The sequence below is a fragment of the Chlamydotis macqueenii genome, chromosome 7 (genome assembly GCF_036417535.1).
Source record: "Chlamydotis macqueenii isolate bChlMac1 chromosome 7, bChlMac1.mat, whole genome shotgun sequence".
In the NCBI taxonomy this organism is placed as follows: Eukaryota; Metazoa; Chordata; class Aves; order Otidiformes; family Otididae; genus Chlamydotis; species Chlamydotis macqueenii.
Genome location: NC_141562.1, coordinates 39,293,494 through 39,434,328, shown reverse-complemented (window position 1 = coordinate 39,434,328; position 140,835 = coordinate 39,293,494). Strand labels below are relative to the sequence as shown.

Below are 140,835 nucleotides of genomic sequence, written 5' to 3'. Positions count from 1 at the left end.
GAGGTAGCGGCGTTGGAAAACTTGGGTCGTCTCCTTTGCAGTTGTCGTTAAAGCTTTGCTCGCAGCCCGTGGGAATACCAGCCCTATTAATCTTGCTGCTGGGTGCGGTGTATGAAAAATGTAACGTCAGGGCACATTGTGCAGACTGTGGGTTTAGCGTGACGGAGCAGCATAAGAAATACAGACGGTTTAAATTTGGCCCATCCTCACGTGGAGCAGAGCTTAAAAATGGAAACTGCGGAGGGGGGCAGGTGCAGGGGGTGTGTGTTAATTCTGCTATGGGCTGAGGTGACCTATTTCTGCAAGTCTTTTTCAATTGCCAACTCCAGGCAATGAACATGTATTTTCTGAGCGGTGAATAATTTAGCAAGTTTTAAGTGATTAACATAGAGAAGAAGCTATGACATGAGAGGTAGCGCGCTTTCAGAGCACAATACGTTCCTGTGCAGGAGGGCAGCACAGATCCTGTGCATCCTTTAAATTCTGCAGATTCACTCCGAGAAGGTTCCTCCTGAAGGAAGATACGGGGTTTAGGCTTGTGCTCGTCCTCAGGACAAAGGTGAATTGAAGACCTGAGGACCTGAAGCAGTTTGGAGTGTCAGACCCTCCAGGGCGGCTTTGTCGCTCTTCAAGTTTTGTTTAAATTGGGAATTGAAATGATTTGAATAATTAACTTCTCATTTTGTGCTTTCCCGTGTACAATCAGAACCACAGGGTGAGGTAAGTCCATGAGAAGAAGCAGATTTTATTTCTGATGTAAAGCATTTGTTTATTATACTGCAAGTTGAAGACACTAAATGAAACTATTACTGTGGCGTAACTGTGAAAAAGTTATGTCCTTGTTGTGTCAGGCAGGGCTGGAAAATGGTTAATGCTTTAAAAGCTGGGCCAGAAAGCTACAGCTCATCCTGCTCTTTTCTTTTTAACGTACGTGAAATGGGGGTGGTGGAACCCTGGCCCAGGCTGCCCAGAGAGGCGGTGGATGCCCCATCCCTGGAAACGTTCCAGGCCAGGTTGGACGGGGCTCTGAGCAACCTGATCTGGTTGGAGATGTCCCTGCTCCTGGCAGGGGGGTTGGACTGGGTGGGCTTGAATGGTCCCTTCCCACCCGTTCCGTGATTCCATGTGTTATTGGTACTAGGTTTTATTCTATTTTATACAGAGCAAAGCTTTAACTGCACTCGTGTGGCGCTGGGCCTAACGGTTGAGTGCAGAGCGAGGGGCCTGCACCTGTCTCTTTGGTTGCCATGCTTTCTAGAAATTTCAAGTAAGGCAATTGAGTCTGGTTGACAGAATTGTTTCCCACAGAGCCGTAAAAACTGGCATTGATTATTTTCCTCATCATCTCTACTAGAGAAGCCCAGAGAAGCTTCCTGCTGTGTATACCCAGGAGTAGGGTAGGGCACACTGGCTTGCAGGTCCCTGTGGTAAGTTTTGCCCATGCACCATGAGCTGCGTGGTATTGGTCCTTCCCCATCTCTCTTGGAGCCTTATCCATCCCAGGTCCTGCTGGAGTGGCTGCCAAGAAAAAAAAAACAAGCCAGAAAATTGCTGTGGAAGAGGATGCCAGACGAAGAACTGGTTCTGGTCCTACTGGCTGGTGGGACGTCTCTTGTGGTGGGCCTCCGTGGGAAAGGGACGTTGGCGGTGTGCTCAGGGCAGAAGTCGCAGCAAACACAGCTCTCTGCAGGTCTTGAGACACATCCTCCTTCCACTCACATAGGGTTTTGCATAAGCTTAGCTGTAAACCCTGCCGGCATGCCGCTGTTTTCAGGATTCATCAAGCATCTCTGGATGGGCTTAAATATTTTACAGTTCAGATACAGCTCGAGGGTGCGGCGCAGGTTCTCTTCCCAAGCGTGGAGGCTGAGGAGTGCTGCAGGATCCATTTTTTATGAAGCGGCGGGTCTGGTGAGGAAGGCTGCAATGAAGTAGCAAGCCACCGTGCTGTTTCAACGTCTGCAGCAGCTGAAAGGCTCTGCGGAGTGTGGCCGGCCCCGCTGCGCCGCCGCTGCTTCTGCGGGGAGCCAACCCTTCTCTGCCCAGCTCAGCACCCTGTCCCTTTTGGGGAGGGACAGAGCCGGGGACTTGGGCATCCTCCATTCCCGCGTGTTACGTGTTCCTGGGGCTATGGCCAGTACTGAAATACAGAGATGCCCTTGCGTAACAGAGCTTGGGTTGGTGTTTTTTTAATTCTGTTTCCTTTCTCTCGTAGTCATAACGAGGACTCCGTACCGGAGAGGTACGTTCGGGTCAGCGGCTGCGCGTGCGATGCTTTGTGTGCAGCGCTGAGGGCAGGCTCCGGGGCTGCCCCCGCCCCGCCTGCGTGCCTGCCCCAGCCCCGCGGCTCTAACGTTCTGTTGGTGCGGCCAGTCTGCGAGCAGAGGGGTGCTGTCGCGGCAGCGGCATCCTGACACGCTGGCACAAAATTTAAGATGGGCGGCTGGTGTGGCTGCAGTATAAGGTGACGGTTAAGAGGATTTCTCCGAACAGACTGCGGTAACATAAGAGCTCCCTTGCTGGCTGCATAAAAAGCATTTCTCTGGAGTTCTGTTTAAGGACGTGAAATGGTGAAGTGGGGTCCCAGGAGGCTAGGCACACGACCCCATAGAGGGAAAAAATGTCCTGCATCAAAGGAATTCCTAATTAAGTTACTTTCTTAGGCTTTTAAAAGATCCATCTCTTTCATGTATCTTTAATTTTGGAGATGGTTCTTGAACTTCTACATCCTCAATTTTATTACAAACTCCCTAAACATTTCCTTCTTTTCTTCTTCCTCCTGCTTTCCGTATCATCACAGGAGTCTCTTACGGACTTACGGTTCCCTGAAGTTAGTCGTTACCTTCTCATAAAACTTGGAGGGTCGGAGCTGGCTTACTGTGGTAGTAATGAGTTTTGTCCTGGAAACAGTGTGTTCCTTCACGGGCTGGGTTTGATTTCTCATTACTGAAGGTTCCTGTGTCCTCCTATGAGAATTCCTTAATTGTGTTCAAACTGGCGTTGCTCAGCAAACCTTACCACTGCGGAGCCAAAGCATATGGCACGTACAGAAAACATCACCGTTTTCCCGTGGATGGGAGCGAGCTGAGGTTGACAAACCCAGACTTTTCTGTTGCGCTGAGCTTTCGGTCAGCTTTCAGTTTGAAATGGAAATGGCAGAGTTGCCCCAAACTTTGTTTTCAGCCTAGTTTTTTGATAAAACTTGAAACATTTTTTAAGATTTTTTTTTTTTTGTAATGAGTTTTGGCAGAGAGCTGTCGCTGAGCTGAAAAGCAGAGCGTTGCCCCTGCAGCACTGCGAGGGCTGTGGCACGCTCGCTGCTGGTAGGCCCAGGAACGCAGGCACCGAAGACCCTTCTGGTGGGCAGGGCTGGAGGAGCGCTGGGGAGCCGCCGTCCCGGCCGACGTACTGAGGGGAAGGTGGCCAGGCAGCGCTGACCCGGGCTGGGGGTTCTCCTCCTGTGCGGGTGGTGCGCGGAGCCGGGAGAACGGGCTGGAGCTTCAGCAGCGCTTCAGGGCAAAATGCCCATTTTGCCTATTTTACCTGAAATTCACAAATTTCAGAGGAGAGAGAAAAACTTCATTTTGGGTCAAACATGTCATTTTGTGTAATTATTTAGTCTTTTTACCTTTTAAAATTAAACTGCAAAGGAGATGTTACTGTACAGAAAAGTACTGTCAAGGTCAGTTTTGAAACCGTTCCAGAAGAAGGGAGACTTTCCCACCTCCCTGTGCATGGCAAAAAAATGAAATTAAGCGGAGGAGATGAATTCAGTGTTTCGGTACAGCCAGCTTTACAGTTGTTGGAATAGATTTGTCTGAAACTGTTCAGCTTTAGTAAGGTACCTTCTGTTCACTTTAGGGTTTTTAGCAGCCATAGCCTAGCCCTGCACACAACACAACCTAAATATTTTATAAGGCACCTGAAGTCATCCATTCATCATTTATAACATATGTCGCAAAAGCATTAAGTAACAGTTAGCAGATGTTTATCGCTAATGTTATGTTACTATAAACATGTGCTATACACTCTTTTTTATTTTTGGTAAATCAATTTTAGTTACTTGAAATTAAATTTTCTAAACTGTCGAGGTGGGGGAAAAAACCAACAAAAAACTGAAGGCTAGGGTACACGTCCAATCTGTCAGCCTGATAGAAGGTGGAAGCTGAAGTCGGTATGTAATTAGATTTATTTCCTAATACAAAATGCCATGCCTTCAAGGAAGGAGTGTGGTAGTACATTTTAATGGTAATTTCCACCATCTGGGTGAAAGGTTGGCCTGCTTGCCCCATTAGAAATGGGTGCCTGGTTTTGGATTCCTAGAGAAGAGGACGGGCACTGAAGAGCAGGACGCCTTGCCTGTTGACAATATAAAACCCATCGGTTGGTGTGAGCGAGCGCGGCGGTGGCCACACTGCTCCCAAGGCGTGGTCCTGCTCCGATGGGGACTGAACCAAGCAGCACTGTCCCCGTTCCTACCGGCTGTGGGTGTCCCCAACTCCGGCGTGTGAAAGCCCCGCGGGCAGGCCCAGCCTGCTGGCGAGCCTGGGCTGGGGAGGAGGGCCAGCCGTGCGGGGGGACCTGGCCTCGCGAAGCGAGGAGGTGACTGCGGGCAGGTTTGGTTCCCTCTTTTTTCCCTGTGCTGCTGGAAAAATCAAATTTTGTGATTGTGATGGAACTGTCCCAGAATGAAATGGCTCAAATGACCTTCCTGATCCTCTTGTTCTATTATGGGATAAAGAGCAGGGAGAGACGAAGAAAAATAATTACTAGTGCCGCGGTGCGAGAAGTGGTGATTATCTCACAAAGCCGGCCGGGCAGCTGCGCGCCGGAGCTGGCAGAGGCGGTGAAGGAAGAAGTGCTGCGGAGCCGTAGCTCGGCCGCGTTCGGTCCAGTCCTCCTCCCGCTTTCTGTCCTGCACCACCAGCGTGGCTTCCGTTATTTCCATGGGGTACGCGGCGATGGGGGCGGCCCCAGCGGGATGCCTCTGAGCGGGGCCCTGTCCCTGCAAGTCCCGCCTGGTCCATGCTGGGTGCCCCCAGAGACGGAGCGAGTCGGGGGGAATGTTGTGGGCGAGATTCCCTTTGTGCAGGGCTGACGTGTGTGATCGCAGGCACTTCAGGCTGAGCTTAAATTGGTCGCCATGGAAGATCAGTTCAGTGCCTTTTGCTGTGCCTGTGAAGCCACTCGGTTGGTTTATATGCCATTCCTGAAGAGTTTGTGTATCAGCTTTACTCTTCCTCCACCCAAGGTTACTTTTTTGCCCCACTTTTTCTTCCGTCCGTGGTCAAAAATACTAGCAGAAGGTACGAAAATTGGGAAAAATCTACCTTTCCTTTGCTATATAATCAGTAAAGCTCATGTAGACCATCAGTGGTGCTCAGACCCCTACCAGAGCTGCCAGCTCTCTGCCAGGGGCCAGGCCTGAGGCTGGGCAGCCAGGGCTCCCTCCCAGAGCACCGGCCCTTCCTCACTCTTCCCAGGAGGAATTTTTTGCCTGGCAGGCTGGAGAGGCACCGGGGTTGCTGCGGTGAGGGCAGTTGTTTTCTCTGCCACATCAGCCTTTCCTCGCAGGGTCCTCCTGCATCAAAGCCTGCACCTCAGCGTTGGCTTCCGAAACACGCGCCTGCCCCAGGAAATGGGTCCAGGTTTGTTACGATGACAGATCCAAGGAACTGGGATAAAAAGGGTGCGTGCCTGTTCTTGCTGGTAAGGCTCTAATTAGCAGCCCTTCCAGCCCAATGAGACAATACTGTGATCAAAGGCCTCGGCTCTGCTCTACTTGAGACTCAGTGCGCTGGAGGAGTTTGGTTGTTTGCCAGGGAGATTTTGTTCCAGCTGCATATAAAGTTTTCCCTTACAGGTTTAACGTGATGGTTCTGCCCTGGGAGAGCCTGTGGTCGCTGTTGATGGGAACAGACCAACTTGTGTCCATGGTGGAGCACGGCTGCCTGTGTTCCGGGCAGCGGCTCCCGAGCTTTTCTGCAGGCGGAGCCTCCTGGTGCAGGAGGGTTTGCTTTTGGTGGGTGCCTCTGCCGCCTGCCAGCACAGCACCCGGCTCCTCCCCTCGTCCAAGCGGCCGTGGTAGGCGCGGTAGGCGTTGGTGGAGCCGCGTGGCCGCAGAGACCCCGCAGTGGGCCATCGACACCCACCCCCAGCCTGGCTGGCGGGCGGTGGCCGAGGTCCCCAGGCCTGGAGCCATGAGGGTTCTGTCTGCCGTGGGCTGATGAATGGTTAGCATTGGCCTTGCTGCCAAGTAACGAGAACTTTACGGAGCGGGTGGCGTGGGAGCGCTGTGGGAAGGCTCAGGGGCTGGGGAGCAGTGACCTGGCCGGGGCCCAGCAAACCCCCAGGGCCGAGGGGGTGGGGTGCTGCCAGCCCGGAGCCCCCCACTCTGCACAGCCCGTGCAGGGACGGCCCTGAGGCCGGCCGAGCCCCGGCACTCTGCCTGCAGCGTGGATCCCTATTCGACTTCTGCCTTTTCCTCTGTCACTTCTGCTGCTCTGTAACTTGCTTGGAAGCTGTTTAACAAGCGGTGCCTGCGTGAAACGGGCCATTTACCAGCGAGCTTTGCCGAGAGGCACTGCCCTTCTGGAAATACCAGCTGGACGTGCGGGAGCACACAGGAACAAAACCTCTTCGGTGTTGGCCTCGGGGTGTTGGTTGCTGGTTTCATTTTGGGTGGTCCACAGGGCTCTGGCACGCGTTGCGCGCAGGCTGCCCTCCTGCAGCCAGCCCCGAAAACGTCTCACCCCGGAGCTGCGGCAGGCTAATCGCTGTGAAAGCTGCATGGCGTACGTGAACAGCCTACCGCACCCCTCAGCCTGCGATGCAAAGCACATGCTTGTCTCCTGTGCTTTTGGCCAAGACCACTGTGAACTCATTAGTGCTCGCTAATCGGGACGCACGGAGCGCTGGGCTGGGGGTTAATGAATAACCCCTCTGCCTCCCTGGGTTGTCATTACAAAGTTACGTAGGATTTCTAACAGGAACAGGGTTTGTGAAGCACGCAGAACACAAGGGACAAGGTGCTGTGTTTTTCTCCGCGATCCCTAGTGCCTCCTCAGCTCCTTGATGAAGCAGCAGATGCGTGTGATATGCCTGCACTCCTTTGGAAGGGTTCCTGGCCAACGCAAGCAGTATTTTTGCACTAATTAGGAATGGTTTCTGGCCAATGCAAACATTATTGTACTGAGTCTTCCTAAAATGACTTTGCAGTTGCTTTGCATGGTATATTTGATTCCTTACAGAGTCGCAGAGATTAATTTTTGTTCATACAATAACTCACTGTTCTTACATGACTTCAGTGTTGCTTCCTAATAGTATGTTTGAATCCTTCGTTTCTGAAGGGGTTCATTTGCAGCACTGGTCTTGTATTATACCTTTAATTTATTTCATTATCTGCCAGCATTCCCTGAATTCCCGGGTAGTTAATGCTCACTTGAGTTTCCTGTCAGTCTTATTAGACTGTATTTCCATTTTGCTCACCCTTGTAATCTTCTCTCTGGATACGAACAGGCAAAACAGATCAGCCCGAGATGCTGGAGGCCGAACATACTGCTTGTGCTTTTTCCAGTGATGTGAAGGAAAGCAGTGGTTTTTCGCGCCATATGGAGCCTTCCAGTCAGATAAAAATGGATGCCTCGCGTTCGAAGGGTTTCGCGCTTTGGGAGGCCTGCTGATAGCATTCCCCATTGCCTTTGCTCCCTCTCTCCGTCCAGTACTTCTGCCTTTCCCCCAAGCTGCTTTACCTCGTCTCTAACCACAGTCTCACTTTTGATCTCCCCAATCCTCCCGATCTTCCCAGCTCACTCAGGTTCACCCTCCAATTTGAAAGCTTTTCATACTGACTCCTCCCAGTCCCTGAGGTCGTCCTGCCTTTCTCTCCCGCTGTTTTTAGCAGGCTTGCCGCTCCTCTGGAAATTTGCTGGGGTTTCCGTTTGCAGAGGTGCCTATGCTTCCCTTACAGGCTCTCCGTTCTGCTCGATCCCCTTGCTCAGGCCCTCCCTGTTGCTCCAAAAGCTGCTCCTCGTCCTGTTAACCCTGCTGTGGGTCCTTTCCATCGGCCTCTGACTTTCGCGCCCATTCTCCTCCGTTGTGGTGGCCGTGTTCCCGGCACGGCCAGGCCGCTGCCCGCTCTGTCCGCCCCTGCCTCCTGGCTGGCAGAAGCGGCCTTTCCTTTCTGGCTGGAGTCGATGTGTGCGATGACTTTTCAGTCTACGCCGTAACTCTCTCTCCTGTCAGCTGAAACCCTCGGCGTTTTGTGGCAGCAAACTTGTGGTTACTGTGGCCACATTGAGGTTCCTACATCAGTTACCGTGGTGCTTTCTTCCGAAGCTCGATGGCAGTCACATTATGGGTAGACAAATGCTATTAATTATGCCAACCTACAGAATACATTGATAGAAAGAGAAAGTTGATCGAGCCATACTGGCCCTGCAAATTTGCTGCTACAGGACTCAACAAAGAGTTTCTTAGGTCTTTAGCGTTGTAGGGAGTCGTTCTTGGAGTTCAAACTGCCCTGTTTTTATTGATGAAGTTGGGAAACATGCAGATAAGCAGTGAAAGGTTGACTCGATCCTTAAAACGTGATTTTTAATTTTCTTTTTTCCCCAGATTTGAGAATTTTGGATACCGAGTTTACTAATGGCATCCATTGTTCACCTGCTGTTGGACATTGATACCAGGTCCTGATGCTGAACCCTCACTGGGTGTCTGCTGTGTACCTGAAGTTTTATGGTAGTTTTTTTATTGAGCCATACTTTTAGATACCTTGTAAATAAATGCAGAATAAACAGCAAAAATAACAAAAACATTCATATTTTTAAGATAGTAGAGACAAAAACCTAATTTTTTTGCATCTTACATTGAGGCACAGTTGTCTTTCTGTGTGAAGAATTTTTGCAGAGAAGCATGTTCTTCGTTCTCTTTATTTCATCAGAAAATAGAAGCTGCGCATCCAGGCTGCTTTATCACCCAGTACATTTTGTGACTACAATGAAATCTTAATTACAGAGATGTCAGCGCAGCACCTGGCGCTCTCTTGTGAAGTGGGCTGGACCGGGCTGCGTGAGGGTTGGTGAGGTCCAGCGCGCGCGTGAAACCCTGCCATCCTGCTTTTCATGCCTTACTGGGGACCGGGAACAAACCCACGGCAAACTAAGCGAGTCCCAGTCACAGTATTTATCTTTATTTGTGATTCACAGTTTGTCACTTGATGGCAGGGAGAGTCAGGGAGAGACACGTCTCTCTCGTGGCAAACACCAGCGTCTTATGTCCAGCAGTCCACGCACCTGTGGAGCTGCTGTATTGAGAAAAGAGCTGTTAGAGGAGTCAATAGGAATAATTAGCGAGGTTTTTTTCATGAGGAGCTAACAAAATACCCATTGGGGCACCTCAGCACAACAGATGGCATTGGGCTGCGGTGTGACTGACAAGTCGGCGTCCTTGTGCCGCAGTGCCACGCTCACTCACGTTCATACATCGCCGATGGTGTTCAGGTCCCTCTCCCTCTCTCCTGGGCTCCTCCGGTTCAACCTCAAGCCAAAACCATTTCTGTGCTTCCGGCTTGTGACTGTCAAAACTGTGCCACGCTGAAGTCACAGTGGTGGGTGGGTTCGGTCCTGGGAAGAGGCAACAGCTGTCATCTCGTGCTGGCTGGAGCGCGCGTCGTGAGATCCTCCGCTGGCGCCCGTGACTCAGGCTCGTACCCATCACCCCCAGATAATCAGCTCTTCTGGTTGCGGGTGAAAGACAGCTTTCTCTTGTCAGCTCGCAGAAAGTGGAGTCTCTGGAGCATACGTGATTGTTCAGGCAGGTTCAGGATGTCTATTTTAGGGACAATCACACATTCTGTAGTGATACGTTGTCATTTTTAGAAATCCAGTGTGTTGCGCACAAAAAGCAGCATGCTGCTACTATGACTTTCTTCCTCAAATGTTGAGATTTATGTTTTCTTTAATGAGATTGCTTACTAATTCATGAAGAAAATAATGGAACTGAAAAAAACAGTCGGTGCCTGTTCATCTAACGTCATCTGAACTTCAGATCAGCAGAACTGTATATTTAATTTATTAAAAGTGACATTTCTGCTGATAGGTTCAGGGGCCTGGTGAATATTCATATCTAGATTTGTGTCTTGGCTGCTGACTAGAACATGCTTTCTAGATCGCTTGTAGTCATGGATACAAGGAAATGACACTTTGGATTTTGTTTTCTCAGCGGCAATGCTTTTTTAAACAATATTCCAAACATTATAGTAAAGAATTGTCAAAAACTGTCCTCCTGGCGTGTGCCCGTGCACAGGGTTTAATTGCCAGGGAGGAGCTGTGCTTTAAAGATGCTCGCTGTAGCTGGATTTCCTCTTTAAGTATTTCTTAGTGACAGAACTACAATTAATGGATTTGCTTCCATGTGAAAAAAATTGAATCCGTTGCCCCAACTGCTTCAGCATTGCATCTGCTAACGGTCTGGATTTCAGGAGGAATATTTACGAACAAGATGTAGCTGCGGTTACACATTGCTCACTACGGTCTCTCTAATGGGAGCGGTAGGTCAAAACTCAATAAAATGCTGCCTGTGGCTGCAGAGTGCTCCTTCCAGGGCTGGGTTTTGTCAGACAGGAGGGAGCAGGCGACCAGTTTGCAGCTCCTGCAGCAGCTCGGACGAGCCAGCCACCAGCTCCATGCGTTACCCGCATCCTTGCCAATATCTCGTGGCTTCTCAGCCCAAGACCCGTCCAGTCCTGCTAAAGGAAGGAGGTTCGCCCACAGAGAAGGGGAGGGATAAGGAGATGACACACCACTCATGTAGCTGATGGGAGGCACTGGTTTCCCCACGTGGTCTTTCATGGAGTCTCCTGGAGCATCCCGGGGGAGGAGACGGTGCATGTGCCCTTCAGCGTCGCTTATGGAGTGGACTGGGAGTGCCAGGAGATACGTGGTAGGAGCTGGCCCAGACCCTGTTTTTTATTTCATTTGGCAAAGGTTTCCGAGTTCTCCTGCAGAAAATGTCCCGCAGAAGTGACAATAACAATATTTTGGAGATAAGCCTAGCACAAAAGGGTAATAGGAACTCCCCGGGCGTGCGTGGGCTTTTGATTCATCCTCAGAGATGACAGATGTGCATTAAGATCTGGGAGAGGGACTTGGAATATTTATAGTGAATTCCTTGCTCCCACTCTTCCTGTGTGAATTGATCTCCACTGCCTGTCAACCATGGGTTCAGTGCTCTCTGTGGACCATCTCGTGCATCCGTCACGCTGCAAATCCCTGAGCCTGTGCTGAGCATTTATCTTTGTCCTCTCGGGAGGAATTTCTGAGGGTCCCTTGCGTGGTCAGGGTCTCGTGGCAGAAGTGTTCAGGGCTGATGGGTGCAGCTGAGCAGGGTGCAGCTTGGTCCCCTGGCAAGCTCCTCCTAAACATGTCCAGCCACTTCGGGAGCACAATGGGTGTAGAACAGAACAGACTAGTTCATCGGGCGGGACCTACAACGAACATCTAGTCCAGCGCCTGACCGCTTTGGGGCTGACCAAACGCTGAAGCGTGTGCTCGTGCGGCAGCGGCACTGATGTGTGCGCACCGTGGGCTTCGTGTGCAGCCCTGCCGCTCGCTGAGCTGCGAGGACCGTGAGGAACTGAGGTATGAGGAGGCCATTTGTGACATGGGAGTACTGCTGTGTCCTTTACACCGGCTTTTGTGGTGGGATTTGTTTATTTGTTTGTCTGTGAGGCACTCCAGCTGTACGGCAATGGGGATTATCTCGTTATGGGTATAACTAGACCTGTCTTGTTTAGTTATTTAATACTGATATTAGATTAGATCACAGCAGTAGTTTAGTAGAGGTGATTTTGTTTACAGTGTTTGCCAATCAAGGCGATAGCTGAAGTGTTACAGCTGCACTGTCCTTTCTTGTCATTCCTCCTCACCGTGGCTCTGGAAAACACAACAGATGGGGTACCGATGGGTTTGCCCATGAAGTGAGTGGAGTCAGTCCCCATCCTCTAAACGCTGTCCTTCGGAAAGCGCAAAAACCAGACCAACCGGCTGTTGGATGTGCAGGAGCAGCACGGAGCCGGGCACGCGGAGAGTGGCAATCCGCGTGTTCTCCGCTCCACCGCGCTCTGAGTTTGCCCACACGCTTACGGCGTCTCTGTGAGACTCCTCCTGTGCTGACACAGGTCGAAGCTGTGCCAAACCCCTTGCTCAGCAGCCTACTTCAGCCTCTTTGCTGGCTACTTCAAGCAGGTGAAAAGACACTGTTGGAAGAAAAACAGCTCCTGTCCTGCATCGTCCCCGGGAGGCAGTGACTTTCAATAAAAGCTTGGCCAATGCTTTTTAGTTGTCTCCTTGTCTTCTTTTTAAATATAAGACCTTCGCAGTAAAGCATTTACAAATTTAAATTCTTTTTTCTTTACCTTGTAGTGAACTTTGACCACTTCCAGATTCTCCGGGCGATTGGGAAGGGCAGCTTTGGCAAGGTAGGCTCGAGCGCTTGCTCTTCAGTTTGCTCGTATGTTTTCTCAGGTGCCTGCTGTTACGTGCTTACAGTTTGCTGAAACGGTAACGGTGTTGGAATAGGCTGCTTTTGTTGTCAGATGATGGCTGCTAAATAAACACAGGAAAAAGGTGTTCAGCGAAATACCTTGTTGCCGTTTGGCATTGCTTTAATTCTTGGTACCTTGGTGAAACGGGTCTATTTTAAACTGCCAGCGCGATTGTGACTATTTCATGGCAACTGTTCCGTGTGTTTTCTGTTCCCTGAGGGGGTTTCTAAGTCGTGAGGGGGGACGGTAAGTCAGGGGGGTGTTGGAAGTTGTTCCCAGTGATTAACTGAGCTGGCATGATGTGGTCAAGAGGGTTCTCTGAAGCCCTGGGCTGTTTTTCCCACTCAGAAATGAGTTATGCTGAAGAGGTTTTGTTGTTTATTTTTAACAAGTTTTTTATGCCAAGCGTGTGGGAGAAGGTGGGAGGTGATGATCAAAAAGCTGGAGAGCTCTGGAAATCAGTTACTGGTTGATTTCCTGGTTTTATTCCTTTTTGTTCCTTTTTTTCACTGGCGCTCTGTCCCTGTGTAGGTAACTATTTGCCTACTTCTGTCACGGCGTTTTACACCAGTTTTTTGCACTGGAGGCACGAAGTTCAGTGTGCTTGTGCGCGTGTGTGTTTATATGTCCTTGCGCACGCACGAGCCTTCGTTGCCTTGGTGCTGTTCTGGAGGTATTTTGTCCCCTGCATTTTACTGTGCCCGGCAGCAGCTGTGCCCCTGTGCTTAGCCAGGACGTCTGCATCCCATGGACGGGAGCTGCAGGAGCGATCACCCGGCGATGACTCAGGAAAACTGTGGAATTTGGTTGTCATAATCTCCTCACGTGATGTGTCTGGTGTGGGGCTTTGTGCCAGGACTGGGTGTTAGCGTGGGGCAGGGAAACGGCCTTTGGAATAGTGCAAAATGTGCGCTGTTGGACTTGTGAAAGAGCACAGACCAGTGCAGAGGATGGTGCAAGCGTCTGTGTCTCCACACGCTGCCGAAATAAACTGAAGGCAACCTGAGCCATCAGAGGAAAGCTGTACCCTCGCTCGTTTCCTTCTGGGCTGGCCATCTTGGCCAGTTTCTGCCCACCTTGCTTTGCTCGGCAGCTCGTACCGTGAGGGTAAGAAAGTCTGAATTTGGTGCAGGAGATGAACTGACCCGTCCTTTGCTTTTTCGCTCCAGCCCTAACGAGGCAGCGTCACACCGGGCGGTGGCCGCGTGAGCAGCCTGACCTGCTGCATTTGCTGCTCGGAAACTTTGTTCAGAAGCTTGGAAACTTTGCAAAAGCAGAAATTTCTCATGAGATCTGAGACTGTTTGGCCAGAAGATCCCAAATTTTTACCGATTACTGAAAGTCTGTTTTCAGATACTTTAAATACATTAAGTGGCATCGGTCTTGAGAAACAGTAGCAGTGCAAAATCCAACTACAGGCTCCATCAGGTAGGGTCCAGCTCTTCTCAGAGTGAAGAGCATGGACGCTGTTAGTAATAGTGCTGTCATTAGCACTGCTTGCTAACGAAGATGTTCCATCGCAGCCTCAGTTGGCTGATGAAGGCTGAGATCTCTATTACACTGTTCTGGCGTGCTTGGGGCACAATCTACCCACGCAAATTCCTGCCTGGCTTCACTCTCAGTCCGCATGGGATCAGGGCTAATGCAGCTGTAATGCCGAGTAGTGTGCGAGTCGCGGGGAGGGTGGCTCTAACTAGTCACCCGTATTTGCAGCCATGTCTCTTGAGCCAGAGCTGAAAGCTGCCAGCAGAGCTGTGTCAGATGTCTGAGGTTACATTAGATGATGGAGGATGAATAAACCCAAGCTCAGGTCCTTTCTCAGGGTCTCACTGGGAAGGCAGAGCAAACAGCGCAGGAAGGTCTCCGCAGACGCTTGTGGTGAGAACGGGAACTCTTGGGTCTTGTGACCTCATCATCAAAGACCAAAACCTAACTCAGAGTCAGGGCTGAACTACGACAGAGTCCTACTAAAAACCAGCTCGTATGAGAAGGCTCATACTTCCAAGCGTAACCTTTCCAGAGAAAAGAGGTTTTGTTCTGTTGAGCGGCAGTACTTGGTGCTGGAAAATTAATTCTGCTCAGAAGATGAAAAGGAGAAAAAAATATTCTTGTCCCAGGGCAGGATCTTTCTGTCTTTGAAGAGAGCTGCTCCTCATGGCTGCTTCCTTTTCTGTTTATGTTAACAAAAGGTTAAGTCTAGCTCATAGCAGTCTATCAGGCATCAGAATTGTGTATACACTTTCAACGAAATGCCGAAATGATTCATCTGTCATCTTTCTGGATCATTATGTCAATATGCTAAATTTCCTTTGATACTGAGAAAAGCTTTTCGCATTTACAAAGTCATTTACAACTTGCATTTAATTACAGGAAATGCAGAACTACCTATCTGAGAACTCTTACCTGAAATTTATGAGGAATTCAGCGGCTTTGGTTGGTTTCAGCGCTGTCTGCCCAGGTTCAGGGAGGTATTTAGGAGCCAGTGTCCCATCCACCTCAGCACGAGGGTGTGGGCCCTCCGTGGGCGATGAGAGAGCTGTGAGGTCTGTGACGCCGTCTGATCTCGCAGTGAGGGGACGCGGGGGCAGCAACCCACCTGGGAGCTTTGGGCAAGGCATTGGCCTTCCACTCGCCGTTTGTCGTCTCTCAGACAGACTGCAGCCCCCGGGACAGGACCCGGACCAGCTGAAGGGAAAGGGCACTCGGAAATCGCTTTTGAAGAGACCGGAGAGCCCTGAGCTGGGGCTCTGGCAGATCTGCAAAACCAATTTCTGTTTGCTAGAGATGGGTTTAATCATCTTTAGCATACTATTAATCAAACTAAGGTCACGCTCAAGTCCGTGTTTACTCAAGTTAGCAAATGTGTAATATTTTCCGTACGTGTTAGAGGTAATAGGATTTGATTTTCAGTGTTTTCGTAGGAGCGCTGTGTTTCTCCTGTAGCACAACTCCTTTCTCAGGCAGCAGCAGTTGCTCGGGGGCTGGCCGCTCCGTTGCCGTTACCCAAGGAGCAGTAGCCAGGAAAGGACTTCCAGAACGTGAGGCAACTTGTGACCCCCTGTTTTAGTGGGAAATGCACCCTGAGTTTCATTGTGCTTCACAAGAGATGTGATGAGACCTGGAAATCGCAGAAGGCGTTGGTTGCATTGCAGATATCCCCATGTCTCCCTTCTTAAAAATTGACCTCTCCTGGCTTAACAGTCCTTGTCCGTTCGAACCGGGAGGCGGCCGAGAGAGTGTTCGCCCTCGTATTCCTCCTCCCACCTGGGCTTCCCTCTCCGTTCTCCCTCGAATCAGCCGCTGCCACCTTTTCCAAGGGATAAAGAACTGGATAGGGTTATGGAATTCATTATTTCCACTTTACCGCTGTGAAGAAACAAAAACATCTCTGAAGTTCTTCAGCAGGGATTTGTGTCTTTGCTGTTGGAAGCGGGGGATTAAGCCAGGGGATGAGGGCTGGAATGAGCAGCCACACGAAATGAGGTGTTCCAGAGACAACAAATACGTCTTGGCATGGGTGGGCCTGTGCAGGAGCCCACAGGAGCCTGGGTGGCCTTGCTGTCGTTGTTCTTCTTCTTTTTCTTTTTTTTTTCGTTGTTTTGAGTAATTTTTGAAGTTTTAATGGAACCTGTGAAGGTGCGCGTGGCACGGCGGCGGGAGGCAAGCGCGTCTGCGGGTGTGGATCGGGCAGGGCAGGGGCGAGAGGTGGCCAGGAGGGACGGCCGTCCTCAGCGCGGGGGGCAGGCGGAGGTGGCCGTGGGCAGCCCCCCCGGCTCAGGGGTGCTGGGGAGGCCCTGCTCGCGGAGGGTGGCTTCTCACTGACCCTCCCAGAGCCAGCTCGCTTGGAACGTGGCTCACTTTGTAAAAGTACCTGAACTTCATGATTCTGTTGTTTAATAATTCACACAGCCTGAAGCTGGGTATAGAAAAGCTTTAATCCATTTTCTAAAGGTCATAAATGCCCACCCAGTAGATACACGGTAAATAAAATTCCTGTAAAGTCTGTTCTCAACTGAATCCCTCTTTGATATCAGCACAAGCTTCATCCTTTTTCTTTTTTTCTAACTTTATAAATGTTGGATTTTTCCCCTCAAAGAAAGGCTAGAAACCTAATCCTTTGATATTAAAATGCCATCGATATTTTTTGCCCTTCTTTTTTCCTTTGCTGTACTGGAGCTCACGTGAAGCCGAGGGTTTGTCCTTGCTGCAGACCGGCTCTCAAGAGGTGTCCCTGCGGACACCGGCCCCGCCACTCGCACGCTGGTGTCGGAGGGTGGCGGGACCAGCTGTGTAGTCAGGAGGCTCCGGAGGTGAAAATGCGTTTGTTTTTTCAAAGGACGGTGTGGTTAGCTGAGGGGGCAGCCAGACGAGGGGTGTCTGTGGGTCCCGGGGCACTGAAGAGCCTCTGGTGTTTGACCACCCAGCCCTGCCCGGGTGAGGTTTCGCTGGGCGGCCGTGGCCCTGGAGAAGGGAAAGGCCTGGCTTGCTGTACCGTCGCCATCCAGGCACCGTCCTGCTTGGCCCCAGAGCTGCACAGGGTGATGTGCGGGACATGGCAGGTCCTCCAGGCAGGAGATACCCAACTGCAGGAGTAGCGCTGTGAAGGACGTGCTTCACCATCGTGTCCGGCGCGGGAGCAGCTCCCCTGGCTGGGGAGCACATCTGCCCCAATCCCTCGTCTGGCAGTGACCACGAGTGGGTGTGTGAGCAGGCACGGAGCACACGGAGCATGGTCTGCCCTCTGACACAGCCTCTAGGTAGTATTTACTGATTTTTTTTCTCTTGGATGTTGATAATCTGTAAGTGTGTCATCGGTAAAAGCCAGGGGAGATAAAATGGCAAAGAATGAGAGGCCGAAGCGATGACGTGCTCCAGCGCTACCTCGCTGCCCAGATCTCGGGTGGTGGGGCAGCAGCAGCACGATTCCAGAGCAGAAAATGCTGCTGAGTGGTCTCGAGTGACGGAGTGAGCGGTGACTTCAGCTGGAAGGAGGCCGAGGACGTGATACTGTGTACCCCTCCGGGGACCTGTTTGGGGTTTCTGAGGGATCAGGCTTCATAGACAGTGATTTATAGTAAAAGCTGCCCACGTTTGTTATTATTATATACGCAGTGCCTTGTTAACATTTGCATTAGAAACTGCCTGGGGTTTGTTTCAGCCTCCGTCGTTCCCGGTGGCTGAGTCACGCCGGCGTGGGACGGGAGGTGGGACCGATGCTTGCGCCAGCAGCCGGGTGGCTGCGGACAGGAAAGCGGTGTCAGAGAGCGGAGGGTGGAAGCGCTCTTCTCCACCCAAAACCCTACTGATGGTCCCTGGGCCGCCCCTGCAGGTCTCTGCACGCGGGTGGGGACTTGCCCCAGAGCAGAGCGCCGTGGTGGGGTGGCATCGCCATCCCTGGGGCTGCGCGGCTGCTGCGTCCCCCGTCTCGGCTGTCCCTTGGGATGAGCTTGTTGACCTCATACTTGCGGAGCCTCTTTGCTTCTCCCCTGAATTTTGGTCATTTTCTCTTGTCTAGTCCTCTTTTGCCATCACAGTGAACCAACACCGTGACGATCTAGTGCCCTGTTGCCAGAACAAAGCTTGTCTCCCCTAACTCCTGCGCAGCAGCGAAGCCTCATTTGGGGTGATGAATTCGTGAGGATTTCCTAGTGTCTAATAAGATGGTTTAATTAATGATGGAGCTTTTCCCTCCTCCTGGATCTCTTTTGTGTTGTCTAGTTGGTTTTCACAAAGCTGAGAGGAACGTTTACATCTTTGAGATGTCCATCACCTGTAAAATCTGACTGAAACTGGCCAACGTTCCTAAAAGTCAATAGGGCTGAGTATGAAAAAAGTAATCCCAGGACCTCATTTTCTTAGGAAAGCAGACGCAAATGTTCAGTTCCTGAAGCCGTCAGCAGTCCAGCAGGCTGGATCCCTCCTGGCGTGAGCCAGCATTATAATGCGCTGGTCCCCACCTCCCCGGGGGATGTGCTGCTTCAGAATGTCACAGCACTGGCGGTGACGCCTCGGGATGTGCCAGCACTGTTTACATGTCGTATCTTGGCGGCGTGATAAACTGTCACTAGCAATTGTAGTGGTGGGAAGTGATGGAAAAGGGTAGAAGAAGGATGTTGAATGGTCCTGCTCCCCATTTCCTCACTCTTGGCTCACTCTCATTCTTTAATGTTGTTGGCCCTGGGGATGTCACTGGTTCCTGCCTCTGATATCCGCTTCCAAGCTGGTTTTTTTGTTTTTTTCCCTGTTTTTTTTTCCTTCCCCTACTGCCTCTGAACTGCACAAATCGAAGAAAAGAGGAAACATGAAATATAGATGCTGCAGCTTCTAAGGCAGGCCAGCCTTCCTCAGACCCCGGACACTGTCTCAGGGCCTCCTCAGCCCTGAAGCCACCCAGTGATCAGCATGTACTGCTTCCCTACCGCAGTCTGCAAAAAGGTCGTCAGTGGGAGGAAGCCTAGACAGCAAATCCATAATACACCTTCCGCATGACATGTTTGTGTAAAGACTGTGAAGTTCTTGTTTGCTGTAAAGAGTGAAATGATGCAGTGCCGTTACAGCGTAGGCAAAGAAACAAACCCCAAGAGGCTACAGCTCAATCCTGTGAGCTGGAGGCACAAAGCCAGGCTTTCTTAGGGGCATTTTCTCTTTTCCCCCACCAAGTCCCCTCTCAGGGTCCCACGGTTGTCTCCAGCTGCCCAAAGTGAGAGCAGCAGTGAAGACCCTTTGGATGGGAATGTTCAGCGTGATTTTAAAAGGGCACAGGAGAACAAGGTGACTGTTGCAAATCTATGTTTCGTTACTAACCCAAGCCAGCTCTCTGGCAATTCCGGACCGCAGGCTGCACCCTCGGGACGTCTCTCTGCCGTGTTCCTTGCCTGGTTTCCTTTACCGCATTAGCTCTGCCTGGACTTGGTTGGACCTTTAGCTCTTGTTTGTCTCCTTCTGCCAGACAAAGCCCGCCCTGCGTGTCCCGGCTCTGCAGGCAGCACAGCTTTCGTTCGGCTTTCCCCGCTGTCACTGCTGTTTCACTGCAGTCTCATTTCTAGGCCTTTGATTAAGGAGACCATTTTGTGGATCAGCATATGCTGTCTGTTGAGTGGCAGATGTCTTTGAATCAAACACTGATGCTTGTGTTCAGGAGGGCCAATCTAATGATGAGGTAAGGAAAGGTAGAGCTAAAGGTCTTTGAGGGGAGGAGGAAATGTGGCAGCTTGGGAGATCTGCCGATTCTGCAGGAGCCCTGATCCGATCACCCGCGCTGCCCATCGTGTTGCTGGCAGCAGAGGTGGAGGAGTGAGAGCTCTGGAGGCCTTGTTCTCTAGTGTTACCCTTCAGAGAAGCCCCGTTCGGCTGTGCTCCGCTGTAAGCTACTGTTGTGGTTCACCCCGCTCGGGACCAAGCTACGCCGCCTCTCGCTCGCTCCCCCCACGCTCCAGGGAATGGGGAGATAACAGAACAGAAACGGAGGCGGGAACCCAGGAGGCTGTGCCTCGTCTGTGGCAGCAGCGATCTTTACCTGCCCTCTGCGCCAGCCGTGCGACAGCGCGCAGGCTGACGGTCACGTGGCTGACGCACAGAAGTCTTTGTGCTAAAGTAAAAAGATGCGCCCTGCTTTGCTGGTGTTAATTATAAATTTCTCAGTGCCTTAAATATGGCCAGCATTTGGATCATGTTTTTGTTCTGACAAGCCATCAGACAGCACGCCCCCACAAGCTCGTTAATTGAACCAAGAGCATGCAGTGTTTCAGCATCAGATGCAGGATTTGGCAACATTACAATGGAAGCCACATTGGACGTTAAAATCATCTGCAGGTCCTTAGGAGCTGCCGCGTGTGAGTTTGGGATGTTCTGTTACTGCTCGTGGTCAGACAATGCGATTGCCGACCACTTAGTGTCATAAATGCTAAGGAACAACGTCCTCCGTTCCTATGAAATGATGAATATATCAGCGTGATACAGCTGCTGTTCCCGAAGCACTTTTGTAAGAGCTTATTAAAGCCGGTATTGCCTGGGTTTCCCAGAGCGCTATGGGTGCACTGGCTCTGGCACCCCAGGCAGCACCACAGTTCGGTGATGTGTGCTGGAGGAGACTTTCTCCGTTTCTTCACGTGATGTGTTTCTTCTTCGGGGTTGGACCAGCATTCAGAGAAGTCTGAAGTTCGTGACTTCCTACCTAAGTGTCTGCGCACCGCTTTAATCTGTCCCTCACAGCAGCTGGACAGACAGATCCATAGCGCTGTGCCGGACACGGTTCTGCTCTGGTTTCTGTGGTGAGCACAGGAGCTGCCCACAAGCCGGTAACAGGCAGTCGAGATTCCGTGTTTCAGCAGGCAAGGAAGAGTGGCACATGAGAAATATGACCAGAAACTGGTACGGCTGGTAGAAGCTATTGTTGCAACGATAGGTTTGACACAGTCCTGCCTCAGCCAGAGTTCCCGCCTGCGCTGTGCACCCCAGGTCAGCTCCGGCACCTGGGCCAGGCAAGCACCGGGCAAACTCCTCCGGAGCCAGGCTTATGGGCACTGCCGTTCCCCTCGGCGCGCACACCGTGTGCTTTGGTCCTCCCAGTTCTCCTGCCTGCCTTTTTCTTTCAGAATTGCCCCTTCTGTGGTCTGTGGAGGAGGAGGCAGTGGTTTGCCTTGTTTCCCAGGTGGACCGTGTTGATGGATTCTGGAGACAGGCAGGAAGAGGATGTGGGAAAAGTTGTGGAAGAGACCTTTAGAGGTGGATCAGAAGGGGTGTGGAGGGCTGGGTATTTCCTGTGACAAGGAAGGGAGACCAGGAGAGTGCGTTTCTTGTCGCCTCTGCTTGGGATGGTTCTTCTCCCTCCTGCGGCTGCTGTGCTGCCCAGTGTCTGGCTGCCCCGAGCGGCACAGCAGCCAGCTGGCTCCGCAGAGACCTCTGTGTCGGCTTTAGGTACCATTTCTGTTTCATTCCTCTTCGCGTACCTTTTCTATTTTGTATGGCTTCAGAGTTTGATGACCCTCTGCGTCAGCCCCTGAGTGCCTTTTCCCGTGTTCCTGCGCACCTTGGCCTCTGGTCCCCGTCCCCACGCGTAGCTCCATAGGGATGTGGTTAAGAGATGCTGCTTTACTGCGGTGGAGCTGTATCTGAAAAGTGAAATGTGATGTTTGTTTGTGTCACCCTGACGCGTGCAGCTGGGTTCTGCTGGCAGAGCAGAGATGGGTAGATAGATACGTGCATGTGTAGATGTGTAGGTACACATACCACAAACACCCAGAGCTCATGGCCGTTACTGGGTGCTGCCTTCCTTCTGGGGGTCATTGGCCCCAGGGGGAGGAAGCACCAACATTTGGGATTTGAACTACTTACTGTTTCTTAACCTGTGTCACGAGCCAGGTCCCCCGCGTGGGTGTCTGCCCTCCCAAAGCGGCAGGACGTGTGGCTGACATAGGATGTCCTTTTGCAAAAGCGCTGTGGTTTTCCAGGCAGCCTTTATTTGTGCCTCCTGTTCCCCGGGAAGCAAATGAGCCTTACGGTCTCACTGCCCGATAGTGTTGTAAACGCTGCACAATTTGTGTGCCTCTAGTCGGGTTAGCTTCAGTCCTGCTTATTATGGTGGTGTTTAAAATCGTGATGTCTGACCGTGTTCCTTACAAAATCTGGGGCTCCTGGAGTCATTTACTGTAAATATGGGTAAGTGTTTCCAATATACCTTTCCTTTTAATGCACTTTTCAGCGTAAGTGAACCCCTCGTGTACGAGCGTGCTGCCGAGTCCTTTAGCCGGCATGGTGCCGCTGTTTGTTCAGCGGGACGGTGTGTGAGCACCGTGACATCCGAGCGCCACGTGCTGCGGTCAGAAAGTGGCTGGAATTGTCAAAGTGCAGCATATCGGATATTTTCATAGTATTTTCTTTCTCTGACTGGCTGGGAAGAGCTTCCTGAAAAACTGACCTGTGTTGTTTAGAGTACCTACTTGATTAGGAACCATTTGAGGAACCAGCAATGTGTATTTGTGGCACAGAGGGTGCCGTTTTGCCAACAAATTTTTGCTGCTGCTCTCCCCAGTTTCTCAGAAGCTTGACATTTGTCTGGCTGCTCTCTGACAATTAATTCAGCCAGGCGTGGTACAAATGTTTGTGCAGCCGCAGAAAACCCCGCTCCGTTGCGGCGGGTGAGCTGGCTGGGTCGCTGGCGCAGAGCACCCAGCGTGCAGGAGCGCGGGGCACGGCCACGCGTGTGAGCACGCCGCGGTTCGTGGCGGCGCGGGGCACGTGCTGCCCGGCGTCCGGAGACCCCGCTGCTCGTCGGGAGCAGAACTCCCTCCCGGGCTGTCCGAGCACGCCGACAGCAGCTGTGCGCTGGACTTCTCTGCCTCTCCTTTCATTCTCTGCCCAAGACTGATGGGTCTGGGGTGAGGAGACAGAAATGACCACTTCTCATCCCTCAGCTGTGTTCTGTTTTGTGGTTGGGGACCTGCTCTTTTTCAGCCTCTGTTGCTGTATCTTTCTGCTAAATCCTGCTTTCGGCACCGGGGAGACAGAGAGGCGAGGAAGGGGCAGAGGGAAAGGTGAAGCTGCTCAGCCTGTGACGAGCGAGGAGCTCCTGAGGAAACAGCCATGAAGTAAAGGACGGGTTTTGTGAGCAGCCTGAGGAAGAGGATGCGATGTTCGGTGGATGGAGTCCTGAGTGGTGCTCTCTGCGTCCGTCTGTCCGTTAACAACGCTGTCGGCCATCCCCACGGCACGACACGACTGCTCTGCAGCAGTGCCGGCGCTGTCGGGGCCGACAGAGACAACCTAGTGAGGGTCACCTGCAGAAAAGTTCTGGACGTAAAAATAGGTTATTTATATCATGTGGATAGCAAAAATAGTAGCCTCATGAAATTAAAAGATTAGGAATGACAAACTGGTGAATTCTAGATTTAGTGCTTTCCATTTGCATACAAACTGGAGATTTCTCTGAAGTAAAACCTTGACTATCGTATCGCTTCGACAACTGCAAACATGCTTTTGTAATGTTTTGTGCTTTTAAAATTCTTACTGACCAGTCACAGCTGGGATAAACTGTATTATTTCTGTATGGTCAGGAATTCTCCCTCCCTCAGGAAAACACTCCGGGCTGTTAAACCGTGAGATTTTTTAAAGAAGGCAAAGAAAGGAAAGTAACAGTGTTTATTAAACAGAAATCTTTTGTGTCTCTGCTTTTCACCCTCGCCTCCAGTTCAGTTACTATTTATGTACAAAACCCATCAAGAATCCTTCTGTTAGCGTTCCCTCCCAGAGCTGCAGTAAGATTGTTGTGCTACATTATTACTTTTGATCTAAAAATTCTTTTTTAAAGTAAGTGCTAAAAAAACCTCTAAATACCACTTGCATAGGATGGGAAAACCAGATGTTAGCCCCCTGCTGCTAACTTCTGGCTTATCAGAGAGGATGCGGGAGGCAGGGTTGTTCCTGGGCAGGGTACCCCAGCTGGAGACCCTTCTTGGCAGCAGCTCCTCTTCTGGGCGATGCCTCTGGGATCGAGGCAGAGTTTAAGCCGTGGTCAAGCTTGGTGGCAGCGATGAGCTCAGGGGTTGATCTGGCCCTTCCCGACGCCCCGAGCCGTTAATCCAGCCAGCGCGGTTTGCTGTGAAATCCGTCTGCTCGCCATTGGGCGCACAGGGCTGGACTGGGGAGCTGCTGGCTCCTCTGGGCGGCCGGGCTGAGGTCACAGCGCTGACTCAGCTCGGTAAGTGGTCTGATGGTGATGGAGTCGTGCGTGGTGATGGGCCGCTTGAAGTATGGCCGGTAACCCAGCAGCGTTAGCGAATGGAAGCGTAAGGGCTCTGTGGACACCTAATAGGAGAGCCGCAGTAGGAATGTCCGCTGCTCTCCTGTTGGGTGCTTGAAGCATATGTCTTCTTTTGGTAATACATTAAAATTCAGTGCTGTTTGTGGAGCAGTGTTGTGCCTCCTTGGGTGCTGTTGGTCACCCGTCTGCTGGGGCTCAGCCGGTGGGGTGGCCGCAGTGATGGAGGAAGGAGACCAGCCAGGAGGAGCGGGCAGGTTGTCTGTGTCCAGGCTCATGCACAGCCCCTCTGCGCCCTGTCTGGAGGGGACCTCCGTCTCCTCTGCCTCTGCAGCTGTGTCTTCCAGGAGACACGGCTCTCTCCAGCCAGCCGTGACAGAAATCAGTCTTTAGAAGAATTGCAAGAGATTCCTCGTGGAGAAGGGAATCGGTATATTTTGTATATGGAGTTCCTGCATGTGTGGAGGTCAATGCTGGAGTTGGAGGAGACATCTCCTTGAGGAGCTGCCGTGACATTCACTTTCTTGCTTTTTCTAAAGGAAGGGTCAACAATGGTCACCATGAAATGTGTCAGTGGTTAACAGACCTGTGCTAGGCATGCTAAGTTGGTCTTAACCACAAATTGTCATTAATCCTCTCTCTTCCAAGATGATATTTTCACACTGACACTTTCGCCATCGGTGTACTGTCATAGTTCCTTAGCATGGTCTGTTGGTGGCCCTCCACATGCTTTCTGTTGAGTGTTGGGTGTGTAGGACCAAGGGAATATAAAGCTATGTTTGCTCAGGTCCTACAAGGTCTGGGCTTGAACTGCCCTTTTTCCCAAGGGAAGGATACTAGGGATTTTATGGCAATATTGAAAAGCAAATATGAACAAATGGGACTTGAATTTGGCCAAACTTCCATCCAGCCAAGTTGCTGACTTAACCTGGAGAGCGGTGCTGTGGTTGATGGAGAGATTAATGCTGTGTGCAGCATGCACAGTATGTGCGCAGAGGTATCTGCTGGCAAATAACAGTTGTTTATCGTTATTCTGATTTCTGACTGCCAGCTGGCAGACCCAGCTGATGCTGAAGTCTGGGAGGCTGTCATAGCTCCGGCGTATTAGCTGGTTTGATGGCCTGAAGTGAGCTTTGCTCACCTTTGTGCTGGGAGTCCTTAGCGATTTGCTGGCGGTAGGCGCAGGTGTTTGCAGTGTGGTAGCTCCTGCGGTTTCTTTGCAATACCGTGGGCCTGGCGCTGAAGAACAAGGTCTTTCAGCACAGAGGACCTTCAGCACAATGAAGCAAGCTTCTGCCTGTGCAAAATGAAGCATTTGGCTGCAAGTTGCGTTCATGAAGGTTCTGCAGTGTGAAACATGAGTATCCTCCTCTTTCTTAGTTGAAAAGTTGTACCTATATTTATTTACTTCAGCGCGGAATGGAAGCTTTGGTGCCTGGGAGGCATGCTGCGGCGGCAGCAGCACGAACGACGACGTTGGACCACATCGCTCTCCATGCCATTGCCCGGCAGCGCCGTTTGAAGATGAGTGATGAGGTTTTTTTGAAATAGCACAGTGACTGTTCTTGCCTTGGGATCAGAAAAAGCTTCAACATTAATTTACGTTCAGAGATTAAATAAAGCCCTCCATTCTTCACTGGAAATAATTAGATTTCTCTCTGCTCCCAAGTTTTATCAAATATGTAACTAGAAAAAATAATTTTGTTTGTCTCTTTGGCCAGCATATAAAACATCACAGAATGTAATCATGGCTGTAATGAAACATGACTCTGAATACAAGACCTAACTCAAAATGTATGATGTCAACCATAGGAAGATGCACCTTCCACATCTTATTCAGAAAAGCCTTGTTAACCGTAGTTGTATACAGGGGTCCAGATGTTCGTGGAATCTGTGTGGAGTGCTGCTGAGCTGGGGTAAGTGGTGGATCCATCCAGAAGGCAGAAAGATCTGGAAGGTCATGGTGTCTTCAGGGATTTCTGCAGGTTGGTCTGATTTTTCGTCTTTCTTCTTTAAATACTACTAAAGCCAGAAAAGCCCCGCAGAGACAGGAGCATGTGATTAAAGCCGCACAAAAATTCAGCAGCCTAACAGCCTTTCTGTAGGAAGCGTGACAGCTCCAGAACTCATCTCCCTGATTGTCCCCCTCTCCGCTCTCGGCAGAGCCGGCGGAACAGTGGGAAACACGGTTCCCGTCCACCTTGAAACCTCCCAAGTGAGGGTCTGTAAGGTTAGCACATCTGCGCCGTGCCACATCGAAGACACCTGCTCAAGACTACGACCAGAGGATGATCCAAAAAGCCTACCTTTTTTGTTTTAAAATTTAGTAAAGACGTCGGATTCTGAGATGCCTGTCTATGATTTCTAACAAACGATGAAACTAGCCGGCGTGTAAGAGGGGAGAGCGTGGAGAACAAGGACAAATGGAAGTAAACAAAACTGTTCCTTTCTCTTTTTTATCTCTTCGGTTTATATGCTGTCACTTCTTTAGTTTTTCCCTGTTTATTTGGATTAATGTTTCTCATGAGGCAAAGAAGTCTACATGTTTTTTGGAGCTGCAAATCAAGTAATCACCCATATCCAAAACTCGATTATAGAAACATCTGCTTAATGTCTGACGAGTTGCTGTTTTCTCAGTGTGACATTACAAGGAAGTGCTTAATCCAAACCACCTAAAATTGCTTTAAATCCTAGGATTCAGAGCGCATAGATAACATTCTGCATCCCCCTTTCAGGAATTCTTGCAGAAAAATTGGAAAATAGTACATGGTAGGTGCCAGCCAGAAGAACTCGCCACTTGCTGGGTGCGGGTGCTGGTTCGGAGAGCTTTCCCTGACACAGTGTGGCTGTGCTGGTTGTGTGCCGTTCATGTCAACAGCGAGACAGAAATAAGGTTCATTCTGGAAAAAATAAATATGTGCAAGCCTAGTTCTGCATGTGTTTTGCGCAGGCACCCAGCTACGCATGTCTAGCCTGGGCAGCTGAGATGAGAACGGGATTTTTAATGGAAGTGTTGACACGGCCTGAAAACCCCAACAGCCTTGCTAGGAATAAAAGTTTTATCAGCTGCTGGTACAACGTGGCCGTAGCCAACAGCAGCGCTGCATTAAAGACATTTTAATGATTTATGGTGTTCTGACAAACCAGCCCGTCATCCATCTTGTGGTAAAGCGTAACTTTTCATCAGGGAAAAGGTAAAGTCATAAGACTCTGTGAAAAATATCTTAAGGAGCGAAACGTGGCGAGCTGTTTGGAATAGGAAACAAGATCAGCCCTTGGAGAGGTGAAGGCCCGTTTGTGGAGCTGGTAACCTCAGCGTGGCTCCTGAGGGCTGCAGCAATTTTCCATTCACTGCAACTTCATGACTTTTAATTTGCTTTATACCTGAGCAGATAGGTTCTGGTTTTGACCTTTGCGTCGGAGGGGGAGGCTGTGTTATTAAAGTGCTTGCTGTTATCCTTAGCGGTGGGGCGGTAAAGCGGTCCCAGCTGGCTGAGACCGTTCGTTGCAGAAAAGCTGCTGCAGCCCCAGGTGCCTGGGTGCAGCCCAGCAGACGTGCACAGCGGGACCCCTCCGTCAGGGCCGGAGACCGGCCATTCGGGGTTGGTGTTTTGAGGACCACGGCTGCACGGGTGAGCACCCAAACGCAGGGAGGCTCCACGTGCGGGCCTGGCCCCGAGCGGAGCCTTTGGCCCGACCCAGGCCAGCGGCACGGCCGAAAGCGGAGAGATGCGGGAAGGCGGAGGAGCGCTGTCGTCATGGCCGGCAGCCGCCTGCCTGCTCGTGTCACCGAGCCTGGTTCGTCAGCATGGCGTAACACGGAAGATTGCCGTGCAGATTGGCGCTGGGGCCAGCGCTGCAGATGTCCCATTCTTCTATGTGGGCCTTTGTGTGCTGGAGATAATGGTTGGGAAAGGCGCTGCCAGAGACGCTGCTGTCAAAACTGTTCCCAGAACAAAGTTCTGGTTAAATGAGCTGCATAATCAAGCAATGAGGGTTCCTGATTGTTTCAGAGTGTGTTTTTATTCAGGATCAGACAGTATTGTAGTGACGTGTCCCCGCTGAGCGTGGGGTAAGCGTCGTGGGTCAGTTGTGTGCAGCTGCTGTCCTGCTCCCAGCAGTTTGCCTCCAGCCGTGGTGGTGCGGCCTCCCCGGGGCGTTTCGGCTACTGGGGCTGCGGGGCTCCCGCCGCGGCTGCGGGCTCATGGCAGGCTGCCGCGAGGCCCCTCTGAACTGCGCCAGACCCATTGCCCACTGCACCGCCAACATCATCGGAGGAGGTCTTCTAGGGACAGGGCTGAATTTCTCCGCCTTGCCCAGAACACCCTCCAGCAGGACCAGCCCTGAGGGGACGGTGAGGGGCTGCACAGGCACCAGCTGCCTTTGGTGTTTCCAGCCTCTTGGGCTCATTGAGCCAGGCTCTGGGTCGGCAGCTGCGGAGGGGGAACACCTTTGAGGGACCAGCATCCTTGAGACGGTGGGTGCCCCCTCTGGGCCTGTTCTTGTAGGGGAGCTGCTCCTGGGGGGGTGCCTGTGGTCTTCAGCCCCAGCCCTCTCCCTTAGATGGGCTGATTTTACTGTCCTGTGTAATTATCAATTTACTTTTTGTTCATGATTCATCCTGTCCGAGGCAGGCAGCTTTGTGTTCCCCTAGCTGCACTTCCAGCTGTGCTGGAGAGAGCACATCTGTCTGTCCATCTGTCCTTCCTTGTTCACTCGTTCCTGGGTGCTGGAGAGAGCACATCTGTCTGTCCATCTGTCCTTCCTCGTTCGCTCGTTCCTGGGTGCTGGAGAGAGCACATCTGTCTGTCCATCTGTCCTTCCTTGTTCACTCGTTCCTGGGTGCTGGAGAGAGCACATCTGTCTGTCCGTCTGTCCTTCCTCGTTCACTCGTTCCTGGGTGCTGAGGAGGAGAGCACATCTGTCTGTCCATCTGTCCTTCCTTGTTCACTCGTTCCTGGGTGCTGGAGAGAGCACATCTGTCTGTCCATCTGTCCTTCCTTGTTCACTCGTTCCTGGGTGCTGGAGAGAGCACATCTGTCTGTCCATCTGTCCTTCCTTGTTCACTCGTTCCTGGGTGCTGGAGAGAGCACATCTGTCTGTCCGTCTGTCCTTCCTCGTTCACTCGTTCCTGGGTGCTGGAGAGAGCACATCTGTCTGTCCATCTGTCCTTCCTTGTTCACTCGTTCCTGGGTGCTGGAGAGAGCACCTGCGGAGCCAGGCAGTCTTGCCAGATGCCCAGGGCCCAGCTGCCCGGTCATTGCTTTTGTCGGTCAACGTGGCTGTTGGCTTTGTGAGAACGCTTCTGATTGATTAGATAAATCTGATGTGACAAATTTGAGGTGATTTTGGGGGAGGCTGTCAGCGTTTCACACCTGGTACCACCCGTAATCAGGTGCTTTAGGGCTTTGTGCTGTTTCCCGTGCGTGTCGCAAGGCAGTAGCTGGGCGGCCGTTACAGGGGCCAGAGGCGTTTTTGAGCAAGGCGGTGTCCCCAGGGGAAGGCAGGGGATAGTTTTGGCACAGGCCGTTTCCAGTGGCTGTGCGGGGTGAGCAGCCGGAGCAGCCCGAGCCAGGCAGCGCGGGGCCGTGCCGGTGGGCACAGTCACGCCCCCGCCGTGGTCACCAGCCCCTTACGCACCCACCCGTGCCTGGGCTTGTGCAGTGCCGCAGGGGATCGTCTCGGTCCTGGGGACTGGTCCATGGAAAGCAGGTAGGTGCTTCCAGCAGAGCTGCATCCAGCTGCTCGCCGTGGTTGGTGGGCTGAATGAGCCCCTGATGTTTTAATCGTATCACTGCAAATGCACCTGGGAGCTGGGAGCTTTGCTATCTTGGCTATGGCTGGGGAAAAAAAAAAGATTGGCTGGTTTTATCCTTGTTTATGAGAACGGTAGAACAAGTTAGTATTATCTTTTTAATTACCAGTGTTACAGAGATGTTAATTACCAGGCAAAGGCTGTATTTCAGTTACCATCAGTGCCATCATAACCCAAAATGGATACGAAGATTGCTTTTAAATGACAGGGTAGCCGATGCTGTCCTGTGCAACCGTGGCACCGTGGCCGTGTCAAATGCCTTCGGTTTCTCCTCAGAATAGCACGATTGCTGTTTGTTACTTTGCTGATAGCAGCTGAGAATTGATTTTTTTTTTAAATAAAATTGACAAGATTCTGTCTGCAGCTCTTGGTACTGAACCGCGCTCAGATGGCGAAGCGGGGGGTCCCGAAGGCAGCGCCGGGGGCTGGGGACGCAGCCTGTGGTACCCACCAGCCCATCCTGCCTGCGGTCGCCACTGCAGCGGTGCCCGCTCTCCCATTGCACTGTTAATTACCTGGTAAAGTCCTCTCCAGCTCTTCTTTAAAGGCCGTGCGGCAGTAATTTCCCTCCAGCTGATCAGACGTAGCCGCTTTCTGAAGAATGGAAGCTGTCACAGGAGTGAAGTTTGTTGTCTTGGTTTGGTAGGTGAGCTGTTAGGAAAGCTTGTCTAGGGGAGATGAACTTGTTAAAGTCAGTACTGGAGATTATTCCTTCAGCAACAGAGCAGCAATGCACAATTTCCAGTAAGCCCTTTCTGACCTGCTTCACCGTCTGTGTGCTCACCAAACTCACTCCAGTTTGCAGGAAGCCTGTGCTCGCAGCCTGCTTGCTGTTCTTTGCGAGGGAGAGCGGACTGTCCTGGTTCTGCAGCCTGTCTCGGGAGCCTCAGACCCTCAGTGAGCGCCCGCGGGTGGTTTCCAGCTGTACTGGAGTGACTGGTACTTGTCCCGGCCGTTCCCAGCGAGCCCAGCGGCCGGGGTGGTCTCGCAGAGGTGCAGTAGGCACGTGCTTATGCGGCTCTGTCACAAATTACCAGTTCTTTCTCTTCTCTCCCCATTTCTGCTGTAACATGTAGTGATCAAACTGAACTCGGTTCTCCAAAAAGCCTCAAGCTGTTCATACATCATGGTAAGTGCCTCCTTATTGCTGCTGCTCCTTCAGAACAAAGAATTTAGTTCTTCCTGCCGCAGAGCTGCAGATCTCCCATTTCCTCGGCAGTCTGCATCCTCCCCATCCCACGCTGTCCCCTGGAGCAGAGACTTTTCCCCAGGCGGTCCCAAAGGTGCTTTTGGGTGCCACCGGCAATTTTATGTTTGTGCTTCACATTTCAAGCTTCAACCTTGCATCTAAAATGCAGCTATGTAGGTATTGGGGAAGAGGGGAGGAATTTGGCCCCAGCAGCGTGAGAGGGGAGAACGAGCCCCGTGGGTGGTCCTGCCGGGGTCCTTCCCTGCGTCTCACTGGGACGCGGCACTGGGACGGCAGGCACGGTGACTGGTAGGTCTCGCTGAGCATGCACAGCATGAGTGCTGCGGGCTGGATTGCCCAACACTTTGTGTCTTCTGCGCTGCCATTCGCAGAGGGCGGCAGCGCCTGGACCAGGCCGGCAGCGCAGCGGGCGGTTGGTGTTGGAGGCGGCTGATATTTCCTTTGCGGGGTAAAGGCTTAGGGCCACGTTCTGATTGTGCTTTCGCTCATGATAATGCCTATGACTTCATAGGGGCTGACGTACTTTTGAGAACCGAAAACTGCTGCTGCAGGCTATTAATGGTTGGAGAGCGCTGCTGGGATCAAATAAGCTGTGCCGGAGGGACGGTGCATCGTCCCAGGGTCACAGCCGTTTCCAGAAAGACCACTTACAACTGCAGTGCTTTACATCCCTGGAGAAGGGAAATACAGCGACGTTTTTAACCATTTCGATGTCTAACTGGGGTTTTGTAGGTTTTCCTCCTTGGGAGTGCAGACGTAAATACCCAAGGGAAGCCAGCAGAAGCTGGAGAAGTCAATGTGTGCGAGCAAGGTGCAGCCACTCCAAGTAAGCATGTTTGTAAGCCAGACCAGTGTTTGGCGCTGGTTCACTGTCGTGTGGGATTGAGGGGTCTGATGTTGGTGCGTAGCGCTTGCTAATGCTAAGCCTTGACTCTGATCTAAAACCAAGTGAAATCCAGCTTCGTACGCGGAAACTTCCTGCTGGCTCTCGGCCGAAGTCGATAAAGTGCCTACGTATGTAAGGATGACAGCGCGTTTGTCTCGTCGTTCAAAGGCAGAAGCCACTGAGGGGTTCAAGGAGAAAGTCCACTGCTCCCAGTGCGGAGGCAAAGGGAAGCTCTCTGGAAGTGGTATCTGCACCCAGTGTGATGGGAAGGCCTGCAGCGGACAGGCCGCCTGTGCCTTGGTGTCAGATGGCATCTGCACTTGCAGAAGGGAAAAATAATCTTTGTGCCGCCGGGATCAAGCAATCTCAAGTGTTTATCAGCTCCGCAGATCCTGCCCGGAATGCAAACCACTTGCTTTTGTTTGAGCTCGGACAAATTGTGCTGCCCCTTTATAATTAGCTTGAGATAAGTCAGGACACGCTATTAAATGATTAGATGACCTTTCGTCTGGCTGGGGGTTTCAGCCCGTTGGTTCCTTCAGAATCAGCAGGAAAAAAGTTATTGGATTTCTAGAGGAGAAAAGGCAAAGCCTGCCTAAGAGAGAGCAAGTTGGACTGGAAAATGTACAGAGCAGCAAAAATGTCGGTGACTGGGGAAAGGATCCTGAATTAGCAAGAACAAAATAAACTTCCAAAAAGGATGTAGTGTCTGAGTCCCCTGGACACCAGAAAACGCCCAGATCCCAGCTCTCTGTTTCCATGCCAGCCTACACCACGGCTGGGTGGGAAACAAACAGCTCTTGTAAGGAGCAGCTCCATGAGTAGTGCAGGGGAACGAGAAGCCAAACAATTCCGGGCAGCTTAAGGACTTTGTTTCTGCTGGTGGTGCTGAGTCCGTGGTGTGAGGGGGAGTGCTTTGAACCTGCAGGGTAAGGTTTGTCCTGAGGCGTTATCCCGAAGTCGGGTTTGAGTGAGAGCGTAAATGCCACGTACGCTTCTACCGAAGAGCAAGGTCCCTGCAAATCACAGTCACGGTGTGGTTTCCACGCGATGTGCGTTTGGCCCGTAGGAGCATCGCTGGAGCTCAGCACGGCACGAAGGAGTCCTGCAGGCGCCCGGCGCTGCCGTGATGGAGGGATGCAGCCCTGCTGCCCCGCGCCCCACCGCGTGCCCCGCTCCTGCCGTGGGGTTTCCTGCTGGTTCCCATCTCTTGTCTTGTCGGTGGCTCTCGCGCCTCTCTCTGCCGTTGATTCCCGGGCCGTTTAGACAGACGGGTTTGCTGTCGGCGCAGCGGAGGGGGAGGTGTTTTGGCAGTGGGAAGCCGCAGGGATGGCTTTGCAGGGGGCGAGGCTGGGGACCACCTGCCTCTGCCCTCGGGAGATGCAGCTGAGCGTGCCGGGCGGCTGGGACTCTGTTAAATCTTTCATGTGCCACATCTTGAGCGATACGCTCCCAGCCGATGCCTGCCTTCTGCCTTCCAGGTCTGGCAGCGTTACACACAGGTTTTTCTGATGGCTGTATTTAACCGCTGAGAACGTCCCTGGTGCTGCGGGGGGCTGCGTTACGCGGTGAGGGCAGAGCAGTCTCTGCGTTCTTGCCTTGCTTCGCATTGCAGATCTGCATGGAAATGGACTGAGATGAATGTAAAGAACCACTCTGACCCGTTAGCGGGTAGATGTTTACTCCTTCCCCAGGAATGCATGCACTAGTGGAGAAGCACAACAAGGAGAAATACGTGATGGGGCCCTGACGTTTTGGGGCCGGGGGGTGTTTCTGTAACCAGGGCCGTTTTACGAGGGGTTCCTGCTGGTGGCAGAGGACCTAAGTGACCGAGCCTGGCTGGGCAGCACCAACAGCAGTCCTGAAGCTGGTTCAGCTTGCATTAGATCCCTGCCAGCAGCTGTATTAACATGATCGTTAGCTGTTAACGGCGCTGGTAATTATAGCGGTACCAAGGGAGCATGGCTGGGGCTCCCGAGGAGAAGTGCCCTCTCTCCCTGGCACTTGGGTTGCCGGCTGTGTCGCGACGGGAGCCATCCTATCGGCAGCACTGCGACCGGAGCCGCGCGCCACCCGGGCCACGCGCCCAGGCCGCCCCGCGCGCCCCGCCTGCCTGCCCCGGCCACCCCGCCTGGGGCGGCTCGCCTGGAAGGGGGATGTCTCCATCCACGCCCGCGTTGTGGGTTTTTTCCAGAAAGCAGAGAACAAAAACTTCCAGAGTGCCTGAAACTGGCGTTGCTTTGTACGTAGGTGATGCTGTTCCATTTCAGAAAACCATTTATTATGATTACAGAGTACAAGAGTTTTCATCATTTTCTTATTTCTTATACTAGGTTTCCATTTTCCCTGCAGAGAAACAAGAAGCAAATGACATAAATATAAAATGCAGTGCCTGTTAAGATATTGCAAGTCACAACCGAAAAAAAAAATAAATTAGAAATTAATGAGCTTCTAGCCATAATGTGAAATAAACCGAAATCAGGAAAGAACATTGTTCAGCGCCCGGCTGGCTGTTGTTCAAAGGTTTGTTTGCAGAGAAGTTACAGAGCCGTGACCATTTTGGGAGGTTTTAAAGGGCCATTGTTAGGTCTTTTCTGCTTGAAGAATTTATCAAACGTAAAGGGGTTTTTTTGCCGGGTTTGTTAAATGAACAAGCAGTTCAGTTTGCTGTGGGCAGGGGCTGGGTCCTGCTGGTGCTTTGGCTGCCCGGGGTGGTTCGTGGTTGTGAATTGGCAGGAAGCAGGGGTTTTACCGTACATTCTGCGTCCTGAGCCCCGGCAGCTGCAGTGATGGGCTCTCGCACGCCCACAGACGCCGGAGGGCTCGGGGTGCCAGCCGGGGACGGGGCTGGGGACCCCGTTCTCGCGCAGGAGTAAGGCCACGCTGCCTCGGCGTGGCTGCCAGCGTGGGACACGGCGCTCAGGGTGAGTGCGGGCATGGGGGAGTGGGCTGGGGTCCGGCGACCCAGCGGCCCGAGGTGTCCCCAGCTGTGGCCGAGCACACTCCCGCGCCAGCCGCGGTCTGGCTCTGCCGGCGGTGCCTGCCCCTGGGCAAAGCCTGAGTTTGACCCAGAGAAAATTGCTCCGTTAAGCCACCCAAGAAGTGAGTCTTTATCATGAGGTCTGAGCTGTGCCTGGAGTTATTACAATACAGCATTTTTCATTCTCACCGTGATTGTAATGACGACTGCAAAATAATCCCCGTAATTTCAGTGTGCGTCGCTAATTGGGATGTTTTTGTCGGGCTAATGATAACCACCTATTATTTTGTCACCTTCACGCTGCAGTTTGTCCCTGGTGATATTATCCTGTATGCCATTAGCGCTCGCAAATGGTTATTAACGGCAGCATTTTAGCAGTGCGAGGGGTGCGGGGGCTCCGTCTGTCGGCGCTGCTCTCTGCCGCCGCAGAAGCTCCCCGGGCTGGCTGCCGCGCGGTGTGAGTGTGACCCGCTCTCCCGCAGAGCCTGTGCCCACCCGGCCTCCCTGCGCTGCGCCGGGTGAGGGCTGCACGGCCAAAGCGCCAAATTGCTGCTTTTTCACAGAAAATGCATCCAGCGCTTTGTAATCGTGAGCATGTCTGATAATTAAGAGAGGAGAGATGTAATTATACCAGATGTAGAAATTTCATTAGTTCATTTAAAAATAGTTACCTTGATAACTAATTGGCTCTTTTAAAAATAGTTACCTTGATAATTAACATGTCGTTATTACTCAGAAGAACGAGGGAGGCTCACCAGGGAAGTACTGGCTGGAAAGCCGTGCCCGCGCGGCAGGCTTGTTGCCCGTGGGAAGAGCGGGTGGCGGGTTCTCCCGCCGGCGCCGCGGACCGACACGGCCTGGCTCTGCGTGCCGGGATGGGGACGGCTGCCGGTAGCTGGTGGGAAGCTGATGTTTCACGTGGGGGACCCGCCGTGGCCTCCTGCTTGCCCAGCCGCCGCGACTGGGTGCCCGTGTGGCGGGGAGCAGAGCGGGCAGGGGTGGGAGGCGGGAGGGACCCGGCCAGCAGCGGGGAGCGCGGCCCGCGCCCGCGGGAGGACACGTCCCGTCCACCACGGCTTGGGGCCGCGGGAGCTGGGAGCCGGGCTGGGTGCGCAGGAGGGGCTCCGGGGTGGCGAAAGCCTGGCAGGGAGGGTCTGTGTCTGGCAAGGACAGGGTACCGCTGCGTCTCTGGGGCACGGTGTTTGTTGTTGTTAACAAATTTACATTTTAATTGCTTTCTGCTAAAACAAATGGGTTTATTTTGACCTTTTGGAGCACTGCTCTATACGCAATAGATGAAAACCAATCTGCTGGAGGCTGGCAGCCAGCGGATGTGAGCCGAATGGAGTCAAGGCTGGGGGAGAAACCCCGCGGTGGCCCGAAGCCGGTCCCGTTGGGAGGCAGCCAGCACAAAGCTCTGTCCCTAGGCTCCCAGACGCCTCTCCCTGCTGGAAAGCTCTGCGGAGCTGGGCCTCATGTCCTAGAGGAAGCTTGGAGCAGGGATGCTTGTGGCTTACATCTTGTCCCATCTCTGGCAGTGGCCAAGGCCGGGCTGGCCGGGGCTATGAGCACCCTGGGCTGGTGGGAGGTGTCCCTGCCCAGGGCAGGGGGGGGAACTGGGTGGGCTTTAAGGTCCCTTCCAGCCCAAACCGTGCTGTGACTCTGCAGTCTGTAGATTCCAAGCCACAGCCCAGGGATCAGGAATATCCCATAGTGGGGTAGAAGTGCTGAACAGCGAGGGTCTCCACCAGGTAACGCAGCAAATGAGGCTGTGGGACGTTTTACCAAATCTCTTTTTTCCCCTCCCGTTCTGTGGTGCTTCAGGTGTGCATTGTGCAGAAGAGAGACACTGAGAAGATGTATGCCATGAAGTACATGAACAAACAGCAGTGCATTGAAAGAGATGAGGTGCGCAATGTGTTCAGAGAGCTGGAGATCCTGCAGGAGATCGAGCACGTGTTCCTGGTGAACCTCTGGTGAGCATCACCTCCCCTCCGCCTTCCGGGGCCGCCTGCCCTCGGGCGCTCGCAGAGCCATGTTCTCCCCGTCCTGGGGTCACAGACGTCTGTGGGAGCATCCCAGTGAGCTGCAGTGGCAGGCCATGGTAACGTGAAACGTGGTCAGGAAGCGCAGCACAGGAGATGTCCAAATGCTGCGGCATCAAATGTTTTAAAACAGCTTAGCTGCTTCTTTTCCATCAAAAGCCTTTGTGGGTTTGTTGGGTGTTGTTCACCAGCCTTCTTGCAAAAACCACTATCACATGCCCCCTAAGGAACCCCCCACCAATTTAACCGTAAATATTTTTGTACCAGGGTGTGCTGGTGTGCAGTTGGGCTCAGGGGTCTTGGGGCAGTGGGATGCTCCCGGTGATTGCTGTTAAAGAGAGTCCATCCCATGTGCGTGGAGATCCTGGGAGCTGGGACAGGCTGTGGTGAACTGGGTACTGTGCGGGGCCCATTTTTGTAGCACATAGCAGCTTGAAAATTCCCAGAAACTAGCATTTTTAGAGGTGGTAATTTGTAACTTTTATTCATACAGAAGTTACACAAAATGCATAGCGTTTCACACAGTATTTGGTCCCTCTGGAGGACGCGGTCTCGCAGAGGTTGGCTGGCAGGTTGGATAACCAGGCTGCTCTCAGCCGTAGCCAGCGTTTTTACTGTGACTGTCTGGGCAGGGTGCGTTTCAAAAGCATTACCAGCTAAAGCTATTTGTTAGATTTCAGCCTGATTTGAGCAGTTTTTCTAAAATCCGACCCTAAAACGTTACCCAGTAACGAGGATAGTTTTTGCCGGGGCACACACCATCAAGTTAGTATTGCGCGGTTTGAATTGTAACTATTTTCAGTGATCTGTTGCTGGAAAAAGTTAGATCTCTTCCAATTATCAGATGTGTGGCCTTTTACTGGAGAATGCCTAAGGGCAAAACGTACTTTGCAATAGATTCACTGGCCAAATAAAACATATTCCGTCAGAGTTCAGATGTATCGTTATCAAACTTTGCACGTTAGTCTACAAGTTTTAGAAAATAGGGCGTTGTGTCCTGAGCTGTCGGTTCCTTTGGGTGAGTCCCCGGCCGCCAGCCCCGTGGCCCTGTCCCGGAGCTGCTGCCGGGCGCTCGGGGTGGCCCGTCCTCTCCTGCCGTCCCTGCCCTGTGAGCAGCACACGGCTTTACCTTCTGCCCAGGACCTGTTCCCCGAGTGCTTTGCACGCCCTGGGCGTGGTTCGTAGTGCGTTCTTTCGAAGGACAGCGCGGCTCCTCGCGAAGGCAGGCTGCTGCAGCCCTGGCCTGGAGCGTCGTCACGGCAGGTAGGCGGCATTTCCATCCCAGCGCGCTTTGAGATTGCCTGAGAATCCCTGCAGTCGCAACTCCCTGCTGTGGAGAGGAGCAAACAGTAAATGTGAAATAAAGGCCGTGCACACTTGGTGAGTAATGGATAAGCAAAAATGAGATATTATGTAAAAATGCAGTGAAGCGCATCTGCGATGCACGGTGCCCGGGAATCTCCCTCGGAGATGGCAGGGCTCGTGTTAGTGCTGAGACGTGGGCCGAGGCTGGAAGCAGTGCCTGGTGAGCCACTCCCAAAAATATTTTTTTTCCAACAGGTAATGAAATTCTTGAGAAAACATGCTCTCTTAGCAAGTTTTTCCCTGTCAGCTCGTACTTTTAGAATAAGACTACGCTTAGGATGAGAGCAGAAGCGTGTGATTCATAAGTATTATACAATCCCACGTACTCCTTCCTCAGGAATAGTCACCAAATTTAACAATTGCACGTTGTTTTGTGGTGTCCTCACTGCTGTCAGTCTCCTGAGGGACCCGCTGCAGATTAGAGAGGCGTTTTACTCTACAGTAAATAGAAATCTCTTTTTCTGGTTTTTGTGGTTAAATTAGTGCTTGTGTTTTCCAGTTCCTTTTCAGGCTAGGCAAAGATATTTTCGGTGTAGGTTTATGTGGTGGTTCACAAGCGTGGACGCGAGGTTTCTGTGCCGTGGCTGGCTAGCGAAGCCCCAGCTCTGCCTGCGGCTGGGTGACACGGCACTGCTCGGGCGGTGACGGTGGCAGGGTGAGCAGGGGGTGATGACGACACCCCTCTTCTAAGGAGGCCTTGCTCAGGGCACCAATAGGTTAAAAAACAAGATAACGTCTTGAGTTGATCTTGCTTAATGAAAAAGGTGTAAACAGCGAAGCCGGCATGTGCTCGCAGTGGGGGTGTTTGCAGTTTGCACAGGAGCTGTGTAGTTCGGAGAGGGAAACCACCTGAGGTGGCTTTGGGAGTCCTGTGGCACCCAGCCTGCTCGCTTACGCGCCGCCGGTCCCGCAGGTACTCCTTCCAGGATGAGGAGGACATGTTCATGGTGGTGGACTTGCTTCTGGGCGGCGACCTGCGCTACCATCTGCAGCAAAATGTTCAGTTCACGGAAGAAACGGTCAAGCTGTACATCTGTGAGATGGCGCTGGCTCTCGACTACCTGCGAAGTCAGCATATCATCCACAGGTATAATGACAATCCGCGGTCTCTCACCCGCGGTCGTGGTTTGGGGTGGGGGGGCCCATCTCTGCTTAATGCCACCCGCGTCAGGGAGCTGCTGGCACTGAACCATGGCAGCGGTGCCGGTCCTGGGCAGCCTCCGGCCACTGCTCCTGCTCCCCCGGCCTTCAAAGGGAGCCAACACTGTGCTGGGGCCTGGAGGTACCTCCCAGGGTGGGTTTCAAAGCCATCAAGGCTATTCCACAGAAATAGCCCCAGTATTGTGTTATTAGTTTTCCTTACAAACGATGCCTGAACAAGTCAGATGCTCCCACTAGTTTGCCCAGTTGCCCAGGAAAAGCGTATTTCTAGTCCCTCATAAAGGGATTTGTCTCGTGTTACAGTATTTTTTGTTTATTTGCTCCTGATTTTTGACACATAAGGAGGTTTTTTGTTGTTGAGTTGCATCCTTGATCTGACTGAGATTTCATCTTGCTATAACCTTGCTTCTTTTCCCAGAGATGTAAAACCAGACAACATCCTTCTTGATGAGCAAGGTAGGACCTCTCTGCCTTGCTTTGTCTGCCTCCTTCATTCAAGGGACAGATTCTTTACAGTCTTGAACACTGCATGTCTTTTTTTTTGGAAAAAGTGTGGAAAAGACCCCACTCCTAGCTGATCAGTGCTTGGTCGAGGTACCTGTGCGAAGCGCAAGAGCTGGCTTTGCTGGAGTTTAGAGCGAGGGACCTGCACAGGCACTTTCAGGATAGTTTCCGTGTCTTCCTGGGGGGATGGATTGGGGCTGAGCCAGGTGGAGTGAGGTCAGGAACCTTTCTGAGAGTGTCTGTTGGTAGTACTGTCTCAGGGGCCTAGGAGGAGAAATGCCATAGGAGGTCCTGTCACGAGCTCTGGTCTGGTAGTAGATCTCTTAAAACGAAGACACCATCTCTCAGGCTCCAAATCATCTGAGTTTTATCACAAAGCTTGATCAAAACCAAAGCTTGCGCTTGCATCAAAGTTTGTTAGAAGGTAGCGCAGGGTGTAGAGCCCAAACAGAAATGGGAAGAAGGAGATGTAGGGGAAGACTGCGTAGGCCAGGGCAGTCTGTGGTTTACACACCACTTTCACAGCTGCCGTGTAGACAGAGAGCAGAGAGCGGCCTCCCAAGTGGGTGGGTTCGCTCTGCACCAGGCTGGCTTGGAAATCATGACCATTTCTGAATATTAACTTTCCGTCCTGATGCCAGAGAAAGTAGGAGCAGAGAGAAGGTGTTCCAGCACTTTCTGAAATACCTTCATGATTTCTTCGTGCAGGCTCAGGGTTTGGGCAGCGGTTGTGGTTCATTCAACCGACCCGTCCAGATTTGCTGTGGTCTGGCACGGTGGCAGCACTGCGTTAGCTCTGGGACCTCGGGGCAGCCGTGGTCCAATGGCTTTCGTCAAAAACAGTTCTGGGGTTTTACTCAATGTGACCAAGGCATTGTCTGTGTTATCACGTTTCCCTCCTGTCTTCTCCATGGCTGTAGGCTCTGGTAGAGCAATTTGACCAAGTGCTGGAGCTGGTGTAGGCGTGCTCCAGGTGTGATTTAAAATCAAGGCCAAAGCTAGCTGCCATTTAATCACCTGGCCAGACGAGATCCTGGGAACGCGTCAGGATCTGGGATCTGACCCTCACCTGCCCGCGCCCGTGCTACGCTGCCCGAGAGCAGAAGCTTATGGAACAAATGTATTCTGATGCGAGATTGCCACTGTTCTGCGCTGCCATTAATTCCTTCTTAAAATGTGTCTTTGTTTAAGGTCATGCACATTTAACAGATTTTAATATTGCGACGATAATTAGGGACGGTGAAAGAGCAACTGCATTAGCTGGAACCAAGCCATACATGGGTAAGGAATAGTAGCTGTTCCTCACGCCTGCATCTCACGTTTCAGTGCTCGCTGCATGCCGCCTGACAGCCCTGTCTGTGACACAGGCGCTGAATTCGTGTACCGCATTAGTGCCTGCGCCCACGTCACTCAACGGAGCCTGATCTTTGAGAGATGAAACTCCTGGAGTGAATGAATCGCTCTCAGCACACCCTCCCCATCCCATCCCACCCCATCCCACCCCATCCCATCCCATCCCGCCCTGCCCTGCCCTCCCCACTGGCGCCATGCGGGGCTGGTGTGTCCTGGTGGGCACTGGGTTTCTGCCCCTCGCTCGGCTGGGAGTAACCCAGCTGCAGTAGTGCATGAAAATAACCGTGCAGTTTACATACTGCCTGCCGTGAAATACTGAAATAGAAACAAACGGAAGTCAGTGAATAACCTGTTGCATTTCACCCTTCTCTGTTCAGCCCCGGAGATTTTCCATTCCTTCCTGAACGGTGGGACGGGCTACTCCTTCGAGGTTGACTGGTGGTCCTTGGGAATCATGGCTTACGAGCTGCTGCGGGGCTGGGTAAGGCTCCCGGACGGTCCCAGCTCTAAGAACCTGCTCTCTGAGTGACTGCAGAGAGGAAAGGGAATTTCTTCTCATCTTTCCATTTCTCCCCCCAGAGGCCATATGACATCCACTCCAACAACCCCGTGGAGTCCTTAGTTCAGCTCTTCAGTACCGTGAGCGTTCAGTACTCGTCTGCGTGGTCAAAAGAGGTGGTTGCTCTGTTAAGAAAGGTAAATGGTCCTGCTGGCGCGGTTCACATTGTACATCAGCTGCAGTGCCTGCAGGGCTAGCTGGAAAATTTTCGGAGTATTAATAAATAATGTAAAATTGAAATAGGACTGATTTTTATGACTTTGTTCAGGCTTAAGCACAGATTAATCTTGCATTTTGTTTGTTTATTACCCCAGTAATAAGATGCATTATGGCTCATAGCAAGGGAAGGGAAGAGGCTGGTTTTGGTGGGACACTCAGATTCCTGCCTGGGCTGGAACTGTGCCCTTCCACACCCCCTCTGTGATCCTCGTAACGTCCGAGGCAGCGGCCGTGGCTGGGACAGCCGGGTGGGCTGGAGGAGCGCGTGCTGCCCCAGCTGCCTTCGCTGCGCCCTCTCGCCCGTTCTGGCGGGCCACAGGGCCTGATGCGGTGTGCTGGTCGTGAGAGGGTCTGGGGAGTGTCCGTGTCTGTGGGACAGGCTGCTGCTCTCGTGCTGCACTGGAGAGGTGTTGGCTCGACGTGGAGGCTGGGTTTAGCCTCTGCTTGCTTGAGGACTCGGAAAAGTGGCTGATGAGAGTGCTATGAAGAAGACACAGCGGTGCTGACAGCACGACTGACTCGGTGGACAGTTGACAGGGTTACATTTCGGTCTGGGAGCAGCGGCGCTCTCAGCTGTGCGGCGGCTGGTTCACATTGCCATCTGCTGGGCTGCCCGTCGGGTGGGCATTGAGCCTCTCCCCAGGAGCGTGCCAGAGCCACCCAGCCCCGCAGGACCCCCGTGTCCCCAGAGCGCTGAGGTTTCGGCTGTCCCAGCCCTGCGCTCTGCTGGCACCCAGGGCCAATGCCGGGCAGGAGCTGCCCACCCCCTCACCAGGGCCAGCTCCCACTCCCGGCGTCTGTGCCCTGCATCTCCTGCCCGTTGGGCCAGTGCCATCGCGGCGCCTTCCTCTTCTGGAGCCCTGCCCAGATCCCGTGTTAGACGTACCTCCCCGTCAGACATATCTCCGTGTCGGACATATCTCCGCGTTAGGCAAACCTCCGGCAGTCCTGGAAGCTGGAACTCAAGTCAGCTGAGCGTCAGGCGTGGTACACATTGCTGAATTCTTCAAAACATCGGATCTGTCCTCAGACTGGTGTTCCAGTGGATCAAGCAATCACTCTTCTCTGTCTGTGCTCAGTGATCCGTGTGTGTGATAGACGCAGCAGTATCCCCTGGTGTCACAGACGTGGTGTGAAAGCAGAACATGTGGAGGTAGAAACCGAAACGATGAGCCTCTGGGGGATTCAATGTGTTCAGAGGGGAGCGAGGTCTGTCGCGGGCACGGGGTGGAGTGTGCCGGGGCGGCAGCGCCCGGGTGCTGCGCTGAGGGGTCCTGCATTGCAGGCAGGTGTGGGAGGAGCAAAGCCATGCTGGTCCGAGTGCTCACACTGCCAGATTTTTGGCTGCCTGGTTTCACAACCTCCAAAGCATTTTCCCAATGTGTTTTTTCTGTGGTGTGTTACCTATTTCCTGTGACAGAAGGTTGCTGTGTGGCTGGTCCATCTCAGGTGTCCTAAAGGCAGGGTGCTGCTGGGCAGCTTTCCCTTCTCCTCTGACGGGGATGCTCTTCTCTCCCCAGCTGCTGACGGTGAACCCCGAGCATCGCTTTTCCTGCCTGGCTGACGTTCAGGCCTCGGCGTACTTGTCCGGCGTGGCCTGGAGCGACGTCTGCGAGAAGCGAGTGGAGCCGGGCTTCGTCCCCAATGTGAGTAGGAGCGAGCTGTGTCCTGGCCCCAGGCAGGGTCGGTTCTCGTCGTTAGAGGAACCGCCACGTTCAGCTGCGGAGGGTCTCTGCTGTGCCTAACGTGCGGTGCTGTTGTGTGTCCTGGCAGAAGGGCCGCCTGCACTGCGACCCCACCTTCGAGCTGGAGGAGATGATTCTGGAGTCCAGGCCCTTGCACAAGAAGAAGAAGAGGCTTGCGAAGAACAAGTCGAGGGATAACAGCAAAGACAGCTCGCAGTCTGTAAGTGCTTTCTGGGGTAACGGCCAGCCAGGAAAAAAGGCTGAGCTGCTGAATTTTGGGATGTACTGAGACAATGCAGTCACTGCGGATTTATTTTGATAAAAGCGTTTGCCCAGTGGAGTCTTCCCGACAGCCAAATGTTCCTCTTGCCTAAGTTTGGTAGAACTCTGCCACAGTAATCTGTACTTTGGAAAAAGGAATGAGAAACAGAGGTCTGGGCAGGTCAAGAGGAAAACGAACAAACAAAGCCCATACAATCGTGTTCGTTGCGAGAGGCACTGCCCAGGGCCTGTGTCGCAGAGTTACATGGCAGTGGTTTATCCACGCGCTGCTGGTGGCCGTGCAGCCAGTCAGTCCCGGGTCTGCGCGACTGTCCCGTGTTTTCTCTCGCCACGTGAGCTGTGCGGCTGGGTAAGCCCCACGGCTCTGCCGGGCCCCCGCACCGGGGTGAGCTCTGGCTGCGCAGGCTGGCACACGTGCGTGGGAGAAGCGTGCCCGTGAGCGCTTTCTGCAGAGAGGGATCTGTTAGCTGGAGGTGAAGCTAGGGATGAGATGGATTTGTTTCTTCTTTTCACGGTGGGAGTCACGGTGCTTTTGTAGCACTGGGGTGACAAATACCAGAATCTCGGTTTTACAGAGCAGACATCCCAGGAGTAAAACCATCTGCTCACGCAGCGGAGCAGGTACTGGTCCTGCAGGCAGGGGGTTCTGGAAGGGGTGCTTGCGGGGAGGGTGGTGTGCTGGGGAGGTTGGTGGGAGCGATCACGCATCACCCACCGGCCCTGCCTCTGTGGCGCGGTGCCTCTGAACTGCACGCATCCCCGACCGAGGGAACAAACACTGCTCCCCGCAGCGAGGTCAGGACTGTCCCCTGCCTGAGAGCAGCGGGGAGTGCCGGGCAGGATTTTGCTGTCTCGTTATCTGTGCCAATTAACTGCAACAGATCCCGTCCCTCGTCAGCGGGAGCTAATGCTGCGATCAATGAGACTTACTGTAAAAGGAGGAAAAATAAGTCGGGAAGTGAGGGCGGAAAAAAAAAAAACAGGATAAGCAAACTTGCAGATACCTCTCCGAGGTTTTGCTGCCAGGAGAGTTAAGGGCCCTTTGCCTGCCAGGACGCGCGGCCCATTGCCAGCCGCCCGCTCTGCAGCTCCCTCGCCGTGGCCGTGGCCCGTGGCCGGGGTGCAGGGTGGGCGCACGAGGGCTGAGTGAGAGTGCCTGGGCGGGAGACGGGCGTCCCTGCTTCGGCCGGAGCTGGAGGAGGAGATCTCCGCGCCTAGGTGATGCGGGAGGTGAAGTAAAGGCAGAAATGGGGAAACATGGCACACGCCCGTGTTGTCCTCCTGCCCCGGCGTGCGTGCAGCCAGCGGACCTGCACCGCCCCGGGGGACCGCGCGCAGCCGGGCGGGCGGCCAGGCGGCAGCTCTGTGCGTGTCCTTGCGAGGACTCCAACACGCAGGCTTTGGGCTGCTCTCTCCCCCGCGCTGGCTCTCCTTCCTATGGGCAGATAGTGCTCCCAAAACCAGAATGGTGTTTATCTGGAAAACGGCGTGCTGGCTGTGTTGTATGGGAAACGGTGCAGGCCGCAGGTGAAGCAAGGCACCGGTGGAAGCCGTGAAGGCAGTCGGCTGGGTTGGTTCCGTCACTGGTTTCGGCTGAAGCTGCCGGTGGCTGGGAGGCTCCGTGCGTACAGCTGGAAGCGCGGCGGGGCTGGAGGCAGCCATGACATGCAGATGGGGCTGCTTACGCGTGTGTTGTTTGTCTTCAACAGGAGAACGACTATCTCCAAGAATGCCTTGAAGCTATCCAGCAAGACTTTGTCATCTTTAACAGAGAGAAGTGAGTATATGGGCTGGTTTTTGTTTGAAGGAAAAAATACTTCTTTTCCTGCCTTCCCGTAGGAATCAGAGGGCGAGGGTCTGATGGCCGGGAGCATCTCGCTGCCGCCGTAGCTCTGGGTGACGTCAGCCGCGGAGCTCAGGTGCTGCCTCTATGTGAAAAGCTGTTCTTACCGAGAAGGGAGACAAGATCAGGGATTATTAATCACTGTCATCAAATGAAATGTGCTGCAGGGAGACTTCTGGGATTAACATATGTTTGTGACACCATAGCATCTTCTCATCCATCCTGCTTTTAGAGGGTGGTGTTTTGGGAAACAAAGGCAAGGAACGTGCTGAAATCTCTGCAGGGCGTGAGCGGGCAGTGGGAGCACTGGGGCTCAAGCCGAGCAGGCTGGGGTGGCGACGTTTGGTTGGCAAGTGAGGCAGGAGACAGCCCACGGAGGAGGTGGAGCGCGGCAGGGAGCCCGCGGCCCCGGCTGTGGCACCGCGCGCCTGCGGCCGAGGGCTGGGTGGGCAGCGCTCCTGAAAGCTGAAGCCTTGCGGGTCACTGCGGAGAATTTCAGAGCGTTTCAGTGTGTTTTGCTGATAGTCAGTCCCTGTCCTGACCTTTTTATGTGCCGAGTGTGTGCTGTGGAAAGGGCCTGCTGCCGGCCCCTCTGGAGGAGCGGTGTGCGAGCAGCCCGGGGCACGCTTGCTGCTGCGGGCCGCCGTCCCACCGCTCCTCCTGCGGGCGTTTGGGCTGGGGTGGCTGTGTGACGCCCGCTTCCCCTGCTCCACACAGGCTAAAGAAGAGCCAAGAGCAGACCAGCGAGTCCGTGTTCCCCCCCGAGACCACTGACGAAGCCGAGACGGAGGCCGAGTCCGAGACCTCCAACTTGAACATGTGCAGCTCCGTCTGCTCCTCCGCAGGCAGCAGCTAGGCCGCGTTCGCCGGGCGAGGGTCGCCGGCCCGCGCCGCGCTGATAACCCGTTCTCAGGTCGCGCTGAGCACCGCAGGCTGTCCTCCGACGCCACCGGAGAGCACCGACGACTCGTCTTGCCACGCTGTAGCAAAAGAGATCGTTCTTACAGAACTGCGTTCTGGGTTCAGCGGAGCGCCGGTTCGGCACGCTGGTTGCCCGTCGTGCGTGAAGGTACTTGCTATGCAACTTGTCGGAGGAGGGAGATCAGCTTCTTTCCTTGTGCTTTTTTAGTGTCAGATCGCTGATCTGCACGTGTTTTTAATCCAGTAAGACGACAAGGTAAGAAGTTACGTCCCCGGGTACCAGAAGCGAAGACGCCGAGCAGGTGTGGCGAGGGAGGAAGGCCGAATAGGTGGTTTACATTTTACTTTGGCGTTCCGTGTTTGTGAAGGCTGCCGCAGGGACAAGCAGTCCCTGTGTGCCTCGGAGCAGCCCCGGGGCCTCACTGGGCCGTGGCGGGCGGCGCCAGCCTCCTGGGAGCCCCCAGTGTTTCGGTGCTGAGCCGGAAGGACGCCCCGGGCACGGCCGTGTCCTCGCGTCACCTGTCAGAGTTTCCTGACTCGGGGCAAATAAATGTTTTTTTTGGGCACTCCATGGATTCTTCTGGGGCTGGATGATGATTCAACATGTAACTGAGATGCAGAATGTATTTAAAATATTTGCTTTCTTCACATAGCTGCTGTGAGTGCAAGGAGCCGTGCGAACGGACCGGAGGTTGGGTTCTGTTTGTCCGGGTTCGGAGGACGCAGTTTGTCAGACTGACAATTTATTGAGGCAGAGTGGGTGGCCTGGCGATGCTGCCTGGCTGTCAGGGCAGGGGAATATCTTATTTCACCCTTTGGTTTACTTTGTTTTCAGTGTAAAGTAACAGTACTGTATATAATTTACCGATACCTGCTTTAACTTCCTAATCAGACGGGAGATGTCTGTCAGTGTTCCCAGCTGTGGATATTGCCTTTCTCGTTTCAGGAGCCGTCGCGGTATTAGTTGCTTAATCTGCTGTGGAGTGGCTTTTGGCTACTGCTGCTGGGGGCGCGCCGCGGGTTCTGCTGCGGCGTCCGGCGGTTGTGATACAGGGGGTCCGTTAGGCCCGCGCTCACTTCCAACTGTCAGCGTCTGTTTGCTGCCAGACACTGGGAGGCGGCAGGGTTTGCGTCCTTACTGCGTACTCCTACCGCAAAGATGGAGAGAAAATGTTTTTAACAATGCACACCCTTTCAGGACAAATTTTGCTACATTTTTGGATTCCACAAATAAAATAGAAAGGTGTAGCTGCTACGAAACAATTTTATACAGAAAATGACACAACACATTTATTTTCCACAGTTTTATGTGGAAATTAGTACGTGGCTAAAATTGCGCGGAACCAAATTTTCACGGAAGTCTTGAAAAATGTGTTCAGGTGCACAGACACAGCTTGTGTGGGGCGGGGGGAAGGCAGAGCTTCGGTGCCGGTTGCACAGTTACGGTCGGGTGGGAGCCAGGTGAGCGCGGTCGGGCACGGCAGCTCTCGGGACCTGTCCTGGCGCTGCGCGCTGCGCCTCGGCTGCCGGCTGCGTGCCTCGCCGGCCTCGGCTCCCACCGCACGGGGATGGTGCCTGTCGGCAGCGGCCGCTCGCCGTGGCCGGGATACTTTACAGCATAGTGGTAACACTTGAATTTTGAGTCACTAAGCCACATCAGGACCGGCTCTGATTTGCCTCTGCCCAGAGCAGTCTGGTAACCCTGGTGCTGCGAGGGGCCAGAAACCCGCCATGGGCCGGCCGGGGCTCGGGTGGGCAAGAGGAGCAGAGTGAGGGTCAGAAACACTTACTTATTCAGGAATTATAAACTACAGATGATTTACTCCACCAGTATGGATAGTTTTTTTCAGTAAACGCCATTGCACTGTTTATCATCTTTCTGTGAATAATGACAAGTTTGGACTGTCAGAACGACACAGAACATAACTTATTTTCTGACCAAACCATCCCGTATTTGAGAGAGGCAGATAGACATTCATCCAGAAGCTCTCGGGCCAGGGGAGATGCTGGCAGTTTGGTAGGTCGTCTAATCAGAGCTTTTCGTCGCCTGCTTCAGGACGAGGGACGACAGGCCCTCGAGGTCGAGGTTGGTGTGCGTGGGGAGGAGCTGGCTCGCTGTGAATGGATGGCTCTCGCCCCAGCCCTCTCTGTGCCGGTCATTTATCTTCCCTTTTCAGCACTGCTCTTCCTGGGGAAATTGTGCAAAATATTCTCAGCAGCAGTCAGCAGAAACCGGGAAGGGTTCTGGGGAGGCGGCAGGTAGTCGCTCCTTCCCGGGTGAAATAACCTGGGGCAGAGTCTGGCTGCCGGGGAGCACTGCGGAAATCCAGCAGCGCGTCTCCCAGGGACGCGCCGGGGGAAACTGTGCTGTCTGCCTCGAGCTGTTTCTAAACCTCGCTCACTGCGCACAGGGACAGGACACAGATCTCTAGGATCATTGCAGTGAGTAGTAGAGACACCGCAAGTGTGGTATGACTGAAATACTCGTTTTTCATCTTAAATAAGGCATGGGCCTCACTTCACTGGTGCCATCGGGGACCAGGGTTTAGTGATGCCTGTTTGTGCCTGGTCCCTGGAGAAGAAATGACAAGAGAAGAGTAGTTGGAGAGTGGAAAGATGACAGGAAACAGACACGTGTGTGCTTCATTGTCTTGGGTTTCAGTACTCCGGGCCGTTCCGTCCCCTCCGTGTGCTGCGCTCTGGGCCCCTTTTGTGTCGTGTCCCCATCGCTGTGTCCCGTGACAAGCCTGTGCTGATTGAGCCGGCCGAGCCCGGCCCCATTGGCACCGCAAGTTCTGCAGCTCTGTCCAGGGACATCCTGTGTAAAGCTAACCCCATCCGTCGGGGTGACGGGAGCCTCCTTCCTTCCCGCCGCTCCGTCGGCGATCTGCTGTCACCGGCTGGCTGGCGCAGAGCGGGCTGGGGACGGGGCGGTACCCCCAAAGCCCCGCTCCGGTGACAGTGTCACCTGTAGCCGTTGGTGTTGGACGTGCGCTGCTGCCATCCGTTTGACCATGTGCAGAGGCCATCGGCCCGCGTCCTCGGCGGGGCGGCCCACGCGGCGTTGGCACCTTGCCGGGGCCGGTGACGACCCTGCGGCTGCCAGCCCTGCCTCCCGCGGCGAGAGCTGAGCTGGCGGTGCTCGGCGTGCTGCCTGCGCCGAGGGCGCCGGGCTGGCGCAGGGTCATCCTCAGCCCAAGGGCTGGCTCTGTGAAGAACGCGTGGCTCTGACGTTCTCTGCGCCGCTCCTCTCCGCTGGTTCGCTCTGGAGCCTGGTGCAGCCCCAGGTGTGAGCAGAACTCGCAGTGAAGTCCTGAAATATTCCTGGTACCACACCCCGCGGTGCAGAGCTTGAGAAGTCAACAGCAGCGCTGGTTTGCGTCTCCACTACAACCAGAATACAATGATTTTCTGTACAGAGATATTTAAATACATGTATTTTTTTGTATGACAGATTTCTACAGTGTGCCATTATTGGCTGTGAAAAGTCTACACCGTCTATAAATTACTCTCCTTAAATTCCTTGCCATAGATTGGGTTCTTTTTTCCATTGTATTAGGAAGTTTTGCAAAGTTGCATATTTTTAACTGTTTCCATTGAATTCCACGGACTTCACTGGGAATTTTGCACAGGAAACAAAAGCCAGATCAGGTCCTCATGGTTATTCTGTTGCCAATTCTTTATTACTCTATACCTTGCCGACAAGAGAATGAGAGTAATTAAAAAAATCAATAACACGAACTTGACATTGGACTGTGCTGAAATCCTGATGCCTTGGTAGGGTATTTTTAAAAATTATTTCAGTGGAAATATCGGTAAAGTATATCTTTGTAATTTATGTTAATACATTTCTGTAATTGTACTGCATGGAAATCTTACCATGTCACACAATACTTAAGTTACGACACGGGTGTGTTTTTGCAGATGCTGCGAGAAGCCATTGCGTATGTGGAGTAATAAATGTGGATTTTTAACATTGCCAAGGACTTGTGGTGGTCTCTAGGTTACGGAGCGCCTGGCAGGGCCGGGTGGGTGCAGCTGCTGGCCGTGTGAAGGTGGAACCACGAGAGCAGCAGGATGCCGAGAGCGTTTGAAGCCCAGCCGGGCGCCCAGAGCCGGTGGGATGCTCCCTGCTAGCGTGGAGCCGGGGGTGGGAGGAGAGCTGCAGGAACGCAGCCGAGAGACGCCTTAAAACCAGCAAAACCAGCCTCAAAAGGGACACAGCCGAGTCCAGGCGTTTCACAGTGTCCCGCTCTGCAGTGTCAGCTGGGTATTTTCCGTTCCCTGGGGAGGGTTCGTCCTTAGCGGCAGGGCTGAGGGCCCCGTGGGCCGTGGGGGGGCTGGGGTCTCGGTGAGGAGGAGGAGCAGCGCCCTGGGCCCAGCGCCCGCCATTGAGGCACCACCGACCATGGCTCGCTGTGTTTTCGTATTTCACTGCACAGCTCTGGATTTTGTATCCTAAACTTAATAAAAACGGCCCCAGGGAACTTCAGGAGGGCTCTGGGTTTTCACTTTCATTCCTCATCAGTGCTGGGAATTATTTATTATGGCTGTCGGCGCAGCGTGCTGGCTCCCTCGAGCTCAGGGTAGGCAGCATCTACAGCGGCGCTTCCTCGCCTCAGGAGAAGTGGTAGAGGAAGGAGACAAATCAGTCCCCGTGCCTGAACGTGGCTCTCGGCAGAGCCTTGGCTGGCGGTTGGCAGCCCTGTGCTCTCGGCAGGGCCCTGCCTGGCCACCGATTTGGCGTGATTTGGCCAAGTGGCCTCAGGCGTGACCCCTCGCAGCTGCCCCAAAGTGCCAAGGGCACCTGAGGAGCTGGGACACTCGCCCCTTGTAGAGGGGACAAGTGCGAAGGCAGCAGGGTGAGGGCAGTTCCTCACCCACAGCCCCGAAATTACGGGGTGGGAAAGCTGAGAGTTAACCCACCGCTGTAGCTGCAAAAGGCCGCTCTGTGCCCTCATGGCGAGGGACTGCGGGGAGCGGCCCTCCCCGTGCTCACCACCTGATTTCGTCTTTCTGCCGGCTGAGCCCGAGCGGGCCGCTCTTCGGGGTGGGCGCACACACGGCAAAGAGCATGGAAACACGGTGCTAGTGCTGTGTCTGTCTGTCAAGCTGCGCATCTAGGGACGTGGCAGGAGTTTTTCACGCAGCGTGAGCCCTGCAGCATCCCTCTCCCTGCTTTCCTCCGCTGCGGCTGGTGCGCAGGCACCGGGGCGGCCGAGGCCCTGCCACTCCTTTGGCCGGACACCCCTTGGCCACGCTGCTTGGCTGCCCTCGCTTACGATTTTAGCACCGTGCAATGTTCTGCTGCCTGGACACGTGCATGCATTTGATATGCTGCGCTGCATGTTCTGTTTTGGTTTGGGCTGGGCAATTGTTGGCTTTGCATTTTTACTGTTTGGTTTGTTTTTTGGTTTGTGGGGGTTTTTTGTTTTTTTGTTTGTTTGTTTATTTTTAAATATGACTGCTGTCTGCTAGGAAGTGAGAGTTCATCCCCACGCCAGACGCGGGCTGTGGGCTCAGGGCAGAGCCAGCAGCCACCAGCTGGGCGCGGGCTCTCAGTCAAGGGCACGGAGCAGCTCCCTTTGCCCAGTGTGTGCCTGGCCCAAGCCTGCAGGAAAGCTGTCCAAAGAAATTAGGGGCGTCCAGAGGCCGTGTTTGTGCCCTGGGTGGTTTCATTTCCCAGCATTGGGAGGCAGCTGGCTCTGCTCAGCATCCCCGCACCCAGCACACTGCCCAGCCCCGTTCCGCGCCTGAGGCTGGGGTGACCATGGAGCAGTGCCAGCTCCGCACCTCCCGGGACCCCACCTTTGGGAATGGGCTCCCTGATAGAGGAGACAATTGTAAACCACGCCCTGAAGGGGAAGGGGCAGCCGGATTTCAGCCCTCAGCTGTGAGGTGAACAGCAGGACCAGCCCAAATCGCTTCTGCGGGGCGATGCTGGGAGAGGGGAGAGCGTGTCCAGCTCCTGCCGGGGTCCCCGCTGTCCCAAGGTGCCTGTCACTAAGGAGCCTGGTGCCGGAGACAGGGCTGTGTGCAGGGCAGAGATCACAGAACCGCCCTTGCTGCCGAGCTGGGGGTGTCCCTGTCACTCCAGCGACGTCTGGGCAGCGGGGAGAGGTCACTGCCGGCAGACCGGCACTTCGACCTTTCCCATTCCTTATGCAAGTTCCACTGCCATCATTTTAAACCTCTGTTTTGAAAGAAAAAAAAAAAATAGATATTCAATAGTCTTGGTGCAATTGCAGGGAAAAACAGTCAAGAAATGAAACAATTTGTTTAAAATTAAATACAAAAGAGACAAACAAATGCATTTCCATATATGTTCAAATCAGGAATGACTGCAGCTCATTGCATTAAGCTATGAGATGTAGGTCAGATCAGATAATTAAAAAAAAACACCAAAAAAATGGTTTAAATGCATGAATTCAGATAAAGCTGCATCCCTTCACATTTCACGCGTGGGTGCATACGAGCACCTGTAACGAGGTTTCACACGGATCGGGCTTCGTGCCACGGCTGGTTGGTCTCCCCAAGCCCCTGCTGTGGGACACGGCTCTGGGCGGGTGGTGGTCCCTCGCCCCTGAGCTCTGCGGGACAGCCCATCCCACCGCTGCTCAGCCTGCAAACAGCCCCGGCCCCGTCCCCGTCCCCGTGTTACCTGCCGCCCTCGTAGGCCTCAGCCCACCAGAGAGCAGGGCTGTGTATGTGTAACCCTCACAGACATTTACACCGGTACTGGACCTCTGTTTTCATCCAGGTTATGCATCCAGAGCTGCAGAACAGGGTGATTTCACCTACAGAGGTGCTTCCTCATGTTTCCACCACTCTGCTGTTCCCTTTCCTGCTCCCTGCCGTTCAACAGGGCTGGAAACCACGGCACGACGCTGCCCGAGGAGAATCTGCAGCTCTCAGCCCGGTTACAGCATCTCCTCCTGCATCGGCGTCTCCCGGGCAGGGGAAGGGGCGTTTGTCTGGCAGGGAGAACCAGAGCACGCGCCTGGTGCTTCGGCTTTACCTGCAAACCAAAGGCTTGCGGTGGGCAGGCCTGCGGCAGGCCACGGCTCAGAAGGGTGGGCTTCCTTCTCACAGGGCAGCACAGTAACCTGCAAGCCGTGAACTGATGCTACAGACGCCCAGAGGAAGAAAACAGAAAAATCAGCTAAGCCAGACAAACCACTCTATTGTCTTACGATTTCCAAACTTTATTCAGAGAAAGGAGCAGAGCACGAATGGCGAGCCACTCGGTCAGAGGGACATGCATAGCTTTGTGGCACAGAGGTTCACCTGCACCGTGCACACCTTTAAATATAATAAACGGGTTTAAATATAATAAAAGAGTTTGTCGTACACAACCGGCCTTCAAATGAGCCTTGCTAGTGGTTGTAAGACTTACACTTGGTTCTTGAAAAACTGTATAAATAATCTTTAAAAAACAAGCCTAAAAGAAAGACTACAGCCCACTGGCGTGCCCCGCTGCGGTGTCGGGTCCCCCTGTGCCCGCCCCGCCGACGCTGTGACCACGGCAGGGACGGAGGGACACGCTGCCATCCCACACGGCCATGCGGGCTCATGGGCGCAGCGACTGCAACTCCTGCAGCACGGCCAGGCCTGCGCCGCGATACGGGAGAGAGAGCGGGATCAGCTCGGGGTGCTGCAATCAGACCAGATGCAATTCACAGTATTAAAATCAGCTGGAAGTGCTCATCAGGTAGAAGTCCTTCGACTAGAAAAGGCAGCCATTGCTACTAGAAAGGAGCGTGTTCCAGCCAACGTGCACCTTCATTTTCGTCCTGGCCACGAGGCCGCCAGCAGCACGGCTGAGCGCGTTCCAAGCGCAGTCTGGGCGCCTGCATGCACAAGGTAGGGGCTTTCCGGGCAGCTAGAGAAGAAACACGGACTGGGAGAAATCGAGGGGGGAGCGCTACCTCTCGGGGGTTACTCTAGTTTCTACCTATGAGAAGAAGGGGCTGGGGTGGCTGAGGAATGCTCGATTTTCATCCTGAGCCTGAGGGCGACCCGCCGGCCCCTTGGCGGCTGGCCCCGAGCACGCCCCGGCAGCGGCTGCGGTGCGGGGGGGTCACGGCGGCGCGGGGCCGTCAGGAGAGCGAGGTGATGTTGGACCGTCCGCCCGGCGGGGCGATGATCTTCTGAGCCGTGCGCCTGGCAATGTGGTCGTCTGCCTGCGACCCTAGGGAAGAGGACAGGCATGGGCGTGCTGTCGGCATGGCTGCTTTAAATGCACAAATCCTAAAACACTAATATCTTCTTATATATCATTTTGGACACTGTATTATCACAGTACAACTTCAGCTGCCTGAACATCTTTATCTTTTTATTGCCTCTTTTTGGAAAACACTGTAAATGGCTTTCCTGTAAATAAACAGTTTCTAGGTAATAAGAAGTGGGACCTTGAACGTTCGTTAAGAATATATCACAGAATCCCAGGATGGTTTGGGTGGGAAGGGACCTTCAAAGCCCACCCAGCCCAACCCCCTGCCAGGAGCAGGGACATCTCCAACCAGATCAGGTTGCTCAGAGCCCCGGCCAACCTGGCCTGGAATGTTTCCAGGGATGGGGCATCCAGCACCTCTCTGGGCAACCTGAGCCAGTGCTTCATCACCCTCAGTGTAAAAAATATCATCCTGATGTCCAGTCTGAACCTCCTCCCTCTTTTATTTTAAAACCATCACCCCTTGTACTATCGCAACAGGCCAGACACAGAAAGAACAAAGGAATTTCCTTCCTGGTTCCTGAGGATGGAGTCACCTGGCTCATCTCTACAAACCCAACTGCTCCTGACCCCCAGCTCGCAGGGGACACTGCGGGGGCTGATGTCCCGACCCCTCAACAGCCAGAGCAGCATCCCCATTGACCTGGGCAGGTCAGCTCTGCCCTGCTGCTCGCACAAGCCCAGGACTTTGTGACATCCACACAAACCAGGCCCCCTCCCACCGCCTGCAGCCCCCCCGACTTTCGGGGACCCCCACCCTACCAGACAGGCTGAACCCCGACTGATGGAGGTTGCGCACGGGAGGAGCCTGGGCTTTGCCCGTGCCGGGCGCGATCCTGGATGCTGCAGCGGGGGCCACGGCTTTGGCGCTGGCGAGGACCTCGTGGACCGGCCCGTCGTACAGCCCCCTGGGCACGCCGTGGACTTCGGCCAGCTGCGAGGCAGGGAGCAAGCAGAGGGGTAAGGTCTGGATTTAGGCTGATGCCAACAAGAACCAGACCCAACATACGAGTAATGACTTAGAACCACAGCGTGGTTTGGGCTGGAAGGGACCTTAAAGCCCATCCCATTCCACCCCCCTGCCCATCGCGTCCTGCTCAGGGAGGACGAGCTCAGCCCTGGGCGCTGGCGGCTGCCAGGGGAGCCAAGGCCCTAACGACCTCGTTACCAGTGCTCCATCACAGATCTGCTGACGGCTGCTTCTCCTCCCGGCAAGGCAGTGACAGCCCTTGACAGGGTCGGAAGGGATTCGTTTTGAAGATGAAAAGTGCTGGGTTTCAAATTAAGAAGGCGCAGACAGATAGCTTATCAAGACGTCTACAGCATTTTCCGCAGAAATCTCTCTTACGTGCCCTTTGTCTGCACCATGCCGAACACCCCGTGACGAACACGCCCTGCTCAGCGTTTTCCAGCGCCCTTTCTGACCGCGGTTTTTGCCGTAACCCTGGTTAACCCAGGACGGAGAGCTGGCACGGGGAGCTGCGGGCCGTTTGCCAAGTGCCGAAGGCGCCCGCCTGCATTAACCAACACCGACCCCTCGCTGCCGGGGCTGGCACCCGGGTTCCGTCCCGCCAGAGCGGCACTGCGGCTCGCTGGGCACCGAGGTTGGTGTTTACCAAACTCCAGCCTTCAGGATAAAAAAAACCCGTGGCACAAAGTGTCTGCTTCCACGATGGACAGAGAAGCATCCGTGAACAAGGAGCCGAGGGACACTGCCCCAGACGACGGGGCCAGCCTGCCCGCCGCACGTCTCCATGTCTCCCAAAGAAGCTGTGCCAGCGCCTCGAAGGATTTTCTTGTGTTTCCAGTAACTGCTGAGCGCTACAGCTTCCACAGACGCACAGCAGACACCAGTAATACAACATCAACTTTCCTAACCCAGGTAGGACAGGAACTCCTCCCGGCCACTCAACACAAGCCAAACAAAACCAGCTTTGCTAGAAGTCATATTTTTGCTTTATAACAGGCAAATAATATAAATAATACCAGCATTATTAGCTATAATACTAAAATAGGCATCATGATTAACGCGCCAAGCTAACATTACAAATTTGCAAGGCCTAGAAAGAAACAACATTAATAATGTTATTGCAATGAAAATACGGGATTATGGCAAATAAAATTCTCCTTACCCTGTTTCTTGCCTTTATCCTTTTATAAACAAAATCGGGGAACGTCTTTCTAGGAATGAAGCGACCCGACCCCTGGGTGACACACAGGTTTCCGTCTTCAAGAACAACTTTTCCCTGACTTATGACGACGGTAGGGACCCCGTGGCACTCAGTGCCTTCAAATATGTTGTACTCCACGTTCTGGAACAAACAAACCAGGACACCAGTTCGGTTAAGAGCGAAGGAGGTGATGGTCTGGCCAACTGTGCGCACAAGGCCACTGCTGTGCGTCGCTCCTCGCGCACCATCAGCTGTACCTAGCCAGCCTCCACATTTCAGGTAACACGGTTCTTCTAATGGATGGACTACAGCAAACTGGGATGGGGAAACCACATCCTCAGAACGCTCAGCTCTTGCCCAAAGACACGCAGCACTGCTGGAGCAAGGCAACTTTTACTCTACGTGAAGAATGAGTTACCGGTAAGCCCTAGAAGAGCTCTGCTGGAGTTCTGCGTTTGGGGACAGAAGTCCCCGACATTTCTTCCAACTCGCTGCAAGTCTTCTACCAAAGTCAGCATGGAATGTCAGGTCTGTTTTGTGGGAAATGCAAAAATTGTGCCACTTTCTTCAAATGCTCCCATTGCTAACACTAAAACTATCTAAAACCCAAAGTTTACAGTGAAAAAATGTGGCATTACAAAAAAACAAAAGTGAATTTTCTGGACCAAAAGAAAACCCATTCCTATTTTTTAAAGGAAACACCTGAATTTTGCAGTCACAGTGATAATTTTCCTCAGGAAAAAATATTTTGGTGAAAAAACCACATGGGTCAAAATGTTTCTACGTTCACTTCACTTCAATCAGCTCTCCCACCAACATTCCTCACAACCCCTCCCTCTCAACGGCAGCTTTCTGTCCGAGGCTCACGTTGGAAGCTGATTTGGGGATGTCCACAGCCCGGAGAGCCACGGCCGAAACACCAGGAAGGTGCACCCGAGCCTCCCCGGCGTGACCCCACGGACCGGCAGCGCCCGCGGAGACGCGCAGGAACGCCTCCGGCTCTTTGGGAGGGATGCCGATAAATTAAACTGTATTAACAGTTTAATACTTAAAACAAGTCCAGCACTGACATTTTCTAGTCCACAGCAAAAACAATGATCTTAAACTTTCTGCACGGGATGCAGACTGCGTGGTCACTGCCAACCTGTCACAACCCTGCCCCTCCCAGCAGCCAAGGGACATTTTCATTTGCTCGTGTTTTCAAAAGCAAATGCAAGGTCCTTCACCACCTCATCCACAGAAACAGCTCCCCCCTTGGTGAACGATCTGATCTTTGTGATCCGAAGAAACGTATTGCTTTGCTGCTCCCTTCTGGCTCTAAAACCAGCTCCAGAACACGATTTTTAAAATGTTACCAAATGGTGGGATTTTGCCGAGATGATTTTAGTAGCCTTGGGGTTCCACAAAACCAAGTCTGCGTCAGCGCCCACCGCGACGCGCCCCTTCCTGGGGTAGCAGTTGAAGATCTTGGCAGCATTGGTACTGGTCACCGCTACAAAATCGTTCTCATCCATCTTCCCAGAGACCTGGGAAAGAGAAGGGAAGAAGGACCGTCACTGGAGACGCGCCCTGCTCCCAGCAGCGGGATTACACAGCAGAGGGTTTTGTTTTTCCTACACTCTGTGAAATGTAAGGTCTCTGAAAAACAAGACCTTCACAGATAGGCCCTAAATCCATGTACAGTCATCTCACATTCATCAAAGATGTTAAGAATATAGCGCTATTTATCATATTTATTTATTACCTTAATCCTATTTATCTTTGTTCCAAGCCTGCCCAAGACAGAGACTCCAGGGTGGCCGGTTCCCAGCTCCTGGAAGCCTGCCCAGGGATGCCCGCTCTGTGGGATGCGGGCAGAGCCTCCGGGGCTGCTCCGCGGGAGGGCAGGGCGCAGCGGCACGCGGGGACGCAGGACTCGGCCCTGCCGGCGCACGCTGGCGTGCCGCAGCTCTCCCTCGGCAGCGGAGCTCGGCAGCCTCGGAGGGGCTGCGGGAACCCGTCCCCACCGGCGGGGCCCGGGGCGAGCGGGCAGCTGGCAGGCATGGCCATGGCCACCGAGGGGGAGACGCCGTCCCCATCCGCCTCCCCAGGCTCCTGCCAGCTCCAGGGGAGGGGAGCGGCACATCCTACCCTTAGGAAAACGTGTCGGAGAGACTTCCTCGTGACTGGGAGCGGGAGCGGGGGGATGATCCTGTACCAAAGCCTTTGAAGACACTTTGAAGGCGTTCGACTGTCACAGTTTCTCTCATTAGCAAGCTGCTCTGAAGCAGCAGTCTAGACAGTGCCGCACCTCTGGGCTCGTTTGAATTAACGAGGACGCCGACAGCACCGAGCACAAGCACTGCTTACCCGCACCCGCGCCTTCCCGGGGAACCAGCGCTGGCTCAGTACCTACCACACACTTTTCCCAGATCACGGACATCCGCTCCTCCACGCCGTTGGTCCCCTCGGGGATGAGGGTGAAGTTGTCCTTCCCCACTGCCTTCTGCGCCGTGGTGAAGGTGCAGTGAGCGCTGCCGGACACCTGCAGGTCCCCGCTGGGCACAGCGTGGCAGAGGGGTCAGGGGGCGCCCCACGGCACAAACACCCCCCGCGGCGACGACTGCGGAACACCCCTGCCCTGCGACACCGCTCCTCCGGGCCAGCGAAAGCCCCCTCGCCTGGAAGGGTCCGCGCGGCACGAGCAGTTCGTGTAAACAGCAGCCCTCTATTCTATTTACAGAACATTTCCATTTCTATTATGTTCATATTCTCTCCTAAAATGACCATTACTTTTAGTATTTAAGCCAACACTTCAATCTTTGCACCTTCCTTTCGAACCTCGGGTTATTTTAGGAAGCGGGTCTCCAAGCAAGGTTGTTTGAACGCGAAGGCGCGGTTAAGTAAGACGAGCGCCTGGACGAGCCCAAGCACCGCGCGCCGCAGGAGGGACCGGCCCCAGGCGCGCAGGCAGGGCACGAAGGGAGCAGAGCCCGCCCAGCGTGACGGGGCGCACGCCCCAGACTCGGGTCAGAGCTGCGCTAGGCTGAGCTACGCTTGCATTCTACTGCCTCTTTTACGAAAAAATCACATTCATTGAGATATCTTTATATACTATGTAAGATATCGTTTATTATATAGTATATAAGAAGATGTTAAACACTTTGCTCTTGTTAACAGCTGGTTATCCTTCTAGGAAAAAAAAAAAAAAAATCACATTTCAGGGAATTCCAAGATGTTTGTTTCTTTTTTAAAATATATATATATGGAATGCAATTTTTTTCGCCATTGCGAAATGCTCGCTTGGTCCCTGCACGGCTCCAGGGATGCTCCTGCCGGCCCCCGGGGCTCTGCTGCGTAACTCTGAACATGGGAACAACCCCGCACGGTGACGCGCCCTAAAAGCTTCCGTTTCACACATTTTAAAGCTTCCACAAAATCCTTCCTTCTTGCTTTAGCGCTTTCCCCAGGACCCAGCGAGGGCAGCCGCGCCGCCACGGGACTCACCAGGACAAGAGGCAGGTGAGGTGATCCGGCGTGCTGGGGTCGGGGCTGATGGGGGGAGACGTGACGAAGGCGGCGGCCTTGGCCCAGTTTTTGCTCCAGTAGTGCGTCCCGTCGGCGCCCAGGCTGGCGGTGATGGGCTCGCCGTACACAACCGCGCCTGGGGAGCAAGCGGTTAACGAGGGCACGCGCGCGTCCTGCAGCCTCTTGTCACGAACACCGCCGTAAGGACAGGAGACGTTTCGCTTATCTGCGGTCTGCGCAGTACTTCGGCTCTGTAAACCCACCCTAATCCCGCAGATTCTCTCACACGACTGGAAAACGCTGTCAAAACAAGCTCTGCACCCATCTGTTTTCTCCTTAGGCCAAACGTGCGTCCGTGCCCACAAACCATCGCGCCCTCCAAACCAGAGCGGGGCCCCGCGCAGAGGCTCCTCCTTGGGCTGGGGCGGCTGCGGACCCCGCCGGCCCCTGCTGCCTCCCACCCTCCCCCAGTCTGAACCTGGACCTTGCTCCAGATCCACTTTTCATTTAGCTCATGACAAACGACTGCCAGTGAATTATTGCCTTTTTTTCAGCTGTGTCTACTGAGATCCAGGTGCCAAAGTCTCAAGCACATCTCAGATCTTCCCAGCTCAGAGCAATTAGCTCCGCGCACTCTGCGAAGAAACGCCAACACCACGTTTTGGCACCCTAAAATGTGAGAGAACTGGGGTGACGACGAGTTCTTAAACCTCGCAGCTAGAACGACATTCCTGGACACACGTAAACAGGCTCAGCTGCACGCCAGCACGACACACGGCCTTACCTTTTCTCTTTGCCCGGGCTAACACGTCTGCCGCCCCTCTGCTCATTATCTTGGTGACGTACAAGGGGCAGTTGGCTTGCTTCGCGATGGTAATGGCGCGGTACACCGCCTCCGCCTCCACCTGCGGGCACCACAGCACAGGCAGAAATCGTCTGGGGCACCGCGGCTACTGCCGCAGCGGCGGTTCCGCGCCCGGGCAGCTCTGCCGCAGGACTGGAGACCCTACCTCCTCGGGGCGGCTGAGGACGTGCCCTTCCGGCCCGGTAATCCCCAGCTCCAGCAGCCTCTTCTGCTCCTAGACGGACAAAGGTGAGCAGTCAGCGACACAAATGACCTGCTGGAAGCAGTGCGGGACACAACGCCTTTGCAGAAGGATGATGGAAGTTCATGGATACGACGAGGCGATGCCGTCCGTACCTGCGACACCCCATAAACTGCCGCGGCTGCTTCCCAGTAGACCCACCTCACGCTGGGGAATTGTTTCCGGACCGTGCACTGCTGTGTCCCAGCAGCACCTTTGGGCCCGCCCCGCACCGCTGGAGGATGCCAGACCCCTCAGCCCTCATGCCGAGGCGGTGCTAGATATGATTCATGGCTACGGGGCAGGCACAGACGGCTCCCCCACTGTCTCCGAAAGTGGATGCCCAGCACAGACCCCCGCCAGCCTCCGTTCTGTGATGTCCTGTATCGTGCGATGCTCCCACCGAGCCGGCGTTAGCTGCAAGGACATTACTCAACGCTACGGACCAGATCTCGCGGGCTTTAAGGATCCTGCTCGCAGAGGATGGTTATTTCTCCAGCCATAGCACTCCTACTGCAGACATCCCCCAGGTTCGTCCCCAGGCTTGAGATCATCACACTGGCAGCTTGAAGAAATACTTTGGAAAACACTGACCTGCTTGGGATGACATTCTGTTTCCCACCTGGCTGAAGAACAGGTTTCTCGGATAAAATCCCAGGGAGGTGGGAATTAGCCTCTATCCTGTTTGGCCAGATAAGCCCATTTGAAGGGCTGGGACCCTGCTGTCCTTCTAAACTCTCCTCCCACACCAGACCGAGCACTGGCGCGACCATAAGCTGAAAGGACCTGCAAGTCTACTTCTACCTTGGATCACCTCCCTGCAGCAGGTACCCAAGATTTTCTTTTCTAAAGGTAAAAAGGACAAACCATGAACGTGAGCCAAGTCTGCAATAGCAAGGACGTTCCAAGTACTGTTTCTGGAGATAAACATTGCCAAGCGTAACGTACGCTACTTCAAAAGATCCCGACCTCTTTATTTCCTCAGCCACTCAAGGCCTCTAAAGAAGACGGATATGTGATAAAGGGTCACCCAAGGCAGCCGGCCATCCTTCAGGGAGCCCCAGAGCGTACTGTTGGGAACCACCAAGCAGTCCCTGTAAACATTTCTGTGACGACTCCCAAGTGCGTCCACGGAACGGGGAGGATGCTGCTGATGCGAGCAGCTGCCCCCGATCCTCCCGCACACGCCGCGCCCCGGGGCTTGGGTAATCACCTTACACCGAGAGCAGATCCCCTCCGGAGCGTGGGCGGCGGCGCGGGGGCATCCCTTCCCCACCCCCCCGATGCTGCGAGGCTCGGTGCCCACGCACACACCGACCACGGCCGCTCCACCCTGCAAGGCCACGAGCTCGGCTTGGCTTTTGCCGGAGATCTCGGAGGCGGGCGACGGGGGTGATGCCCTGCCCTGAAAAGCAGTCGCTGGTCCCCTCCCCAAAGCAACCGCGTGTCACAGCAGGCTGCTGCTCCTCCTCCCCTCCAGATCGTTCCATCCCTACTGAACTTGCAGCCCCGGCTGAAAGCTAAAAGCCTGCTGGCACCGCTCCATCTTCCACCAGACACTGCGGCCCATCCGTTAACGTCGGCACGCTGCCGTAAATCAGAACGCCCTGGCCAACCCTCAGTTCAAACGGCTGACACCGTACCTCGTCGATGATGTCTCCGTTCTCAGCGTGCACTTGGGCAATGGCCCCCAGGTCGCGGATGATGCAGAATATTTCGTACATCTGCCGAGAGAGAGCGCGTTGCCCAGCGTCAGGCAAACGGCAGCTCACGCTCGGAGCGCGGGCGGCGACGTCGGCCGGAGGCTGGCTCTGATACCTGGGCATCGGTGCACTGCAGCTTGTCCTTGTAGGCCATGAAAACCAGGAAGGAGTTCACACCTTGAGAAAAGAAAACGAGGTGCGTTTAGCGTCACAGCCAAGAACTCAGGGATCTGGCACGGGCCAAGCAGGGGCCGTTCGGAGCGGGGGGGTGTGCCAGCTGGGGTTAGGCCGAAAGCAAAGCACAGCAAAGGGCTGAAACGGCGCCTGTCCCCAGAGGAATTGCACCCCAAAGCCGGGGAGCCATGAACGGTAACACACGTCTGCGTCGGGATGCGCCAGAACCGAGCAGGCCCAGCCCGTTTCTGATGTTAGGCTCTCTCTGTACCCCGCTCCCAACGCACAGGATCAAACGCATTGCCCCCGGCCGGAGTTTTCCCTCCAGTGCTGGTTTCCATTTATCATTTAACCTCAACTTCTTTACGATAATTGTCTTTGAATCGGTGTATTAGTGCTAAGACTAAATTACAGCCAGAGATGAGACTGTCTAACATTAGAGCACTTATTTACTGCGCTGCTGTTTCGCCGCAGAAATGGACGGGCGGTACTTCGCATACGGCAATCCTCATTTCTGTAATTGCTACCTGACACAAAGGATGGCTCGTGCAGCACTGAGCCAAAGCCGGAGAGCTGCCGCTGTGTTTTACAGGGGCAGAGGCAACAGCTAATCCCAGACTATGACCAAACTACAAATAAACTGTGTTTGATGTGAGCATACAGATGAAAAATACTGGATATAAGCTGGAATAGCTACATTACTGCAGCCGCTCCGCATTTTAATAGGAAATTCTCTGCAAATTTCTATGTTAATTGACCAATCAAGCCCTTGCTTGCGAGACTGCAAATTACACTGAAGTCATTTAGCTCTACATTAGCATATCTGAAAGCTCCAACCACGGAAATTCGCACTGCTGAAACGCGCGAATTCCTGCCGCATGACCTGCTTTCCAGTAAGCCACGTCCGCGGATGCTTCGGGACGCGCAGGAGTCACGGGCAGGAACAAAATGTCTATGGAAAGCCTAAAGCTTAGTTTTATTCTGTAAGCCGCATCTTGAACACTTTTATTTAAATAGTTTTCTGTACCTCAGCAGCCTGAATCAGGGTGCCCGCTACCACTCCCGTGGGTTCCACACCCATTTTCGTGGGGGGCGCGGGGGGTTGCGGGGCTATTGCCGGAACACGGCTCCTGTCCTCACCCTTGTCCTTCACCAGGGCTTCCAGTTCCTCCTTCAGGCTCTCGTGCCAGCGCGGGACGTCGACGTGCAGCGAGTAGTCGCAGCAGGCCTGGCCGTCGGCGGTCTCGCGCCACCGCTCGTAGGCGGCCAGCAGGCCGGTCCCCGCGTCCGGGCAGACGTGGTCAACTGGGGAGACAGGGCGCAGCGTCAGCGCGTCCGCCGGGGAGCGGGCAGAGGGATGCCCGAGAGCCGCCACAACCAATTTCCCAGATAACGCGAAACAAATGGAACAAACTAACTGCAGCTGACAGCTACTCTTATCCCTGTTTTTCACACAGCATCCGAGAGGGGCTGGGGACCAAAGCACGGCCTTGCGCGCTTTTGCGCGGCTCTCTCGGACATTTTCCGCAGGCCATCACCCACAGCCCATCAGTTGCTGCACCCCTTCTTTGTTCCTGTTCCCCGGGCACAGAGCGGCGCCAGGACCCGAGCCCGGTCCTTCACGCACAGGCTGCAGCGGCCCTGGGGCCAGGACAAGAACAAAACAGAAATCAAAATCATTTCATGTTAACACGACAGTGGAGCCCGTGCTCACAGAGCTGAAAAACTTATTAAAAAAAGTTACAAAGCTATTAAAAACATATTAAAAAGTGTTTATAAAGTTTTCTTCTACTTCCCTCTCTTAGGAGGGGAAGCAGGAGCAGCCACACATTTTTAATATATTTGTGCAGCAGCGGAGGGAGGCTCTGCAAGGCGCAGAATGCATTTTAATGAGTTTTGTCATGCTTTGATTTCTAGAGCAAAAATTAACATTTCTCTGCTGTGAGGGTAAATCATCTCTGCCACGATAAAAGGCCCCGCGTATTTTGCTAAACAACGTTCTACTTCGAAGCCTGTTGGGACGCCGCTCCATCTTACTGATCATCGTGGTTCCTCCTGCCAGCGCTGCTCTCGTGCCTTGGTAGAAGCCGTCAGCAGGGGCCATGCCCATGACGGGCGCCTGCAGCCTGGTATGGACGTCAATCCCCCCTGGCATCACCAGCTGCCCGTAGGCATCAATCGTCTTCGCACCGCCAGGAACAACCAGGTTCTCTCCGATTTGTCTGAAAACAATAGCATGAGCTGTTCATTGGCAACAACTTTTAAGTTGTCGGGGGTTAGCCCCACCCAGCAGCTAAAACACCACGCAGTCACTTGCTCACTCCCCGCCTCTGGGATGGGGAGTAGAACTGGGAAAAAAAAGAAGGCAAAACTTCTGGGTTAAGAAAAAAAAACAGTTTAAGAAAACAGCAGAGAAAGAGAAAACAGATGGAGAACAAAACAGAACATACCAAAGCCCGTAATTTCCAGTGCAATACTCACAGCGGATCCTGATGCCCAGCTCCCTCCCCAGCAGCCAAACTGACCCCCAGCCCCGTCCCCACTTTATCCCCTGAGCAGGAGTCCCATGGGGTGGACCAGCCCTGGGGCTCATTGGGGTAACCTGTCCCAGCTGTGGGGTAACTGGTAACCATCCCAGCTGTGTCCCCAGCCCCAGGGGCCACCGGCTCCAGCTCCTCTCCCAGCTCTGGTGAGGATTAACTCTGTCCTAGCCAGAACCAGGACACAGGTGAAGATGCAAAACCAACGCTGCTTGTAGCACACAGGCATGTGCTGCCCAGGGCTCCTTGCACCCAGGGCCGGGTTCTCCCCGGGAGAAGGAGCGGTGGGCAGGGAGCGCAGCCCAGCAGCACCCGTCCCACCCCTCCCAGCTCCGGCACTGGCTGGCACACATCAGGCCACCACCCGTGGGACCCCGCTCCGAGCGGAGGAGCTGCTGAGGTCTCAGCCGGACTCTGCACAGCACTACATCATGCTTGGAAATTACATTACCAAACACAAATGTTTAACTTACTTTATTAAACCGTCTTCCACATAAATGTCTGCATAAAATGACTGATCATCGTTGACAATTTTTCCTCCTTTGATTAGAAGCTGGTCACTCTAATGGAAAAAAAAAGATTTTTTTTCAGGACTACTTTATTTAGAGGCTGCTTTACTCATCCTGAGCTTTCACTAAGTCTAGCATTTAGCACTTTGCCCTTCTATCACACCGGTTTAGTGACCACACGCTGCTCTACACCAACTCCCAGCTGCGTTCTGCAAAGGCAACCATGCAAACCTGTCATCTGATCCCCGCGGAACCGGTGCAAGCGTGGGGCGTAGGGCCAGCGCAGCCGAGCCCCTCAGCGCCGGGCGCCAGCGCGTGTGGGGTCCCAGCCAGCCGAGGGGAGCGTGCTGCAGCCCCCGCTGCCTGACCTGCCTCGGAGGCACACGGCCCACCCGGGGCTCCGGAGCAGGTCCAGCGGCTGACCCAGGCCCTGAGCCATTCTGAAGGGTCTGCGAGACATCGTCCAGTAGCTCAGCCACGCACCTGCCCCTCTGTCAGCGCCGGCTATGGAGACTTTCACGTGCATCCTGTTAACCCAGTAATTTACCGACCGTGGTGACTGTTCACAGCCTCGTGAGGCAGATAACGCCTCCGGGACTTCCCTCACTTCAAAGCAAGAACCGGGACAGTTGTCGGATTTACAGCATCTTTAACCAGAGAAAGGAGAAAGCAGCGGTACTTCTGTAAATGTGGAACCGCGGCCTAATTGGAGAGGATTCCCTTCCTGCTCTCTGCTGTTGCTACAGAAAATATTACCAAGGCTAAAACGGGCGCCACAAAGAGCACCGGCACGGCTGAGGGGCGCGGGAGCACGTGGCGACAGCCCAGGCGATGACCCGCAGCGAGCTGGGGCACAACGGCCTGACTGCCTTCCGCGGTCCGGATTTAAGCGGCACCACGGGCACACAAACAGCTATTACAGGACTGCATCGTGGTTTTAAAAGTACCGAGGCTTTTACTGCATCTTTATTGTTTTCCCTTGTCCCAGAAAATCAATCAGGAGAAGCTTCTGTGCTGGCCGCCCCCCGGGAGCCCTACGGCCCCTCCCCTTGCGGGGCCCATCCCCATCCCACCTCCATCTCACCCTCACGCCCTATCCCCAAGCCATCCCATCGCATCCCATCCCGTCCTCATCCTCACCCCCACCCCACCCCTATCACCATCTCACCCCTATCCTCACCCCATCCCATGGTTTCATCCCCTATCCCCACCCCCCGCCGCATCCCCGCACGCCCCCGGCCCGCTCCCGCAGCCGGTAACGCAGCCCGTCACGCAGCGCCAGGCGCCGGGACGTTTTGAAAGGAGCTCAGCGAGCAAAACAAGGGGAAAAAAGAAAAACAGCATCGCTCCCGCCCGTTGCCGCGAGTCCCGCGGGGCACGGCGGTCCCCCCCGCTCCGCCGCACCGGGCCGGCGCCGGGCACGGCCCAGGGCCCGCAGATGCCCCCCGCACCCCCCCCCCCCAGCCCGTTCCGCGAAACAAAGCGCGTCCGAAACGCGCCCCGTCCCAGCGCCCCGCGGCTGGGGGGGCCCGGCCGAGGACAAAGCCGCGGGCTCGGCCCGGGCCAACAAAGGGAGCGGCGGGGGGGGGGGGTGTCCGGCCCCCAGCCCCCTCCCCGCGCGTCCGGACCCACGGGAGGGACCCGCGCGCCCCGGCGCCGCCGGAGCGGGCCCGCAGCCCCCGGGGGTCCCGCTCGCGCCGCCGAGCCCCTCACCGTGATGCGGGGGACGCTCTTCTTGCCCCCCTGCTGCGACATCTTTCCGCCTGCGCGGGGCCGTGTGCGTGTCTGTGCGTGTGTCTGTGTATCTGTGTCCGTGTCTCTCTGCCTGTGCACGTCCCCGCGTGCGTGCGCGCCCCCCGCCGCTGCCGCCCCCTCGCGCCCCCCTCTCGCCGCCGGCCCGGGGCCGCGCTCCCGGCGCCGCAGACAAAGCCGCCGCGGCCGGCAGCGGAGCGGAGTCCCCCGGGCCGGGTCCCGCAGCTCCACCCGCCCCGCCCGGCCCCGCAACCGGTCACAGCCGCGTCCCGCGGAGGGGAAGTGGCCGCCGGCCGCCCCCTCGGGCCGGCCCCTGCAGGCAGCCGGTCCGGCGGGGCTGGGGTGGGACGGGGCGGGGGGCGGGCCCCGGGCCCAGCCCCTTACCTGCGGGCAGCCGTCGGGCCGCTCTCCCGGGGCGGCGGGCGGTGCGGGTGGCGCCGGCGGTGCGGGGCCGGGGCCGGGGTCGGGGTCGCGGCGGGGCCCCGCGGAGGGGTTCCCGGGGCCGGTGCCGCCGAGCGAGGCGAAGTTCAGCGTCTTGTTGTCGAAGGCGTCCTCCACGCTGCAGAACATCCCGCCGCGCTTCTGCCGCGGCCGCGGGCTGCCCGCGCCCAGCCCCGCGAAGCAGGCGGGCAGCGGCTCCTCCCGCCGCCCCGACATGGCCCCCGGGGGGGCGGCCGCGCGCTGCCCCCGGCACCGGTACCGGTACCGGTACCGCTGCCGCTGCCGCTGCCCGTGCGCGGCCGCCGCGCTCCCGCGGCCGCCTGGGCCCTGTGCGGCGGAGCAAAGCGCGTTAAAAACCGCCCAGGGACCCCCCCCCCCCGGCCCCCCGCGCGCCCCGCCCGCGCGTGGCACGGCCCCGCTGCCGGGGGAGCCGCCCGCCGCGGGGAACCGGTCACGCGGCGCGGGGCTGGGGGCGGCCCCGGCCCGGGGACGGGGGGCTCTGGCCCGGGGCTGCCCCCCGACGCCGCCTGCCCCTGCGCCCCGGCGGGGGCCGGGTGGGCTCCGTGCCCCCGGGAAAAGTCCGGCTCGCTCAGCAGCAAGGCCGGCGCGTTGCTGTGGGTTCGCAGGAATATTTTTTACTCACGGTTCCATCAGGTTCTTTTTCCTCAGGTAGAATCAAGCAGTGGTTAAAAACTCACTGCGTTACAAAACGGGAATCGGCAAGTTTCTGCAGCTCGCCGGGGGCTGCGGCTGCGGGAAAGGAACCAAACCCGTTCACCTGAGCTGAGGGTTTAAAACATCTTTTTATTAAAAGCTTACAATAATTTATGTATTTTACAAATGAATAGAAAGTCTCTTGATATATATCATATGAATCACAATACAAAAATATGTGTAAAATTCTGTAGTTGATCGGTCCGGCCCCGTTTCAGGCCTGGCAATTCCTGTTTCAGCACGGCACCAGACAGCGCGCGGTTAGGACGCGGTCGTTAGGGTCACGTTAGGGAGCACAAGTCACAGCACACCCGCCATTGCAAACCCCATTTTCTCTGCTTTACATCTTGCATGTAGTTCCCGCTAGTTATAAAATGTACAGCGCGCACGGACAGGGCTTCGTGCAGATACTCGCAGCACGATTTCCTGAGTCTGAACTCAATCCGTTCCCGTGCTGACGCGCGCGGCCCGTCGCGCCGCGGCACCCGGGATGCGCGGGGAGCGGCGTCGCCGCCCCAGAGAGACTCTCGGGGACGTTTTCCCTTTGCAGTGGGGAGTTTTGTCACCAGCTGTGTAAGGCACTCAAGGATACACGGAAGGCTACAGACAGACCCGAGCGGAATGCTGTACGTACAGCCGGAGTCCTCCGACAGCTGGAACAGGCGGCACAGGCCAGCGTGGCACGCAGGGTGGGGGCAGAGCAGGCTGCGCGTCCCCTGCATCTCGGCTCAGATGCCTCGCTCGGCGGAGGTGGCAGCCGGCCCGTTCCACGCCTCGGCCTCCTTCAGCCTCTGCCCGGGGGAGTGAGCGCATCCCCGCGCCGCTCGAGTCCTCGTAGGCCACGCGTGGCTGTCGCGCTGCAGCAGGAAGGCGCCTGGTGCTACGCTTGCTTTACCTGCCCCGTCTTGTCGTTAATCAAAGGAAATCCGGGGGACGTGTAACAGATGGCCATTGGGTGAGAAGCTGGAGCGGTCGGCAGCCCCTGCTCAGGGCGGCTCGCCTGAGGAGCCGGCGCTCGCCAGCCGGAGAACAGCCAGGGTCCCTCCCCGGGCTGCAGCCCCCCGCCCCTGCGGCTCCACGCCTGCACCGAGGGACGGAGGGGCTGCTGGAAAAAGCCTCGTGAGAGACCCAGATTCGGGTAATGCCCCCCCCCGCTGCGGTCCCGTGGCTTTGAGACGCGCGAGACCCAGAGGTGAGAAGACAGCAAACGAGATCTGACACAGCTCATCTCAGGGATGAGGGGCGGCACTGTCTCCAGAATGGCTCCGTGCCACGGCCAAGGACTCACCGTACACACTCACCGTACAAAACCCCGGCGGGATCGAACGCAAAGTGACTGAAAACTGAGCGAAAACCCTTATGCTGAAATGAAGGAGCACGTTGACGTTCGTTCCTGTCTGCGCATTTATAAGAAGGAAACAGTTCTGAAAACATTCTTTGAGCCATTTTTTCTTTCCTATGTACATATCTTTTTACATATAAATATTAACATATACATAAGCGTAATCCCTTATTTACACGTGTACCTGCCCTGTACAGTTAGCTTTTTAATTAAAAAAACCCATGATTAAGAAAGTCTAGTTGACGGGAAAATGGAACTGCAAATCTAGACGCGTACAGACAAGGTGCAAAAGCATGGCCTGAGTAAAAGCGACAAAATGGATCCACGGCACTCCCAAAGGTGCTCCCCGTCAGCGATGCTCGGGGGGTCCCGCACACCCCCAGCCCAGCAGCCCCCGAAATCCTGAACTCCGGGGGCAGCCGGGCTGCGCCGCTGGCCCCGCCGCAAAGGCATTTCCAGCGAGGCCAGCGCAGCGCGTTCCCGCAGCCTCGCGGCCAGAGCTCAGCCGTGCCGCAGACGGCAGGTAGCGACCCCAACTACTGTTGGCGGTGCCGCCAAGTCAGTAACGTGTTTGAAGACATTAAGTATTTCAGCAGAACTCAGAATGGACACGAAGGATTTAGCAATGTTTTAAGCATGAAATGCAGCAGTAAAAACGTAGCTCGTCAGCGTGACCTCGACATCGGTATTTGTATCCGGTAGAACCGGAATTTGTTAAATCACCTCTATAATGTAATCGTATATGACATCAAAATCCAGAACCTCTGACCGAAAATGTCGAATGACTTTGGTACAAATATAACACTTTCAGAACAATTCATTTTCTTACATTTTTGTAGGTTAGCTCCCTTGCTGTTTACAGTGTCCGGTTGAAGGCAGGCCAGTGGCGTACGGGTGTCTGGAGAGGTTTTACCATTTCAGGGCCAAGGGATTTCCTCTGCGGCTTTATAAACTCAACCCAAGCTTTGGAAGGGCTGCAGGTACCTACAGAATAAAATAAATGTCAGCATTAACTACAGCTGGGATTCTCTCTCCGGTATGTGATTTTTATAATAATAAGAAACAAGGGTTTTAATGAGCGATTCCTGGAAAGACACGGAACTCAGAGAAACGAAGGGTAAGTAACCCCGAATTTTCCAGACGCCACTTTGCGTTAGCTGAGCCCGTCGCCCCGAGCAGCGGCCAGGTAGGCAGCGCCGGGGCAGGGCGAGGACGTCACAACGCGTTTACGTGAAGGCAAAGAGCGGTGCTGTGCGCCCGGGGCAGATCGCGGCCGCCGCCACCTCAAATGTCAGGGAGTGCTGGCTGGGGCGCGGGCTGCGGGGCTGACGGCTGCTTGCTGTAAAGGGAACACGGTTATCGTTCTCTCATCACGCGATCTTCCAACAAAGATATATTTTTTTTTTTTCAGAAAGCTGCAAAAATGGGACAGAAGGAGGATTTAAAAAATGGTAATGGTGCAGTATTTGTGCACCTGAGAACTCCCTGCTTGTGAGAAACTGCAGCTTCACTGGAACCCTGCAATCCTGGAATGCAATTCATCAAAGATCGTGGATAAAATTTCTTAAGGAAAATAAATTATTGCCTTTGTTAGCCTGTTATTACTATGCACAGCCTCTTACCAAGACGGCAGTGGAAGGAGAGAGAGAGACAGAGTGATATATTTCTCTATTTATACACGGCACCAAGGGGATTTGCTGGGATTTTGTTCAGACACACCACCCTGAGCCGTAAATCCCATTTCGCGTGCCGCTGGCGGGGGGCGAGGGGGCTGGCGGCGGCGGCCGAGGCCATGCCCTGCCAGGCTGAGCGGACCCAGCCAGCGCCGACCCGCGCGTTAGCAGCGCTCACAGTGAATTTGGGGACTCAAATCGTCATTTCTAGCCTGGAGGCGTCCCAGTCTCCCCATCCCTGGGACCCTTAGCGCACAGCTCTGCGGGCACGGGGCCGGACCCCACCCTCGCCCCGGAAACCACAAGCTTTGTCACTCCAAATTCTCTCCGCTCTTCCCGCTTTTCATCCACGCTGAGAATACAAAGGTGGAATTCCATTTTCGTGTTACGAAAAATGGGCTGGGCTTGGCTTCCTCTTTATTTGCCCCTTCCTCTCCCACCGGACCCACATGCACGAGTGGATTTGTGGCGTTTGATAAATGCAGACAGCCCACCGGTATCTGCTGTGCGGGAGCGAGGAGGCTGGAGAAAACAGGAAGATAAGAAATCACGAGCAGAATGAAACAGTGAGGGGGGTATTTAACCATTTCAAAGGGAAAAAAAAAAAAAAGGCCATTTACTTCAAATAAGTAACTCTGGATTTTTTCCCCCTTAAAATAGCCAAATACTTGGACTGAGGGAGCGTCACCTAACATTATCCATTATCTTGATGAATCTTGTGAGCGTGCGCTACGCCAAAGAACGATGCCTGAGCATAAAAGCATTTAACGCTATAAATATTTAAGGGACTGGAACCCAAACGCTGTTCCTGGGCCCCCAGAAGCTTTTCAGCATCTTTGTGGGATCGGGACGAGCCTGGGGCTGGCGCTGGGGGTTCGGGCATCGCGGCTGGAACGCTCGCTGCCCGCGCCAAGGCCTGACCTAGATCGGAGCAGAGCCTCCGCCCTTCACCTCCCATCACCGGCACGCGGCTGACATCCCGACTAACCAGGGTAACAACCAGCCTGTCTGAGTTTAACCACTTCTCTTCACCTTTCTCCACAATTTTACTCCACAAACGGACCCAAAGCTGGGTGTCTGGCATCAGCATCACCGTCACGCAGCACCGGCAGCCGCACCCGTCTTTCTTTAACGGAGACCGGAGAAAGGCGACACGGACACGCCATAAAGCGCTGCTGCCACAGCACAAAACAGCGTCGATCCCTTGATGCTTAATAGCAGGGTTTTTAAAAGCTGGTTCCTCCCATTACAGATTATTTATTTGTGGAAAAATCTCTTGGCAATAAACTGGATACTACCCAGCTGACACACACACATATAGATATATAAATATACACGTGCAGAGAAAAAGTCTACAGCATTTTCTTTGCATATTGGGTTTAGAAGCAGTGTGTAACAGCGAATGAGAAGATTTATAATTAAAACGATTTGATGACTCCTATGCCATCCAAAAAGCAGCACGTGACAGCTTGCCTTGGTTCCTGGACTCACACCAGAACGGGGTAAATTTACTGATTTTAACCTTGCATTGCTGTTAGAACACTGGCTACGTCTGCACGGAAAGGTATTTGTTTTGCTCTGTAGAAACCCGGTGTGTGTAATTGCTGGTATCACCCCCTCGTTACTGGGGCTGTTTCAGTTGGGTCAATGGTGCTTAGGAGTGCATTTGTAATACATTCACAGATTCTGTTCATGTAATTGGTAAATGATGGCAGAATGCTGTTTAAAAAGCCAAATCTATTAGAAGACAGTCACTACGGCATTGGAAAATATGATACGACAGCTATAAAATATATTTACATGTTGTGTTATGTATAAAATCTTAGATAGTACAACCATTTGTTACAACCAGACAACATAAATAGCACCGCTTTGTTTTCCAACTAACAATATTTGTCTTCTCTATTTGCAATAATGTGGATTTAAAAAAACTTTATTAGCACTTAACCCTTAGAGAAATCTCTATTTGTAACGTACAAGCCGTAAGTTTACGGCTGGAGTCCCTTACGCAGTACGTGCACCCGCAGCTAGAAGGGCTGACGAGGCCCAGGAGGAAATAAAGCCGTTAGCGGGGCAGTGGGGGATCGGGAATGTTGCATTTGGGGGACTCACCAAATTGTTAGGGTGCAAAGGGATCATAAAGCCCACCCAGTCCAACCCCCTGCCAGGAGCAGGGACATCTCCAACCAGATCAGGTTGCTCAGAGCCCCGGCCAACCTGGCCTGGAACGTTTCCAGGGATGGGGCATCCACCGCCTCTCTGGGCAGCCTGGGCCAGTGCTCCACCACTCTCAGTGAAAAAATATCTTCCTTCTGTCTAATCTGAATCTGCCTCCCTCTATTTTAAAAGCATCACCCCCCATCCTGTCACAACAGGCCCTTCCCCAAAGTACTGTAACGGTCCCTGCCACTGCGTTACCAGAACATCTGCTCCACTGCTAAATCCGCGGCCAAGTCTTCCGTACGGTTTGAAAATCACAATTAGACAGCACAGCAGGGAATCAAACCGTGCCCCCGGTTCACCTGCGCTGTACTACATCGGCTCTGAACAGCAACGGAAACAAACCACTGGAACAGCTCTGCGAGACCGAAAAATAACGACAGCACGACAATCTGTCGAGAAGCTGGTTGCTCACAAGCGTTATTTCTTGTTAGAGATCACCAGGCCACAGAGAGATCAGCTGCGGCACTAATGGATGGCATTTGAGAAGGAGGGGTTTCGGAGCGGTGGGGGACCCAGTCAAGCCATAAACGCAGAACTAATGCAGGAAATGCAGGCTGACACCCCGTCGCATCTCGGGCTGCTCTGGGGGAAAGGCGGCCCAAGGGCAGGACAGCCCCGGCTCAGCCCCGCGTCCTCCGGGCTGGAGGCAGCTGCTTCATCCACTGCTTCATCCTCCTCTTCCCCAGACCACCTTCTCACGGCGGTTTTCAGGGAACATAGCTACAATTAACACTCTCAGAACTCTGCTAAATTACACATCTGCAGCTTTTAGGATTCTACAGTCACAATTAGCAAAGGCTGAAGAGGTTGCTTTGATTTGACGATGTGTGAGTGTTTTTCAGTCCTCTTACCTTCAGGACCATCACAGCATTGCTAAGGCAGGCTGGTATCTCCTCGACAGCCCTTCTGACACTCGTGTCATCAATTTGTTGTATCCCTAGGGCGTGTTCTTGTTTATAACACGAAGGAGAGCGGCCGCTGGGGCGATCTGTCTTTAGAACAAGCCATTGACAGAACAAATTTCCTACATCTGCCTCTACAGATCTGCGTTAGTTACTTGGACGTGTTCTCCTTTCCTGGGGAGGTTCATCTGGGACTGCTGATGCCCTGTCCGTTACGCTTTTCCGTGTGTGCCCTCCCGTGTCTGCTGGCGTCGCTGATCATCTGTAGGAACTGTGTGACTCAATTAGTTGGTCTGGGGCTGGGCAGGCAGACACATGGCGTTTCTGCGTCTTTATGAAACCCGACTAAACCCCGGAAACTGGAAGCTTGAGACTTGATAACACAGCATCCTAGTAGCTAATAATGCTAAATAGTAAGTCAAATGTTCACTATTCTCACCGAATTACCTAACCAGAAATCTTCAGAATTGTGACTCTTCCTAATGCATCAAACCAATAAGTTTTTACGCTTACATATGCATATTATAATAGTATTGGAAAGGATATGCAATGCCCGTGACACCCAAGTTGGAAGGGACCCATAGGGATCACCGGGTCTATGATGGCACACATGACACTATCAGACCGTTGTTCGGCTTTTTGAGACCTATCACGCAAAGTCTTTATGAATAAACAGCACGAATTCACAAAAAGTCGTGCCTATCAGCACTGTGAACTAGTCATAAATAATTAAGCTCAATCTAGGTAATTTGCATTATTGCAGACTGCTGCAAGCCTTGCAAATTGACGCTATGCATATATAAATGTATTTGTATATATATGTAGGGGGTGTGCACACAAACATCTTCATTTACAAACATAAGGCATTTTTAAAAATAAGTTCACTTTATAATAGGTTTTCCAGCTAATTAATTCTTCAGGCTAATGCTGAGTTTGGTACATTATCAAAATCTGTGTCCTCGTTATTTACAAGAACTCAGCAGGAATAAAATGAAGGGGAAGAACACTTCAGTCTCAATGACAACTGAACCTGCTCTGCCCGGGAGTCGTTTGGAGCAGGAACGATTAAATAAATGATTATCTTTAACCACAGCTCCGTGGACCAGGCTTTTGCAATGCAAGTCTCAGTTCTGTACTGTTACGCTGAATGTGTATTTCGATCACAATTACTGATTTGTTGTTTCTACCTAAGAAAAACCCTACACCGTGGTAAGACACAGACATGGAACAGGTCATCACTGCGAAGCGCGTCTGGTCCGTGAGGCACGCCGGGAAACGCTGGGGTTCCGCAGAGATGCCCCGGCGGGGATCTGCTCCAAACTCTGCTCTGCTGGCAGCGCCTGCAGTTTTCTTTCTGCGAGAAAGACAGGGGAAGGAGGCGCCTGAGGGCTGGAGGGGGAGGCAGAGGCGACACAGAATTGCTGCTGCTGTGCACAAATTTACGGGAGGTTCACACTCCGAGACAGCTCCTGGCTGCGCTCACCGAGACGAGCACCCGCATGAATCGTGCTGTGCATTGGCCACCCCTGCAGCAAAACAGTGCGGGCTTCTTGATCCTGGAGAGGGGAAGGAATTGGGCCAGGTGCGGCCCTTTCTAAACCTGTCCGGGAAGCACAACGGAGAGTCGCTGCCGTGATAAACCAGCTGCTCTGCTTTGAAGGAAAATCTCAGCAGGTCTGGTTCAAATTGTTTTCCTGTCAGCAAAACAGTGAAAAGCAGCCTCTTCACAGAGACCTCTCCGTGAGGAAAGAGCCTTCCCAGGCGCGCCTCCACCCTGCGCTGCGCTGCAGCTCCCGTCCCTGAGCACTGGCGACGTCGCTGCTCCCGCCCGAGGACCTCCGTCTCATCTCATCGCACCTCATCTCTAAATTCAGACCGACATTGTCATTTCTGTGCACTCCAGTTCCTAACAACCCCTGAAATATTGAAGCTGAAATACTGTGCAACGAGACACTCTACGCTTTTACACAAATTGACAATTATTAATCTGCCGGAACTCGCCTTATTAACCGAGCCACATTCTGGTCTTTTCTGAGACCAAGACAATTACACAAGATTTACGTCGCAGTAAAAATGAGCAGCCTTTGAGAGATTTCCTCTGTATCTTCCCAGGAACGCCATTTGCTCAACTGGAGTCTTCTTGATGGCTTGAAATTCTCCTACACCGTTCACTTTAAACAGATACGCTTTGGGTCATCCTGCACAGCAAAGACTCACCAATTAGTATTCTAATAATGCAGCTCATTAGCCTTACCTCTGTGCCCCCCGTGAAGAAAGCCCTTTACAACCCCTTTCAACATGCAGGAATATATCCACACACAGAGGGCAGCTGATAGGACACTACCGGAAAATTCAAGCTCCAGTAGCTCGTCACCTCGCCTGTGCATCGTTTCTGGATGAATGTGCCGCTGACCTTCAAAGAACCCAACCTCTTCTGACAACTACAGCGCACCGATAAAAAGCAACTTGATTACGGGATCAAGGCATCAAGTCATTTAAAGAAAAGTCATTGTCTACGAACAAACGGGTTCACAGGGACAGGTCCGGCGCCGGTGCAGCGGAAGGTGACCCCGCGGGAGCTCTGCGGGCGCTGGCTGCGAGAGACGCCACCCGTATGGCAGCGCGCGCTGCGCATACTACCCACGGTCAAATATGGAGATCAGTTCTGGAGATTTGGAACTGCTATTTCCAATTGCTGCCTGCAGTAGGAAATACATTGTAGATTCTTTCCTAGAAACGGTAAGACCACTTGTAAAATAATTTATACTGAGGTAAGAAACACAAGGGCTAGAGGATCAGAAGAGACATGGGTTACTGTCGGAGCTCACGTCCACGAGGAGCCTAAAGCTGGTTTGCTGCTGGTCAGCATCACTGACAGTTCTGGGGGGAGAAGCCCCCCCCCCGCTCCCGAAACACGCGCTGCTCCACGGCGCCAATTCAGCATGGTACCCTCTGTTAGAGGGGGGCCTTCTCTGCATCCTTCTATCACTGAAAAAATGGTTTTAATATTAATATTTTCAATGTTTTAATTAAGATTAAAATAATTAAGATTGTAACTACAATACTATCTTCTACTACCAACAGGAAACCTCACAGTCATGAATCAAACTGGGTCGCCGCCCCGATGCGATCCTTGGCGGAGGGAATATCTCTCTGTGAGGGTGAGCACAGAACTGATTCCCGTCATTCCAGTTTATCTGTGTGGGTCTTCAGCCCCGGTTAACATGACGTAACACCTCGGAGGTATTTATCGGAAGGAATTTCTTTACAAAAGATATTGTGCGGTCACGATGGGCAACTACTTTTCCTCAAATGCGTGCGTGTACCAACTCCCTCAGGGACCAGTCTCACAGCTCCCCACTTCAACACGCAGGAGGGGCTCCAGCCAACGCCACCGCCCGCAGCCAGCCCTCCTGGGGATGGACGGGACCTTGGGGCTGTTTGTCTCTCCGTCCCCTGAAGCAAGGCAACGTGGGAGGGGTCAGGAAGGACCGAAACTCCCTCTTCCCGGGCACGGCTCCCTGCTGTGGTGGGGAAGTGGGACACGTGCCCACTGACCTCCCACGCTGTTCGGGTCCGATACAGCAGCAGTTTCTGACCCTACAGCACAAATTTTCCACTTTCCCTTTCCCCGCAGGCCCCTCCAGCGGCTGATCCCGCTGGGGGGTTTCTCCCCGATCCGGGACGCCCGGGCTGCCCCGCTGCCTGGCACGGGGCGTGCGCCGGCTGCCCTTCGCTCCCACCCAACGGGAGTGCCTTGCCTGGCAGTGACACTTACACTGGGTGCAGAACTAACACAGACATTCGGTGCGTAAATAACACTTCTATGAAACACTGGAAACTGCAACTGTCTCTGTGCCTGCACATATGTATTTATATACCCACACATATTTAATCAAAATGTTATGAACACGAGAAGTTATGAAGATGTTATGAATATGAGAAGTTAAGCAGTCATAAACGAAGAAAAGCCAGAAAAAGGCACTCGTTGGACCTCGACCAGCCTCCTGCAGCAGTGCCGTCTGACGCCGCTGCGCTCGCAGCCTGCGATCCCTGCTCGACACCTCTCCCTGCCTCGCCCCTCTCTCCAGAGCACCTTCCAGCACATTCCGGGCCGCAGTGAGCATCCCGCTGGGAAAGGCCGGGCGGGTTGGGTATTTTTTTGAGCTTTGAGTATTTTCCCTAACTCTGGGAGACTTAATGAACTCCAGCAAGCACTGGTCTTTCTGGACTCGACATACTCCCCCAGTAGTAGCGATTTCTTGCCAGCCATCTAGCTGGGTTCTGGTCCCCCGTCTAACATTCCTCTATTCTTCAATAGTCTTAAAAAAAAGCAGCTTCAGGCAGTGCTGGGGTGACTGCTGCTACCGTCCCCGTCATGTTTGCCAGCCAAGTAACTCATTGCCAGCATAAATTAGAAAAAAAGCAAGTGAAACTGTGAATTAAAATACTTTTCTGGATATTATTTGTCTTTTCAATCCAAAATGAAAAATATTTTCATCTATTGCATTTAAAATATGCACTTTTTACAGCAGCACTATTGCTTGCTGCTCATACAAATTTGCCAGTGTATTTCATTACCTACTGAGTAATTTCTTATTAAGAGTGACCACTGCTCTAAAAGCATAAAGTTACCGTTTGTGATTGTATCACACTGAAATCCAATGCCTAAATTACTAAAGTAAAAGACAGATAAATAAATAAAGTTTACACAAAGACTTTGGTAACTTCACATTTTCTCTGTGTTATCACCAGAAGCATTTTAACCTAAGCAAGAGGCGTGTGAAGGAAGTCGCCTAGCATACACCATCACATAACACGTGGGTTTCCCGTTGACCAGTCCTACCTGATAGGAGCTCTGGTTTCGCTTCCGGCCTCGTGCTTCCGAAGGATGGGAAGTTCCTCTGCTGCATCCTGCGCCTCAGGGACCTTCGTGGCACCGCGGCCATGGAAAGCCGGGACAAGAGCTTGCTCTCGCCCTTCCCTGACAGCCCCAGGTTTGTGCGCTCGGCTGCAGTTCATTTGGTGACTCACACCGGTGGGATTTCTTCCGGATTTTCCCTCCTTCACCTGCTTTTCTAGAAGATCCATTTTTCCTTCCTGGCTCCTGCACCAGCCTCCTGGGCTCGGGCTCCGCGGTGCTGGTGCTCCCTTGCCTCAAGGTGACAAAATCTTCCGTTCCCTCCTGCTGCTGCCCCAGCCCAGAGCGTGCAGATCAGGGATAGCGTGTTTTCCATTCACTCTTTTCCAGGTTGAACTTTTTGCTGGGACAATGTTAAGTCTTTTGTTGTCATCCAGGGACAGCCAATTATAAATTACTGTGCCATTTTTCTCACGGTGCTGTGGGCCATGGTCTACTGAAAACTCCCCCCAAAATTATGACTTGATTTCTCGAAGGGTTCAAACAGCTTCATGTTGCTCCCTAAAACTGGGCTTGCTTTTAATACTCTGTGTTATGACAAAATACCTTGGAACAAAACACTTCATTCTCATTCACACTTATCTTTTTGTGAGTTACTCCTCTGGAATCTTCTTTCAGGACAGATTTTTTAATAACTAAGAATAACAAATATAAATGTGTGACATATAAAACAGGACACGGTCACTTCTACAGAGAAGCAATTTACTGCCTGCTCAGCAGGGAACCAAAATATATTCAGTGTATCTGAATCAGGATACTGCTCCCTACGTAAAGCTGAGAGCTGTTCCAAGCAGCAGAGCCAGGACTTCCACGGAAAGTCAGTTCCAGCAGCAGAGCCAGGACTCCAGGAAGGAGCCAGTGGCTGTAGGAGAGGGAGGGGGTTTTTGGCTTTCTTTGTCGGCTTAGTTCTGGCTTCTCAAAATGCTCAGTCAGAGGTTTCAGTGGCGCAGATGCCGCCTGTGCAGAAATTTCCACATGTCCTAGTTCAGCGTCAGTCTAGCAGGGTCAGAAGGATTGCATCCTCCAGCTCCAGTGGCAAAATACGAGAGATATTTGGGGTTTTTGAAACGACAAGGTCTCTTTTTCTATCTTGGCAATCAGTGCTGCCTTCTTGTTGATAAGAGTAGAAGCAATTCCAGCTTCCTCGGTAGGCTGAAACAAGAAAAGATGTAAAAGCATGGATCAAAGAAAAGTGTATCTGGGCAAAAGTAACACGCATGAAATTTCTGTAAGGTTTATATTTATAGAAATCTGTTCAAATTGTACAGCTGATAAAAAAAGGACTTGTGCTGTATCCTATGGACTGATGACCGGTGGGGAACGTTCCCCTCAATGCCATCCCTGACGCGGCGATTTCTGCCGTCCCTGGAAGCACAAGCAGATTGGCATTTCATCTCCTGTTCACACGGGAGAAAAGGTGGGGGTGGGCCATGGCTGGGGCGCTGAGGCCTGGTGCTGGCAGACACAGGGAGTTATAAACGACACGTCCCTCCGCAGCCACTCCTGGTTCTTTAGCCTGAAGACAGGACAAGCGAACGCAAGCGGTTAAACCCAGCTGCCAGCCTGTCAGACCGCCCAGCTGTGCAGGGAGGAGCGGTGGCTTTTAGGGATTTCCATTTTGGGTTACCTGGGGCACCCAGGAGCCCTCCCCAGTACCGCTGAAGTCTGAGCAGCCAGGGCAAGGCTCTGATGCTCTACGAGATGAAAGGGCAGGCCAGAGGTGACCCAAGGGCTTACCTTCTGCGTGTGGCCTGAGGACTATGACCAAAGAATGAACGCTAAAGAGAAAAATAAAAACAAAAATAAAAACTGAAAAGGGGAGGGAGGAGAGGAAAAAATGGAAGAGAAGAAAGAGAATAAGAGTTTACAGTGTGTTTAGCTGAGAAATAAGCTGTGGTTACAGACAGAGTGCAACACAACTTTCTGTTGAGAAGAAACGTAAAGTGTGAAGTGAGCTGTGAGGGCTCGGGGCTCGGCTCAGCTCGGCCAGAGCTCAGCGTCCCTTGGACTGATGAGAGGCGTCTCCTGCCCCGGCGCAGCCCAGCCCAGCCACAGCCAAGGGCTCAGGAAAAACAGGGAGGATAAAAATCAGCTGAATTCTTCCATAACCTCAAAAAAACCCCAAATGCCTCGTTGCTAAGGTTAGGCCTTAGTCTCAGGTGAAAGTCCGGCTCAGCCCCTGTTGTACCTGAACAAGTTCTCCCATGGCAATCTCACTACAAACAGACGGTTTCACACGAGGTGAATTTTGGGGTAAAATTCAACAGTTACGGCTTGGCCAGAGCACAGCTCGCTGGCATGAACCCCCCGCTCTGCCCGGTGACCGTAGCTGCTGTGGCCGCAGGAGAGGAGAGGAGAGCAGAGCAGAGCAGAGGGAGCCCACTAATGCAAACGCTGGGGACGGGAGGGAGAAAAGGTTCCTGGCTCCTTCCCCGGAGCACGGGCCGACCTCCTCCCGCTGCTCTCTGGTGCCTCTCCATCTTCCCCTTCCCGGGGGGCAGGGGGACCCCCGCAGCCCTGCCACGTCCCGTACTTAGGGCTTTACTGAAGGGTAACAGGAGGAAAGGCTCAATTTAACCTGGCAACCTTTCCTTCTCAAAGGGACCAATGCAAATGCAAAACGCTTTCCTGGAGCACTCTTGCATTAGCTCGCTGCGCTAACAAACACAAACTTTTTATAAGATTGTTTTCTTAACCCAGGTGAAATGAATAATATATGGTCATGTGCACACACAATAACTGTTTCATCTGCTTTACCTTACCTTTTCCTCTAACTCTTTTATTTGTCTTTTTTGGCCTTCAATTCTTTCTTCTAGCTCTTTAATTCTCTGTCAGATTTCAAATAAAAAAATATTTATTAACCAATCAAATACAGATGTACCCAGAAGATGCAATATTTTTGGAGATATAAATTGTATGTGCTGTGCTTCTAAAAAAAATAAATTGGGTTTTAACCTGTAGATGAGTCCTCCATGAATGTCACTATGCGTGACAAATTCATGAAGACCAAAATGTCCTGTTTGCAGGGATTATCCAGGGTAAATAAAAACCTGGCCCCAGGACCAGCCATTTCCAGTACGTCTCTCTGAGGAGGGGCTGGTGCTCCCAAGTTCATTACGTTTCCATCTGAGGGATCGTCCCACCCCAAATCTTGCCATGCCCGTGCACCAGCGCCTACCTGCTGTGCGTGCTGAATGAGCTCCATTCTTTCCCGCAGGATTTGGGCATCCCTCTCCCGGAGCTCGCTCATCACCTGCCGCTTCCATTGCTCTACGGCGCTCTTCAGTTTCTCTTTCTCCTCTTCTGAAAGAAGTTCGGAAATTTTGGCTCCAGCTTCTTGCTGCAGGGCATCATAGAGCATGGCTTCTAATTCCAGAATTTGCTGATCAAAAACAATATAAGGCTGTCAGCTTGACCTTGTCTCTGGTCGGATGAGGATTTTGTGAGGAACTGAAAGTCCTACCCCGGTAAGGCGAGAGGAGTGGCAGGGGGGTTGTGTGCTGAGCCCCCCACACAGGACCGGGGCAAAACTCTTCAGGTGGCTTTTATACTGGGGGGCTCTGAGCAGGACTGGAACGGCGACGCCCCCCAGCCCCAGCCTAGTCTGCCTCTCAAAAAGTATATGGGTGCCAGCTTCTCCTTTCTGGAGATGGGGAGGTGGCCGTGGGGAGAAAAGGCAAAAAGAAAAAAAAAGAAAAGGCAAAAAAGGGAAAAGGGAAAAAAGGGGAAAAAAAAGGAAAAGGAAAAAAAGTGTAAAAAAGGGAAAAGGGAAAAAAAGGGAAAAGGGAAGGGAAAAGAGGTTCATAAAAGACTCCTTTTGTGAGTTACAGATATGTTTTAAATCCAGTGTTCAGCCTCTCAGTTCACCTTTTCCAGCTACTGGCAGCAGCAGCAGAGGATACGGCACCAGTTCCTCCTCCTGCCAGACAGGAGCGACTCCCTGCTGCACGCTTACCGCATTTTGTACCAACTACCCTAAAGCGCCTCGTGTGGAGGCACTTCCAGCACTTCCTCCGGCAGAGCTGCCAGCTCCCAGAGGCTCTATGCTCAGGAAAAATGTATCCGGTAGCTGGGCTCTGCTCCCGCCGGTCTCGGGCTGCGGAGTCTACACTTCACTGCGCCAGGAAACGCCTCTCGCACACAGACGAACGTGCCCTCCAGATTTATTGAGCTGCGTAAGTGCGTAGGAAATGGACTGGCCACGTTTCCCCAGGGTCACTGGGCCCAGCACCATCCTAGGGCAGGTGACCTGCCAGACAATGTTTTCTGCTTCAAAGTCCAAGACAAGTGCTATTCTTACACCCAAGCCAAAATCTTTTTCAGCAAGTTTGATCTAGAGCAAGAAAAAAAGCCACAATGGATGGCACCTTTGCACGCTCTCCCCAAAGCTGGTGGCATCTCCAGAGCTGCAGGAGAACACAACTGCAATAGCGTGGCTTCAACCCCTAGACGAGCTGGTTGAAAATGCCTGTCCTGGTTCTGGCTAGGATAGAGTTAATATTCACCTGAGCTGGGTGGAGAACTGAAGCTGGCAGCCCCTATGGCTGGGATAGTTAACTAATTAGCTAACAGCTGGGGTTAATTTACCCAAATTAGCCACAGGGCTGTTCCATCCCATCTGACATCATGCTCAGTGTATCAGTGAGGAGCGTGCTGAAGGGAGTCTCCTGCTACTTGGAAGAAACTGGGTGTGGAGATTTGTTGCAAGGCATTATACTGTATTTGTATTCCATCACAGTTTTATTTTCTTCTGTCACTACTGTTAAATTTACTTTTTGTTCAATCTCAACCCACGTGTGGTTTTTTTTTTTCTGGTTTTCTTTTGTTTTCCAATTCTCCCCCTGTTCTCTCGGAGGGTGGGGGGAGTGGGAGAGAGACGATGTAGGTGTTTGTCATGATCATTCAGCTCAATTCAACAAGTTTTTCCACCGGAGGTTGCCGGTGGTGTTTTCCTACTATGGTTTAGCAGAGTCAGGATGGAGGAACACAGGTATTTACAAGAATAGTAACATCATGGCTGGAGTTACGGACACTGATGAGAACTGAAAGACAGCAACCACGGTGTCTCTGTGGGGAAGATCAGGTCGGATCTCAGAAGAAGACTCTGCTTTCACTTTTCAAAATAACGCCGACACCCTTGCTAACCATAACTGTCTCAGCAAAACATTGCTATTTGAAACATGGATTTCTGGGGCCCAAACCTCAATTACACAATGGCTATCCCTCTCTGATGACACTGACTTGTGAAGAACGAAGAGCGTGGTGACATTCAGGGTCTCCAGGCAGCAGCAGTGGCAGGAATCTCTGTGTGAGCCGAGTGCTTCTCGGAGCAAAACTCCCCGCCAGCCACCAAAGGGAGTGAAAACCGTGCAAAAAGCTTAGCGGCTGCAGCTGATAATCTTGTTGGCTGCAGTTAGCGGGGGGAAGATTAGCAGCTGCTCAGCTCAGGGGGCACAAAGGAAACATGGAAGCGAAACTAATTCTACAATTCAAAAGAGCTTTTGCCACTTGAATTTTGGGGCAGAACAAAGCTTTCTGGCTGTTTTCAGGTTGCACTTGTGCTGGGGAGTAAAGCTCATTGCTTTGCCCGAGGACACGCACGTGATGCCGTTAAAGAGCAGAGGAAAATGCCAGTAGCCCTTGTGCACTTTCCAGGGCTTCCGCTGTGCAGAGACTTTGGTTCCAGATACAGCTCGGTATAAAAATCATGCTCACAGGACAGGACGTGTGCGGAGTAAAGGCTCCCCCAAATGGCTTGAGGTACAAATAGATAATAGGGAGCCAGAAAAAGAGGCAGAAATACTCATTGCTTCTCGGAAAGTGTAACTGTGCTCAAGATTGAAATGGGACTGAAAGAATGAGATAGATCGATACGAAAATGTACGCATTTATGTCTCCCATGAGTATAGACTGAACTTGTCTCTAACTGAAGGAAACAGGACAGCTGATGACTAAGAGATGGTTGAAATGGCTTAGGATCAGCTAATGATGACCCTGACCTAAAAGCAGCTTCATTTCAAATTTACAGAGTCACATAATACCTCCAGCTGTTTGGGTGACAGAGGCTGTAATCTAAGATCTAAGGAAATGTCTAGGCTAAAATCTCTATTTTGAAAGGAAAAGAGAAGTTACTGAAAACATCATTTTCTTACCGGTCATTTACTGAAAGCTCTGCTAAATTAAAACTTGTGCTTCAATTAAGGTTCAGGTCCTAATCCTGCAAGGACCACGCAAACACAAGGAGCTCAGTCCAGAAGGACCTCGTTGTTAGCGCAGGGTGCAGAGGATTTGTTTAACATTCAGCCTAGTTAGTCCTTGGGTCACCACACAAGCAGTTTTTCCATACAGAACAGCCTACACGCGTTACACAAGGTGAGTTAACCCAGATGCCGCGGTTCACGCCAGACTGATGGCCCTCACCTTGTGAGCTTGGTCCAAGGACTGCTTCCGGAAGTCGAGCTCCTCATCCAGGTAGCCCTTTTGCTTGCTGAACAGCTCCTGGGGACACAAGGAAAAGGCGCTCAGCGCAACGCCACAACTCTTCCCGCTGCCGCTCCCGCTGGTTCGGTCCCCTCGTCTCCCGGTACCTTTTCGTTCTCCAGGTCCAGCATCTTCTGCTGCAGCGCAGACTCCGTCACTTCTATCTGCTGTAGCCACTGGCACAAAACAGAGAGCGGGTGCTGAAGCCTAAGGAGCAGGTGCCACACGCCCGCGTGTTCAGCTTTCACTGTGACTTTAGGGTGTGTCAGCACACACCGCAAGGACTTACTTAAATTCACGACATTAAAAAGGAAAAGTTATCTATATTATAACATTTTTTCTCTTATATATAGTGGTGATGGAAAAAAGCATAATTTCAAAGCCTAGCCATACCTTCTAACATCACTTTGCTAATTAAGTAACATTTTAAAATAAGCAATGTCTGTCTGTGTTGACTGAATGCTACCTTTATCTTGATAAAAAATAGTGCAAGTGTAATTCCACATAAAGATCCATGGCATTTTGTGATGAAGCTAACATTTACATCACCAGAGTGCTCAAGTGAGCTATTCTGAGAGGCTGAGATGCTTTCATGACCTGTGTTTTCTGAGGAGTGATGCGGTTGTTATTACCTTTTCCGCCAACGTGAGAACCGTCCTTGCTTGTATGACAACTACTTGCTCTTCATTGGTCAGATTCTGCACCAAAAGCAGAATATAATTACAACAAGTCCCAGTGTCTCGTTATTAATCCACTACCTGGGCCAATGCTGTATTAAATAAATATGAAATTAAATATGTTCAAGGAACAGTAAACTAAGGCAAAGAAAACCAGTCTCGTAATGCAACATTGTTGTAAAAACAATTCTAACTATTCATCCTGAATTCTTATCATACATGTAGTTAATTCTTCTAAAAGTCTCACATTTACCAAAAGAAAAGGTGACACTGGATCTAATTTTACCCAAAAGGGAATAGACACACAGTCACACAGGACAAGACCAAGCTCAGCATGATGTGCCATTGAGAAAAGGGATGCAGCCCTAAGTGCTTACGGTCATTGCGTGCACAGCGGGTTAACACACCATCGTTAGTTTGTGCGGCCAAGTCATGATTTCAGAAAACATTTGTTGAGAGGCTGGCTATTCAATCCACGTTTTGTTGCTTTTTAAAAAAAATTCAAGTACTGAAACCATATTCTGCATTTCATCCCAAATTTTGGTCTTAGTCTGCCCACGTCTAGAGCAGGAGGAGGGAACTCTTCCAGCCTGGGACGCGCAGTCGCTCAGAGCCCGGGCGCCGTTAGCTGTCATTCCCCGGGGTTGTTAGGAAGTCGATACGGGTGACTGGGGTGAACGTCAATTTAATGCACAAGGCTGGGCACAGCCAAAGTGCCGTCTCACAGGGACAGGACAAGGCTTTTCCTGAGGACCCCTGAAAATTGCCTCTTCCATAAATATAAGTAATTTTTTTAAAAAAACAAGTTATGTTACTCTGAAAATGACATTATCCACACAGCATTGTAAGGGCACTCTTTCCTCTTCTGTGAGCTGTCCCTGACCCAGCTCCCTTGGCTGTGAGGAAGAGGAGGGCACCTGCGCTCCCCAGCCAGAAAAGGATGGAACCGCTGCGCAAAGGCAGGACCAGGTTTGCCTTCCCCTAACAGCCAGACACGACAACACGCACCCACAGGTAGAGGCTGTGGTGTTAAACACGTAGAAACAAGGAAAAACCAAGCGATAACAGTCTGCAGTTATCTTAAAGCTATCTGAGACGAGACCTGCCAACTCCCCCTTGTGTCGCATCTGGAAGTAACCTGTTTTATGTAACAGGAAAAAAAAAATCAGGAGGAAATAACATTATAGACTACAGATCATTCATATAAGTAAAGAAGCCAAGAGGAAGAGAAAAGGAATAGAACATGTGAGAGAAGCTATCGCTTCTGCTCCTGTTTGTCTCCAGGCTGTCCGTTCGGGACGCTGTCCCCAGCGCCCTGCAGGCCTAGCCTGACGTTAACAACGGCGTTGGAGACACCATCGCACAGGCACTGACACATCAACGGGTTTATCGTTCTGGTCAGTCTTGGCCCACTGGTGATTGAGCTTATATGCATCTTTTTTAATTCTTTGCACACTAACGATTTTAGGATGCTTCGTATTTCTGCCAGTGTGAACACCATTGACTGCAGCAGTGGCGAAGATTACCAATTGCTTCAGTGTGTTCCAGCTCCTGCCCTGATTTTGCGGGGCAGAGCGTGTAGCTATCGGAGACTGGGGACGGTGCGGATACGGCACAGGGCTCTGTGGGAGCCTGGGCTGGAGAAGGGCTCTGCTCTCCTCCGCCCCGCCGTGCTCTGTGCCGATAGACGAGAGCACGGGAAAAAATACACCAGGGCGTATCTGTCTTGTACACACGTAATACAGGTGTAATTAATCACTTCTGCTTGCTAAAGGAGAAACACCTTCAAATTTCTTATTATTTGTTTCTTCTTTTCATGCTGCTGTTGTAACCTTTTGTTTAATATCCCGGTTACTACTGAAGGTTTATGGGTTATTAGACAAAATTAAGGCACACAGCTGTTAAAATGCAAAAGCAAAGCAAATGCAGAGTGAGCAAACAAACAAACCATGTATGAGCAATGACCAGGGAAAAAAAAGCACTAAAGTTTCAAAGTATTTCCCAAATCAGTAAAAAGTTAAAAGCAACATTGTGACACCAAGAGCCCGTGTAGCACTGATCAGAAAGCTATTAACAAAACCTTAAAAAGCCGGAGAACACTTAGCTCTAGGCCAGTGCCCTGAGCACAGGGAGGGCAGGCTGTGCAGCAGCAAACCAAGGCTTTGCCAACTTAACACGAGGACAAATATCTACCAAAGCATGCACAATTTATTAAAGGAACATACACTTACGGCGTTATCCCCTAAAATGTCCAATTTTTTCATCAGCTCTGCTACTACTATGTCCTAATGAGAGAGAAACGGAAAAGCAGGAGTCAGAACAGAGCGTCTGATTTTAGTTAGAGCAAAGAAAATACGAAACGAGAATCCCTTACTGTTACACCTTCCGCCTCGCAGTAGACCTGGAGAGGGCTTTTCCCCTCCGTGAACGGACCGTGATGGAAGTTGATGGCCGGCGATCGTCTTTCTCTCTCCTGAAATGGCAATAATTGTGCAGTTACCCAGCACGGTATGTCACAAACTGGGTGACCACGGTTTGGAAAAGACCCCCTCTAACCGCACACAGTGCACAGTGGTGCTGTCGCTGAGCGGCTTTGTGTGGGGCGCAGAGCGCACAGAAACCCTTCCTCCCTGTCGACACCAACAGCCGGGAGCAGGAGCCATTCCTCCGGCCAGACCACGAGCTTTTGTGAGGGTACTCGAGGCAGACAGAGAAGACCCCCACCTCACTGCAAAGCAGGGCAGACGTACATATTAACTGCTAATATTTTCCTGCCATGCTCTTCACAACCACTTACTTATTGTTTTGACTACATGACATATTTGAACAAAACTATACATTTATGCCTAGTATCATATAGATAGCAACTGCATTTTTCTTGTAATTGGCTGCTTTTTCTCTTTTTGGAGAACGTGGAAAACAATTTCGAAGAGCTTACGGATTCTGTTTATACAGGTAATGATACAGAAACCAGGAGGCTCAGTGGAGGAAACAGAGCGGTCCAGGCCATGGGATTCCTTCTCTGCAGTTTCAGTTTGACACTGAAAAATAAGGCTCCTTTTTTATTTCCATGTATGATCTGTTCTAGTTTTATCTTTTTGCATTTTCAGAACAGATGGAGTATAGTAAACTGTGTATCTACATCCTGAGCCAATCTTCTGGATCTTAACATGACTCAGGTAGCAAGGCTGCCAGAACAGCCTACCAAGAATACCGGTACTGATCCCTGGGTGTTGGGATTTTTCTCTTTTATTAGCCCTTTGTACCAAACCCTTTGGTCTCATTTTGTGCCTCTTTGGAGCAAATGTGGGCGAGTTCCCAAGGCCGCGGTGCCCGGGCCGTGGCTGGCACAGCCCAGGGCAGGCGGCAGGACCACGGCTGCGACACACGCTCACTTCAAGCTCCAGGATCCGGAACTCCAGGAGCTCATTTTGATCCTTAACGTCCTGGACATCATGTTTTAAGCGAGCTTCCTCGGCTTCCATTTGTTTTATCTGCAAAATAAAGCGACACGTGTCAGCGCCATTTGCAGCGTCACTCGAGATCTGGCACACTTTGACCGCGCCGGGGCTGGTGCGAGCGCCAGGGGTCTGAGCCCACCCCCGGGGTCAGCACGAGCGGGGACCGCAGCCCCAGCGCTGGGGGAATGCAGGGCTTTTCCCACAGCCACATCCTCGCACGGTCTCACAGCGGGACACTTTATGGGGCAATGCGGAACGCCAGGAAGGTGTTCTGGCAGGTTTATAAGGATCTTCCTATAAATGAATTATTGCCAGTAGAGCTGTGCAATACAGATTAAAATAATGCACCTTCTGCGTTCCTTAAGCTACAAATATTATCTGAATAATACAAATAGAAACATTGAATACCTTTTCTACGAGTTCTTGATTTCTTCTGTACAACGCTTGCTTCTCCTCAATCCATTTCATGTCCTTGAAAGAGAAATGACCAACACTGTAGGTGAAGCTGGCAATGTTTAGCACAAACACAGTAGCAAGTATTTCAGGAAATCACACGTCTAGAGAGGAGGGACAGAATAATATGGCATATGAAATTGTAATTCCACTATTTCCTGTGATAGAAAAGCTCACCCTTTCCATCTTATTTTAACACTCTGTAGCATACAAATGGAATAGAAACACTCCAGTGATCACTAAACTGCTCTCAGCTAAAACACAGATTTGCATTAAGAGGGATCTTTCTAGCTATGCAGTTACTATTACATTTCAATTATACTGAATACAAATTACGTATTTCTGAACACTAGGCAAAATAAACCTCATTTTGAAACTGATTTCTTAGGTTGATGGATATATAAAAGCCACAAAAGCCAGAACATTATTGATCAGTAAGGTTACCAATAGGAGGCTAAGCTGGAAAGGTAATGATCAAAAGATTTTGTATTATTTTGAAGTTCTCTGAAAACATTTTATGATTCTGGGGTGGTTTGGGGGGTTTTTGTTTGTTTGTTTGTTTTTTGTTTTTGTTTGTTTTTTTTTTTTTTTCTGGAAAAGCAAAAGACAAGCTAGAAACAGCCTGGGAACCTTTCTTGCACTTCCAGCCGGGGCTGGCTATCTGCAGTCTGCAGTATTTCACTCTCAAGTCCATCCGAGAGCTGGAGGTGTGCCTGCTTCTTTATCACCTGTGAGTGCCAGCGTGCCAGGTGGTTTTAAACTGTAAGTGGTTTCTTTTCAATTAATTCACACGTTTATTGGAGTAGTACTCAACAGGTTACGTTAATGCCTCCTAAATCAGGGGCGCGGTGGTGACAGGGGCTGTGCAGGGCAGGTGACCGCAGCGCACATTGACAGGGACGGTAATCACGTCCCTGGTACGAAAAGGGACAGCTACAGAAAAGACACATCCGGACAATTCCGTACTCCCACAAGCCCTGACCAGCTCCTGCAGTACCGTACGGGAACACGAACAGGCTCGCTTCGAGAGCCCCCACCCGCCCCTGACACAGAGGCTGGAGAAAGGGCCGGTGCTCGGCCGCACGCATTACCTGGCCCTGCTCAGCAAGGGCCTTCTCCAGGTCTTCTATCTGCGCCTGCGATCGGTGTATTTCTGCTTCGAGCTGCTCACGCGTCTGTAGGATACGAGGGAAAAAGAGAAAAATAATAAATCAAACTTTCTCTAAAAGACAAAAAAGTTACACAGGTACAGAAAATACTTAAAACATCAAACACTTTTAACAAATAATTTTTAAAATTCTTTGGCAGAATAAATTTACAGCTACACACATAACATCAGTCATTAATCACAAAAAGAAGTCTGTAAGATAGGACAATAATTCTGAGACTTAATTAACGATTAGCACAAACAGCATCCCGTGAGGTAGACAGTAGGACAGCAAAACGCAAATGGCTTCTTGCAGCGGGTTATTTAAATACACATCATCTTCCTACACGTGTTTTGTGGACAATAAACATTATTATTATTAGCTGTTTAATTTGTCACATATTGTTTTATAGAACATTTTCGTTCGTCAAAACATTTATCTGCTATTTATCTCGTTGCTTACAATGAAAATAATATTCTTTGTTTGCATTACCTGCATTATTCTCTACAGAAAAAGTAAGACCAAGTCACTTTTCAAGCAAGGTATGTCTTTTTTCATTATGATTTTCTTTACCTGTGAAATCCCTGACACTTCAGAGCAGCGAGTATGCTTCTGGGAAGGTTAATTTTAGAGCAGTTTGGGCATTCAGAGAGTGCGATGATACACGATTGCCAAATATATATCCAGGTCACTGGGAGACCAGGGATGCTGCTGAGATACTCACCAGTGGAGACAGGGGTGAAATTAGTGGTGAAATTTTTTGAATTATTCAGTGGAAGAAAACCAGACTAGTTATACAGCTAGAAAAGCCAAAATATTGTTGTAAAGACGGAATTCAGGTGGAGGAATTTGGCTGTTTGGTTTATGTCTGACTGGAGCCAGGGAACGGCCCGTGGCCGGACGGTGCCAGCCCGGTGGGACGCGGTGCTGTGCCGTAGCCGGCGGAGGTGTCTGCACTGGAGGCACTGGGTGGGATGATATGGGTACTGCCCAGCACTGCCACCCTTACCTCGTACTCCGGCTGGTATTCCTGGATAACACGTTCACAGAACAAATTTAGAGCCAAACCTTGCGGTTATGTTTCTCCTGTTAGGCTTCAAACTGTTAGCTCAGAACAGAGTTTGTCCCTTTGTTCACTATGTTCACCCATGCATTCTGTGCATGACAAGTCCTGCCAGCTCCTTGTAATACACAATACACTCTTAATAAATAAAACCTTTTATGCCAAAGGTTTGAAGCTGCACGGGCTGTGTGAGGCAGATAGGCAGGCAGAACAGCATAGGACACTTTGTAATTTAATTAAGAAAAAGAATCTTTCTCAGCTATAAGCCTTCTAAACATTTTATGAGGAATCATGTAATCTCACAGAATCCAGAAGGAATTAAATACCAGGCATTACGTATTTAAGACTACCTGTCCTAGATTTCTATAGAAAAAGAGCTTAATTTTAAGGATTTCCCATAAAAATTTCTGTCCAAATTTCTTCTAAACTGATCAGAGGTGAAAAGACTAAAACATATTAAGGGTGGTTCCTCCAGTCAGCCAGAGCTTTGCGGAGGAGGCTGGACAGGGTGGTCGGTGTTCGAGACCCCGAGCCCACCTCAGCAGCCAGCCCAGCCCAGTCCCCCACCCCGCACTCCCAGCTGGCAGCGTGCTGGAGCGGCTGGCTGACCCCAGTTTAGCTTTAAAACAACCTGAGCAAGTACAACTGGAAACCCCCATACAGTTACAGTCCTTTATTTTCATGTAATATAAGCCATTTAGACCTTAACTTCTCGCTCTGCATCCAATGTTCCTCCGACCTGTTCTTGCAATAGGGCGTACGCTCGTTGCAGAGCCTGGTACTCCATCGTCAGCTGCCGAAACCGCAGTTCTGTCTCTTCCTTGGCCATGCCCTGGAATCAAACAAATATGCATTCTGCTAGTTGCTTTTTTTTTCTGCGATTAAAGTAAAAAAAAATATTATAAGAGTCGATTACATTTACTTTCTCTAAGAAGTGCCAAAATGATTATTTTCAAAATGCAGTTTGGGAAGCACAGCACTAAGGATCCTGTTCATGTGCAGTCAGACTACTTCTCTTTGGTCCATCAAACATCTCCTGCATACACTTACTTCAAGAAAATGCAATACAGAAAAAAAAATGATAATTCCCTCTGCCTTGGAAAGGTAAAAACTTGCCACCCATGTAACATACTAACGACTGACTCGCCCTTTATCACTGTAACAGGGAAAGTCATCACATTTTAAGGGGAAAATTCAACTTCCTCGAAAAAAACAAAAGGTTTCCAATCTGGAGAACAAGCCAAGCCTGACAGTCTCACCCAATTATTAAAACGCTGATCTAGAGTTAATACTTGTAGAAATGGTGACATCAACATGAAAAGAGCCCTTCATCTTCCTCACTCTCCTTACAATATCCAGCAGTGAATGCTGTCATGTCAGGCTGGCTGGAATATTTCATTCAACATGAAATGAAATGATACTGCTGGTTGCGTGCATCAATTTCATACTATCTGAACAGGGAAAAAAGTCAACACAAGAATGAAAAATAAATAGGCTCATACATATAAACCACATTCAGATTTCCGGCAGCGCCACACACACCCGGTAACCAGTCAGGTATCTTTTATGGTGGAGACAGGAATTCTTCAGTTCCCTTTTAACAGATCTCATTACAGCCCACAAAGCTGGTGAAACGGCAGGTGAAAAATTGCAGCCAGCATACCATGAAACGGCTGCAAGTTGTTATTAGCAATTTTTTGTGTGTTACGAGGTTCTTGTTAAACCCAGAAACACGTAACGGTACAGTGATCTGACACACACCTGAGAATGCATTTGTAGGGAAGCCCTGCAAAATCCCAGGAATAATCACTTCTGTTTGTACTACCAGCTACCCAGTGTGCGCCGTGCCCAGAGCCTCCAGAAAAGTCACCACCTCCCCACGCCGGCGAGGAGACAGCCCTTCCGCTGGTGCTTTGTGCGACTGCTTGCTTCTCCTGCCAGGAACACAAACCCTGTGCTCCGCGCCGAGGTCGAAATGACAAATAGGACCTGGACCAAACTACAGGTGCACAAGCCTGCAGTAAATCTCCGTGAGAACAGACCTTCCTAGGCTTGTCCAACTTCTCAGTCTTTTTAGACCTCTAATCTAGAAACCCGTTATAAATCTAATATTCTTAGGATATAATATTTCCAGCTTGGCTGAAGGTTGTGACATTACTGCAGACTCGACATCCAGAGGTATTAAACAACATGCACAGTATTACATTCAACATAAATTTTACATTTTCTGGTGAGAGGTGACAGATAAATGATAGAACAGCCCAGGAATTTCATTAAAAATTAGTAGTGAGGTTTCAAAACAAAATAACACATATTTTTGAAGAATACCTCTTCCAAGTCATCTTCTGGAGTGCAGGGGGTTTGATCTGTCCGGTCAGTTTGATACGAGATAGAGGAACCATCAGACTCCAAGGAAGCTTCTTCATCGTAGCCAAAAAATGTCTCCACAACCGGCTTCTGGCAGAGAGAAGGGTCAGCAAGCGCAGCCGTGCCGTGCGGCTGCACCCGTCCGACGGCATCGGGGGACACATGGCTAACTCTGCGCCCTCGTGGGATTTGAACACAGACGCCTTCGGAGGAACCCCAGCTCCAGACTACTGGTAATTCTCACTCCATTATGTTTTGAGAAACCGGTCCAGTTCTCTCCGTGTATATACATGGAAAGTTTTTTCACCCCATGATAGTGCTCTACCGATAGCTAAAACGACTCAAATTGCCTAACTGATGTATTTGTTAGGTATCACAGCGTGCAACCTCAAAGCCCCTGCCTTTTTTTGGATGTATTTTCCTCCCGATTTCTCTAGCTGGGGCAGAGCACCCTTTTACTTCTCTGTGTGTTTGTCTCAGCGTGAGGTGGGAGCTGGGCACTGAAATGTCTTTGTTAATCCATCGCCATCTCCACGATGTCCCTCCTCTCGTTACCACAACTCTCACATGGAAAGTTAGATTTTCAAGAAATATTCTACTTGAAAATTTGAAGTTAACAACCATAGCAGTGTTTTTACAGTTTGAAGAAAGCCAGGTTTCCACTCAAAGCTGCTTTCTGTTTAAAAGAATGAGGGTAGTGGTGGTAGAGAAAGATTTATTTTCAAATGCTTGAAAGCCCAAGACGACATTTCAAGCACAGTTCTAAAGATAATTTTAATTGTTGATTTACAAAAACATTTCTAGGTGTTGGCTTTTTGTTTCAATTTGCAGTGGATAACTTTCCAAGGAGACAACATGTAACTCTCTTTCCAAGGCCTGCTTCCATTCGCAGGACGACAGGAGCTAAGGAGTTATCTCGCATCGACCGCAATTCGTTATTTATAGAGTCATTAGCTCCAGCGCCACCTAAATGCTTCTTGTGTAGAACACAGCTTGCTCTCAGGTCGTTGCACCTTATGATGTCACTACAGTGTTAATATTTATATTGACACCTGTCAAGCATTCATACACAAACATTGTCTTTTCTCTGAGCAATAACTGTTGCTCCTTGCAACCAGCAATTTTTGCGTGTTTCTAAATTCCAAAATAAATTATTTACAACCTATGTATGTTTTCAGGCAGTGCCATTAAAAGATGATTTTAAGACGTGTTAATTCATAGAATCTGTCTCATCTGAAGACAATCACATACCACTAAGCCCCACAGGACTGCCTGGGGTAAAGGCAGAGCATGCAAATGCTCGTAACGCGCAACGCGAACGGTTCCCCTACCCCTGCCAGATCCTTTCAGAATACCCCAATACCCCCAATATGAATGCCCAAATTTAAGGTCAGGACCCATTTGCAGACCCTGGAGAAGAATGTTCCCCACGCACGGCTCCGAGGAGCTCAGAGCATCCCGGGGAAGCCAGAATGCCCATCAGCATGTCACCATACAAGCTTTTTTTTTTTACCTTAGGAATTCTTGTCATTTTTTTCCTTTGCTTCCTATACCTTAGCAGCTTATCACGTTCCTGAAAGAACCAGACACATACGTTAGCTGTTTTCAGAGAGCTGTTATTTAAATTAACTGTCAGTACTAGCAGTCACTGGGCAATCAAGAAACAGTAATGTCAATGTCAGTGCTGGCCACTGCCTCAAAATGAAATAACCAGGCTTTCATCGGTCAAATGTTAGTTTACCCCAGCATCTTCCACATTTGCCATGTACAAGCAGGAGTTACTCTTCAAGTTCATGAAAATCAAAATAGCAAAAGAAAGCTGATTGCAAATGAAGAACCAAACAGCACACATTTTGTCAATACATATTAGCGGCTTAACTTCACAAAATCCTCACCGATAACAGCAAAGGGGTGAGGCAGGCAAGGGCAGTGACTGAGAACACGCCAGTATGGGTGAGACAAAGCTAGTGGCAATCAAACTCTAAAACAAATGCAATTCCAACGTGGCAGAGCTGTCCCAGAGATGGGGAACACTCACTATCGGCCATCAGGACAGGGTGACCACGCTGACCCCTGCCTCTGAGGTCATCGTAGTGGTGAAAAGGGCTTTCCTCACTCACCAGAGCTTTCCTCTCCACTACCCCTACATTTTTCTCTAGAGAACAACTTCTGCCGCTACTGTCTTTGATAACATGCACACTGAGAAAAAACACTGAGGCACAGACGTAAGTGATGATAAATATTATTATACCCTGCCTGCTTTTTATGAACAGCAATTTAAAGCTTACAAAGATGGGGACGAATTTAACTTCATTCTTACCATGACACTCTTCACATAGCCAGCAGTTTCTAGGGTCTAATAAAAAAGAATGAAACAATGTCAATAAGTGTACAGACATTAAAAAAAAAATAGTTATGTTATTGAGGAGTATGATGATTTCAGTATTTGCTCTTTCCAAAGACTGAGAACACACCCTGCAGAACCGCCCCTGCACACAGCAATCCTTAGCCCCGATGCCGTCTCCAGCTGAAGGAGCTCTGACGTGTCCTCTCTCAGGCGCAGCAGCTGGCCATCAGCACATTGACTGGATGTGCTGCAATGGTTCTGTCACCCAAGTACTACGCAGATTGAAAGGATTTCTCCGAACACCACAGCACAGATAACTTCTACTCCATTCAATCACTACTAATCACAGAAATGCCTACCATGTTCCGCTGGTGCAAGCTACGCCCATTAGCTCACAGAAACCCAAGCACCCCTACTTAGGCTTCCTCCTCTTCCGCTGTGGCCTTGGCCCACCTCTCATGAGAAGCAGCACCATTTCATCTTACCTTGGAGAGTTCATCAATGATATTCTGCTGTTCAATGACTTGTAGTCTCAGGAAGTCAACTTCTCTTTCTTCCTGGCTGTGGTCAAGGTCATTTAAAGAGCTTGGTCTCCTTATTGTTCCAGCTCTTTGCCTCTGAAAGAAACCCACAGGGCAGAGGAGGAAATGGTCGTAAGGCTTTGCCAAAGGAGAGTGCGCAACCCTTCCCTTTACAGCTAGTAACACATCTAACCTAATGGCTGCTCTGGCAGCGATCCCGCTTTGCTTTTGCTGAGTGGTACATCTAGATTGCACGCACAGCAGGCGCTCCGGCTCCTCAGGCTGCTGCATGAAGCTCGCAGCCACTGGAGAGGGCAGCGGGCACGGGGGGCCATCGCATCAAAGACGGAGGCTGAGCTTCACCCGCTCTTCAGTTCTGCCAAGAGCTGTGTGGCTTGCTTTGGGTGGAGAAGGGACTCAGCAAGCTGTGACCAGTGTCGCTTCTCTCTGGGTTTCTCTGGTTCGTTTTGCTCTGCAGCACTCCTGGAGCTCAGCACTCATGGGGACAACCTCAGCCCTCCTCCATTCATGCAATGCCACAGGTACTGGCTACCAGCTATTGCCCACTAACAGTATTCAACTGACAAAAAAGGGAAGAGTCACACATGCTGATGTCCTGAGGATTACGAGGTGATTCTGGTACAAAAGGTGAAGCGGGGTGATGTGTGCTCACGTGGGAGCTGAGCAGGCAGCGACTGAGCAGTCGCCTGATCAAAATGTGCAAAGCTCATGCAAACTATTTATTTCAAAGCTAAAATAAAAGATTTTATGTAAAACAAAACATGCTCAAGCCACAAACCGCTCAGAAGTGCTCTGCAGAGCATCTCAGCAAGCACCAGAAAGGGGAAAGTTTCCTATTGAACTTGCAAGCTTGGGACGGTGCCTGACCTCATCACCCCTGCGAGCACTAAATTACATGTCCATCCTGAACTTACAGAGACTTACCATTGCTATATTTTCTTGAGTTACAAATTTTAATTTGTTTTCCATTCGACGTAAGGCATGTGACAATTCCTCATTCTTCCTACTAAGGCGTTTATTTTTGTCCAAAATGGGCTTATACTGACTTTCAGCTTCTCTAAGACGTTTTAACTGAAAGATAAAGAGAAAATTAACACCTTCAGACCTGTTTTTTTTTTCATCAAATACATTAATCATTTTCTTTAACTATCACACTAACAGTATTTTCTCCTAATGCAAAGCAGAACTGATAAAAGACTCTTGGTATTTTCCGCTGGGAAGCAGATCATTCCTCCTTCATGAGATATTCAATCTGTGCAACAAGTGTACCACGTGGGGAATGTATTTATTTTAAAAATAAATAAAAATAATTCCAGCTAATGCCATCTTAAAAATTCATTGTTTTACAAGCAAACACCAGCGTGATGTGGCATGCCACCAAATACAGAGCAAAGGGAGGGGCCAGCGAGTCCCGCAGCGATTTCCGAACAGCACAGGAGAAAATGTCTCAGCGTTCTGGGGGCGAGGCACGGCTGCATCAGCGCGCTCACAAGCAGCCATCACCTGGCTTTGCCGCTGCACTCACCAGCTCGTTCCTCTCCTCCGACAGCAGCGCGTTGCGGTCCTCCAGCTTCCTGATGATGGCACTCAGCTCAGCGATTTTCAGTTGGAAGCGCCGTGCATCCTTTTCATCCAACTGCTGTTCCTAAAACAAAGATCAACTGCAAATAACTGTTCGTAAGTCTACACGCAGTATCAATATTTTTCAAAGCTCAAACTTTCTTATCCCAAATCCAAACATTTCAAATCATTATATGGCAGAGTGCAATCTATGGAACCTGACTGGCCTCTGAAAGCTGCAGGATGAGACCAACAGAAAACGTAAAAAAGTATGCAAATGCAGAAGTATGTAGATGCAAATACAAATGGTAAACTTGGAAAGAGAAAAGAAAATACAAAAAATCAACGCAATGTTTCCAATGTTTGCCACTGTTGAACTGAGTGCTTCAGACACATCACCCACTCTGAGGACTTTAAGGAGGATATTAAAAAGACTAAAATACAGATGGGGAAAATCCATGCAATTATACCATTGCATAAGCTCTTCTTCCATAAAGCTGAGGCCCGTATTGGGTTCTAACGGGTCACTCGTAAAGCCCAAGGGGTAACACTTTATCCGAGTGAAAATGCTTAAATCAGACTATAAATGCATAGAAATATAGGGAGACGTTCTCGTTCAGAACCAGAGAGAGGTTACATCTATTTACAAATGCCACAGAGTTTTCCCCTTCTCTAGGACTTCTGAAGAAGTAAATTAGTGTCCGCAGTGCTGGTGGCACTTGGGAGGTCTAGGGTTCCTCATTCAACAGGTGCAGGAGAGGCTTGGGACAAAGAATGAAATAGATTGGTTTGCCCATGTCTAAGTATTTACACTTCTACTGGGAAAATTAAGGCTGTTGCAAAAGAAATCTTGATGAGAACCAGCAATAAAGAAAGTGTGCATAAGTCAGATATATCAGGTCAGTTAACGGAGGGGTTTCTAATATTAGCAAATCAAGGCAGAAGCTGAAAGGTGCCATAGTTGTATTTAAAAAGCCATTGTGAAAGGGCGACTAGAGTTTAATGTTCTGGATATTGCATTGCAGAAAAGAAATAGGAGAGAACAGGTTAGCAGGAACTTCATTCACTTTCTGGTCCACCGAGAGCAAGAGCACTCAGCAGCACGAAACCCGGGCCACCCGTGGGTCACCCCCGGAACACGGCGGGACGTCCTGTGCGTTTGTGCACCGACTGCCCTCCCCCGTTCCCTCTGTAGACTGGCCTGGTACATCTGCTCCGGCATGAGCAGTTCAGAAAGCTTGCACACATACATGACTCGGTGAGAAATGCATTTGCATCGTTTGTTGGCAAAAGTGTGTCGAACTGTCAAACTAAGGCAGGTGGCAGAAGTATGGTACAGTGAGGAAAAAGAAGAGAAAAAGAACAGAAAAGATCCACCCTCCTAACAAAACCAAACCAAACCATCTAGGAAACAAAACAACAAAAGGGCAAAAGCTCTCCCATAGCAAGGCTTGACTTTACACCTTACGGGGCTGGCCCAGGAACGGGAGCAGGGCACCGCGGCTGCGGGCTTCCCGCACCGCTACGGGCTATGGGAAAGCTCTCGCTCCAGGTGCGCTCATCAAGATTCTGTCACTTTGTGCCGTTTTGTCACTCTGGCTGCTCGCTCGTTTAGGTGAAACCACGTGAAAGTGCTTACGGGGCTTCCCGAATGATCTGAAGCGTCTCCTGCACCGGTTGCATAAGGGAGTTCGCGCTTGGGGCTGCTCAGGTGGCGGTCAGACTCTTTGAGCTGGGAGAGCTGTTCGTCTAACGCCTCCTTTTGCAGCTGCAGTCTCTGAGTGTGCCCGGCTTGCGCCCCTAACTCTCTCTCCAGCACGTAGACTGCTCTGTCCTTAAATTTAATCTCCTCCATCTACAAGGAGAACAGAACACAATCACACAGGCAGGCAGCGGCTGGACAACAACAGAGCATCTTACGACCCCGAACGCGGCCAGGGAGCGCTCGCCCGGTGCCGACAGCCCGCGGCACGGAAAAGACGCGACGCTCTCTTGGAAACAGAACAGCAATGAATATTTGACAGCGAACACATGAACCGGATCACTTAACTCAGGAGTGCTACTCTTCCTTTGGGGAACACCCAGAAGCAAATCTCTCTTTTCATCAGGAATTTTTTTCATTCAAATGATTGGGAAATAATCAATCCTCTTAGTGTCGTTTCAGAACATATTAAAAAAAAATAAAACCTAATATTCATAGCACAGTATGGATTAGTTCACTCAAATGTTTTAACAATTTTGCAGCATTTCGCTTGAGCATCACCTTTTGAAAATTAGGATTCATAATTTTAAAATAAAATATTAAAACCTGAATATCCTTTTAATTTTCAAAATATAGGAGGAACATGAATTTTTAAAATTATTTTTCCAAAAGAATTTTTCCAGGCCAGGCTGGACAGGGCTGTGAGCAACCTGATCTGGTTGGAGATGCCCCTGCTCCTGGCAGGGGGTTGGGCTGGGTGGCCTTTAACGGTCCTTTCCCACCCAAACCAGTCTGTGATTCTGTTCTATGAAAAATCTCCCGTGTGACCAATTTGTTTAATTATCCCCTTTCCGTGAAAGGTTTTGCTTATGCATGATAAATGTTATGCAAAATCATTAAGCACTGACATGACAAACGCCCAGCCCTCTCTAATTCTCTTCTTTCCTGTTTGCCTGCACGGTTCCCGCTGCGTTCCGAGAGCCGAGCTCATTGCCGTTGGGTTGGGCACGTTGAATTTGCGGGTGCTCCAGGAATATTTTCTGAGGGACAGCATACTCGGATGTTTCCGAACGCTACGTGGAACCCCAGCCTCCCTCTCCGGGGAGCTGAGCCGAGCGGAGCGCCGGGGCCGGAGGGGCAGCCGGCACTGCTGGGCGCGCGGCCCACGGCCCACGCCAGGCCCAGGCCCCGGGGCCCGTTCAGAGAGCTCAGGCGAGGAGGGCCTGTGCCCTGCCGAGGAACGAGAAATCCCTGAGCACAGCCCCGGATCGGCCTCTGCGCTGCGATAACGCACGGCGCTGCGGGACGGCAGGCCCTTCGCAGCCGGGCTGCACACACATCCATTATACATGAATACAGAGCGTTAATTACCCTGACACGCCCCAGGGCTGCCAAATGTGCCCACAGATCATGATCTGGGGAGCGAAAGACATCCTGTACATCCCCTAAAACGTCCGTCCATCTGGTTTCAGACACCATACACATGTAAGATTTTTGGCACAAGTTTTTGAGACTTTACACATTTAATTTAAACGACCAGTTTTTAAAATGTTGCCTGCTTGAAACAAGAACATTTTGCCTTGTGAGAACTGCATTTGATACTTTTATCTTTGGCAGCTTTGTCTGTAAACCTGGAAAAAAACGACATTGTGAATTAACAGACCACTCAAAGCACTTTGTCTCCAATAACTGCGAAAATGGCCCACCCACAGGAGAAAGCAAGTGATAGCAGTTTACACACACCCAGCGATGGTATTGGGAAATTACTGCCGTCATGAGTGGAAGTGGAGGGGTCGACTACAGCTTCCAGCTGTGAAAGAAACTCCATGGGAGAGGACACAGTGGGTTGGGGCATGGTGTTGCGCCGTTGCATGGCATGGAGGCGGCGTCCAGACCCAGGTCAGGCGACATGCACCACTGCCCCATCACCCCATCACCCTGTCGCCCCATCGCCCCCACGCCCGGGGAACTCCGCGGTGCCAGCTCCAGCTGACGGCGCGAGCCAAGGTGCCCCCCGAGGGGCTGCACCGCCCGGGGCAGAAGGAAGGCAGAGGTGAGCTACAGACCCAGCCAAATCCCGCCCCGTCCCCGGAGGAAGAGCCCGCCTTTGCCAAAAGACAACATAGGACAACTCATAAATACCTGCGTGGAATCTGTGCTTCAAGGCTATGCAAAATTTATACTCTTGTAGTAAAATGGAGCAAATCCAGTGTACTTTGGGTGCCATTCTGTTAAAGGTGCTTTCAAAAATTTTTCAAAAATTTCCATTAAGGTGATGGTCTACTAACTTTGAGTGAAACAAAGAGATGCCTCCTGAGGTCTTTCTGCTAAATACCCAATCAGGGAGAAATCTAAATGGATGTGTAGATGACAAGGTAACACATCATCAAATGATTATTTGTTTAAAATCAGCAGAATGTTGGTAGCTGGTCCCAAATATATGAAAACAAAGACATGTTACAACAGAGGCAACACTTTAAATTAGGAGGAACAAAGAAACTGGAGAAAACACAAACAATTTCACAGAATTTCACTAATGGTTTGTTTTCCTGTAAAACCCTAAACACAATCTTCCTAAACAACTGAGGAAACATCCGTATTCACATTTCCCTTTGTATGATTAAATTCACACTCATGAAATATGCATAAGTTTGGTGTTGGCAGCTCATTGTTAAACAGCAATGTTGTACAAACAGTTAAATTGAAGGAAGCATTTCACTGAGAAATATTATTTAGCACATTTATTCCTACATTAATGACGTTAAGAAAACACAAAGACAAGAAACAACTTGCAACTCACTGGAAGGGGCGCCGGTCGCGAGGCGCGCACCCCGGCAGGCTGTCGCGCACACCGGCCTCATGCCGCGATGGTGCGGGACCGGCGGGATCCTCTCCCCGCCCGTGTCTGATGGCTTCTGACACCAGCAGCGCTTGGGAACGGGCGGCAGCGTGCGTCGGAGCGCAGCATCCAACCACCCGGGAGGGTGCCCCGCGCCGTGCGCATCCCCGCGTTAGCTCTAGCAGACCGCCTCCGCTTGGGAGAATATTTATGTGGGAGCGCTAATTAATAACCAGCCCGTGGGTGCAGCCGATGCCAATTATGCAAACATAATCCCAGGCAAAGTTCAATGTGTCATTCCCGCCTTGCGCTGCGCAGTGCAATGCCTAGCACCATCTGACACACAGCTGGTTTTAAGCCATGTGATTCTTTTTAAATGCATTATTGCCACCATGACTGTAAAACCAATACCTAGGTTCCTGGCTGGGAAATTTCTCCTTGCGACGTTCCCAGGGCCTTTGCAGCACTGCAAATTCCCAGTCGCCATCAGGAGCATGGCCGCACGCCCCAGAAATCTGCCTCTGAAGGTACCGGTGCGCAGCGGATAAAAGCCTGGCATCGGCGGGCCGTGGTGGTACATGCAGAGGAGAAGACCCTCCAGCTGGAGCTGTTACAGGATGCGCAGCTCCCCACGGGCGTTTAAACTCCGGTAACGTGCTCCACGTGGAAGTCGGGCTGTGGTACAATGCTGCAGCTCCACATCGGCACTGATTCCCGCCACCGTGAACGATGGGAACACAGCCAGTATGACATAGGACAGTGGTGCCTCCCAGAAACCTCTCCTCACACGTCCCCTTCCAGAATGGATCCCCACCAAAGGGGCTCGCTGTCAGCAGGGCGTGACCATGCTTCCAGCCCTTGCCAAATCGTCAGACATGGGAGGAGAGGACACGCCAGCTGCTTTCAGTTAAACAAGGACACGTGCGATACGTATTGCCAAAAACTTCATTCTGCAATGCCATTCTGCTACGGCTTTGGCCAAAGAACGATGCTCTCCCAGCCTGAGTTACACTCAACCAAACAGAAAACATTTCTATCACGCCCAGTAAATGTAATACGCCCGTTTCCAGACAGTTAACGTGCTACAGCAAGGGTCGCACGCAGCCACGTGCTACTGGGGACCTGGTGACACAGCAAACCGTCGGCAGCGTCACGGCTGAAACGACTGCTGCTGAGGGGCAGGGCTTGGCCCCTTCGTACCATCCTGCAAACCACCACAGTCCCTCTGAAGTCACTGGGACGATGTTGAGAGAGATCCGTGTCAGGCTGTTCAGTACAGAAAGGTTAAGTGGTGCAGGTGAAATCGTGATTTGCTGTCCCACTCAGGCTACAGAGAACCAAAACATTTCCTTTGCCAGGTGACTACGGGCGTTTGTTTCTGAAAACCGGTTCCATTGGAGGGGGAGGTGTGCATTGCAGTACCCAGAACTGGCTGTGTTATAAATAAAGCTAAGCATATCAAATTGCTAGATACTGCTGGATTTATATTAAGATTAAAATTAATAATTATTAATTAATTTAGGACTAATTTAAATTACTAATTTAGTAATTACTAAAATTACTAATCAGACTAGAATCATAGAATCACAGACTGGTTTGGGTGGGAAGGGACCTTCAAAGCCCACCCAGTCCAACCTCCCTGCCAGGAGCAGGGACATCCCTGACTAGATCAGGTTGCTCAGAGCCTCATCCAGCCTGGCCTTGAGTAGTATTCATTTTTCAATGAATAGTTTGTAAAAAAAATCCTAACAGAATTAAATATAATACTATATTTGAAGACATTGATGGGAGAAATAATTGTGCATAAAGAAAGACTCAAAGATTTTTCCCACACGTGTCCTACTTTGCATTCCCCTCTTTTGCTCTACCCTCAAACATACACCATCCTTCCCGCAGGCTCAGGACGTGCTCAGGACAGTGTCATGCTGGCCCAGGCTGCCCAGAGAGGCGGTGGATGCCCCATCCCTGGGAACATCCAAGCCCAGGTTGGCCGGGGCTCTGAGCAACCTGATCTGGTTGGAGATGTCCCTGCTCCTGGCAGGGGGGTTGGGCTAGGTGGGCTTGAATGGTCCCTTCCCACCCAAACCATCCTGGGATTCTGTGATTCTATGACTATTCGGTGCCGCTGGCAAACGCCACCAAACGAAGTGTGTGGTGCCGAAAGCAGGAACCTCACATCCCCACCAACAGCTTCACAGCGCTCCCGCCATACAGGAGCCCCAGGCCCCGCGATCGGCGTGGGTGCAGCACGGAAGGGAGCAGAGTCCTTGTTTAGGACCATAGAGAAAAATGTTTTTAAAACTGGATTGTAAGACACAAAAGGAGTGCCTCAGAACTAGGAGGCTTACTGACCCTCCAAAATGTAGAGTAATGTTGTATGGTTTGTAATACACAACAAAACCCTTCAGGAGTCCCGGTTCCGTTGGAATAAATACTGTTGTAAATGAGGCTCGAACCACAAATGGTGAAAAAAATCCACATTTGCAAGAAGGAATTGTTCTCCTTGAATAAAGTGTCTGCCTTTCAGTACAGAATGACTGCTGAGATACCTTTGTAACACCACAGACGGTAATTTTTCACCATATAAGGCAATAAAGAGAAAAAGACTAAATCAATCACCAAGGAAATTAATATTTAAAAAGTCAGCTTCCTACACTTTTCATCCGATATTGTGCTTTACATCAGACACCCTCACTAATTTACCACTGCCTAGCAGACAGCTCGGGGAAGTGCCCGTGAACGGAGGTTCAGAGCGGTGCCGAAAGCGCTGCCCTCCTCTGTGGCGGCCGTGGTGCATCGCCGCAGGGAGCCCCAAGGGTCTGCACGCACAACGCTCCTACGTGAGCTATCAGAGCAGGTATTACACCTTTGGTACTCATCATCAACTAACGTTTCTTAAGTGGAAAACAAACACTTTCCAGTCTGTGCAGTTCCTTTCGCATAACGCCGCATCATCCTGCCACAGCTGTTACTTTAAAGGCCAGCTAGCATTTTTCCAAAAGTCTAAAGTGAGACATCAACAAATGCATTCCCTTCTGTCTAATAAATAACCCCCCCCTAGTTTTAATTTGAAAGGGGAATAATGGATTAGCGCTAACTCACCTTTGTAAAACAATCTTTGTCTGACCATGTACAGAAGTATTTTCCATGAGCTAAACCTGTAGAGATGTACTTGACTTGGAAATGACAAACTGTACCTATCAGAGATAAATAACTTCAAAAAATCACTTTATGTTAAAGGACTTCACATCAGTACAAAGTGAAGCAGGAGTGAGTACAACTTGTCTGTCTCTATTCTGACTAAACAAAAAAGCAGTATTTTTCTAGGTGTGAAATAAGAATGAGGTTACTTCCCCCCTTGGTTCCAATGGTTAAATAATGGACTGCGCACAAATCACGGGCTGTTAGAATGCTGATGTGAATCCATTAACACTCTGGGGCTGGATGCCTGCCGCAGCCGTCACACGAAGGTGCAGTCCCATGACTCGGTGGGACAGCCGGACCCGCTCGCGTCGGGCCATTCTGTGTTTCGCTCTAGCTCCTTGCACCCCCAGGGAGGCTCAATGATGGCACCTTACTGGTGGTCCCTACCTTAAAAACGCAAAAAAAAGCACTGGTTTTCAGAAACAGCTTAAGCATTTTGAGAACTGCCTCAGTTTCATGGAGAGGAGAGCTTTTATCAGATGACGTGGCACCAGCCTTTCCTCCTCCCTGCAAGGAGCCGGGAGCCAGCAGCTCCCGCTGAGACCAGTCGCAGGCAGTGGCGCTGAGAGTACTTACAGTCACTCAGGAAGCACTCGGGGACTGGTAAAATGATGCCGCCATCTAATTTAATTAGTACAGTTAGATAATCTTGTTCTTTCAAGCAGGAATAAAAAAAAAAAGTTTGATTTTCAAAGGCAATTTAGAAAAGATAACCTCAAACCACTCTATTCCTTATAACTAAGAACACATTTATTTTACAGCATCTACATTAAGGCCATTAGCGTGGGCGCTGCGTGTAGCGCAGCAGGTTTATTTAGGATGTACATTAGCCATCCCTTCATCCTATGTATTAAATCAATGCACCCAGTCCTCTGTCTGCAGAGAAGAAAGTACTTACACTGCAGGATATTTGAACAGTATCAATAGATCAGTTGGTTATAAATTATTTTAATATCCTCTTCATAAAAATAAAACAATCTATAAAGGGAAAAAAACCCTTAATAGCCTAAAGCCTGAGAGAACGGCTAAATAAAGGGTCCGTAACGCTGCAGTGACTGAAGGAGCGGTGTGCCCCTCAGTGCCAGTCACTCCGGTTCGTTAGGACACAGACGATGCTGTGCCAGCTCGGGTGGGCAGGCTCTGCAGGGCGGTCAGCGAAGCATCGCTGCGCTGCCACGCGTGGACCTGGGGCCAGTCTACAAGCTGGCTCGGCATTTTAAATTTTTTTTTAGGATTTGGATAATAGTCAAGGGATAATGACTTAGAAGAGACATGGATGAGTTTATACTGAGACACCAAACGCTATAAATAAGCATGGCAACACAAAAATACGGTAACTTGAAATAAATACTGAGATAAGACCCAAAATACGCACCACGAAAGTATGGGTGTTACATTTGTTCCCCTGTCCTTGGAAATGGCAGCAACAGGTAAGGGATACAGTCCTGCAAGTCAGCTGTGTGCTCACAGGACAGCGTGAATCGTAAGGCAAGTGTCTGAGATGGCAGTGGAGAAGAAATCTTCCCAAAACTCAGAACGTGTTGGTGGCCTGCCCGGCTCTCACGTGAAGACTTCACTCTCTGAGGGAGCCCCCTCTCTCAAGCACTATGATCCAATTTAACCTCTCCAACAAGTTTCCAAACACATGGGAGGAACACTCCAAAGCCATGAGCATGTCTATTGCCTTTGAGAGTCACGCTGTGCACCCGAGAGCCAAAGGGTTGGGTCAGAGGCATTGGCCAAGGAAAGTAACTGTTTTGTAGAGTCCCCCTAACCAGTCAGTAACACAAGGCAAAATGTGAGCAATATTAATAGGCACTGACGTGAATAAAAACGTTCCTTACAAAACATCCTAATTGTTTTTAAAAACCATTTTGACATCTCTACCAGTAAACGTAAAAGATTTGAAGCAAGCTCCAGAAGTGCGAATGCCCACCCTTATCCATTCATCTGAGCCGAGCACTGAGCTTCATTTACTCGCTATGAATAACACAAGTTTTAGTAAAAACATAGATGCAGAGAGCAACACGTACCAGTCTACGAATTTCCCTCTCACACTCCCTCTTAATTCTGCTGATTTCCTCTTGATGCAGGTGGTACACACTCCTTATCTCCGCGGCTTTAATTTTGTCAGCTTGGATGACCATAGTTAGAGCCTCCTCCACTTGTTTCTTAGCTCCCTTCAGCTCTGAAATTTCTTGCTGCATTTTTATTTTCTCAACTTCAAACCCCTTCTTGGCCTCCTCCTTCGCCTCTGTGAGCAGCACTGTTTTCACCTTGTCTGGAGCCCCATCGCGTACAGCATTGAGAAGGGTCTGTAGTCTCTGGATTTCATTATCTTTAATTTTTATTACTCTAAGCAGTTCAGCCTCATGCTGCCTCAGAAGTGCTTCTCGAACAGCTTGGAGCTCCTTCATTTTCTCTTCATGAAGTTTGACTTTGAGCTCTGTTACCACCACTGTACTTTTATGCTGTTCGTGCTCTTTGATCTGCTTAACTTCCTGATTTTTCTCTCTTTCCAACTTGCTGACCTACAAGGAAAATCAAACAAGTATTTTTAATCAACAGAATGATTAATACGAATTACAACATTACCTACAAACGGTACGGATCACTTTACAGCATTAGAGCTTAACGTTGCATGTCTGTGCCCCAGACGAAAGCCAGTCAATCAGTAGTACCTCACGCAGAACTGCGTATCCGGCATTTTGTTCACTCTTTATGATCAAATACTTTATTACATATTAAACATCACTTTTTAAAGGAGGCTCCAGGTAAAACGTGGGTGACCGAGCTCTGCTGCACAGCCTTCATACCGTAGACTTAGAAAAGAGCATTTCCGCTCTTGAAGCATTCCGTGTGAAGAAAATACACATTAGAAAAGGTTTTTTACAATTTACGGCAAATACTTTCAACGCACTGCCACGGCTGTCGTTGGACTTGAGTTCTGGCAGGTACCTGTGGGGATCTTTAGTGACACAGTCAGGATATTTGGGGTTGCAGAAGACTCTACATCTGCCACAAATACTGCGGGCACGACTCTGCCTTAGCCCCGACAGATCCATGCTCTCTCCAGAAGCACCAGCGAGCGTTCCCCTTGTCATTGATACAATGAAAACCGCCGGTGGCAATGGCTCGGGTCCCTAGGATACAGCCCGTCTCTGGGCGGCCGTGGCTGTGAACCACCGCGCTCCGTTAGGCACCCGCGCACAGCCCACTGTCCGCGATCCTGGCCGTGGCCCCGGTGAACGTCCAGCCCTGCCCGGGAGGTTTGCGCACACACCAGAAGAGCTGGCAGAGTTGGCAGGCGGTCGTCAGCGATTTTCTGGGCTCCAAATGAGAACCAGGGGTCTTGGGGGAAAACGCGACCCCCTCAGCGTTTCACTGACGCGGTTGCTGCGTAACGGCAGGTATTGCACCAGAAGATACTCCCAGTGTGCGTCTGCAGCGGCACTTGCAGCATTTGCACAGGGCAGGAAAGGCAGAGCAAACAGCCTGTGCACATACTTAACTGCAAAAATTGAGCGTGTCTTCACTACATTGTATTTAATTACGGAAGTGCTTATTGGGAAAAATGTTCTGGTCAATTCCGTGCAGTAAAGATGCATTTTTCTTCCGCAGCTGACACAATAAGGTTTCCTTGCTAAGAATACGCCTGAGCCTGCCTCACAGATGAGAGCGCTGCAGAACCAACCATGCAGGTATAAAGAAAAAACTGTGACATCACAGAGAATTCTTTTAAAGAAAAAGTAACTTGTGAAAATAAGAAAAAGCACGCTAACACATTTGTAGAAAAGACCTTTCTTTCCCTGGAAACAAGCAGACATATTTGCATATTTAGAAAAAAGCTAAATAAAAGTGCATCATTGTAATTTTGCAAATTATTGATATTGAGGATGAAAGCCTAGACACCACTGCTGATTTTAGCACCGTACCCTATTATTAGAATTAAATAATAATGCCTTGCAATCTTACGGACTCTTTAATTTGCCCAGTTCAGTGCCCTAAAAGCATGAGTTAACACAATACAAACAAGTATCATAAATTTATGCCAGAAGCACAAAGCCCAGGTGAATTAACCATCCGTATCCAAACCCTACAGGAAGCGGATGCTCGGAAACCAGGCTAACGTGTGTGTCACTGCTGCTCGAAACAGCCCAGTGTTTACGGTAATGCACGTTCCGCAACTAGCCAGTATCTTCTGGAGTAAGTCTGGGTGCTTACTTTATTTTTCAGCTGGGTATCTGCAGAAGCTCTCACACCACATCCCCAAAAGAACACATGGATTCAGAGGCCAAGCCATTCCCTTGGCACGCGCAGGCATGCAGACCCAAGCTGCACTGTGCGCACCTGCGTATGTAGGACATGAACAGCTCTGCACAAGCTACGGTGAAGCCCCAAACAATTGCACTTTATCAGATGTTTTTTAAGCAATGAATTATTCAGTACAAATAACTAGCTGTATCTGACCGCAGAGGGTCAAATGACTTTTCAGTTTAAAACCATACCGTAAACTCAAAAGAAGCCGTGATGAGAAGTAGCTGGGGAGGGCAGGGAGAAGGCAAACAGGATCCTCAGTCTTAAAACCACAAATGCTGCTCCACAACAAAAGGATTAATAGATGTTCTATTTATATATATATATATATATACATACACACACTCTCCCTTAGAAGCTTCCTTAAAAATCAAATTCATAATCGACAATGCCTAACAATGATGCAAATTAGTGGGAAAATGCAGAATATCATTCTGTCCCTGCATGGTAATGCATGTCTCTATTAACATTCTGGAATTAAAAAAAACCCCAAAGTTTATCAGTAGAAACTAATTTGGGGGATTAGGGAAAAGGAAATCAATTTTTCATGCCCTCCCTGAGAAGTGGTCTGAAGCTCTTAAAGGTGAGGCTCAAGCTGCACGAGCCGCTGCTCTCAGGGTGAAACTGTGGCTCCGTAAACTCTGGCAGTCAGAGCAGGAGGCAGAGCTGAGGCTTATTACCGCACATCTGGAAATTGTAAGCAGCCAGTCAAAGCATAAAATCCAAATGAAATTAGTGTAAACGTGAAAGAGAAGAGTCAGCAAAGACAATTTCTGAATAACACAGAATTTCATTCAAAACCCGCAACGTAGCCATCCTCACAAACAGGTAAATATTTACTAGAAAAATTTGTAGCAAGAGAAACAAAGGACGTGGACAGCTTTCAGCCCACTGCCACGATTACGCCATCTGCTTTGAGCAGATGTTTGATTTTCCAGATCTGTTGCTGGCATTTAGCGACATGATTTTTCAACTTCGTTTCTCCCTGGATGGCGGGAGCAAGCGCGCTGCCCGGTCGCAAGCCCTGCCCGCCCGGGGCCTGGCCGTCCTCCCCGCTCGACGTTCCCACCAAGAGCTCTGTTGCCGAGGCACCCGTGCTTCCTGAGACCTTTTGTTCCATGTGCTCGTTATAAATACAAGGGAACAATTTAAAAACCTGCAATGAAGGGGTCACCTCTCGTTTCCCGCAGAAGGCTAGCTCCAGGTGCACGCACGCTGATTTACTGCCAGAGCTGTGTACCGGTCAGCCACGAGCGGGGCAAACAGTGGTCAGCCGTCACAAACAGCAGACTGGCTTTAACAACTGGGGAAGGAAAGGAAAAGATGCTCACCTTGCTCTTCTCTTGCTGCAGCTCTATCTGGATGTCGGTGAGCTTGGCCCTGAGCTCTTCGTTGGCGGCCTGCAAGGCGGCCAAGGCGTCCGGCTTCTCCCCCCTCGCTCGGCTGCTGGCGCCCTTCTTGGACATGGTGAGGCCGCGCGGCAGGGAGGGCAGTCCCGCCCGGAGGCCCTCGTCCCAGCGCTCACGCGGGGCTTCTCGTCCGTGCCTCCGGCCCGCTACATTTTCTTCCTTGCCTGGAAGGAGGGAAATCACACACGCAGTGTCAGAGCGCCGAAGGCGGGCAGGCAACGCAACACCCAAACGCAGGGCGAGACACAAGACATTGCTAGGAAGCACGAGGTACAGGGGCTCTTCCCTGGACAAAGAGCTAGACACATTGTCAGGTGTAATAATATTTTGTATTACACCTTGATAGAACAAAACATTTAAATCACAAACTATAAACGCTTTCTGTCACGCCATTTGCGCTGGAATTCACGCAGTGCAGAGGACGTGGATGTTTGGGAGGGACGACCAAGCACCCTCCTCTGGCGCCGTCACGGCCTGGAGACAGCAGCGGCTGGGAAAACTATCTTCGGTACACGCAGAATACTTGTATGTTCTTTTAAAAAAAGTCTTAAGAGAAACAATGTTTGGTTTCCTAGAAATACTTTTCAGATATTCGTGATGAAAACAATGAAAGTTAAAAAAAAAAAAGGAACTAGCTCCAGAAGCAAGTGGAGATTACCCAAAGGCAGCAGCAGCTTTCCACACAGGAGTGTGCGGTGCATCACCAAACCGGCAATTAAGATCTATACAGGCTTGTCTAAGTCTGGCAACAACGTAGGAGTTTTATTCCCACTAAGAGGTTTTGAGTCAAATCCAAGCAAACGAGACTGAGACAAACAAATTCATCCTATTGAATGGTGGAGAACTGGGCAAAAGTGGACCCAGCTTCACAGAATTCGTCAATGTAGTTGGTGCTCCACGCCCCCATCGATCCCAACACATTCCTAAACCAGACAACATACACTATTTGTGAGCAAAGCATACAATATTAAGTGCAGTGCCAAAAGCTACATGCACTTGGTGATTTTAATTTCAAAATTCTCCAACAGAGACCTTGCCCAAGAATAAACAGCAGCGTCATGGAAGCCTTTAGAGACCGTGCCCAATTTGGAAGATCACATTGTCAGTGAGACGCAAAGGTGCGTCACAATCAATACTATTAAGGAAAGGGTATAAGAGCTATTGAAAACTCATACCCTGCAAAACCCATATTCTACCTTAGTGTAGCTGTCAGGCATGGGGAGCCTAAGAGCAGGACACAAACTCACTCCAAAGGATTTGCAATCTGAGACAAAGACAGATAAAGGTAGGGACAAAGATGGCATTTTTTATCTGTTAATGCCATTTTTATGCTGCATCCATCTCATGGTTCAGATAACTCTACTGGAGTTCTCTGTAAAAATAAATAATTAACCTATTCATCAAATCAAATGAAATCCCTGTGGTCTGTGAGTTGTCTGCACAGAGGTGAACTTGACGGACCGCATCGCAGTGTCTCCTAGCAGCTGCTTAGACCAGCTGACAAGCTCACACAAAAGATACGTGTCCACGGTAATGCCAAATGGGGAAACACCATCAGCAAAGAGAAGGGTCAAAACAATATTCATAGGATTGGATGATCCTTAAAACTGCACGGGGTTTAAAGTTCACACACAGAGGAGGTAGGAAATCCAGTGGTGTAAAGGCTCTGTTTTCAAGAAAGTTCTCAGACAAGATTTGGCCCAATTTCTGACCCAAGGACGAGGATAACATGGTTTTGTTGTTTCAGAGCAAATAGCAGAACCGATTGGGAATTTTACAAAAACATATACATTTACAGAAGAATGAAGAATGTAAAATCTAATGAAAAAATGTGTCACTGGAAAACTTCGACTTACTTAGATAAAATCACATCCCAAACAGATTATGTGTATTTCTCAGTACTGGGGTTCACTTTTAACTGCCACTACATTTCTAGTTTGAAGTAAATCCTTGTTCTAAAGATACAAAAAAAATACACAAAAAAGCTCAAATTTGGGAAAATACTTCCAACCTTGTTAATACTAAGCTTATTAATGCGGATAACAATGTTTTTGTGTGATGCATTGGTTTGCTCATCATGACTCAGTCAAAACCAGAACAGAGCAGCACTGTCCCCTGTCCAAGCACGGGCAAAGAGGCTTAGCAGGTCAGGGCAGCTGCAATAACAGCGTAACATTAAATAACAGTAGAATAACAATATAATCATAATAGTAAAATAAAAGTGTTATGATAACGATAATAATAAAAAAACAGGCAGAGAAAAAAACGGGGAAAAGAAATAACATTCCTGGTATTAGCTGAGCAAAGCAAGGCAGTCCAAACATCTGAACTCTCCTGTTTCTCAGTCTGATACGTGACTTTGTAGCCCGGAAGTTTCTATAAAAAGAAATGTGTTTGGCTGGTCAAAGAAATAGAAATAAATACAAATTTACAGACACTGCCTGAAAAACCTATAAACAGGAGCAGACGTTCTTCGCATTTAAGATTCTTGCTTTGTGTGAGAAGATGCAATACAGCAGCGATCTACAACGGAGGGCTTAAAAACCCTCTTTATGGATAAAAAACGGGGCAGGCTGCAGCCACGGGCACTGAACTCTGCCCGCTGCAGTGCGTGAAGCGCTTGTGCACATTGCAGTCATTTTATTAAACAGTATGTTAGCATGACAGATGCCGTAGGTGCAGCCAGGTTATTTCACAACCTGAAGAACGGAGAAGCAGTACAACACAAGCCTCAGCAAGCGGAACGCCTGCCAGAGCCCGCAGTCGCCCACCCTCAGCCAAGCTGTGCCAAGGCTTCGCTGGCCACGGCCACCGCCCGTATCTGCCATCCGTCCCCAGACACCAGTGCCTCCGCAGGCCCAGCCGCGGCTCATCTCGACGTGTCCCATGGGAAGTCGGAGGTGACACAGGAAAGGGGACAGCACCGATGCTACAGGCTCGCACCGGCGCAGTGCGGGTGAAGGGGCTGACACTGGAAATGTCTTCCAGACTGGAATGCCAAAGCCTTAATGAGATTTTCCCAGAGAAAAATCAGCTCCGTGGCCAGTACTTAAAGCCTGCTGCAAAAACGACTTCATAGAAATTAGCTGAGGGCTCTTCCAGTTAAATCTTTAGGGATGAAAAGGGACATAATGATAAAACCTGAATGTAGCCAGGAATAACATCCAAGGATTAAGAGATCCAGATGACAGGAATTTGATCAGCCTTGGTAACGGTCTGTCTGCACAAATGAACTAATAGCAACAAGACCTGCAGAACGATGGAAAACGGTTCTGCACGCTGCGCTTCCCAGCACAAAGACCGTGGGGTAGGCAGGGAGGGGTTCTCAGAGTAAGACCTGCAAGAAAGGAGTGCACGTCCCCGCTCTCATGGTAAAAAAAGGCTGTTTTCCTTGTGGATTTGCTCACACGGAACGGGAAGGAGCCTGTGGGGGCAGTGGCTGCGGCAGCCTTTCCACAGACACTTAGAAACCGGCGGGGATGGAAGCGCTGGTCGCAAAGTGGCAGTGCCCACCAGTGACGCTGGGCTTGTCCCTGGCTACGGCAGAGCCCTGGCCGGCAGCAGCCGCCCCGGCTAGCAGGGACCCCCTGCTCGCCCCTCCCCAGCTGCGCGAGGCACAGGCTGGAGAGTGACAGACCAGAGGTGACCCGTCCTCGCGGGCTCCTGGCTGAGGCCCAGGGGGCTCCCGCTTCCCCTCCCCACCACCAGCAAGGCAGGGCCCAGAGCTCTCTGTGCCTACTGACCTGATCCTGTGCTTCCCGGGGGATGAGGGGAAGGAAAATCAGCCTGGGACAGAGGAGCCTCAGCGTTACCAAATGCTCACTTCAGGAGTTTAACTGTAATTTCACTTTATTCTTATGAATGATTTCTAACATTCACGAAACTTCATTGATTTCAAGTTTCACCACCAGTTTGCGGTGTGGGGTCAGACCCCGGCGCAGGAGGCAGGGGGATGGGTGCAAGGGACACGGGGGAGCAGGAGCCCGTTCTCTCCTGGCGTTCCTGCATGGCCCAGAGGGATGTGGCTTCCTCACCCTTAAACGGCACCTCTCTCTTGGAGCTGGGCATCACAGAGGATAAAAATACTGCTGAGAACGGGAACAAACCAGGGGGAAGGGCATCCCAGCTCCCTTCTCCCAGCCTCTGGCTGCAGGCAGGGATCATGCCGCATCCTTTGGGAGCAGGGCTTCCTGTCAAAAGCTCTCAAATGGCCGGGTCACTGTACTAATTGAAGGGGGAAACCCAAAAGCAATGGTTTTATTTCAAGAACTGGTGATCAACACAGAGGCCCTCTCCCGTATCCATTGTCCTGCAGGCCATAACGGGATTTGCAGTCTGGAGCCATCGGTCCATTTGGCATATGCTGGGTTGTCATTCCCAGGGATAACAATGGGAAATCAGGCTGGACAGAGTAAGGCAGCTTTCCAGGGATAACCATGAGCTTCTGTGTATGCAATGGGACAAGAATCATTGCTGGGAACCGCAAAATTAGTTATTTGTATTAATAAAAGTGCCGGTTTTGTAACACAGAGACAGCAGCGGCTGCTGCGGCACGCCTGTGCACAGAAAAGCCATCTGGGGACCTGTGGACAAACGTGAGTCTTACAAGAATATTTCTCCCAAATACTGGGAGAAAAGTCTTTCCACAGAAAATGTTTCCCAGCCAACACCATTGTGCTGCTACAGAGCGCAGCAGAGACGGTCTGTCGTGCTGGCGAGGGAACGTGAGCCTGCCGCTGCCAGGCGCTCGGTGCCCTGCTCCACAGCGAGCTCACGCGCGGTGAGCCCAGCCGGCCGATGCTGAGCTGCCAAAACTGACCACAGACCCTGAAAAAGTCCCGTCCCCGCAGCTAACAGACTGTGGGGACATTGGAGTGCTGGGAAGTGCTGGGCAGGGAAGCCATTTCCTATAAAACCAGTTACGTTGCCTTTGCATTTTTTTTTTTGCACGCGCAATGAGTTATGGAGAGGGGGACATGTATAAGACACATCATCTTAATAGAACAGAAAGGTCTTCATATTCGTGATTCTGGGAGGATGTATTATGCATATGATTCCTGGCACGTTTGATATTGAAAATAGCATTAATAATGCATCATACGCTGCCTTCAGCACGGCTCTTCATTCTTTTTGCCTCCTGACTTGCAATTCAGACATCAAGGCTAATTGGAAAATGTGTTTTCTAGATAGTAGTTTCTGAAATCAATGTTTCACTGCACTTAAAGATAAATTCCTACCCAGACTACCAATATTTTAAGCCAAACATAGCTTAAGCAAAACACAATTCTTACAAATCCTGAAAATTTCAAGTGTATGATACAGCCCTATGAACACTGTTCTTTTCTACTTTTGACAAATCGTTATAATTAATTAGTTTAGACAAACCTTTTTGAGTCTCTGGTGCATCTCAAAATATTATAATAGAAAGAAAATGTAATATTGCCTATGGCTGAGTTCCCACTTCCTCATCTGAGGAAGCTCTTCTTGAGTAATCTCAATTTTTCATTTAGATTTCAGCAGTCTGTAGGTCTGAATGCAAGAAAATGGGTTTTCCTCTGAAAAGGTATTTCATGGTAAGCCAAAGTGCTCTGCCAATGCTATCACATCATGTGCTGGGTTTGTGGCTTGGATTTTTTTTTTCCTGTACAAACAATTGTCACATACAGTACATTATTCACGCAGCTGCAATGTGAGGAGAAGAAAATCTGTTGGAAATCACACAGAAAGATACAGTAAGCAGGTAGCATGTCTTGCAAGCGCTGAGATCAAGAAATAACTGCCAAGCCCCGTATTGTCACGTACGTATGGTTATGTGCCGTATTTCCTCTATGCATCCCACGAGGAATTTTTTGTCTGTGCTGTTTAGATAATGATAAAATTGAGACTAAATTTTTTTCTAAAATACAACCAAATGTGGGTAACTCAACCCAAACTTCCCAAGCAGCATACCTGTCTTAACCACACTTTTGCTGAGAAAGTTCCAGGTTCGGAACAAAACGTCCCACCAAAACTGGCAGCAGACAGCAGCACAAGCAAAGCCTGAGTGCACAGAAGACTCATTCAGATGCCGAGAGACTTGCGTTCGGGGCCCTGCTATGGATCAAGTGCTCACTGCGAAATACTGTCTTGTCTTGAAGAAGAACCACCACGCACTCCCACACGCTGGCGAATCCCTCGGGGGCCGCCCGCACGGCAAAGGTAACGCACTCCTCTACCAGCGGCCGGCTGGGTCCGAGCAAACCTCAGCTTCCACAAGGGAAAAACAGAACCAACCAACCAACACTTCCCAGTGTGAAATAGGTTCTGAAACCGATCTTTGATGAAATAATATCTTATTTAAATTCACAACACCAAACACCGCCTCCCCCAAGCCCCACCACGCAGTCATGGCTCTCTGCAGATGGAAGTCCAGCCAAAGTTTTGTTGGGATTAGATCCATTCCAGCAACAGCTTTAACAGACCCATGTCAAATCCTGACTGACCTGAATATTTAGCCAAAGATTAATCCTTCAACCACAGTCAGCTTTAACTCGTTGATGGGCGGACCATGTTTACAAAACCCAAGCAAAATCCTGCACCTCGGAAGCGATGCATCCGTTGCGTACGCAGATTCCTACATGCAGGCTGACCGTGTGCGTGTACGTTACCTGTCTGCATCACACACATGCGTGTCTAAATCACATCCACTGATTTTCCACCGTAAGTTTTACAGTTTGTTGGCTTTTTTTAAAATGTAAAACATAGCTGGGTGTCTATTATGTTAATAGTTTATAATAGAACAGAAGAGTTTAATAGAATTTCCGTACCAGAAGACGTAATTGCTACTACATCTCAACATGCTATGTTAACCCCACAAGTTTAAAGTCACCTAAGCACGTCACCTGTTTAACTTTTACATCTCCTACGGCTAAATTGCAGAAAGTGAAATAATTAATTAGAAACAGTGGCTATTATGTAGGAAGCTAATTTTCTTTTTTTCTCAGATACTCCAGAACACTTAAGGTACAAAAATACATCGGAGTCATTGCAATGATATTCCAACAGTACACCTAGCCAAACTCTCAGTTAAACTGGAGCAACTCCGAATAACTCCACTGCTTTGTGGAGGATTGTTAGCAAGGAATGCATTTCAGACTTAATTCTGTCAGCTTAATATTGTGTCATGCCATTATCCGGATCACAAACAAACCGTCTGAGTAATGCCATCCATTTTTCCAAGGAATTCATGCCTGTATAATTAACTACAATCACTGTAACACAGATGGCATCGTATGATCCAAAAGCACTTTATGGCAGCATTTAAAACATGTTATTAACATCCCTAAATCACTATTTAACGCTACCTCTCCAACCCTCTTCCGCATGAACACACAACACAGCTGGATTGGAGAGTGGAAAAGGCAGTATTTAATTGCAGCACTGTTATCAAAGATTGTCAGTTCTTGGATTTATTCAATTTATAAATGAGCTTGAAAATAACAGACTCTACTGTGACAACAAAAACACTGCCTTTAGATTTCAGAATTAAGACTAATTTCCAGAATGAGTCATCCTCATCAAGCTCAGCTTTGAGGAACCGGGCAACGTGGAAGGACACTGATGGGGAGGAACCTTTCTGGAGGCTGACCATGGTTACAGAAAAAAGACATTTCTATTTGACAGCTTTTTTTATTTCTCAGTAGATGTGTCCCCACTTCTAATCTAAGATAAAAAATTACACTTAACAGCAACAGACAAAAATTTGAATGGAAGGTTGATTAGTCTCCCAAAGGAAAACATTTACACGTTGTTAGATGCCCATCAAGCTCTAAGGAAACGCTGCTCCTTCAACCTGAAAAAACTGAGCATCAGATTATTTCTAATCTGATTTTTCATTATTAAACACCCTAGTTTAAATAACCTTTTCTTGCCAGTTGCTGGGACTCCCCTCCCTAACTTCAGCCCATCTCTGCCCATTTATTTAATAGTGAGCCCATAAACTGATTTAGAAAGAAGGCAAAGCCATGATCAAAGTACCAGACTTGTTGGAGATTTACTGCGAGGATGCTTTAGGGTTACAGGCTGCGGTACCCACCGAAGTGACAGCGCAGAGGACTAACACCATTCCACTCCCACAAACATCTGCGTGACGAGGGCGGTCCTGGCGGGGGCGGGAGGTCCAGAATCTCATGGAATCAAGCGTGAGCCCTCCAGCATGATCTCAGATGGGAAAATGGTCCCTGGGAAAGAGCACGAGAGCTTTGGGTGAAAGGGAGATCTTCTGCACCACAGCAACCGAAGGGACAACGTGCTGCTCTTCACACGGGGCAAGCTTCTGGCACGCACACTGCTATGGAAGAGAAAGCTGAGAGAGATAACCAGTTCAGAGATGAGAAACGAGTTCAGAAGAGAGGTGTTCAAACATCGCTTTACCATTCTTTAAGATTCAGCACTCAGTATCACACAACGGGCCTTCTTAAGGTTTGGAGTGGGCAGCACTGAACGAATACTCACGGTGAGAACAGGAACTGGCACGGGAAAACCGTAATGAACACAAGTCACTTACAGGTATTGTCACAGAATTAGCTGGAATTACTTTGGGTGTATGGATTCCTACCACATGATAACATCATAGCATGTGGAAGGGAAATAAAAAACAGTTCTGGAAATTATTATGTGCTCTGGGGGTTATTAACTCAGCCTTATACTCCTTCCTGAAGGAAGCCGGCAATTCACTACGTTGGAGCTCTGCAGGATTCGGCAAGAGCAGTGCTTTTTAATTATTGCTGTTCATCCGTGAACCTTCAATCTCTCCTAATGAACTGAGAGACAAGACAGCAGCGTAAGATTTTGTCTTTTTAAAGGAAAGCGCTGCAGAGAGACACACGTAAGAGGCTGGAGTTACACACAGATATGAAAGACAAAACAAGAGCATTACTGCTGTCAGTTTTAGTTAAAAATCCGAGGCTTTCACAAGTCAGAACAGCAGTTCTAAGCTGGAGTAGCACCAACTTCAGCAACACCAAGTCACCACTGCTCTCCTGCAGAACCGCGGCTTCCCACTGCCCAGCGGCAGCCACAGCGGGCGAACCTCCTGAGTGTGAAGTTATACAGCCAGCTTGGCCCCCCCAATACAATTTTAGGCCTGGGCCGGGCCAGGTGTCGCCCCTGAAGTCTGCAGAGGTTTGATGACAGCCGGAGACACCCCCCGAGCGTCCCAGCTACGGGCCAGAGCCCGCCCAGCGCTTCCCTCCACAGCACCCCTGTGTGTCACCCCGGTGCTCTGGGCAAACTCTCTCTGTAAATTCCCAACAGAGACACCAAGGAAGGACACAAGGCAAACCTTCGCTGATTTGTAAATCTGGTGAGGAGATCAGAACTGCTGTATTTCCCTTATACACTTGGATATGAAATAATGGAAATATATATTTTTTTTAAACACCAGAAAAGCTCTTGAATTTACCACTAGTACCCTCAGGGCCACCAGATCACTGTTCAATATGAACTGCTGCATATCTAATTATTTCCTAAGTTTTCACAGATTTCACAATTCACCCAGTAAGCAGCACAAGAGCAATGCCTTCTCACAGCTAATAAACACGATGAAGAAACAAGAAGCCAAAATACCCAGTTCACTGATACCGCACATTTTAAGTTATGCACTGAACAAAATACAGGTTAAGAGAAAATACAAAAAATACTTAGCAAGCAGAAAGGGATTTGAAAAAAAGGAAAATATATTGTTAGTCAACTTCAAACAGGAGCTCCCATAGATCTTTAGATAGACTGCATCTCTGCAAGGAGTAAGGATGCTAGAGAAGGAGGATGCAGCTGGGAACAGCCGTACACCTCGCAGCCTCACGCATGGCTCGGTGAAACCAGGCACTCTCCATCTGTCCCACTGGGTTACGGAAGAGGCACTTGAGCCACGTTCCACTTAAGTCAGCAGGTAACCTTCCATCCACTGCAACGACCCAATCATTAATACACTCGGAAGTCAAAAACAAGTGCCTAAAAGCCGCTTCTCCAGAGCTTCCATTTAACAGGGAAAGATCGTCTCTTCAGAGATGGACCAAACCCTGGATGGTGTAAAACATCAGAGAGGAGCAGAGTGCCAGCGAGGCGCGGGAGTGGGGGAGGCGATGCGTCGCCACGCTGACCCCGGCGCAGGAATGGGACTGTCCCCCAGCAGCTCTGCTCCGGGCAGTGAAGGGTGGCTGCAGGGCTTCGGCCAGGCAAGGCGAGAAGTGTTCTCGCCTGGGCACGCGGCTGGCTCCTGGGAACACTTGCTGGTCCCTCTGCCCTCCTTGGGCCACCAAGAGGGAGAGGAACGAGGCAGCTGTGTCAGGATAAACACTAGAGAATAAACAAGTTGTTATTTATCCTCAGAGCTGGAAACAGGATGATTCACCGGAGCCAGCCGTCCCAGGGTCGCTGCTCTTTTCCTAGGTATCTGCCAGTCTCTGCGGGCAGAGGGACGACACCCCTGAGCCGCACACGGACACAAGCCAGAGGGGCCTCCCCTTGCCCGCTCACCTCCAGGGCAAGGGCAGCTGGGATGTCAGGAAAAACCAGAAACGTAGTCAAAGAGAACCAGGACAGCAGCGTGAGCTGAGTGCATTGAAGAAAAGCAGTATATAAACTTTTAAATATAATATTTAGTCCATGTAATACCAAAATTAGTCTATTTCCAGATGACTGTGGAAAACATTGCCACCTTGAAAGAACTTCACGTGTGAAAGCAAACGTATATTTAGCCACGGCAGTACCAAACACAAGTAAATTAACCTCCTTTTCATAGGTTTTGGGTTTTTTTTTTTGTATTTGCTTCTGGTACATAGAGGGCCGATCCTGATTTACCCCTTTTGAGGAAATAAGCTGTCAGCTTGGAGAGCAGAACGTGCTCCTGTAAACCAGAGCCTGGCCCGGGCACTGAGGTCCGCAGACAGGACCCCGCTGGCACTTGTGCTACGGAGCGAAGTCACGAACCAGCACATCCTACAGCCCACAGCGAGCACCGGAGTACGCAGCACTTACACAGAAAGGGAGAAACACTCCAGTTTTAGCTGGTTAAATACATACTTCCAACTACAAACAAAAGATCAGTTTTTAAAAAGATTTGAAAACGAAACCAGCCCAGCCCCTGGAAGACGACTGAATAAAATCCTAAAAGCAAAATGCTCTCCCAATGAAACCAAAATCCTAACGAACCTCGAGTAACAAAGCTCACGGTCTGAAAGGAGAGGCAGAACGGGTGGGAAGGGAAACGCTGCAGGCATGGAGGAAAACCTGCGCTGAGGAGCGAGAACTGCCGGGCTGACGTGGAGCAAACCTCAGTCCGTGAGGCTGCGCGGAGTCACCGCCACGCTGAGGGCAGGCAGGGGCGGCGATGCTTCACTGCTGCTGACCTTGTCAAGGTAATTTCTGTTAGTAGGTGGCTCTGCATTAACCAGATGTACACGGCTGAGAATTTTAAGCTATAATCTGATTTTTTAAAGCTGATTTGAGATGCTGCACCAACCTTTCTAGTCAATTTGCCTGGCATGCAGATACCCATTTCTCTGCAGTTTTGCAGGACAGAGCAGTAAGGGGGTTTAAGACTTCCTTGCACCACGGCCAAACCAGACCTGTCCTGAAATACTTCAGGCTTTTAAGGGGAAAAAGGGTAAGGGCTGTTTCAACCTAACTCTAACATTTGAAGTCAAATGATCCATTCCTCTGGGAAAATGTTATTTTCAAACAGGAGCTCTATAACTCTCTTTTAACCAAGACTAACAACCAGAAGACAGGCTGACTTTCATGGAAACCACATTCAGTGTGTGTACATTGTCATATCCAAGAGACAATTCCAGTTTCTAAAAAGCGTAACATAAACTGACCCTCCTAATGCTACACTAAATGTAACAGGCATTACATTGAACAGCAACACAATTGGACTAATTGTTTTAACTACAAAAACAACTGGAATGAGCGCGGTGACCACCCAGACCATGCGTGTGCACGTGATGGAGCGTTAGCAGAAGTTACACCGTGCTACAGAGCCTCCTGACACCAGGAGCGAGAGTGACAAACGCACACAGCAATAGCACCACACGGCTCCTGGGGCTCTGCACGCCTACAGAAGGCATCCAGGGACCAATACACAAATCATTTAAACCCCACAAACCCCTACCACAACAGTAACTGCGTAACCGTTGTCACGAGTTTCCTGGGACTGACTAAAACCCAAGGGCAGCTCCGCGAGCTCTCCTGACCTTCACAGCTCACCAGCACACAGGAGGGAGAAGGCACCCCTGGGTGCGCGCTGGCACGAGTACCGGCGGGCGCTGCAGAGCTGGAGTTTGGGTCGATTTGCTGGTTCTGCTGAGGGACAAAACTGGGGCAATCTCAGGATACCTAAGTGTATGGAAGGGTCTCTCATTTCTCTATTGCGTGGGGGGAAAAAGGAAAAAGAAAAAAAAGAAAGAAGAAAAACAGAAAAAGGGGAACCTCAGCGGCTGCTTCTGCTCGTGCTCTCTATTGGGTCACTAAAATTCACTTGCTGGAGTTCACTTCGGTGCCTAAGTCACCCACGCTGTATGAAAGACCTGGGGAAGCATTCTCACAACCACCTGTGTTACAGAGAGGGAAAAGCTGCAGAGGAGCTCTTTCCTAGCTATATGTTTACTGTGGCATCTGGGTAATCCAGGATTTGAATTCAGGATTTTCCAATCTTTTAGCCTTCTGCACTCACGCCTTCAGAGAAAGATGCTTCTCGCATGGGCTGCACGACACTGATCTTCAGCTAAGAGGATGCGTCCATCTGGCTTCTGACTTTGGAGCTGACTACTGCTCTTAAGAGCAGGGAGGAGCGCACTGCGAGCGGAGGCACTGGATTCTGCCTGCAAGAAGCCGGCCGGATGCCCAAGACACAAGAAATGGTGGGGCCTGTATCCCTACCAGCTGCTGCCACCACAGCCAGGCAAGTTTTCCAGGGGCGGCGGAGGGTGGAACTGCGCGTCTGCAAAGCTGCGACAGACTGGCGATGTGCAACAGCACCTACAGCAATAGCTGTGGCTGCACTGCTCCAGGGAAGGCAGAGTTTGTTAAAGTTTTAATGAAAAATATGTAAGAACTGTGCAAACACACACAGATCATGAAAGCCATGAGAAGTCCGTGCAGATGTGCTGACATTCCTGTGACGACCGGTACAGACAGGTACTCACCAGCAGCCAGAAGGGTTTCCCAGCCTGAAGTGTGAGCTGCGTCTGGGCTAGCAGACATGACCTCGGTGAAACTTTGTACGCAAGTGGGTAAAAGATGTGAGAGTGCAAATCTGGAATCTCAAGGTCATAGCACATACGTAAGGGTTGGGCACTTATGTAATTAGCTGCTTTAAGCAGATTGATGTCCACGACAATTTAGTACCGCGGTGTGTAAGAAACAGCAGTCACGGATGGGGGACAGAAGCAAAGGAGGAGTCACTACTAAACTGGGGAGTTCACAGCTGCGCGCTCCACGGACCAGCGCTAGGGCTGGCAGTGTTTGGTATTCTGCTGGCAACCTGTAAAAAAAGAGTAAAGGGCAGGACATCAAAATCCGCTGATAATAGAGGACTATTTAGGTCAAGCAAGATAAGAGAGGAATATAAAGCAAGAAAAGGAAGGAAAAAATCCCTAATAATCTCACATTAGAAAATTAGGTAACTAGGCAACATGAAACTCAATATGGGAAAGTAGAAGATAATCTATATTTAAAAATACCATTTGACATCTCCTGCACAGAGATTTAGAAGGAAAGATCAAGTTATCACTGAGGACATCTGTTGTGTACACAGCTAGGTAAATAAGATATCAGACTGTAATAGCAGGAGATGGGTCGTAAGATGAAAAGCATTATAATGTTGCAGAAAGAGAAGTTGTAGGTACTCATCATTACACTCATATTCATCTAAAAGAAACCAGGTAATAAAGGAATCGGGATCTGTGAATTTTTTGACGAGAAATTAAACAGGCAGTTATCAAATGACTGATATTACATAGGCGAAAAGGACCTTTCATTTACTTTTTCACACTAATGCAAGAACGGGGCACTGGCAGGAGGTAGTTACACGATTTTCCCCCTGGAAAGATGAATCTTCCATTTTGCATCACACACCACCACCCCTGGGAGCGGCCCTACGTCATTCTGCAGCTCTGGGGTCAAACCGCCACCAGCCAAAGTCAATGGGGGAGAAAAACGCTGCCGCCCCGAGTCACAGCGTGCGGGGCGACAGGGCAGAACCGGCAGCATCCAGCCCCAACACAACCCGTTACAGTGTTTATAAAAGGTGCAACCGCAACTCTACTGGTCGTCTCCTTGGGTTTAGTTTCAGTTAAGAAAGCTGCAGCCCAACAGGTTTTGCTGCAAATGCCTCCCAAGTGTTGCCAAGAGCAGAACCACATTGCTCTGAAACCCCTGCTTTGAGCAGACGTGGCACAAACCCTTCACAAACGAGGAGCCAGAGCATCCCCTGGGTGTCATGCCGGTACCAATGGAGCCTCTGCCGCAGCCATCAGAAAACATCCTGCAACACAAGCCCCCCGAGGTGGCCTGCTGCAAACGGTGAAGCAGAACGCGGAGAGACAACTGTTCCCCTGTGCTGGTGTACCTCCTACACCAGCCCTCCAAGGTACAGCCTTAGCAGATCCTACCTGCCCCAGTCTGTTCCGGCTTTTACGCACGCTGACCGTGGAAGAATGCTAAAAGAAATATCATTAAAATTATACAGCCTGTTCTTTGGAGCGCACAGGCCTTGTTGGTGCTGGTTTTTTTTAAATGCCCCTAGTAAAAATGACTGCAGTTTCACTTTATTTTCAGCCACATATAATTAGTAATATCCAACTTAATTTCTCATGGTTAGCTATCATTTCTGTACAGTTCTGGACATATAATTAAACTTCCACATTGCTTCACTTCTTTGGAGCATTCTCCCTACATAATCAAGAGCTCTCCAGAAAATAACTCTGGATGCAAAGCCATCACGGGGCGCCATCCGCAGCCTCTCGCATTGTTTCAATCAGGATTCTCATTTCACTCTTAATTCTACTTCTCACCCACCACGACGAAGCCCAACCACCCCCGTTCAGCTCCGATGTGCGTGGATGAACCCACGCTGACCGTCCGTGGAGCCTGTGCAGGGTAATATTCTGCTCTAGTGCCGCCTATAAATAGGGCCGCGGAGCGTCGCCGTCTCACCATGGCGCGATAAGGAGTACAGGGAGATCGTCCTCATTTCTCCTAACGTCTCACCTCAATCCCAGCTCACATCATGTGTGCGTTACAGAGCTAATGTGTCTCTACTTCTGTTTTTAAACCTGTATCCCATTAAATCACCCAATAGAAAAAACACGACGCTACATCCTCTTTGTAGCAGCAGCACAGGAGCATCCCAGGTGCACTCAGGCTGGATCCGCTGCTTTTGCGGTCTCCTGCGAGCACCGGCATCACCTCAGGGCTGCCCGTCCAGGTTCAAACAAGTGTCAACACCCAGCACAGCAGCTACAAATGATTGTACTAAAATCTCAGACGCTGGACCCAAGGGTAGGCTGGATGCATGTCTCCCTTTAGCTGTGGAGCTCCACGACAGAGGGCAGATGTGAACAGGAACACAGTTCACAGGTGTTTTAAGGCCGTTTTGTTTTGACAGGCTGAGAGGAGCAAGCACCACATGCACAGAATCAGGCTCAGAAGTTTACCTCAACATTGCCCTGAATCAGGCTATAATTAGGAAAGAATTAAAATATTTACATGGCCATAAAAAATACGTACACTACGTGCAAGACAATATTTTTTCCTTGACAACAGTTTGCTGCTGCAGTATAATTCAAATTATGATCCTGTTCCTGCTGAAGCCAGTGACAAAATCCCCCTCGTCAGAAGGCACAGTTACATAAATGATGTCGTGTTATGAACGCAGCACCACAGAACGGGAAGGAGAGCGCAGGCCCGTGCCACGGACACCGCCGGGCCGTGCAGGGCCCTTCACCCCAGCTCCACGCCCTTCCCACAAGAACATTCCCAGCTGCTCCGGCGGCGGGCAGCTGCAGGACAGGCCCTACACTCCGCTCTGCCTTTGCTTTGCTAAAATTCATCAGCTGCTTAAAAAAAAAAAAAAAGGTCAGGAAATTAATTTTGGAAAAAAAAAAAAATCTGTCTTCAATGAACTTTCAGAGCAAGTCGTGGCTCCCAGTCCAAAGTGCTGTGCCACCTCCATCCCACGCAGCAGCACCGTATTCCCGTGGGACTCATACTTCCCTCGCCCAAACTGCCCCAGGCAGGGCAAGGCCAGGAGCCCGGACTGAAACGAGAAGGTGCCTTGGTCCTTCCATTTAATGAGAATATTTGCCCTCTGGTTTATATTTTTTTAATTTCTGTATTGAAATCCTATCGGTTCTTCTCTCATCTTGCTTTGCGGAAAGGCCAGCGGACAGGAGAGATGTCCTGGTGAGACAGCCTGGGTGTGGGCCCGCCCGGGCGAGGCCGAGAGGAAAGGGAGCCCAGGGGCTCGGGGATGCGGGAAGGGGGGCCGGGAGGAGAGGGGCCGGCAGCGGGGCCGCGCCAGCTGGGCAGAGGGGAGCAGGCCCAGGCCAAGTGGCGGAGCTAGGCGACGCTGATGTGCAGGCACAGGAGATGCTCTGCATCCCACTGAGACCGATTTCGGAGGTCAGGCGGAGATCCGGCTGTGGAATGCAAGTGGAGCTGGTGGGACAAAACTGCAGATGATGTGGGAGAAAGAGCAGGGGTGCAGGTTTCCAGGGTGCAGCAGCCCCGGTTTGTTTGCTTTGCCAGACGCTCACTCTGGGCCCGCACAGGTTACGGCCCCGCTGCCTCCCGCTCTCCTGCCTGCAAAATCCCAGGGCCCAGTGCATCCCCGCTGCCTCCCGTGCTGATGCACACACGGGATGGCAACTTCTGCTCCTGCCCGCGGGAAACGACAGCTCATGCTGCAGCGTCCTGCGAGTTTGAGCTGGGCTGATTACCCGTGCAGCAGCAGAATCACAGCCCCTAAAGATATCGCTGAGATTTTAATTTGCTTTTCAAAAACCTATTAAAAAGTGCTTGGAAAACATATATTCAGACCTAGCATCTTAAGTTTAATATTTGCTTTTGAAATGTTCTTATTCTTAAAATACAAACCTGCATTTTACAAGTAAAGTGACCACAAATCACACGTCCATGTCTGTATTTGAAATCATAGCCGAAGAGTATTTTGCTGCCTAGATAATGAGTATCTTAGCAGCGTTTCAGCTAAACCAGAACTACTTTCAAATGTCAAATGCCACGTTTTAATGGTGACCGGTGAATGCTCCTGAGTCCCAGTACTAGCTGCAACTTCTCTGTTTTAAGGAAACCTAGCTGCCGTTCCTCCAACAACCGTAGCTGATCCAAATGTGTTCTCTGGATTTGACACCCAGTTCTGTAGGCTTAAGAAGATGAAAAAGCTTCAGAAAGCAAACAATCTTTGATTGTGCATCTGAACCACTGAAACACAGCATAGAAGCAAGTATAAATAAAGCTGTTACAACTCCCGCGAATAGACAAGAGTGCAAAGCCTGGAGAAGCACCAGGCCTTGGCAACGGGGAGGTTTATAAACGCGAGGAGAGCGGAATCGACTCGGGATGCTAAGGCTGCTCAAACAGAACATCGTTGGCTGCCTCACTGCAAGGCAGGTAGCAGCAGCGGAGGAAGCAATGCGCCTGGCTACCCCACCGTTCAGCCTGTGAGAGGAAAACCACCAGCCTTTCCCTCTCCAGCAAGAAGAAAGCTTTCCAGCCACGCTGGCCACCTCCTTCCCCACACAGCCGCTCCTGTTCCCCGCCCGGCAGGTACGGGCTTCCCCGAGCCGCGGTGCTAAGGCCTGTGCAGGGGTATGGGGACATGCACCCAGAAGGAGTCCTGCAAGAGCAGCGACGGCCACGGCCCGTTTCCCACGCAGGACTGCGCGCTGCCTTCAGGGAGGGAAGGGGCTACCGCCGTGATCTGCCCGGCGCGTGCCTCAGAAGAGCCACGCGCCCCCAGCCCTGCAAGACAGGACTGTAACTGTACGCTTCTACAGACAGAATTAAACTTACAATGTACTTCAGTGAGATTTTAAAATCATTTCAGGCAAGAAAGGCACTCGAGAAGGATGCTGGACAGCCTCTCCTCACCTCTGCTCCGACTCCAGCAGCGCGGCGTCTCCCGGCTTGTCACAGCTCCAGCTCCGAGGGGGCTGTGACTCAGCAAAGGGAGCAGCTTTTTATTTTTCAGATGGAACTTACCAACCCGTGCCAATATTACGGGGAGGATCTGCTTCCTGGGTCCGCTTCTCTGCCAGTCTCTCCCGAGATATTTCCACCGAACCCTCCCCGTCTGGTTACGTTATCACAACAGGAAACAGTTTCTTTGGGGAAACATCAAACGCAAGCCTGCACGGGAATCCGGCTGCGTGAGAAAGAAAAAAATCCCAACCTCTCTCTGCAGCGTATTTAAAAGAAAAGGTGGCGTCTGACAAGCCTAGGAGTTCTGCTGCTCCTAGTCAGACGCCCTGCGATGTGCGAGCGTCAGCGGCGCAGCAGATCGGCGGCAGAACAGCCCCCTGCCTGCGAAGCCCCTGGCCGGCTGGCCGGGGAAACCGCCCTGGGAGCGAGCCAGCCACCACCCACCGTTCCTGCCCTGGCGTCTCTGCCCGCTGAAAGCATCCCCCGGCCCTTCCGCAGGCACAGGGCAGCTGGAGGGCGGCGGGTCCATCAGGTCTGGGCCGTACACCCGAGAAGCACCCATCCCACGCGTGCTTTCCTCTCCCTCTGGTGTCCCTGCCCAGAGGATGCTGCTGTATGAGACGCACAGGGCTCCCCCGAGCCGCAGGAGCCCACAGCAGCTCCCGGCAGGATCCGGGGTGCTCCCAGCCCCACGGCATCAATCCTGCAAGATTATTTTCCTTATCGAAGATGTCCTAGTTCCCCAGTACACCAGATGATACAGAACTGACTGCAGGCTGGGGGGCTGGCAGAGGATGCTCAGCACAGGGAGGCTGGGAAGCGCCCGTGGGGCCGGGGGTGCCCGCAGCCCGAGCCCCGCCTCACCGCTACCAGGGGAGCCCTGTCCCTGCCCGCTCCCCGGATCTGGCCCTTGCAACTTAAACCCAGGCGTAAACGCAGCTGTTCAGATGAATGATCAGCCTGTTACCATGGAGAATGAAAGCTGGAAGTTTACTTCCAGAAGCATCTAAGCAAGAATTGCTTGAGAGTTCAGCCTGTGACAAATTAGCAAACACGTACTTTAATTACATAAAGCCTTTCGCTTCGATTTTTTAATTAGAAGCAAGAATGCAGATGTCCTTTATATACAAGGACTTTCTTGTTTTTATTCCATTGCTAGTACAACTGAATCCCATCATACCCTGCAAAACTTCATGGACTTATGAAGTCCTCAGGGTGACAAAACTTCCGACCATCAGGATTTTGAGATACAGGGTACGCCAGCAGCAGCCAAAAATTGGTGCAGAAAAGATAAGTATACAATTTGTACGTCTCTCTGCAGCCAGAAATCTGTTTAAATCATTAAAATATTAAAGATAATCAGTTATAGTTTGGCAGTTGTTTACCAGGGAAAGCTTAAAGTATTTCTTCTGATGAAGGGCCTTGACTCCACGTGTACCATGGGACAGCTGCTGGCTGAGGGATGTGGGGTAACAAGCAGCAACAAGGAAAACTTCCCAGCCCTTCCAAGACTTGAGCATTTGCAAAAGCCTGCTGCTGCTGCCCTGGGGCCGGGCGCTGCCTGCCGCTGGGAGCGAGCATTTCTGAGGCCGGCACTTTCTCCCTGGGACCCACATCCAGCATGGGCAGAGAGGACACACCAGTGCCACGGGGCACGGAGGCGGGCGAGGCGGGTAGCAGGGAGCCTTTGAGGAGCATCCACCCACGCCAGCACGCTGCCATGGAGAACACCCAAAGCCGCCTACAGCTGCACCGCCACCGGTCTCGTACTTACGAGAGTCATTTTGCAACGAGAGAAACCAGAGGTGCCTGCCGGCGATGACAGGACCTTACTGGGAGGGGAAGTAAGACTGCACGGGGCAGCCTCACCCGCCGTCAGCAGTGAATGTGTAACGTCTGCCCACAGCCACAGTAAATCTTCTACTGGTTCTGTCACCAACATCTACAGCCCTAAACAACCGTGCAGACAGAAACACTGGCCCAGAGCTGATACAGCAGAGTCACTGGTGTAAAATGAGAAATAACAGGTCTAGTTGAGAGTTTTAGAATGGATTAAATGGGTGAATGAGTAAGAAAACGGAAGGATAAAATTTTCATGGCATGCAGTGAATGCTTGAATAAAAATAAACCAATAAAACCAAAAATCAATATTAGCCTGAAGTGCTACAGAATCAGAATTTAAAATAGCAAGACTCAGAACCAAGGAGACCACTCGGGCATCTGGGCAGCCTGCTCTCCCCAGCTTGGCTGTCCTCCCGCTGGAAAAGTCTCTGCTCCCAGCCGGTCAGCACACCAGCCTTCCTTCAGAGGGGTGCGAGGCACCAGCCTGAGCCCTCCACAGGGAGGGGAGCCCACCAGATTCCCCCTAATTACGTACAGGCTATGGTGACGTCTCTGAAAGCGGGGGAGAAAGATGGGAGGAGAGGTTGTAACATCTCTGTTTCTTCCTCACAGATTTTGTACGCAGTCTGGCTCCTGATTTCCACTGCTTTGTTTTTGTTATAATACCCTTAAAATGGAAATATAATATCCTGGTTTGAAGTAAATAGACATTTTCTGTGATTGAAGTTTGGCTTGTCTCACCCTTCTGCCCTTCCTGCTTTTCCTTACAGTACGGGTTAAGGAGAAAAAACCATATTTTGGTTTGACCCACACTTGGATAATTCTTTAGCATACAGCCTTACCAAAGGAAAAGAAACCAAGTTTTCTCCTGGGCCTCTGAAAGCACCAGTATTTTTGCTTACTGCCAGCTGGGAATTTCTGTTCCCTCCCCACCTCATATTTCAGTCCCTAAGATGCAGATAGACCCTGTCCTTCTCTGCCGGAGGAGAAGCTGCCGTGCGCCGTGTTTCTGCCCAGCAGGACGATTCGGAAGACGCAGCCCAGCCGACACGATCCGAGAGGGCTGAGCAAGACTGGCTCAACCCATCTGCAGGGACACCGGCACGCTTGCTAACGGGATTTAAAGAAAAGACAGCTTGCTTTGCTGGCAAACGGGCTTGTAGCCAACAAGATTTTGAAAACAAAGATACACTCAGGAACAACTTACCCAGGCAGCAGCTTTGAGATCCCCGAACCCGGCAGAACACTCGCATCCCTCCTGACGGAGCAGCTGCAGTTGCTATGGAGCCGGCGCTGCCTGCGCAGCCGGGCCCTGGATGCTTTGCTTTATTCCAGACTCTCTTCTGCCCGTCTTGCAGCAGACTCTGCCTGCAGCCCTGCCCTGGCTTTTCTCTTTTCTTCTTTTTTTTTTTTTTTGTAAACAGAAGGGCAGTAACTCTGCTGCAGAGCAGTAAATTACATTTACAGTAAGATCTCAAAGGGCCATACACAAAAAGCAATATCTGAAGCACACAGCTACTGTGATGAACTTTGCTGGTGGAAGAATTCCTGTGATGGATTTATTTTTCTGTAATGTTGGTCAAAATAGTAAGATAAAAAAACAATGATGTCAAAAATGAAACAAAAATGTTTTAGAATGACATTTGAATGTTTAGAATTGCTTACACTTAATTAAAAACAAGGGTTTAAAAGCCCTATTTTAAAACATTTTATTCCAAGAAGAATGCACTTGTGATAAGTTTTTATTCTGTCTGGGAGGAGCTTAAAAGGAGAAATAAGTTTCCCAGTAAGGAAAAAGCTTTCTGAGATGTTTCAATTGGGCTGGTCCATGAACTAAGCCAACAGTTTTCACTGTCGAGTGTTGGTATAGGCTATCCCTCCATGGAACCCCAAAATCCCAAAGAAATCCAGACAAAAGTCCAACCTGCAGCTGAGAGGCAGCAGCACAGCACCGCCTGAACGCTGCCATCCTCCCGCGCGGCGGGAGCTTGCATCGAGGAGCTCACAGTTAGGAGCAACTCCACAAAGCACAGAGCAGGCCACAGGCTATTTGCACTCCATTTCTCTTTTAAAGAAACACAAAAACCCAACAGTTGCCTAAACCCCAGGCAGGACGAGGAACGGATCTCCTCCTGCTCCAACCTAGTCGGCTCCGGCAAACCGACCCAAGGGGTTGGAGAGGAAAGGTGCTCACTCAGCCAGAGCGCAGGGTGGGGTTTTCCTGCTGTTGCCAAAGAGAAGGGACCTGTACATTTTGTTCTTTGTGCTTTATCATCTCTGATATTTTTAGCAAAGGCTAAAAATAAATTTTCGTGCTTCATCTTCAAAGTAGATGTGGTACAATACTCTTTAAAAAAACCCCAAACCTATATCCCAGAGAGAATATTTCAAATATTTCAGAATCCGAATCAAACCGTACGAAGAGGCACTGTAAGCCTGCCAGATGGGATATTTTACATACAGCTCTGGCGCTATAAGCTCCCTTCCAACTCTCCTCTCATGCATGAGACAGCAATTAAGACAGTCACACATTTCTGAAGAGCAGCCTAACATAAAGGGCTTACGATTTACTGCACAAAGGCATTTCTGGACAACAGCGACCTAAACCTGTTATGAGTTGTAGAAGAAATGAAGCAATATTCTGATCTCCAGGGACAAGCTGGGGCCGTTCAGGTTTTCACTTCATATTTCTGTAGTTTAACACAGACTTCATAGACAGGCGGTAGGCAGGACACAGTCCGAATCCAACAACTGGTCTGAACTTCTGTAGGAAACACACCAGCAGTGACATAAATCCATTTCTAAAACAAATAACTGCTACTAATCCACCTGCCTGACTGATGGCCTAAATTCAGATGTGATAAAACTGATTTTGGCTGTAAATAACATGAAATAATGTCTCAAAAATTTGACTCAACATGAGTCAAGCTAGCGCTTGGAATCCAAAACTCCAAAGAAACTGAGGGACCTACGCCTGCACTTACGTTACTTTGAATAGATGAGTCGCATTAACATGAAATAAGCATGCATGAAATGATGTTCATAATCACAACCTTCAGCTAGCGAACCACACCTAAGTGTTATGAAAAGTCACTGATAAACAAAAGTTGCTTTTTTAAAAATAGCATCCAGGGTTCTGCACGCTATCACGCATTGCTCCTGAAGCGCTTGCCTGGGGAAAGGGGCCTGGTGCTGTTTTCCGTGGGAGGAAACGTCTCCACTTACACCAGTGAGTGTAACTGATGCCTGTGACTAGGTCCTTTGGGCAAAATAGTAATTACTGCTCTTAATGAGATAAAACATCAGGTCTTTGGTGTTGATCATAATGGGGATTAAAAAAATAGTTGTGAGAAAAAATTAGTTTTGTACAGTTTGACTTCCCTTTTCCTAAAAAGTTTATACTCTATAGAGAGCTTATATAGAAATAAACTCATATCTATCTATATGTGTGTACATGCATATATAAAAACATATATTTAAATAACTGGGGTTAGGTATGGCACTACTGCTTCAGCGCAGCCGGTCAGTGAGTTCGTGTCACTGCTAAAACGGGCAAAGCCCAGCGCTGGGGGCGGCTGGAGTTACCTGTCTGGAGCACGCAGAGGTGGTGCTTCAGCGTACGCCGACATAGCCCCAGCTACTCCAGAAAGTGCTACGGAAAACGCCTGCCCACCTCTAGAACCGGTATCTCCAGACGTCACATGGCGTGCCTGGAGCTGCGAGCACAGAACGGGGACTGCAGCAGGCGGGTTCAACGATGACAGACGGACGGAAGAGACTTCCAGTGCTCGTAAATCACACCCTGAGTTACTGTACACGTTCCTAGAGGCAGCGGTATTTAAAGACGTGATAAAGAGATAACGGATGCTACGGCAAATGAGGGCTGGCTGGAGGCAGGAGCAAGGTATTTCCCAATTTCCAGGACAGTTTTGATTAGTAACTGAATTACCTGCTTTCACTTAGTGCTGCTATACAGTAATGCCTTCACACTCTGTTCCAAAGACACATCTGTTGTTCCAACAAATCCTCCCAGCTTTTGCTCCCTCCCTCTTTCACTCACGATTTGGAGCCTTGCATGTACATCTATCTCCGTGCAGACGCTCCTTCCCAGGAGGTGTATCTGCTCTCGAGCTGACTAACGCTCCTTGATACCGCTGTTTGTTGACTGACAGAGAAATAGAAGCAGAAGAAAAATATCCATGCCTGTATAATATTCTCCAGCGTCCAATGTAGTGGTTGGGTTATTTTTCAATGACAGGGGTATTTTTAGCAGGAGCACCTATTTTCCTTTAGTTTCACATGTTTATTCACAACACTGAGTTCATCAGTGACTTTTTCCCCCTCACATAACTGTTACTGCTCTTACAGTAAGCCACACCCAAACATTTCTGCCAGCATCGGGGGGTCGGCAAGCAGTTGCTATGCTGAGATGGACAGCTAAACCAGACCTGCTACTGGTGCCCAGCCCCTTGCCAATGCCAATAAACAGGCCAGTGCCAAGGAATAAGCGTCTTGCTTGTTGGGAGCCGTTTCAGATTTTTCAAAGGCACACAGTGCTGATGTGAGTCTGCTCCTGTTGAGTATCTCAGCCCTCCAGCCTCTAGCTTTAGCTGATGGGAGAAATTACTTACATCTCTTTCTTCCAGATGAACCCTGTACACATGGAAAATGCCAACTTCTTATCTAGCAAAGGGAATGAATGCACTGCAGGCCACAAAGATCATTTGCTCTCCACTCCCGATTGTTCCTCGTGAGAGGCTGCTAGAGACACTGGAGAGCAAACACAACCCGTGCTGTAAGACCGGCCTCTGCCCCAGGGCCCGTTTCATTTCCTTGCCACACATGCCTCTCCCCAGTGCCAGATACAGATGGTAACAGTGGAGTGGAAACAGCAAAGAGTTCAACACCTATCGTTTCCTTCTCCCTAGCAAAATCCAGACTTTCCATCGAGGTTATGGAGTCTCAGCTCTCCTAGGCTGCCAATGGCATAGGCTCTACCCAAAGAAGACATCAGCCCAGCACGAACTACTTGCACCCACACTGACCGGTGCACCGGGTACAGCATGAACTCGTTCTGCCATCCCCAGGGCGTCCTGGGGCTTTCACACAGTAAAGCAGTATTCACAGCAGAGACCGTCAACAGAAGGGCAATGGGGATTCCCCAGCCTCAGCTTGACTGAGGTTTTCTCAACCGAGAAGAAAAAAAATCCTCACTTTGTATTTCTCCTAATTATATATATTTTGCAAGTAAAGGAGGGGAAAAAAGTTTTATGCTAAGAGCTTTTACCTAAAATTTTGAGAAGTGCTTTCCCAAGCAGCACATTACACAGAGCAGAGCTCGCTCCAGCTGCCTGTGGGTGTTCTGAGGGTTTATTCATCTTCCCGCTCTCCCGTGGGTTTGGATGTGCCATCTCTGTCAATTCCAGACTGATTCTGGCCATCTACTGCCACCCTGCTGCTTATCGGGCACTTCTGAAGTCATTTCACACACTTCCCAATTTCTGATTTTCCTTTTGAACAAATAAAATAGTAAAAAAAAAAAAAAACCCAAACAAACTTTGAGAGTAAAAGAGCACAGTTATATTTTTCAGCTCCTCTTGACCAGCAATCTGACACGCAAACTCAGGGACTCTCCCCATCCTCTGTGCTGCCTGCTTTGCACGTCTCGGCCGGTTCAGACATCCTTACCCACCGCTTACTTCATGCGGGACAACTCCAGCACTCCTCTCCGTTCCATTCCTCTGCAGATCTGTGATATATCCCCTTTTCTGGGTTAGCTTGCTTCTCCACTGTGTTTTTGCTTAATTTGTGATTATAAAGCCTTATCAGACCAAAACCATAAGCGAGACTTAAGTAACACACAGATACTTTAGTAAGAGGGAGGGGAAAAAAGCCCCAGCCCAAAGAAAACAACAAAGCTGAATCTGTTTGGGAAGAGCCCCGCACACCCCGCGGCGCTGTGCCTAGCGCAGGTCAGCGCTGCGCAGCCGGCCGGGCTCACGGCAGTGTAAGGAGGGGCACCTGCCCGCCAGCAACCAGGTGCTGCTCTCCTGCTAAGCCTGAGCGTGTCCTAAGGGCAGGTAACCACCACGGGACTTCCCTTCCACTACAGGCTTGCAAACCGGCTTTGGCAGCGATGGTTTTTGCCCTTATGCATCACGTACTCAGGGATGAGCAATATGTGGAACGGGAATTTCTGCGTGTGC

The 140,835-nt window shown here is 51.0% G+C and overlaps 3 protein-coding genes across 6 annotated transcripts in view; 1 reads left to right on the top strand and 2 right to left on the bottom strand.

Moving 5' to 3' along the window:
• Positions 1 to 51,106, top strand: part of STK32C (serine/threonine kinase 32C) — an 82,368-nt gene extending 31,262 nt beyond the window's left edge. The window contains exons 2-12 of the mRNA XM_086752532.1: positions 12,423 to 12,478; positions 37,015 to 37,166; positions 39,514 to 39,687; positions 40,180 to 40,217; positions 41,457 to 41,546; positions 41,996 to 42,099; positions 42,198 to 42,314; positions 43,917 to 44,042; positions 44,170 to 44,301; positions 46,073 to 46,140; positions 46,924 to 51,106. Of these exons, the coding sequence (XP_086608658.1) occupies positions 12,423 to 12,478; positions 37,015 to 37,166; positions 39,514 to 39,687; positions 40,180 to 40,217; positions 41,457 to 41,546; positions 41,996 to 42,099; positions 42,198 to 42,314; positions 43,917 to 44,042; positions 44,170 to 44,301; positions 46,073 to 46,140; positions 46,924 to 47,062 (1,196 nt within the window). The 3' untranslated portion in view covers positions 47,063 to 51,106. The remainder of the gene's footprint in view (positions 1 to 12,422; positions 12,479 to 37,014; positions 37,167 to 39,513; positions 39,688 to 40,179; positions 40,218 to 41,456; positions 41,547 to 41,995; positions 42,100 to 42,197; positions 42,315 to 43,916; positions 44,043 to 44,169; positions 44,302 to 46,072; positions 46,141 to 46,923) is intronic.
• A 3,203-nt stretch (positions 51,107 to 54,309) lies between these two features.
• On the bottom strand, positions 54,310 to 69,458 carry DPYSL4 (dihydropyrimidinase like 4). 2 transcript variants are annotated; one of them, XM_086751707.1, is made up of 14 exons: positions 69,186 to 69,458; positions 67,014 to 67,102; positions 66,038 to 66,222; positions 65,141 to 65,305; positions 63,942 to 64,003; positions 63,767 to 63,847; positions 62,049 to 62,117; positions 61,823 to 61,943; positions 61,018 to 61,174; positions 59,927 to 60,068; positions 58,887 to 59,057; positions 57,493 to 57,672; positions 56,123 to 56,294; positions 54,310 to 55,318 (listed from the first exon to the last, which is right to left on the bottom strand). In XM_086751707.1, the coding sequence occupies exons 1-14, from the start codon at positions 69,456 to 69,458 to the stop codon at positions 55,227 to 55,229; spliced, it is 1,959 nt and encodes a 652-aa protein (XP_086607833.1). In that variant the 3' UTR covers positions 54,310 to 55,226. The 2 variants fall into 2 exon arrangements, with proteins under 2 accessions (XP_086607833.1, XP_086607834.1); XM_086751708.1 differs by lacking the exon at positions 69,186 to 69,458 and adding an exon at positions 68,763 to 68,844.
• Positions 69,459 to 82,070: 12,612 nt separating this feature from the next.
• Positions 82,071 to 132,900, bottom strand: JAKMIP3 (Janus kinase and microtubule interacting protein 3). Of its 3 annotated transcripts, none has more exons than XM_086751704.1 (24): positions 132,848 to 132,900; positions 122,661 to 122,805; positions 114,509 to 114,750; positions 110,894 to 111,391; positions 102,755 to 102,970; positions 101,081 to 101,200; positions 100,480 to 100,626; positions 99,499 to 99,630; positions 98,987 to 99,022; positions 98,180 to 98,239; positions 96,628 to 96,756; positions 95,003 to 95,131; positions 93,180 to 93,263; positions 92,044 to 92,106; positions 91,570 to 91,668; positions 90,549 to 90,647; positions 90,400 to 90,459; positions 88,130 to 88,195; positions 87,605 to 87,673; positions 87,438 to 87,515; positions 84,196 to 84,399; positions 83,780 to 83,845; positions 82,755 to 82,826; positions 82,071 to 82,169 (listed from the first exon to the last, which is right to left on the bottom strand). In XM_086751704.1, the coding sequence occupies exons 3-23, from the start codon at positions 114,641 to 114,643 to the stop codon at positions 82,776 to 82,778; spliced, it is 2,541 nt and encodes an 846-aa protein (XP_086607830.1). In that variant the 5' UTR covers positions 114,644 to 114,750; positions 122,661 to 122,805; positions 132,848 to 132,900; the 3' UTR covers positions 82,071 to 82,169; positions 82,755 to 82,775. The 3 variants fall into 3 exon arrangements, with proteins under 3 accessions (XP_086607830.1, XP_086607831.1, XP_086607832.1); XM_086751705.1 differs by having other exon boundaries at positions 90,406 to 90,459; XM_086751706.1 differs by having other exon boundaries at positions 90,406 to 90,459; positions 96,628 to 96,753.
• Positions 132,901 to 140,835: the final 7,935 nt, after the last annotated feature.

What these genes read in the sequence shown, in the direction of transcription:
- DPYSL4 (XM_086751707.1), bottom strand. Translation starts at nt 69,458, where the DNA reads ATGTCGGGGCGGCGGGAGGAGCCGCTGCCCGCCTGCTTCGCGGGGCTG. An exon ending in CTCACCTGCCTCTTGTCCTG is followed by an intron (nt 60,069 to 61,017) that starts GTGAGTCCCGTG and finishes CGCTGTGCCCAG; the next exon opens with CGGGGACCTGCAGGTGTCCG. An exon ending in CGGCAAAATCCCACCATTTG is followed by an intron (nt 57,673 to 58,886) that starts GTAACATTTTAA and finishes TGTTTGTTCCAG; the next exon opens with AACGTGGAGTACAACATATT.
- JAKMIP3 (XM_086751704.1), bottom strand. Translation starts at nt 114,643, where the DNA reads ATGTCCAAGAAGGGCGCCAGCAGCCGAGCGAGGGGGGAGAAGCCGGAC. An exon ending in TGCAGCAAGAGAAGAGCAAG is followed by an intron (nt 111,392 to 114,508) that starts GTGAGCATCTTT and finishes TTTTCCTTGTAG; the next exon opens with GTCAGCAAGTTGGAAAGAGA. An exon ending in TAAAAGAGTTAGAGGAAAAG is followed by an intron (nt 82,827 to 83,779) that starts GTAAGGTAAAGC and finishes TCCCCTTTTCAG; the next exon opens with TTTTTATTTTTGTTTTTATT.